At 47.5% G+C, this 144,179-nt stretch overlaps 1 protein-coding gene across 1 annotated transcript; it reads left to right on the forward strand.

The window, feature by feature from the left end:
• The first annotated feature begins 15,591 nt into the window (after positions 1–15,591).
• Positions 15,592–106,318, forward strand: LOC144806858 (uncharacterized). The gene is made up of 2 exons (XM_078673004.1): positions 15,592–15,729; positions 102,799–106,318. The coding sequence occupies exon 2, from the start codon at positions 103,797–103,799 to the stop codon at positions 104,820–104,822; it is 1,026 nt and encodes a 341-aa protein (XP_078529130.1). The 5' UTR covers positions 15,592–15,729; positions 102,799–103,796; the 3' UTR covers positions 104,823–106,318.
• The last annotated feature ends 37,861 nt before the right edge of the window (positions 106,319–144,179 follow it).

Below are 144,179 nucleotides of genomic sequence, written 5' to 3' on the forward strand. Positions count from 1 at the left end.
TGAGCACTTAGCCAACATCCCCAAATTCAAAAGGACACGCACAGGAGGACGACGATTCTCGGTTCAAGCGGCCATGGGATGGAACTCCCTCCCACGCACCCTCAGACTGGAATCCAGTTACCTGGTTTTTCGCAAAAAACTGAAAACGCACCTATTCCCGAAATAAATGTCCCTCCTCCCTTCCCTTCCCTCAATGGATATCAACCTTTTTACAGCGCGGGGATGCCCTTGGGTCACCATGCGCTATACAAATCGCTAAATAATAATAATAATATTAATTAGACGGTTGCCGGGCAGATTCAAAGGCCATGAGCAGAAAGATAGGACAACGCACATGGTCAACACGAGGCAGCGTGTGGCAGACAAAATGGCTGCCGTGAATTCAAAATGGATGCCACTAAATGTCAAGATAATGACCAAAACTCGATGTCTTTTGCTAACGCTCAACTCAATCGATGTTATAATACAACAGACGACCCTTTTAGCGTTAGCTAAAGACATAGGCTCTTCTAGGATAATCTGTACATTCATCTCGTATATCTATGCACATTATATTGGCTACTTCTTTGTACACTAATTGTTGCGCTTTTACGGCATTTCGTTTGGACGGGATGCAGGCAGTTATGCACATGGAACATAACATCGGACCACAGTGTATACATATGCAACAGGTGAAAATCAATGCAATTGCAACACACAGGATAGTCAATAGTTTCCAACCCCAAGCAGAAATCAGAGCCCAAAACCATCCAACAAATGTCCAGGTACCATTCTTCTCATGAATATCAGAAGCTATTTTATGCAGTTTAAGAATTGCTTCATAGACAGAAGGAGAATTATCAGGTATGTACACACAACAACTAATTCCGATGACTTTACATGCTCCTCCTCTATCGGCTAACATAACATCTAGAACCATGCGGTTCTGAAGAGTTACAATTCTAGCAATTTGCAATTCCTCGGTAATATTACTGAGTGCTACGGCAGTTTAATTGGTGACAGCTTCCACTACTCTAGTTAATCGTCGTATTTTCCTACTGTTTAAGGCAGCACCTACAAATGGAAACAGACCTAAATTAAAATCAACATATTGCTGCAGACTAGTATCTGTTTGATCAATGTCATCAATCCGAATCGTTCGTTTATACCGGTTCATGGAAATATTTTGAAACAGTTTAAAATCTCTGCAATAAGAAGCAGGTGCAAGGAAAACATTTGGCAATAGGAAAGATACATAACAAATGCCAGACCACCCTTTAGGTAATCTATGATATCCATGATTTCCACATACTAAATATGTGTTATGTGAAGCCAAAAATGTACTATTGTTTATTCCATCTAAATTTAACACAACAACGCATTCACTTATCCCTACTGGAATTCGCCCAGTACTTTGTACGCAAAGGTTTGCTTTTGTACGTGTTACAGTAATCACAGATTCATTGTTCGTAGTAGAGTCTCTCGTATGTGTACAAACATAAGGTGTAGAGGCATTTTCCGGTCGATATTCTTCCCACTCCCACATAGTTCCATTCGCCTGAGGATAACCATGTTCATCCTGATAACACTCTTTATTCAAGCGGAAAAGAAGTCCACCTACAGTAGGTTTTCTGTTCGAAAAGAGAAGAGTGTACCAAGCTCGACAAGAACCACTATGCGAAAAAGGAAGTGGAATAAATGGCATTCCACCTTTCTTCTGATGAGCTGGAAGCATACCACAAATCCAGCAGTTTGTAGTATTTGTAGCATCATGAGTATGGTGGAGCATTTGAACAAAGGTATTATTCAAATAAGATTCTCGATGCTTATGCTCATGATAGGGAAGAGTAAAATGCTGATGCTCTTCCGGAATCGGAGTAGTAGGAACCATAAGAAATTTTCGAGCAGGGCTCGCTATCTCGATTGACCAGGTGATTACTGCAATAATTATTAAAACAACAAAAACACTCAATACTCTCAAAATCCTTTTCTTGGTAGTATTCATAGTCTCAAAAGTCTTCTTCAAACTAAAAAACAGAAAAAATAAAAATAGTCAATGAGTTCTTTACCCTGGGCAGATGTTGGTTTCTTCACCACAGACCAAGACAGGTGTCACTACACTACGCAGGGCTGTTCCCCTCCCTTGTCATATCGGCTATCCGTTTCCACTACCCAGAGCGGTTGCTCAACCAGTCTCGCAACAAAAAAAACCTTCAAATCTTTCTCTTCGATCTCAAGTTATAACGTGCTGCTCCAGAAGTCGTCTGGTCCGGGAAGAACTCCGCAGATCTGTCAGGTGATACAGCAGGGCCTTTCTCTGTAGCTAGAATATCTTGATGATCAGTCAAAACAGCAGGTTCCACCAAGGTCGATAATACCTTGCGGCAGTGGGTGCTATGGACCCAGTTGCGTTTGTTGGTTATTCGGACTGCCGTCCTCGTGGCAAGGAGAACTTGCACTGGTCCACGCCACCTTGGCTCCAAGCTGTTCGACCTCACGAATATCTTAATCATGATGAAATCGCTGGGTCGGAGTCCATGGCCCTCACCTTGGGATTTATCCGGGAGCGCTTCTCGAACCTGTTGGTGAATAGAAACCAAGCTGTCAGTTAATTGTGCCAAATAGTCATTCATTAAAACACAAGGTACATCATACACAGATCTTGGCTTCGGAACTCCCCAGATGTTCATCGGCCGTCCAAACACCACCTTGTACGGGGTAAGACCCATTCGAGAATGCAGCACTGATCTAATGGACAATAGTGCCAACGGCAACGCATCTGTCCATGTCAACTTCGTGGAGGCTTGAATCTTTGCAATTTTGAGCTTAAGAGTGCCATTATACCTTTCCACCAATCCTGCAGATTGTGGATGGAACACAGCACGGAACTTTTGCTTGATGCCTAATCCCTTCAGGACATACTTAATAACTTCCCCAACAAAATGAGGTCCGTTATCATTCCATAAAAGTCTGCAAAAACCAAACCTCTGGAAGAACTCCTTCAGTAGCACCTTAGCAGTAGTAATAGCAGTATTATCTTTCGTGGGGTATGCCTCAATCCATTTACTGAAAGCACAAACCACCACTAGGACATACTTCAAATTATTACACCGCTCAAGTTGAATGTAGTCCATTTGCAAGACTTCAAAAGGTGCAGTTGGTGTAACAAACCCTCCAGATAGAACTCGCGTCCCCTTTCCAGGATTATATTGCAAGCAAATCAAGCAAGATTGTACTACTCTCTTAGCTGTGTTGGCAATCTCAGGATGCTCCCAAACTTGTGTAAGCATTTTCGTCATTGCAAGAGCTCCAACATGTGCCACGCCATGTGCCATCTGAACCATGGGTTGCACGAAAGCTATAGGCAGCTTCCATCGATCCATTTGCTTGTTTCTCCAGCAACCTTCGTCATCTAACTCTCCTTCTTTAGACCATTGTTCACGTTCTTTGTCAGAAGCTGTCTTTCTGTATCTCTCGCACTTCCTGCCTAGCATCATACCATCTTTCAGCTTGCGACTTCACCACATACATAGAAGTGGTATTTCTCTGCATGGCAGTCTCACGGGCTATACGATCTACAAAAGCATTTCCTTGACCAATCTTGTCCGTAACTTTCTTATGTGCACTGCACTTCACTATAGCAATTTTCTTCGGTAATGTCAATGCAGTCAGGAGATTATGCACTAAATCTCCATGCATTATCTGCATTCCATGAGACGTAAGAAAGCCTCTTTCCTTCCAGAGTAGGCCAAAATAGTGCGCTACTCCAAAAGCATAGCGGCTATCTGTATAAATGTTCACACACAAACCAGCACTGAGTTCACACGCTCGCGTCAGTGCTATCAACTCAGCTTCTTGAGCCGATTTCTGTGGGATACGAGCTGTCTCCACTACTGTCTCGAGTGTAGTGATTGCATATGCGGCTGAGGTCGTACCATCCGGTAATTTCAAACAAGACCCATCAACCCACAATTCACCATCTAGATCTGGAAGGGGCGTATCCTGTAGATCAATATGACCCTTTGTCTGTTCTTCAGTCAGAAAAATACAATCATGCGTTTCTTGTGACTGAGGCTGAGTTACCGGGTATGGCAACAAAGTAGCTGGGTTCAAAGTTGCACATCTCTTCAATGTAATGTGGGGGGCTAAGAGTGTTAATTCATATCCTGTAAGACGAGCGCTAGTCAAGTGCTGCGTCTTTGTCTGATTCAAAAGGGCATCAACAGCATGTGGTACTAACACTAACAATTTATGTGACAAAACTATTCCCTCACTCTGTCGAATAGATACCACTGTTGCTGCAACTAAACGAAAGTATCCAGGTAATGCTCTAGCAACAGGGTCAAGAACTGCAGAAAAGTACGCACACGGGCGTTGCTTATCGCCGTGTAACTGAACCAACACTGATAATGCACATCCATCTTTCTCGTGCACGTAAAGTGTGAAAATCTTTGTATAATCTGCTGTGCCTAACACTGGTGCTGATCAAAGAGCTTGTTGTAACTGTCGAAAAGCATTTTCACATTCATCTGTCCATGGAAGGGGTACAGGGGTATCTTTCGTCAAAAGTGCTAACAAGGGCTTAACAATGTGTGAAAATCCCAAAATCCACTGTCTACAAAAGGAAGTGAGACCCAGAAATGCACGTACTCCCTTCTGTGTGGTAGGAACTGGCGTGTCTAAAATTGCTTGTATGCGATCTGATGTCAATGCACGTCCCTCCTTAGACAAAAGGTGACCTAAGTAGGTTACCTTTGGTCTACAATATTGCAGCTTCTTTCGAGAGACTTTGTGATGGTGTGAAGCAAGAAAAGAAAGCAAAGATAAAGTACATGTTTCACACTGTTCTTGGGTGTCGGCCGCCAACAAGATGTCGTCGACATATTGTATGAGGGCCACACCGTCAGTCAATACAAAGCATCGAGTTCCCTTTTTAATGCATGGCTGTAGATACTCGGACTTTCAGTGTAACCTTGAGGAACTCTACAGAATCGATACGATCGCTTATTCAAAGTGAAGCCGAACAAATATCGACTATCAGAATGAATAGGGATCGAGAAGAAAGCGTTCTTCAAATCGATTACAGTAAATGTGGTAGCAGTCGGAGGGACCAAAGTAAGAAGTGTCGTAATGTCTGAAACCACAGGGTATTGTGGTATCACTATCTTATTCACTTCCCTCAAATCAATGATGAACCTGTAAATTCGTGTATCTGAATCTCTTTTCAAAATTGGAAGAATCGGGCTGTTGCAAACATTGTATGGGACTTCCTCAACAACCCCAGCTCGTATTAAATCATGTACAATTCGTATGAGTGCTTCCTCTCCCTCCTGTGAAATGCGATATTGTGGCAAACGAGGTAACACAGCTCCCTCCTTGACACTAATCTGGATCGGAGGAATAACCATCTGACCCACATCGGTATCTGAGGTAGCCCATAAAGATGCAGGAAGTTAAGCTAATGCAGCATCTTCTTTAATCAAGCAAATTCTATCAGATTCAATGTAATTATCATTTAAAATGACACGCACCCCTTCAGGAAAACATTGTATCGTAGCTCTAAAATGTTTTAACATATCAAGGCCAAAAATATTATTTGGAGTTTTCGGGGAAAGCAAAAATAGACATGGAGCATCAAATTTATCAACAGAAAATAAAAGTGGCTGGGACAATGGGCTAAGGGAAGGTGTTCCATCGAAACCTATCGAAGTAATAGTTGTGCCAGACAGGGGAGCCCTCGGAACCAATTGTTTAGACAAAGCGCTACGTGTAGCTCCTGTATCGACCAGAAACCGATCAGTAGAGCCCAAAACATGTGCTGTAACATAAAGACCCGTCTGATCTACTGGAACTTCAACTGATTCCTTACCCCATCCTAGGCAATCCTATGCATGAGCCGAATCGTACGAGGCAGAAGGGACATAATCAGATACTTGACATTGGTTTCGCTTATCAAATGTGTTCTGTCTTTGTTGTGGACGCATATTCGTATCAGATCTGGCTCGATCATTCGTATTACCACGAGGCGCCGAGTAACCTGAGCCAGGTCTCCCTTGGCCCCGCTCCCTAGCTTCCCGTTGAGAATAAAGCACCGGGCAGTTTTGCGCCCAATGGCCGTACTGTTTACAATATACACATTGATTCGAAGCTAAATCTGAACGGCCAGAAGAAGTATTGGAAGACGTTCGGCTACCTCTATCATAATTTCTGTCAGGGCCCTTATCATAGCCTCTAGAAGGTGGACCATACACCTGGGCCAACAAAACTTTTGTTTTTAACTCTTTCGACTTCTTGTCCTCAGTCTCCTTCGCCTCCGCTTCCTGTCGCTCATAATACTGAGCCATCGTCAACACAGAGGCCGGAGAGGACGTAGTCCAAGAACTTTCACTAGATTTTAACCGACTCGCTATACTGGGTAATAAATTTGAAACATATTTATCGACAAACATATGTCTGCCGGTATCGTCAGTAAGAGACTGACCACTAAAATCATGAAAGGCTTCCTTAAGCGAGTAAAGAAATCAGAAACCGATTCGTCTGCTTTTTGTTTACAGGACGCTAAAACAGTCCAATCAATCTTTTTAGGGGGAATAACCGTTTTAAGTTTAGTTAAAATGGCTGCAGGAAGATCTAATATCAGCTTATGCGGTTTTTGGGCGGGCTCTCTATCCGCATCTATGCGCTCTAAATCCTTCTATTCGGCGCAAAGAACAGCGCGATCATCAATTTTACGAACGGTCCTCCACATATCTGGGGGTAAAATAAGACCAAAAAACAAATCTATATCACATAAGGTCATAACACAAGAATTTAAAGCACCCTCGACTTCCTCATAAAAGGCAGCTGGATTTTTACGCGGGTCAGGTAACGCATTTTTAAGTGCCATTACATCTGCTCTATTCCAAGGAGTGTAAACCTAATTATAAATAAAGTAGCCCTTCGCATCAACAGAATTGTTATCATCATTATCACCCGTTCCTTTAGGAGGAACATACAAAGGCGCGGCTTCCCGCATGGGTTTCATGACAATTGGTATCATCTTATCTGTCACGAAGATAGGGCGGTGCGTTTCTCCGGGCGGATTAGTCTGTGGAACGGCGCCCGCAGCCTTTTTCTGCTCCTTCAGATGTTGCGCCTCGTCTCGTATTTTAACAAGCCATCTAAAGAAATCGGGTGCCTGAGAAAAGACAAGAAGACCATCACGTATTTGTTTACGATCAGTTGCAATATCAGCAGGTTCTAAAACATCGGAATATTTCCGAAACATCTCAACAACTTCATTGGCAAATGATGCAGTGAAATACATCTGCTCTTTTTCTGTCCAATTCCGTACACTAGCCAAAAGATCGGCAGCAGGATGTGCGCTATGCAATGCTTTACGGGCAGCTTGTCTGATTTCAGCCGCTCGTTCTGCAGACAGCAAAGATCGGGAATCCCGCGTTTTCTGTTGTTCCGTATCGGAATCCTCATCATCCCCGAACGGAGCAGACGGAACGATATACGGAGGTGGAGGTCGATCTAAAACCAAAAAAATCATCTTGTGGTTTATTAAGGACAGGATAGAGAGGCTGACGGACAGGATATTGGCCAGACATCTGTAACCTTCGTTCTTTTTCCTCTCGTTCCTGTATTTCTTTTGTTTCTTTCTTTCTCAACTCCAGCGGTTTCTCATACACAGTCTTTCGCTGTTCCTTCTCAATCAACGCTTGCTCACGCTTCTCCTGCTGTCGTACTTCTTTCTCCCACATTCGCAAACTCTCAAACATATCACGCCTAGATTTTCGCTCAAACAGACATCGCTCCACATATTCAACCTTTCGCGCATCAAACGACCCATGCAATGGCCAACGTAACTCACGATCCTTTTTGGTGTATTTGTGCCACAATGTGCTGTACATTATGGCAGAAAGACCAAACTTCATATACATATCTCGATTAGGAGTCCCCTCGGGGGGAGCCGGCTGCGATTCCTCAAGTCGTAAACTGGTACCACCAAACAAGCAGCACATCTTTCGAAGTGCGCGGCAAACAGGCATGCTCAAAAATAGTGCAAGATATACACTACTATAGGTAAAGAGCGCTTAAGGTACTTTCTTAGTACGTTGCGCTATACATATCAAAGGTGGAGAAAGCTCCGTGCATCGCCTGCCTATATGGGTTGCACGCACCCACGGACCCTTCGCCTGCAAAGCCTGCCGCTTCACCTGCTACCAGACCTGCACCGCTCCCGCCGAGTCCAACACAAACAGCAACCACCTGAAGTGCATCCTGCTGAACACCCGCTCCGTCCACAGGCACGCCGTGGAACTCTGGGACCTGCTCGACGCGACAACACCGGACGTCGCCTTCCTCACCGAGACCTGGGTGAACGCCTCCTCAGCACCCGACATCGCCACAGCCATCCCGGATGGATACAAGATCACCCGGAAGGACCGCGTCAACCAGACGGGAGGAGGCATTGCCATCGTACACAAGAACGCCATCCGCATCTCAACCAACTCTGACGAAACTTTCTCCGCCGCCGAGCACATGCACTTCCAGATACACACCGACCCCAAGACCACCCTCCGAGGCACCCTCGTCTACAGACCACCGGGACCATGCACACAGTTCAGCGAAGACATCGCAGACTTCATCAGCCCGCACGCCCTCCCCTCCGCCGACTACATCCTCCTGGGGGACCTCAACTTCCACCTGGAGAACAACAACGACAGAAACACCACCGCCCTGCTGGACAACCTCGCCAACCTCGGACTCAAGCAACTGGTGAACTCCCCACCCACTACGCCGGACACACGCTTGACCCCGTCTTCTCTTCCAGCAAGCACGTCTCCTTCAGCCATGCCACCGGACTCCACTGGACAGATCACAGCTGCGTCCACTTCAGCTTCAATAGGACTACGACCCACCACCAACCGCAACGGGTCCCCCGCCGCAGCTGGAGCAAGATCACCGCCGAGCAGCTCACCTCCTCCCTCAGCCAGAACACTCCCACCAGCACAACGGACCCCAACGAAGCAGCCAGCAACCTCACCAAGTGGCTGACTGCCTGCGCCGATGACCTCGCTCCACTAAAGAACCTCCCAGCAGACCCGGCAGCAAGAAAACCCCCTGGTTCACCGACGAACTCAAAGAATCCAAGAAGAACTCCCGCACCCTCGAGAAAGCCTGGCAGTTCGACCACACCACAGACAACTGGACCGCCCTCAAACACGCCACCCGCAAACACCATCAGCTGATCCGCGCCACCAAGAAGACAGCACTCAAAGAACGACTGGACAACAACGCCCACGACAGCAAGGAACTCTTCAGCATCGTCAAAGAGTTCTCCAACCCCAGCGCCGGAATCAACTACATCACCCCCTCGCAAAGCCTCTGCGACTCACTCGCCTCGTTCTTCCACCGCAAGATCGCCGACATACACAACAGCTTCAACGCACAGACCACGCACCCTTACCACCGAGCCAACGCCCGCCACCACCACCCTCTGCATCTGGACCCCGATCACCACCAAAGACACCACCCGCACGATGAACTCCATCCACTCAGGATCACCAACCGACCCGTGCCCACACCACATCTTCAACAAGGCCGACGCCACCATCGCACCCCATCTCCGAGACACCATCAACTCCTCCTTCCACACCGCCACCTTCCCGGAGAGCTGGAAGCATGCCGAGCTGACCGCCTTCCTGAAGAAACCAACGGCAGACCCCACCGACCTCAAGAACTACCGTCCCATCTCGCTCCTTCCGTTGCCGGCCAAAGTCATCGAGAAGACTGTCAACAAACAGCTTGCCGCCTTCCTCGAGACAAACGGATCCCTCGACCCCTCGCCGTCCGGTTTTCGGGCCAACCACAGCACCGAAACCGCACTGATCGCAGCCACCGACGACATCAGAACCCTGATCGACAATGGGGAAACAGTGGCCCTCATCCTCCTGGACCTCTCCGCAGCGTTCGACACAGTCTGCCCCCGAACCCTAGTGAAGCACCTCAGCAACATCGGAATCCGAGAGAAAGCGCTGGAATGGATCATCTCGTTCCTCACCAGAAGAACCCAGAGAGTCCGCCTCCCTCCGTTCAGATCCGAGGCCACCGAAGTCATCTGCGGCGTTCCACAAGGATCTTCTCTCAGCCCGACCCTCTTCAACGCCTACATGAGCCCCCTCGCAGCCATCGCACACCAACACAACCTCAACATCATCTCCTACGCTGACGACACCCAGCTGATCCTCTCCCTCACCAACGACCCCACCAGCGCCAAAGCCAAACTACACGAAGGGATGTAAGACGTCGCCGACTGGATGAGGAACAGCCGCCTTAAACTGAACTCAGACAAGACAGAAGTTCTCATCCTGGGATCATCACCCTCCGCCTGGGACGACTCCTGGTGGCCCGGCACCGCTCCCAAACCAACGGACCACGCACGCAACCTGGGCTTCATCCTGGACTCCTCCCTGTCAATGACCAGACAAGTCAACGCCATTTCTTCCTCGTGCTTCAACACCCTGCGCATGCTCCGCAAGATCTTCAGATGGATCCCCACTGAAACCAGGAAGACCGTCACCCAGGCACTCGTCACCAGCCGACTGGACTACGGGAACGCCCTCTACGCCGGAACCACAGCCAAACTCCAGCGAAGACTCCAACGCATCCAGAACGCCTCCGCACGACTCATCCTGGACATCCCCCGACACAGCCACATCACCGGACACCTGAGAGACCTGCACTGGCTCCCCGTCAGCAAGAGGATCACGTTCCGACTCCTCACCCACGCACACAAGGCCCTCCACGACCTGGGCCCCAAGTACCTCAACGACCGCATGACCCTCTACACGCCCACCCGCCAGTTACGATATACCAGCCTCGCACTCGCCACCGTACCACGCATCCGCAAAGCCACCGCCGGAGGAAGATCCTTCTCCTACCTGGCAGCCAAGACTTGGAACTCCCTCCCCACCCACCTACGGCGAACCCAAGACCATCTCTCCTTCAAGAAGCAACTCAAGACCTGGCTGTTCGAGCAGTAACATACCCCTCTCCCCCAGCGCCTTGAGACCCTCCCGGGTGAGTAGCGCGCTATATAAATGCCATGATTGATTGATTGATTGAACACATATATTGCGAAACAAAGGACCCAAACAAAACCAAAGTAGACAAGTCTATCCAAATACAAAGTGCTCGGGCAAGCGTTCCTAAAACTGCCTTACCAATACAAGAGCTTCCAAAAGCCAAAACCTTTAACAAGCGCCGCAAAGCGACTCTTACCAATCGTAGGCTGTCCAGATTCCAACTGCCAAGTTCTAACTTCGACCAAACGGTCACTGCACGGCAGACCAGCAGAAGAGATCTCAGTCGAGGACCGGCGCCACCTGGATGGTCGGATCGGAAAGTAAGGAAGGAACGCCTCGGATACCAAGACACGGGTCTTATCTGGTAGCGATCGCGACCTCAGCGAAGTTCCGAACCTTCGTCACGACCAATCCTTCGGGCATCCGAGTCGCAGATGAGCCCCACGTGCCGGGCGCCAATTTGTTGTGCAGGCCTCAGCCTGGCCCGCTAGTACAAGGGGTTCGCCTTTCTGCGCACGAAGTCCTCAGACCCAAAGGAAAAAGTTGGCACGGAAACTGGAATTGCAAAACATAGAATTTATTACACTTCATGAAGTGGTGCTAAAGTTCACACAGTACCCTTCGGCACTATGAGAAGTAGCACAAAGGGCTACTGGACACATGGTTTATTTATACCCACACAGGGGCTCAAAAGAAGGCGGTACAAGGCACAAGAGCACATTTTATGTCCATACAAGGTAATAACGAGAAGCAAAATCGATCAGTGGGAGGAGCCAACAGTCTTGGGGTCGCGGCTAACACATTCCAATCTAGGGCTAACCATTAACAGATGCGGACCCTAACGGTCAGCGGCAAAACACAAAGATGCTATTATTAGACTGTTGCTGGGAAGATTCAAAGGCCATGTGCAGAAAGATAGGACAACGCACATGGTCAACACGAAGCAGCGTGTGGCAGACAAAATGGCTGCCGTGAATTCAAAATGGATGCCACAAATGTCAAGCTAATGACCAAAACTCGATGTCTTTTGCTAACGCTCAACTCAATCGATGTTATAATACAACAAGCTGGGCTCTTCTTTCTGAGGCCCCTGGGGCTGAGCTGGGCTTTTCTATAGGGGGCCCTGGGGCTGAGCTGGGCTCTTTTATCCGGGGGCCCTTGGGGCTGAACTGGGCTCTTCTATCCTGTGGCCCCTGGGGCTGAGCTGGGCTCTTCTTTCCGGGGCCCTGGGGCTGAGCTGGGATTTTCTATCCGGGGCCCACTGGGGCTGAGCTGGGCTCTTCTATCCGGGGCCCCTGGGGCTGAGCTGGGCGCTTCTATCCGGGGCCCCTGGGGCTGAGCTGGGCTCTTCCATCCGAGGCCCTGGGGCTGAGCTGGGCTCTTCTATCCGGGGGCCCCTGGGGCTGAGCTGGGCTCTTATGTCTGGGGGCCCCTGGGGCTGAGCTGGGCTCTTCTATCCAGGGCTCCTGGGGCTGAACTGGGCTTTTCTATCCGGGGCCCCTGGGGCTGAGCTGGGCTCTTCTATTCGGGGGCCTCTGGGGCTGAGCTGGGCTCTTCCATCCTAGGCCCTGGGGCTGAGCTGGGCGCTTCTATCCAGGGTCCCTGGGACTGAGCTGGGCTCTTCCATCCATGGCCCTGGGGCTGAGCTGGGCTCTTCTATCCGGGGCCCCAGGGGCTGAGCTGGGCTCCTCTATCCGGAGTCCTCTGGGGCCGAGCTGGGCTCTTCTATCTGGGGGCCCTGGGGCTGAGCTGGGCTCTTCTATCCCGGGGCCTTGGGGCTGTGCTGGGCTCTTCTATCCAGGGGCCCGAGGCTGAGCTGGGCTCTTCTATATGGGGCCCCTGGGGCTGAGCTGGACTCTTCTATCCGTGGGCCCCAGGGGGGGCTGTGCTGGGCTCTTCTATCCAGGGCCCCTGGGGCTGAGCTGGTCTATTCTCTCCGGGGGCACCTGGGGAGGGCTGGACTCTTCTATCCGGTGCTGGGCTGGGCTCTTCTATCCAGGACCCTTGGGCTCTTCTAACCGGGGGGCCCTGGGGCTGAGCTATACTCTTCTATCCGGGGGCCCTTGGGGCTGAGCTGGGCTCTTCTATTCAGGGGCACCTGGGGCTGAGCTGGGCTCTTCTATCTGGGGGCCTCTTGGGCTGAGCTGGGCTCTTCTATTGGGGGCCCCTGGGTCTGAGCTGGGCTCTTCTATCCGGGGGCCCTAGGGCTGAGCTGGGCCCTTCTTTCCGTGGGCCTCTGGGGTTGAGCTGGGCCTTTCTATCTGGGGGGCCCTGGGGCTGATCTGGGCTCTTCTATCCGGGGCCCCTGGGGCTGAGCTGGGCTCCTCTATCCAGGGGCCCCTGGGGATGAGCTGGGCCCTTCTATCTGAGGCCCTGGGGATGAGCTGGGCTCTTCTATCCGGGGGCCCCTGGGGCTGAGCTGGGCTCTTTTCTCTGGGGGCACCTCGGGCTGAGCTGGGCTCTTATGTCTGGGGGCCCCTGGGGCTGAGCTGGGCTCTTCTATCCAGGGCTCCTGGGGCTGAACTGGGCTTTTCTATCCGGGGCCCCTGGGGCTGAGCTGGGCTCTTCTATTCGGGGGCCTCTGGGGCTGAGCTGGGCTCTTCCATCCTAGGCCCTGGGGCTGAGCTGGGCGCTTCTATCCAGGGTCCCTGGGACTGAGCTGGGCTCTTCCATCCATGGCCCTGGGGCTGAGCTGGGCTCTTCTATCCGGGGCCCCAGGGGCTGAGCTGGGCTCCTCTATCCGGGGTCCTCTGGGGCCGAGCTGGGCTCTTCTATCTGGGGGCCCTGGGGCTGAGCTGGGCTCTTCTATCCCGGGGCCTTGGGGCTGTGCTGGGCTCTTCTATCCAGGGGCCCGAGGCTGAGCTGGGCTCTTCTATATGGGGCCCCTGGGGCTGAGCTGGACTCTTCTATCCGTGGGCCCCAGGGGGGGCTGTGCTGGGCTCTTCTATCCAGGGCCCCTGGGGCTGAGCTGGTCTATTCTCTCCGGGGGCACCTGGGGAGGGCTGGACTCTTCTATCCGGTGCTGGGCTGGGCTCTTCTATCCAGGACCCTTGGGCTCTTCTAACCGGGGGGCCCTGGGGCTGAGCTATACTCTTCTATCCGGGGGCCCTTGGGGCTGAGCTGGGCTCTTCTATTCAGGGGCACCTGGGGCTGAGCTGGGCTCTTCTATCTGGGGGCCTCTTGGGCTGAGCTGGGCTCTTCTATTGGGGGCCCCTGGGTCTGAGCTGGGCTCTTCTATCCGGGGGCCCTAGGGCTGAGCTGGGCCCTTCTTTCCGTGGGCCTCTGGGGTTGAGCTGGGCCTTTCTATCTGGGGGGCCCTGGGGCTGATCTGGGCTCTTCTATCCGGGGCCCCTGGGGCTGAGCTGGGCTCCTCTATCCAGGGGCCCCTGGGGATGAGCTGGGCCCTTCTATCTGAGGCCCTGGGGATGAGCTGGGCTCTTCTATCCGGGGGCCCCTGGGGCTGAGCTGGGCTCTTTTCTCTTGGGGCACCTCGGGCTGAGCTGGGCCCTTCTTTCCGTGGGCCTCTGGGGTTGAGTTGGGCCTTTCTATCTGGGGGGCCCTGGGGCTGATCTGGGCTCTTCTATCCGGGGCCCCTGGGGCTGAGCTGGGCTCCTCTATCCAGGGGCCCCTGGGGATGAGCTGGGCCCTTCTATCTGAGGCCCTGGGGATGAGCTGGGCTCTTCTATCCGGGGGCCCCTGGGGCTGAGCTGGGCTCTTTTCTCTGGGGGCATCTCGGGCTGAGCTGGGCTCTTCTATCCGGGGGCCCCTGGGACTGAGCTGGGCTCGTCTATCCGGGGGCCCTGGGGGGATTTCCTTCGGGCCCTGGGGGTGTTTGTGGGCATCATGTATGTTAAAGAGGGGATCTGTGTGCTGCATCTTAATGCACTGTTAGGAATATGTGCACTGCGGTGCATTCTTGCTTCACTGTGAGGGATCTGTGCACTGTGGTGCATTCTTACTGCACTGTGAGGGATCTGTGCACTGTGGTGCATTTTGCTGCACTGTGAGGGATCTGTGCACTGTTCACCCACTGTCATGACACCATCCACTGAGGGAGAAATCTGTGACAGTCAAATCTGATTGTTCTGTCTTATGCAGTTATTGAGACTGTAATCTACTTGTTTGTTTATTTTATAAGTGAACCTTTGAAGGGAGTGAGCGGGTAAACAAAGGAGACAAATGTAACACTTAATTTGGTGAGTCGGAAAGTTGTTTGAATACACACAGTCCTACCAAATATAAAAAATTGCCCACAGAAACAGGAAAAATAGAAAACATTGTCCAGTTTAATTCTAGCAGTTTCTTACATATAATTAATGAAATTCAGGCTATTTCCAATTCACTTCTAAAGACTGGAGGCGGCGGTTCCGTCAGCGGCCACCAGAGGGCGCTCCTCGCCTGCTGATGAAACCCACTGAGCTGCACATTGGATGAAAGGGATAAGGGTTTCCTCTTCTGGGTCAGCGGCGGCAGAGACAGCACCAGCAGCTGCGGTGACATCACTTCCGGCCTCTCCTGGTGTTTGCAGCCTGCAGCAGAGGAGGAAGGAACCATTGTCTGTCTGTGCAGTTACCTCCATCTGCAGACCCCCCTCAGACCCCAGATCTGCCCCTCCCACCCCCAGACCCCAGGGGGAGGAGAGAGCCTGGACATATCTACACAGGTCTCTGCTCAGGTAGGAGATTGTCAGCACCATCTGCTGTGTTTGTAGAAATAGACTGAATAATCCTGAAGGGAATCTCTGCAAGAGCCATGCTGAGCTGGGCCCTTCTAGGGGAGCCCCTGTGGCTGAGCTGGGCTCTTCTATCCGGGGGCCCCTGGGGCTGAGCTGGGCTCTTCTATCTGGGGGCCTCTGGGGCTGAGCTGGGCTCTTCTATCCGGGGCCCTGGGGCTGAGCTGGGCTCTTCTATCTTGGGGTCCTGGGACTGAGCAGGGCTCTTCTATCCAGGGCCCCTGGGGCTGAGCTGGGCTCTTCTATCCGGGGCCCCTGGGGCTGAGCTGGGCTCTTCTATCCGGGGGCCCTGTGGGTTGTGCTGGGCTCTTATATCCGCGGGCCTCTGTGGGGGCTGAGCTCTTCTATCTGGGGCCCCTGGGGCTGTGCTATACTCTTCTATCCGGGGCACTTGAGGCTGAGCTGGGCTCTTCTATCTGGGGTCCCTGGTGCTGAGCTGGTCTCCTCTATCTGGGGGCCTCTGGGGCTGAGCTGCGCTCTTCTATCCGGGGGCCCCTGGGGCTGAGCTTGTCTATTCTATCCGGGGGCCCCTGGGGAGAGCGGCGCTCTTCTATCCGGGGCCCCTTGTGCTGAGCTAGTCTATTCTATCTGGGGGCCCTGGAGCTGAGCTGGGCCCGTCTATCCGGGGGCCTCAGGGGCTGAGCAGGGCTTTTCTATCTGGGGCCCCTGGGGCTGAGCTGGGCTCTTTTATCCGGGGCCCCTGGGCTGAGCTGGGCTTTTCAATCTGGGGGCCCTGGGCTGAGCTGGGCTCTTCTATCTGGGGGCCCTGTAGCTGAGCTGGGCTCTTCTATCCGGGGGCCCCTGGTGCTAAGCTGTGCTCTTCTATAAGGGGGTCCTGTGGCTGAGCTGGGTTCTTCTATCTGGGGGCCCCTGGGGCAGAGCTGGGCTCTTCTATCTGGGGGCCCCTGGGGATGAGCTGGTCTCTTCTATCCGGGGGCCCCTGGGGCTGAGATGGGCTCTTCTGTCTGGAGCCCCTGGGGCTGCTTCTATCCGGGGACCCTGGGCCTGAGCTGGGCTCTTCTATCCGGGGCCCCTGGGGTTGAGCTGGGCTCTTCTATCGAGGGGCCCCTGGGGCTTAGCTGGGCTCTTCTATCCTTTGGCCTCTGGGGTTGATCGAGGCTCTTTTATCTGGGGCCCCTTGGGTTGAGCTGGGCTCTTCTATCCGTGGGCCCCTGGGGCTGAGCTGGGCTCTTCTATCCGGGGCCCCTGGGGCTGAGCTGGGCTCTTCTATCCGGGGGCCCTGAGGCTGAGCTGGGCTCTTCTATCTGGGGCCGCAGGGGCTGAGCTGGGCTCTTCTATCCGGGGGCCCTGGGGCTGAGCTGAGCTCTTCTATTCGGGGGCCCCTGGGGCTGAGCTGGGCTCTTCTATCGGGGGCTCCTGGGGTCGAACTGGGCTCTTCTATCCAGGGCCCCTGGGGCTGAGCTGGGCCCTTTTATCTGGGGCCCCTGGGGCTGAGCTGGGCTCTTATATCCGGGGGCCTCGGGGGCTCAGCTGGGCTCTTCTATCCGGGGGCCCTGGGGGGCTTTCATTCCTGCCCTGGGGGTGTTTGTGGGCATCATTTTTTGTTGAAGAGGGGATATGTGCACTGTATCATACTGCACTGTGAGGAATCTGTCACTGCACTGAATCTTACTGCACTATGAGAAATCTGTGCACACTGCCCTGCATCGTACTGCACTGTGAGGAATCTGTGCACGCTGCACTGCATCTGACGGCACTATGAGTAATCTCTGCACAACCTCCCTCTGCACAATGGAAATCACTGCATGCTGCACAGCATTTTACTGCATGAGGAATATGTGCTAATGCACTGCATCTTTACAACACTGTGAAGAATCTTTGCACTCTACACTGCATCTTACTGTAATGTGAGAAATCTGTCCACACAGCCCTGCATCATACAACACTGTAAGAAATCTCTGCACGCTGCACTGTATACACTGCACTATGAGCAGTCTGTACATGCTGCACTGCATCTTACTGCACTATGAATAATCTATGCACACTGCATTGTTTCTTACTGTACTGTGAGGATTATATGCACACTGCACCTTACTACAGTGAGAAATATGTGCACACTGCATCTTACTACTATATGAAATCTGTGCACACTTCACTGCATCTTACAGCACTATGAGGAAATTGTGCACACTCTACTGCATCTTACAGCACTACGAGAAGTCTGTGCCACTGCACTGTGAGACATCTGTGCACACTGCACTGCATTGTACTGCAATGAGTAATCTATGCACACTGCACTGCAGTTTAGTGTTCTATGGGAAATCTGTGCACACTGTGCTGCGTCTTATTCCACTGTGAGAAGTCTGTTCACACTGCACTGTAACGTAGTACACTCTGAGAAACCTGTGAACGCTTCACTGCCTCTTACTGCACTATGAGGAATCTGTGCACACCACAGTGCACCTTATAGCACTATGAGGAATTTGGAGTACTGCAATGCTATTTACTGCTCTGTGAGAAATCTGTGCAAACTGCACTGCATTTGATTGCATTATGAGGAGTCTGTGCAGTGCACTGCATCTTATTGCACTATGACAAGTCTATGTCAGTGCACTGTACTGTATCTAACTGCACTGTGTGAAATCTATGCACACTGCACTGCATCTGACTGCATTATGAGGAGTCTGTGCAGTGCACTGCATCTTATTGCACTATGACCATCTATGTCAGTGCACTGCACTGTATCTAACTCCACTGTGTGAAATCTGTGCACACTGCACTGCACCTTGCTGCATTATAAGGAATCGGTGTCACTGCACTTCGTCTTACCCCACTACGAGAAATCACTGAATGGGGTGGACTGAGCTGGGTTCTTCTACCTGGGGACCTCTGGGAGGGTGAAGGGGCTTTCCTTCCGGCCCTGGGGACTTTTGTGGTCATTATGTGTGTGTTTAAGGGTGAATTTATGCACACTGCACTGCATCTTACTGCACTATGAGAAACCTGTCACACTGCACTGCATCTTACTGCACTATGAGAAATCTGTGCACACTGCACTGCATCTTACTGCACTATAAGAAACCTGTCACACTGCACTGCATCTTACTGCACTATGAGAAACCTGTCACACTTAACTGCATCTTACTGCACTATGAGAAATCTGTGCACACTGCACTGCATTTTACTGCACTATAAGAAACCTGTCACACTGCACTGCATCTTACTGCACTATGAGAAACCTGTCACAGTGAACTGCATCTTACTGCACTGAGAAATCTGTGCACACCACAGTGCACCTAACAGCACTATGAGGAATTTGGAGTACTGCAATGCTATTTACTGCTCTGTGAGAAATCTGTGCAAACTGCACTCCATCTGATTGCATTATGAGGAGTCTGTGCAGTGCACTGCATCTTATTGCACTATGACAAGTCTATGTCAGTGAACTGCACTGTATCTAACTGCACGGTGTGAAATCTATGCACACTGCACTGCATCTGACTGCATTATGAGGAGTCTGTGCGGTGCACTGCATCTTATTGCACTATGACCATCTATGTCAGTGCACTGCACTGTATCTAACTCCACTGTGTGAAATCTGTGCACACTGCACTGCACCTTGCTGCACTATAAGGAATCGGTGTCACTGCACTTCGTCTTACCCCACTACGAGAAATCACTGAATGGGGTGGACTGAGCTGGGCTCTTCTACCTGGGGACCTCTGTGAGGGAGAAGGGGCTTTCCTTCAGGCACTTGGGACTGTTGTGGTCATTATGTGTGTGTTTAAGGGCGAATTTATGCACACTGCACTGCATCTTACTGCACTATGAGGAACCTGTCACACTGCACTGCATCTTACTGCACTATGAGAAATCTGTGCGCACTGCATCTTACTGCACTATAAGAAACCTGTCACACTGCACTGCATATTACTGCACTATGAGAAACCTGTCACACTGAACTGCATCTTACTGCACTATGAGAAATCTGTGCACACTGCACTGCATCTTACTGCACTATAAGAAACCTGTCACACTGCACTGCATCTTACTGCACTATGAGAAACCTGTCACACTGTACTACTTTTTACTGCACTATGAGAAATCTGTGCACACTGCACTGCATCATACTGCACTGTGTGGAATCAGTGCATGCTGCACGGCTATTTGCACTATGAGCGATCTGTGCACACTGCCCTGCATCGTACTGCACTGTGTGGAATCAGTGCATGCTGCACGGGTATTTGCACTATGAGCGATCTGTGCATGCTGCCATGCCTTGTACTGCACTATAAGAAACCTTTCACACTGCACTGCATCTTACTGCACTGTGTGGAATCAGTGCATGCTGCACGGCTATTTGCACTATGAGCGACCTGTGCATACTGCCCTGCATCGTACTGCACTATGAGTAGTCTGTGCACCCTGCACTGTGAGAAATCGGTGCACATTGCTCTGCTTTTTACTGCACTTTGAAGATGTCTGTGAAAACGTCACTGCTTTTTGCTACTTTGTGAGAAATTTGTGCTCTAATTTGCTTACTAATAATCTCTGAGAACCGAGAAAATCTGTATATTGCATTGCTTTTCCTTGCTCTGTGAGGGCTGTTGACAGGAAAGTTAATATGCACACACTGCACTGCTTTTTATTACACCGTGAGGGGGATTTAAAATAAAAGAGGAAATCTGTGCGGACTGCTCTGCCTTTGACTATTCTGTGCAGGGTGTTTAGAGCCCATCTGTGGTCTGCAAACGGAATTACTTTTTACTACAGTCCGAGGGGCGATTAAAAAAGAGAAAATCTGGATGCGCTGCACCGCTCTTTACTCTTCAGTGTGATAAATCTGTCCATACTGCACGTACTTAACTACACTTAGGGGCACGCAGCGCAGCACAGCAAGCCACCTATCTGCGCTGCGTGATAGTTAAAGGGCAGGAATGCGCTGTATCTATCTGCGTGAGTGGATTTGTGAGTGGCTCTTTGGATGAGTCATTGGTTGTGTGATTGCTGGTATGGGTCTGTGAATGGGTATGTGAGGGGTTATGTGCGGTTGGGATTGGGTGTATGAGAGGTTCTATGGGGTAGGAGTGGGTGTGTAAGTATCTGTCTGTATGTATATGTGAGTGGTTGTATTGGTGAGTGAGGGGGTGCATGAGTGGCTGTATGGGTGACTTAGTGGGTATGTAAGTGGTTGTGTGAGTGAGTGGATTTGTGAGTGGCTCTTTGGATGAGTCACTGGTTGTGTGAGTGCTGGTAAGGGTCTGTGAATGGGTATGTGAGGGGTTATGTGGGGTTGGGATTGGGTGTATGAGAGGTTCTATGGGGTAGGAGTGGGTGTGTGTCTGTCTGTAGGTATATGCGGGTGGTTGTATTGGTGAGTGAGTGGGTGCATGAGTAGCTGTATGGGTGACTTAGTGGGTATGTAAGTGGTTGTGTGAGTGAGTGGATTCGTGAGTCGCTCTTTGGATGAGTCATTGGTTGTGTGAGTGCTGGTATGGGTCTGTGACTGGGTATGTGAGGGGTTATGTGGGGTTGGGATTGGGTGTATGAGAGGTTCTATGGGGTAGGTGTGGGTGTGTGTCTGTCTGTATGTATATGCGAGTGGTTGTATTGGTGAGTGAGTGGGTGCATGAGTGGCTGTATGGGTGACTTAGTGGGTGTGTAAGTGGCTGTGTGAGTGAGTGGATTTGTGAGTCGCTCTTTGGATGAGTCATTGGTTGTGTGAGTGCTGGTATGGGTCTGTGACTGGGTATGTGAGGGGTTATGTGGGGTTGGGATTGGGTGTATGAGAGGTTCTATGGGGTAGGGGTGGGTGTGTGTCTGTCTGTATGTATATGCGAGTGGTTGTATTGGTGAGTGAGTGGGTGCATGAGTGGCTGTATGGGTGACTTAGTGGGTGTGTAAGTGGCTGTGTGAGTGAGTGGATTTGTGAGTGGCTCTTTGGATGAGTCATTGGTTGTGTGAGTGCTGGTATGGGTCTGTGACTGGGTATGTGAGGGGTTATGTGGGGTTGGGATTGGGTGTATGAGAGGTTCTATGGGGTAGGTGTGGGTGTGTGTCTGTCTGTATGTATATGCGAGTGGTTGTATTGGTGAGTGAGTGGGTGCATGAGTGGCTGTATGGGTGACTTAGTGGGTGTGTAAGTGGCTGTGTGAGTGAGTGGATTTGTGAGTGGCTCTTTGGATGAGTCATTGGTTGTGTGAGTGCTGGTATGAGTCTGTGAATGGGTATGTGAGGGGTTATGTGGGGTTGGGATTGGGTGTATGAGAGGTTCTATGGGGTAGGTGTGGGTGTGTGTCTGTCTGTATGTATATGCGAGTGGTTGTATTGGTGAGTGAGTGGGTGCATGAGTGGCTGTATGGGTGACTTAGTGGGTATGTAAGTGGCTGTATGAGTAAGTGGATTTGTGAGTGGCTCTTTGGATGAGTCACTGGTTGTGTGAGCGCTGGTATGGGTCTGTGACTGGGTATGTGAGGGGTTATGTGGGGTTGGGATTGGGTCTATGATAGGTTCTATGGGGTAAGAGAGGGTGTGTGAGTGGTTCTGTGGATGTTGTCATTAGCGATGTCACTGACCATGTCATGAGTGATGCAATATGTGAGGTCATAAGCAGTGCATTACAGGGGCATAAGTTATAGTTAGCTCAGGTAACTATACCAGCTGAATTTCTATGTTTTGACCCAGTGAAATCTGACCTAATTCTAATGTCCATGTAACCTGTAGTTTTTTCAGTGAATATATATGTATATTCCACATGTATTCCAAAGCAGTAGTATGTTATCACTGTTTTTTATTTGGCAAATGAAAGTGGCGCGTTTCGATCTGACAAACTTTTTCACATAACTCGTTTTTGTTCATTGCATTTATACAATGTGCAATAACACGTTCAAGTAGACATAAACAAAATACTTCACATTCTGTAATTCCTCCTCGACTCTTTGTCAACAAAAACTTTATCAATGACGGACAAAAGTTGGTATTTAGTAAACTAAGTTTTACCAATAATATTGACTTTAGCCACCATATATTAGGTATAGTACTGTTTCTATGACAGTTCAGCTATGTTTGGCTTATTTCTGAATTATATTTTTATTTTGATAAATCATTTCTTGTTAGGGTCTAGTGCCCTAACTCAAAACTGACAAACAAATGCTGCTGTGCTTAAGGGTATAGTACCCAAATGAAACTAAATCGTACTTCCACCTCAGTTAATAAAAAAGGTGTTGCCACATGGGGGTCGCCTTCTATAGTCTCCTTAACGCTACCAGCAGATGTGCATGGAAGCTTCCAAATATCTATAAGGGAGAAAAAGAATGATTTAGTATACCAGCGTAACGTAAGTACAACCTTAGTACAGTCTTCTTTGTGTTGCATCTTGGAAAACCACTATAAGAGGAGAAAATAATATTGATGATGAATGTGATATGTCTACAGAAAGAAATATATACATTTCTGACAATTAGAAATATCATCAAAAGAAAAGAAAAATGAGTTACACATATGAGCTTCTAATTTACAAGCATGTGTAAAGCTCTTCGTGCTGGTTCATACCATGTGGAGCAAGACTTCCTGCTTCTAGTATGTACCTAGATTTCATTCTGCGTAATGCAGTAGTTCTGTTGCCACCCCTAGGGTGTTTCACAACAGTATCAATGCCAAACAATCTGGCTTTGGTCCAATCTCCATCATGGTGTTCCCTGAAGTGTTGTGCTGTGCTGTAGCTCATGTCTGCATTTGTGATGGCATGCCAATGTTTGAGTATACGCTCTTGTATGGGAAAGGTAGTCGACCCTATATACCATCTGTCACATGGGCAGATGATTACATATACTATATAGTCTGTTTCGCATCTGATTGGTTAGTGATACAGTGTTTCTTTCTAATCCTGTCTAGGGTAATCTCATAGACGTTAGTGCTGAATTTGCACGCCTTGCAGTTACCGCATTTTCTGAAACCTCAACTCTGTTGCAACCAAGTTTGTCTGTTACTTGTGAGATGGCTGTGTACTAACATGTCTTTTATGGAAAGATTTCTCTTAAAAGTGATGTTCGGTGTATTTGCCTATCTTCGGTCAAGGTGGTATCATGTGTTAGTATTTCCCTTCTACTCTTTAACATCTTGCGTAAGTTGTTTGTCTGACTTGTAAACTTGGTGATAAATCGTATCGGTTCTTTGTCAGGTTCCCTTGATATATGTGGTTTTCCTTGTAAAAGTTCATCTCTCGATTTTTCATCAGCCCTTATGCTAGCTTTTATAAAGCTTTTCTTAGAATACTTTCTGGCACTAAAGCGATCTAGCATGTCCTGTTTGGTTCTCCTACAGCCTTCATTGGTGCTACTGTTTCTTTTGGCTCTGAGAAACTTGCTATAGGGGATACTCCAGCAGTAGCTTGGTGGATGATAGATCCGCAAGGAGGATCGAGTTGCCTGCAGTGTTCTTCCTGTAGAGATCAGTCTGGAGTGTGCCATTTTTGAGTGAAACTTTGACATCAAGGAAATCCACTGTTTCCTGGCTGTAATTCGTGGTGAATCTTAGATTGATGTTGTTGTTATTGATGACAGATGAAGAGATTTTAAGGTCTTCCTCACTCTCCTCCCAAACGAGGAAGACATCATCAATATACCTGAACCCACACTGATTTGACCAATGAATCTATTTTGATCTTGATTCCATAGGACGAGCTACTCCCACCAGCCCACCAAAAGATTGGAATAGCTGGGGGCGACGCAAGTCCCCATGGCTGTTCCTTGTATTTGCTTATACAATGTATTTTCAAAGAGGAAAATGTTCTCCTTTAGACAAGTTTCGATCATTTTCATGATCATCTGTTTGTGTTGTAGTACCTTAGCATCTCTCATTCTGAGAAAGTATTTACAGGCATTCATTCCATCTTGATGCCTAATACTAGTGTACAGACTTTCCACGTCTTAGCACTCTAGCCAACATTCCTTGTCCCAACAAAGATTACTGGATTTTTGGATGAAGTCTTGCGTATCGCTAATGTAGTAATCCAAATTCTGTACATACGGCCCAGAAAGTGATCTACATAGATTGAGGTATTTTCAAAAATACTATTTTTTGAGGAAACAATGGGACGACCTGGTGGGTTTAGTGCATCCTTAAGTACCTTTGGTAACAGGTAGACTGTGGGGTTGGTAGGTGTTTCATTTTATAGGAACTGTAGTTCATCCCAACTGAGTAGTTGGTGTTCATGCAACTCCAGTAGTCTTTCTTTATAGTGTGTAATTAAATTTTATAAATATTCCCTGTCAGTTCTAACGTAACAGGTGCTATTGCCCACCTGTCTGAGTCCCTCCTTTACATAGTTCTCTCTACACATTATCACTATGTTCCCCCCCTTGTCGGAGGGTTTGATGACTATTGTCTGATCTTTCTGTAACTCAGTTAATGTGTTCCATTGTCTCTTGTTCAAGTTACTCTGTTTCAAGTGTTCTCTACTTAGTTTCAAAATGTCCTCTGCAACTGTGTCTGAGAATATGTCAATATTGTCTTTGGGTATTTGGGGTATGGATCTAGATGGCATTCTAAAATTCGTCACCTCAGTACCCCCTGTGTCGATACCAAGGATGTTGTTAATATAGTCAATATTAGTGGGATCTAGAGAGTCATTGGAATTACTAGATATGATTGTGGTCTCTTCCATTCCTTCTAAACTGTGTAGTGTTTGTAATATCTCAAGGTCTCTTATTGTAAGGGCAGTCTGGGGAGAATTGGTAGTTGTTGTCGCATCAATTGTTTCCCTGTTTGGACGTAATGCATGTATTTTGTACAATTTCACCTTCCCAACAAACTTAAATAAATCAATCCTTAATTGTGCATAATTTACTTGTGATGTAGGACAAAAGGATAGTCCAAGTTTAAGAGTCTCACTGTCCTCATGTGAGACTTGTGTTTTAGAGAGGTTTATTACCGTTACTTCCTTCGATTGTACTGCCATTACTTTTTCTTTCCTTGCTGGCCCCGTATTCCTATTCCGCTGTTTGTTTGTTTTCCTTTGTTGCCTTCTTCTCTGGCTTTCACTTTTGTGCCCCTATCTCTGCCTCTTTGTTTTGCTTGAAATGAGTGTTGAGGTTCTGTGAATTCTGAACCCGTGGGTTCCATTTTGTGTATGGCATCCATTTTGTGGTTACCCTCACATAGGCCGATGACTTTGCCTGAACTAGTCTTTTAAGGACATGTACACCTTAGCTCGAGTTCATGCTGACTCCTGTTTGACCTGAGTGAACTGACCCTGTTGCCTGAAGCTGACCTTGTTAAACCAGTTCCTGCCCTTTAGCTGATCAAGTTTAAGGATCAGAGCACAGGACATCATAAAGTTTTACTGCACACAAACATGCCTTATCCTACTTCTATCTGTTTCTGTTTCTTCTTTTATGGTCTATTTACGATATGGGTTGTGGTCCTTTTTATTATGGGTTTGTCCGGCTTGTCTAAAGAAGATGTTGGGTTTGTTCAATGATTGAATATGGGCCGGACAACTGTAAAATGGGTTTGTCGTCATGCAATACTTTCATTGTGGAAACATGTGATTGGTTAAACTATAAACAAGGAATGTTTGCCTGAAGCATAATGTTTGGCATAAAAAGGGAAGACTTGCTTTGTAAAGTTGAGCAGTCTCCTGAGAACTCATACCGTGATGATTTCTAGGACTTCTGTTACTGGCTGCAGCCAATAAATTTGATCTTTGACGCCACTCAGAAGTGTCCCGTGTCTCTGTATTCTAAGACAGGTGAACCCGAAGACTTTGGGCGTGCCCCTGGTGCCGCTGGGTTCTAAAACCCGGTTCTTCAGTTGGCGCTTCCAACGTGGGGCGACTTCAGCGGTACCGTTCCAAGCCTGAAGATCGTGAGGAGCTTCGTGAGGAAATTCTGGAGGACGGCTACCACTTCATCGACCCCGGCATGTCGAACGTGGACTGAAGGTCTTTGCTGCGAGGCTTCCCGCTTTCCTGACGGCTACGAAGGACTGCTGCCCTGACTGTCGCCCTGTCTTGGACCCATTTGTGATGCTTTGTACGGTGAGACGATAGACGGTCTTCTGGTGGCGTGAATGATACCTCAGTTAAGTGTAAGTGGGTCGCTCCCAGCCCTTAGTTTTTGGTTCATTGGTTCTTAGTTTGTTTGGTCCTTAGTTTTGATTTGAAAATTGCAATTTCCAAAGCCGAGGGACTCGTATATTTGCGAGACTATCGTTGTAGATAATCCCTTGAAGTTTGAAGCTAGATTAGTGAGCGAAGATGCCTAGTCTTAGCAAAATTAGGAGGATATTCTGTTGTGGTTGTAACGGGGATTCCAGATTGGAGGATTCATGCCCGATACCTCCAGTTGGAACTCCGACTTATGAGCTCTATTCTAAACACGGCGTGGGCCCCATTACGTTTAATGAAGTATGGGTCCGCTATACTAGAAAAGATGGTGTCTTACAATGGCCCCAACATGGTAGCTTTGATACAGAGATTTTAGACAATTTAGAAACTAAATTATTTAGGAAGAAAGCCCGGCCGGCAATGTTTGACTCCTTTCGCCTTTGGCGTAAAGAAGCCAGACAACGAGAAATTAAACAAGCTAAAAGAGATAAAAGAGAAAAGGATGTATCAATAATGCAAGCTGCTAGGCACTTTAAAGAAAACGAAGAAGATAAAGCAATTGAGGTGTCAGATAGGCAACATAATATGGCTATTGATAAATGTTATCCAGCTTTGCCATCTCTTCTTGAGAATGCAATGAAGGACCCTGAGAAGGATCCTTTGATGTCACATTTGTTGAGATTACCACCCCCTTATGCACAGAGTGCTACGGCACCTCCGCAACCTCCAGTTGCACAACCTCTTGTTGCTGTTCAGCCACCGGCTCCTCCTCAGCTGGTTCTTCCTCCTACGGCGCAGCCTCCTCTGGGGCCGCAGACTTTGCTATCGGTTTTGTCTGGAACTACTTTGCCTTATTCTCCTGTACCTTCAACTTCTCTTGCTACTAACCCTACACTTCTATCACTTCAAAATACTTTGTCTCCTGTCCTTATTTCAGTTTCTCCTTCTGCTCGACAACGAATGACTGATACTGTTACTGGTCTTTTGTCTCCTTTCTTTGGGTCATTTAGTATGACCCCTATTTCTGCACGTAAACAAATGCGTAGTCAGCTACCTGGTCCCGAAGAACGGGCAGTGTTAGATCTCTTGGCTCGCAGATGGGTTTCGAATGTTTGGAGGTATAACTTAGAGTCAGTTATGGATGTTTTCCAGCAGTGGGAAGCACCCAAGCAAAGGTATGTTTTTGAAGTTATGTGTACTTTTCTTCGTGAGGAATGGGAAGATAATGATTTGGGTTCAGTCCCAGTGGAGTTGCTAAATATACAGTCCGAGTTTGCGAAAGGGACGATAGTAGATCTCGGAATTGAGAAAGCAGTTGCGATGGTACTTGAGTGTAGAAGTGATTTCCTTCTCAGCGACTATTTGAGCCTGATTCCGCAGTTAGGAGAAAGGTGCGACAATATCCAATAAGAGAGGTTCCCCCAGTTTGGAGAGAAGGGGACGCAAACGCTAATCCACCTGTTCTGCCTCATTTTCAGAGAGTATGGGTACATGTGCCATGGAAGAGAGTAGAAGTTTTGGCCCTTAAACAGTCTTTACCTGATCCCCGTAAGAATCCAGCTGGCTATTACAAAGAATTGTCCCAGACAGTTGACGCATGCATCATGAATTTAGCCGACATAGACATGCTGTTGGGTAACGTAGTTCCTCAACCTTTGTGGGCAAAGATTCGTCATGAGGATCATGCGCCAGAGTTAGGTGATGCATGGGCTAATATTACTGCTGCGGATGGTAGACAGGTTGGTGGAGCTAAGCCTGAGCCTCTAGTTGCAGATTTACCTGGTAGAATTATCAACCTTATGAAGACAATGATGCCGGCTTTACGAGTGAATTGGGACAAGTTAGCAGCATGCAAACAGAAGAAAGATGAAAGTGTGTCAGATTTCTTCACTAGGTTTAAAGAAACATTCATAGATCATAGTGGTCAGGACATGAGTACGGAAGGTGGCCAAAGATTGTTCGTAGATAAGTTTGTCTTTAATTTACTTCCAGAGCTTTGTAACAAGTTGAAGGACTCTGAGAGTTCGTGGGCTGTTTCTTTGTCGGCACAGATATTGGCGACTGCACAGTACTACGAGAATAGGGATAAGGATGAGAACGATAGAGTAGAGAAGAAGACTAAAGACTTGAAGACAAAAGTTATTTTGCAGCAGGCGTATCCGCCTCGCTCGAATCAGCAAGAGTCACAGCAACGTCCACAGTTTCAGCAATCTCTACAGTTTCAGAGAATATCACAAAAGCCTGAGTATTTTGCTCCAAGACCACCTTTGGGTCTGAATCAGTGCGCGTATTGTAGGGAGGAAGGTCATTACAAGAATGAGTGTCCTGTTTTACGACAACGTACAAGTGGTATGTCGGGTCTGAGAGGTCGTGGTGGTTTCCAGCAAGTATCTGAGATGAGAGGACGTGGTGCATTTCCTCAGAACGAACGTTCTTTTCCTACTCAGAGTTCAATTAATTATTTTGATCAGCAGAATGTACAGACTGGCAGATCTACGCAATACTACACTGACGATTATTATGTTGAAAATGAGGGTACTAGTTATAATGATTGCAGAACAGCCATGGACAAAGAGAGGGAGTAGTGTCAGTTCCAGTAGACCAGAGTAGACCTTATGTTGCAGTAGTTACATCAGGTGTAGAAGAGCCTTTTCTTTTGGATACTGGTGCAGCAAAGAGTTCTATCATGCACTCTAAACTCCCTGGCGCACCTTTGTCTGGCTTAACGAATGTTTCGGTAGGATTTTCTGGTGCCCTGGTACGTAATCCAGTTTCTAGTCCTTTGTCTCTTTCCATTGGGCCTTGTGAATTGGAAGCACCCCTTATTCTAACAACAGGTTGTTGTAAGAATTTGTTGGGTTTGAATTTGTTAAAAAGATTGCATGCGACATTGTATTGTTTTCCTTCGGGAGTACATCTTACATTGGGTAAGAAAGTGATCTCTCCAATGTATTTATCTAAAGATCGACTTCCACTGGAATTGCGTTCTGTCCCTGATACTCTTTGGAATACTGGTCCTAATGATGTGGGTCTTTTGGAGATTCCACCCTATGTTGTTACGCTCAAATCGAATGTTAAATTCCCCAATATCGGATTTCGAGTGATGGTGAAAGAGCGCTTTTAGCGATTATCTATGATTTTATTGAGAAAGGTGTGATTGAAGAAACGAGAGGTAATGTGTGTAGCAGTCCTGTTCTGCCTGTCTTGAAGCGTACTGACTCTTCTCAGCCGCCTGTGTATAGGTTTGTGATCGACCTTCGAGAGGTCAATAAGATTGTTGTGCCACAGTTTCCTGTTGTTCCGGACATTACTGCTTTACTGACTCTGATTCCTGCTTCATCCGCTTGGTTTTCAGTTATTGACTTAAAGAATGCTTTCTTCAGCATTCCAATTGCCGAGGAGAGTAGAGATATTTTTGGCTTCTCTTTAGGAGGCCGAAGCTTCCGGTTTAAGAGAGCTCCCCAAGGCTATTGTGAAAGTCCCTCCATTTATAGTCAGGCTTTAAAAACTCAGCTCGATACTCTTGTGTTACCTGCTGGTGCTGCTCTTATACAGTATGTGGATGATCTGTTAGTGGCCGCTGATGATGAGAAAACTTGTAAAGAAGCTGCTCTTTCTTTGTTGCGACATTTGTCGGACTTGCATCATAAAGTGTCACCTTCTAAGTTGCAGTATTGTCGCCAAGAAGTGACCTACTTAGGTCATCTCTTGTCAAAGGAGGGAAGAAGGTTGACCCCAGAACGAATTCAAGCGATTGCGCAAATGACTGTACCAAGCACACAGAGAGAAGTGCGTGTTTTCTTGGGTATCACATCGTATTGTAGACAGTGGATTCCAAATTTCTCTCTATTGGCGAAACCTCTGTTGGCTTTGACTTGTAAAGATACACCGAATCCTCTTCCGTGGTCTGACGATTGTCAGAAAAGTTTTTCTGAATTGCGTGATGCGTTGTGTTCTGCTCCAGTGTTGGGTACTCCTGACTACAGTAAGCCTTTTACACTCTATGTTCACGAGAGAGAGGGTTGTGCATTGTCAGTTTTGACTCAACAGTTTGGTGATAAGCAGCGTCCATGTGCGTATTTCTCGTCAACTTTAGATCCAGTAGCTAGAGCGTTGCCAAGCTGTTTGAGAGCTACAGCGGCAGCGGCTGTTTCCATCCGACATTCTGCTGGATTGGTGATGGATAATACGTTGGTTGTGATGGTTCCACATGCAGTGGATACTTTATTAAATCGAACCAAGACTCAGCACCTTACTAGTGCGAGGTTATCGGGTTATGAGTTGAAGCTTTTGGCTAGTCATGTGCACATCAAGCGGTGTAATGTATTGAATCCAGCAACATTGTTGCCGATTTCTGTGGATACAGATGGTCAGGAACAGCATGATTGTCTTTTGAGGACGGAAGAGGAAACGAAGAGTAGAGTCGATCTGAAAGACACTCCTCTTTTGGATCCTGATGGTACGTTATGGGTTGATGGGTCATGCTACAAGCTCCCGAATGGTGATACGACTGCAGCATATGCCGTGGCGACATTATGCACAATTGTTGAAGCTGCACGAGTGAGCTATAATTCGGCACAAGCAGCGGAATTGATTGCATTAACGAGAGCGTGTATTTTGTCTGAGGGAAAGAGAGTGAATGTGTATACCGATAGCCAGTACGCATTTGGTGTTGCACACAGTTTTGGACGCTTGTGGAAAGAAAGGGGATTTATCACATCCCATGGGACTAAGATTCAACATGGGTAGTTGGTAAATGAGCTTCTTGAGTCACTTACTTTGCCGAAGCAAGTTGCAATTGTGAAGTGTAGTGCTCACCGGAAGGTTACGAATGATGTTGGTCGTGGTAATGCGTTTGCGGATGAAGTCGCGAAAGAAACAGCGAGAAATGTGATGAGTCGAATCTATGTTGCAGGCCCTGCGAGATGGATTGGTACAGCTGGAATGTGTGAAGATACGATTGAGAGTGTGAAATCAATCCAGGCTGAAGCCACTGAAAATGAAAAGAGTGTGTGGAGAGAAACTACGGGTAGATTGGATTCGACTGGTTGTTGGGTTGAGTTATCAGAACACCAAAGATGGATGTTGCCGGATGCATATGTGCTTGCGGTGGTTACGATGGCGCATGGGTTGTCTCACATTAGTGTGAAAGGAATTTGTAAATTGTTGGCTCCAGTATGGCAGAATGTTGGAATTCCTAAATGTGCTGAGAATGTGGTCAAGTATTGTATGGTGTGTTTGATGTATAATCCAGGTAAGGGAACTCCAACTCCAGCTGGTCACTTTTAAGCATGGGCGGATTTAGCGAATCTGGCGTACGCGAACTTGCGTATTTACGGATTCGCAATCCGCAAGATCCGCGAACTCTCGCGAATCTGCAGATTTTTGTGTTTTTGTGTTCGCAAGGGTTCGCGAGGATTTATGTACCAGTTCGCAATTGCGAACTTACTAGTCGACTCGCAACGGCCGCGACTATGTTGTTTCTACGTCTGGTTCATCATCACAGGTTCACAGCACCCTCTGTTTCACCACTGCCACCCTCTGGTACACCCATGCCACCCTCTGGTACATCCTCACTGCCACCCTCTGGTTGGTTTATCACTGTAAATTATGGGGGTGAAAAAAAAACAAGCACACCTGCCCTGCTTCAACTGCCATGAATTAATTTGGGGTTGATTAATGTGTCAGTGATTTTGAAACTTCCAGTCTGGCTGGCACCTGCTTCCTTCCTTATCTGTAATTTGCTTTCTGTTGCAGTGCAATTTTTTTTTCACAGGACCTTTATGGCCTACTTGTAGCTATTCTATGAGCCTGCTGTTTGGGTCAGAGCAGGGTCATAGAATAGTTGCAAATAGGCAACTGAACTCTGGAGGGGCCCCTCAGGAAGCACTAGAGTGAATGGTTACTAATGTTAAGATTGAACTTTTGCACCTGCTGATTGCTTTCAGTTCTGCAAAAATCGTTTTTTCTGCAATTTCGCGCGATTTGCAGGGCGCGAATCCGTGCGAGATCGATTTCGGAAGCCGCGAATTCGTGCGAATACACGATTTGTTTTTTTTGCTGCGTGTATGTTCGCGTGATTTTGTGCGTGTTGGCAAGGCGCTTGTAGCGCTACGTTTGCGAAGTTACCCTAGCGGTCGTACATGGGCGCGGCCATCTTGTTTGCGTGACGTAATTCCGTTTCCGGCCGCTATGTGTAATCTCGCAAAGTGTGCGGCTCGCTAGTACAATTTTGCGCGTGATCGCGAGGAAAATCTCGCGCGAACTTACCCACGCGGTCGTGAACGGGCGCGGCCATCTTGTTTCTCATTCATTGCTATGGTTCTGGGCATGCTCTCTGTATCCTTTCTTAATCTCTGCCATCCTTTGCTTTTTTGAAGTTTTTTTTTATCTATTTTACTTATTATCTATCCCTCTATTTTTCTAGCTCTATATTTTTGTGTTTTCTGCTACTTTTTGTTAATTTTGAACTACTTTTTTAAACGCTTTTCTTTTCTTCTTCCCTGTTCTATTTCTTATTTTGCTTCCTTTCTGCCCAGACCATGGCAAAGGGAGCCGGGAAGAAGCCCTCAAAGGGAAGGGTCCCGCACCCCGTACCCGGCTCCCGTGCGGGCGTTTGAGGGGGAAGACAGTGATAGCTCGGGAGATTTTTAGTGCGGAGGAGGTGGCCGCACTAATATTTCACGTCCAGTGCCGCCTCCCCAAGACCATCATGGGAGGCGGCAAGATCGCAACCGGCTACGGCATCCGGGAGCGCCGGAAGCGCTGGGAGAAGGTGTGCCGGGCCATGTTTAAACTCTCTGGGGTCCGGCGCACTTATAACCAGGCCACCCACCGCTGGACGGATGTCATGAACCGGGAACGCGACTTGCTGGACGTGCTTGGCGTAGAGATCCCCGGGCTTGGTGAGTAGTAGTAGCTATTTCTAGCTATTTCATCACTACTCTGTTGTATCCGGCTCTGTTATTTGCGAATGTTTGTTTTTTACCAAGAGCAATAATGCTGCCGATTACATTGTAGGTAAATTATATTTCAAAATCTTCCATGCATTTCAGGTGCACTGCTCTCCTTCTCAGTAGCCTTGCTACTATGCTTATTTGTTTTGTATTTTGTGTTCATTTCATTGGCCTGAGAAATTATGTATGAGTGTAGTGTAAAGAACTGCGTAATGCTAGACACTAAGGGTCATATTTTCAATTACCGGCGCATCCCTGCAAAGTAGCAGGGATGCGCCAGTAATTGTGCGCCATGCCACCACCACCCATGGGCCCAAAACGTCACAGAAGCCTTACGCATCTGTTCCGTAAAGGCGGCGCATTGCTGGAGTTGCGTGCCAACGATGGCGCAGCTCCAGCAATGCTCTGGGGTGCCCTATCTCCCCAATGCTGCATCAAGCCGTACGTCGGCTTCAAGCAGGCGCAGGGTTTGAGTCACGCATCATTGTCCTAAAAGTGACTGATTGACATCTTGTAGATTTCCCTCAGCCACTTTTAGGATTCGTTCCTGCGCAGGCCTTGCGCCGGAACGCCCCCTGATGGCGCAGGGCTTTACAACGTGATGCATCTCCCATATGCGTCACTTTGTTAATATACGCCGCACCATGGCGCCTCTTTTGTTCTGCCGCTGCGTCACAAAAGTCGCGCAACAATGGAGCAAAAGAGCCGCAAGGGGCTTCAAAATCAGCCCCTACAGACTCAAGTCCAGTCCTTCCTTTAGACACATGGCTATAAGAAGAAATAGTGGTGGTGGTCGGTGGATTTATAGTTTGAGTATTCACTGATCTGCAAGCACGATGGACTTTGTCTGTCACTTCGCGTGCTGCGGACTGCTGCCTGCCAGGCCAAGGTAAACCTTTTTAGTAGTCTGTTTAGTGAGTTACATAGGAACTTTCAAAGTCAACGGTCCGCAAATCAAGCAATACTAATAACGTAGTATACCACATGAGATCGGTCAATATATCCCTTGGAATAGTTGTCTATCTATTTGCTATCTCGCCAAAATATTTTGTATTGTTATTTTGAAATGTTTGATTTGGTTGACAAATATCATCCATGTTTTCTGGTCTTTCTTTCTTTCATGTTGTACATCAGCTTCCCCCAGGGGCAAGAGGAGGACACAGGAGGAGGAGGAGGGTGCTGTTCAGGATGCAGGCCAGGATCGGGCAGGCGAGGGCTCCTTTGCTGGCCCCAGTAAGTTTTAATTTTACTATAGAGTACCTATTTTTTCCTAGCGTTCCTCATTCGATTTTTTCTAAATAGTCTTTGATCTTCTTGTAGACTGGATCTAAATTCTTATCCTGCCTCGACTATGACTCCCTGTGGTATTACTAGATTATTCTTATTAGTCTGTCTGTGTAGCTAACTAAGATTGCCCATTTGGCAATTCCATTGGACTCCCATTCTAGTCAGCAATAGCTCTATGCACTGAGTGCAGTCCTCTGGAATTGTCCATAATGTATTTTCAAGTCTTCAAAATGTTTATGCTTTGATAATTGCCAACAATAAAAAGGTGAATGACCACCAAGAAAGAATAAGATACTACTTTACTTTTGTTTTGGATACTAGGACAATCCATTCTACTACTGTTGCAGGGACAAATCTGCACAAACAGAACTATGGACACGAAATAATGCAATAAATTATTACATTGTATTTAGTTTTTTTCACATTTCTTTATTCCTCCTAGACCAAATATTATATAGTAGTGAGTGGTGTATTCTAACATTCTTAAATGTACTTTGTAGGTGGAACATCTGGTGGCGGGGCCAGCGCGGAGGTGGTGGTGTTGGACGAGGACTCTGGGGAGGAGGCGGTGCAAGTGCCGGACGTTCCTGTGAGGGTTCACACGGTGGTGGCGGGAAGAGGTAAGCTATATATTCCTTACTTATTGAGATTGAAGACTGCATAGTGTGCTTTCTGCACGGGTGTATTATAAATCAACCAGGTAGTAGCCTCCTCTAAATGTACTTCGACTTTGCTGTGAAGTTTTTGGCGAGAAGAATCCCAATAAGATCTGAGATGAACTTGACGGATGGGATGAACGAAAAGCGAAAGAAGGGTGTAAGTAAGTGTGGAAGGACGAGAAATGTAATGATGGCTGGCAAAGAAGAATGATATGTGTTTGGTTGGTCCCCGAGGTGGCTGGGAAAGAAAGAAAATGGTATGGTGCATGGCTGGGTGAATGATGAAGCAAGGATGGGTGGAAGGAGAACAGCCTGGGTGGGTGAAACAGAAACTGTATGTGTGCATATACTTTGAATGGATGGATGCCTGGATCATGGTATTATCTGACTCTTAGATAGCATATGTGTATCTAGAGAGAGTAGACGGTCACTGGATGAACTAAGTGTTACCTTGAAGAGCATGTAACACCGCACCCGCACGTCCGTTCCAGTGTAGGAAAGGCAAGGAAAAGAAGTTGTAATTTTGTCCAAATACTACCATGAATAGTAGCAGTAGTTTGTATTGCAACTGCAAGCACAGCATATATCCGGTTCTTACGGTGGACACTCCCTACCTCTCTTAATAACTTTAGTTTAGTAGTAGTACGTCATTCATGTGTGGGTGTATCACTGTTCACTCAATAATAAGCAAAGCACCTAAAGTCATCCCATATGTCATCAAATACATCCCATGTGAAGTGATAGATAATCAAATTATTTAGCTTCTTCATTTTCCTTTTCTAGTACTCATTTGCACTGTAGGGTGAAAGCTAAATTAATTAAGCAGTAGCCCTTGTAACAGAGTATTCTCAGTGCCACCCGTAATAGAAAAGGAAGAGCTTCACCACCTGCATGTACTGGACCGGTACAGTAACGCAAGTCTGTCTCACTCATCATGGTGTGCGTCTGTTTTTCTCGGGTGCAAGTTCACTGCGCTGGCATTATGCCGGCTTGCATAAGATAACGTACCAATTTTCCTAAACAAGAGAGAAGAAGAAGAATAAGACTGGAGGACTGTCATAGTCGACTGTAATGGAAGTCCATAGTGCTTGTAGAATTAGTTCCTTAAACTCCCACTAATGTTAGAGCAAGGATGAAGAAGTGGGAGGTTAGATAGATACTGTCCTCAATAGTTATGTACTGTGCTTTCAATTTGCTACTTGTACTCTGTGACCCAACTTTCGGCTCAATCACTTTGTGTTATTAATCTTAAGGAGCATTGGTTACAGACTATGTCTTTCTTTCTTCATATAGATGCTCCTTCCAAATCAACTAGACCATCACGGAGGGAGCAGGCTCGAATGGCCCGGCAACGGAGGCTGGATGCCACTGTCGCCGAATATCGGCGGCTGGTGGCCCTGGAGGAGGAGGACACGCAGTCAACCGGTACGACAACAACAACATCTACTGGGACAGCTGCATCCTCCTCCATGCCCCCACGGGCTGCCAGCCAGCGCAGTGCTCCAGCGGTACGGAGCCGGGCTACCAAAGCCAACCGCCACCGCCGAGCAGCAAAGACACCAGCTGCCCCCCCACAGGAGTTGCAAGGCACGCCAGCGCCGCTTATCCCTAAGAGTGTCCTACCTGGAGCAGGAGGTCCATACCTACAAGAACTTGGTGGAGGGCCTCCGCTTCGACCATGCCACCCTCTGCAAGGAGTATGATGCCCTGGCCGCTAAAGTCAACAGCACCCTCCCGTAGTGTAGTGTCCCTTGCCCCTTTTTTAGAGACTTTTGGGGGGTGGGAATTGGGAGTTGGGTTGTGGGACTTTTGAAGGACAATCGTTGGGGTTAGGGAGGGTCTTGCGGGAGATTATTTTGTTAGGGCTACTAAAATATACTTTTTGAAACTTTATCTGACCATACCTGTTTTTTACTGCTTTTGAGTCTGGTGGGTGGGGGTTTAACAGTAAGTTTGTTTTCCTGAGGAGTCCTAGGACTTTAGTAGTACTACCGTCAATCTCTCGTCTATTCCTAATTCTCCATTATACTACCTCTCACCAAACGCTTATCTTACCTGTAATTTGTGTTTGAAAGTAGGGCTAGTCCCAGGGCTGGCTCCACAGGAAATGGCGATTAAGGTTGGCAATCCTGGGCGGATGAAATGTCCTCATTGCGGTGGTACTAGTGGTGTGACACAGTGGCAGTTGCATGCATATGGAAAAAAAGAAAATGAAACCTGGTTTGTCCTTTACAACGGTACGATAGAGAATATAGGAGGTGACAGTTCACTAGAACAGTGCCACACAGAGCCTAACAAATGGTAAAGTAGAAAGTATAACTAGTACTTGTGTTGAATTTCTTTGACATTGGCTACTACTACAAGAAATAGTACTGAAGCTAGCTGAGTAAGTCTAGAATATATCCTCGGATTCCTTCACCAGCCTGTTGCTATGACCTTATCCTCCCCAGCAAGTGTGTGGAATTATTGATGTCATTTAGTCACACATCAAGCAAAACCACACAGCCCGGGGGGAGACGGTTAGGGATTGGAAAATGGATGGGAATGGGGGTTTCTTTTTGGGTACGTTTTGTTGAGACAAAAAAAAAAAAAAGAACAGCATTGACAAACAAGAATTGAAGATAAAGAAATCTTTGGGTACAAAGCTAACTATAAATCTTTTAAGTGACATAAATGAAGTGCATGCCCTACTGCATGCATTGTTACTGAAAAGTAAGTAGTACTAGAATGCGGCAGTACAGGGCTGCAGCGTTTTCACTTGCCTATCTCTGCACTCAGAGAAACACTTCTTACATTAAATGAGGTTTAAAAACTAGCCGAAGTAAAACCTATAGAATGGCTGTAGGGATCAATTTAGAAGCAGAGAGAGATCCAAGAAATGCAGTTACACTCAGAGAAGAAAACAATGGATACTGTATCTGTATGTTGTTGTAGTTGTCCTGTTGAATTTGGTAAGTAAGTTGCATGCAGCAAACAATTCCTCTTATTAGCGGCACTCCTCCATTCCAGCTGACGCTGCGTCCAGCAATGTTGGTGACCAGAAGACACCCTGTCCACTGCCTGCCTGGCGGATGCTGAATTGCGGCTCGCTAATGTGAAGCCTGACTCCATCCTTTTTTCCCCATTGCACAGACTGAAACCCGGCCTAACGAGCCCTAAGTTAAGAATAGTGGCAAAGGCTTTCTTTAACTATGCCAAATCCCCCCTTTCCCACCATACTACTGCTTTTGAATCTGGTGGGTGGTGGTTTAACAGTAATTTTGTTTCCCTGAAACTTAAGTCTGTCATTTTCTTCCTTTAAGTGTAAATGGCTAAATCTTTTCAACACTAAGTGCCTCTCACAGAGTAAGTCATCCCCCCTTTCCCACCATGGATTTTCTTCAAGTCGCTTGCAACAAAAATTACACATTCCCACGAGTGCTCTAAAACCCCAGAACTCAGTTGCAAAAACCAAGAACACCCCGAAACACATGCAATCCTGCTGCTAGGGCTAACCCTAACGAACCCTAAGTTACAAAAAGTACCAAAACCTTTTTCATCATGGATGTTGTTAAAAGCAGTTTTATCCGGTATTAGACCTTCCCAGCAATGGCCCCAGAGCCGTCAACCCAGGCGACAGTGGCGTCACTGGGGTTGGTGTCACCCGGTGCGGGTAACTCATGGTGTCACCCCCTCACGACTTACCGCATGGACCACCTCTGTCGAAATGTACGGCGCTAGGTACTGTCTTATTCCCTCTAGCTCCCTCTCTCTGTCTAGCTCCCTCTAGCTCCCTCTCTCTGTCTAGCTCTCTCTAGCTCCCTCTCTCTGTCTAGCTCTCTCTAGCTCCCTCTGTCTCCCTCTCTCTCTGTCTTACTCCCTCTAGCTCCCTCTCCGTCTGTCTTACTCCCTCTAGCTCCCTCTCTCTCTCTTACTCCCTCTAGCTCCCTCTCTCTCTGTCTTGCTCGCTCTAGCTCCCTCTCTCTATCTTACTCCCTCTAGCTCCCTCTCTCTGTCTAGCTCCTTCTCTCGCTGTCTTACTCCTTCTCTCGCTGTCTTACTCCCTCTAGCTCCCTCTGTTTCCCTCTCTCTCTGTCTTACTCCCTCTAGCTCCCTCTCTCTCTCTTACTCCCTCTAGCCCCCTCTCTCTCTGTCTTACTCCCTCTAGCTCCCTCTCTCTCTGTCTTACTCCCTCTAGCTCCCTCTCTCTTACTCCCTCTAGCTCCCCCTCTCTCTGTCTTACTCCCTCTAGCTCCCTCTTTCCTACTCCCTCTAGCTCCCTCTCCCTGTCTTGCTCCCTCTAGCTCCCTCTCGCTCTATCTTAATCCCTCTAGCTCCCTCTCTCTGTCTAGCTCCCTCTCTTCCTGTCTTACTCCCTCTAGCTCCCTCTGTCTCCCTCTCTGTCTTACTCCCTAGCTCCCTCTCTCTCTGGCTTACTCCTTCTAGCTCCCTCTCTCTCTGTCTTGCTCCGTCTAGCTCCCCCTCTCTCTGTCTTACTCCCTTTAGCTCCCTCTCTCTCTGTCTTTGTCCCTCTAGCACCCTCTCTCTGTCTTGCTCCCTCTAGCTCCCTGTCTCCCTCTCTGTCTTTCTCCCTCTAGCTCCCTTCTCTCTCTTACTCCCTCTAGCTACCTCGCTCTGTCTTGCTCGCTCTAGCTCCCTCTCTCTATCTTACTCCCTCTAGCTCCCTCTCTCTGTCTAGCTCCTTCTCTCGCTGTCTTACTCCTTCTCTCGCTGTCTTACTCCCTCTAGCTCCCTCTGTTTCCCTCTCTCTCTGTCTTACTCTCTCTAGCTCCTTCTCTCTGTCTTACTCCCTCTAGCTCCCTCTCTCTATCTTACTCCCTCTAGCTCCCTCTGTCTCTGTCTTACTCCCTTTAGCTCCCTCTCTCTCTGTCTTTGTCCCTCTAGCACCCTCTCTCTGTCTTGCTCCCTCTAGCTCCCTGTCTCCCTCTCTGTCTTACTCCCTCGAGCTCCCTCTCTCTCTCTTACTCCCTCTAGCTCCCTCTCTCTCTGTCTTGCTCGCTCTAGCTCCCTCTCTCTCTCTTACTCCCTCTAGCCCCCTCTCTCTGTCTAGCTCTTTCTCTCGCTGTCTTACTCCTTCTCTCGCTGTCTTACTCCCTCTAGCTCCCTCTGTTTCCCTCTCTCTCTGTCTTACTCCCTCTAGCTCCCTCTCTCTCTCTTACTCCCTCTAGCTCCCTGTCTCCCTCTCTGTCTTACTCCCTCGAGCTCCCTCTCTCTCTCTTACTCCCTCTAGCTCCCTCTCTCTCTGTCTTGCTCGCTCTAGCTCCCTCTCTCTATCTTACTCCCTCTAGCTCCCTCTCTCTGTCTAGCTCCTTCTCTCGCTGTCTTACTCCTTCTCTCGCTGTCTTACTCCCTCTAGCTCCCTCTGTTTCCCTCTCTCGCTGTCTTACTCCCTCTGGCTCCCTCTGTTTCCCTCTCTCGCTGTCTTACTCCCTCTAGCTCCCTCTGTTTCCCTCTCTCGCTGTCTTACTCCCTCTGGCTCCCTCTGTTTCCCTCTCTCGCTGTCTTACTCCCTCTGGCTCCCTCTGTTTCCCTCTCTCACTGTCTTACTCCCTCTAGCTACCTCGCACTGTCTTGCTCGCTCTAGCTCCCTCTCTCTATCTTACTCCCTCTAGCTCCCTCTCTCTGTCTAGCTCCTTCTCTCGCTGTCTTACTCCTTCTCTCGCTGTCTTACTCCCTCTAGCTCCCTCTGTTTCCCTCTCTCTCTGTCTTACTCTCTCTAGCTCCTTCTCTCTGTCTTACTCCCTCTAGCTCCCTCTCTCTATCTTACTCCCTCTAGCTCCCTCTGTCTCTGTCTTACTCCCTTTAGCTCCCTCTCTCTCTGTCTTTGTCCCTCTAGCACCCTCTCTCTGTCTTGCTCCCTCTAGCTCCCTGTCTCCCTCTCTGTCTTACTCCCTCGAGCTCCCTCTCTCTCTCTTACTCCCTCTAGCTCCCTCTCTCTCTGTCTTGCTCGCTCTAGCTCCCTCTCTCTATCTTACTCCCTCTAGCTCCCTCTCTCTGTCTAGCTCCTTCTCTCGCTGTCTTACTCCTTCTCTCGCTGTCTTACTCCCTCTGGCCCTGGGACCCAAACTGCTGGGCAAGTGTCAGTGAACCCAAACTGCAAGTTAACGATGCCATTGCCTGCCCGGTATATGCATAACTGGGTTTGGTTTGGCTTCGGTTTCGTTTCGACTTTCGTCACAGAACAACAATGCAAACCCAAACCCTTGACTATTTGACTTCTGTGACCCATCCATTCTGTGCACGTGCAGAATGCAGATGGCGGATGGTGCCCGTAGCTACAGCGGGCCGGGGTGTCGTGGTGGCGCGCTTCTTGCACTAAAGCAGGACCGGGACGCAGGTAGACTCGTCAGTGTAAATTGGTGTCACCCCCCAGATGGGGTGACACCCGGTGCGGTCCGCACCCCCTAGTGACGCCACTGCCAGGCGAAAACAAGTAGAAGACCCCCAAACAGCCAAAAAGCAAAAGTACAAAAATGTGGACTTTGTCACTTTTGTGAAAATTTCCAAAATCACTCAGCGCGCGCTCTGCAGCTAGGCCCTAACTCCCCTCTGCCTCCATGGATTTCCTTCAAACCTCTTGCTATCTAAACTATCCATACCCAGTAGTGCTCCCAGACCCCGAAACCCACCCACAAACACCAGGAAGCCCCCCAAACAAGCCCCTGAAAACTCTACATTGAGCGAAAAGTCAGAAAAGGCAAAACCTTTTTTCCTCGTGGATGTTGTTTAAACCAGTTTTTTCCGGTATTAGACCTTCCCAGCAATGGCCCCAGAGCCGTCAACCCAGGCGAAAACAAGTAGAAGACCCCCAAACAGCCAAAAAGCAAAAGTACAAAAATGTGGACTTTGTCACTTTTGTGAAAATTTACATAATCACTCTGCGCGTGCTCTGCAGCTAGGCCCTAACTCCCCTCTGCCTCCATGGATTTCCTTCAAACCTCTTGCTATCTAAACTATCCATACCCAGTAGTGCTCCCAGACCCCGAAACCCACCCACAAATACCAGGAAGCCCCCCAAACAGGCCCCTGAAAACGCTACATTGAGCGAAAAGTCAGAAAAGGCAAAACCTTTTTTCCTCGTGGATTGAGTTTGAGTTTGAGTTTGAGTTTAAAAATACTTATACAGCGCACATACACCAGCGGTTTCTTGGCGCTAAAACTGAAAAGATCTGGGCCTAGGGAGCAAGGGAAGCTAAAAATATTTAGTCAAAGGCCTTGGTAAACAGGTAAGCCTTAAGGTGTTTGCAAAAATCTAAGTAAGAAGTGAGGGAGCGAAGTTGAAAAGGGAGGGAATTCCACAGGGTTGGGGCAAGGGTCGCAAATTCCGAACCTCCCCACTTCTTTCTCCGATAGCGAGGGATAGTGAGGAGGGACTGAGAGGAAGAACGCAGTTCCCTGGCGGGAACATAAGGGGTAATCTCAGAAGAGATAAATGCGGGTGCCAAGCCCTGTCGAGCTAGGAAAGTAACGGAGGCGAGTTTGAATTGATGTTGTTGTTTAAACCAGTTTTATCCGGTATTAGACCTTCCCAGCAATGGCCCCAGAGCCGTCAACCCAGGCGAAAACAAGTAGAAGACCCCCAAACAGCCAAAAAGCAAAAGTACAAAAATGTGGACTTTGTCACTTTTGTGAAAATTTACATAATCACTCAGCGCGCGCTCTGCAGCTAGGCCCTAACTCCCCTCTGCCTCCATGGATTTCCTTCAAACCTCTTGCTATCTAAACTATCCATACCCAGTAGTGCTCCCAGACCCCGAAACCCACCCACAAACACCAGGAAGCCCCCCAAACAGGCCCCTGAAATCGCTACATTGAGCGAAAAGTCAGAAAAGGCAAAACCTTTTTTCCTCGTGGATGTTGTTTAAACCAGTTTTATCCGGTATTAGACCTTCCCAGCAATGGCCCCAGAGCCGTCAACCCAGGCGAAAACAAGTAGAAGACCCCCAAACAGCCAAAAAGCAAAAGTACAGGTGATTAAAGTTTTAATTATATTAACTTGTGCAAAACAAAGAAACACAGAAACACAGGAATAAAAGTCAATAAGTACGAAAAAGAAAATGTTGGAATTCATTGGCTCATTTTCAGGCCTCGGTGTCAGGGAAGAAGAGTTCATCCTCATACTCTGCGAAATCATCAGGCAGGAGTAGGTCAGTGTCACCTAACACAGAAGAAATTCCCTCATCTAAGTTGCTGTCCTCCTCGTCTTCTTCCATCGTGCGATCTGGTACTTTGAAATCTAGTGGTATGAGGTGCTCATTCATCTTGATCATTGTCAATATCTCCACATTTTTGGGCGAGAGGCGGGTCCGTTTGCAAGTTACAATGCCACCAGCAGCACTGAAAACACGTTCAGAAGACATGCTTGCGCGTGGGCAAGACAAGTAATGTATAGCCAGGCGGGAGATCTCTGGCCACAATTTTTTTTTTCCCATGCCAATACGCCAATGGGTCAGCATTAACATAGACCTCTGTTGAGTCAATTTCAATTTCAATTTCAATTTCAAAAAGCTTTTATTCGATTTGTACATCAAATCATACAAGCAGAAAGATACATGATTAAAATATTTAAAATCACCATACTAACACTTATAGGAAAGGGAGTAGGGAGATGTGCAAAGGCTGGGATGCAACAATTGAAAAATACTCTTGCCATTTTAAATCAACATACTGTTACAGAAATGCAGGACATACATATGTGAACAGACAGGAAAACAGTAAGATTTACTCAATAGGCCTTTCCTGGCAACTGTGTATAACAATTTAAATAATCATTTTATACTGTGGACATCAACCAATAAAATAAATAAATTAATACCTTAATGAAAAAATTGATGATAGAAGACTTAAATGCATATATATATACAGACAGGAATGTAAAGAATAATAGCAGCATAATACAATTCCTGGCAGCTGTATAACATAGGTACAGACAGGTAAGTATATAAAAAATGTTATAGTACGATACTTTTCCTGGCAGCTGTACACTTCAGAATAAAAGTAGCCAGAAAAAAGCAAATTTCCTCATTCTCTAATGAAGATAAAAGTGTCAGTGCAGTTTCTGTAGTACGAATATTATACTTAATAAAAATCGGTTTAAGGTATTTTAGTCTAAAAGAATGAAAACATTTGCAGAAGAGTAAAAAATGGCAACTACTCTGGCGGGAAATACTGTCGCACGGACAGGATATCTCTGGACTGGCTCTTGTGTTTGGGAATGCAACCAGATGGTGAACAATACCCAATCTGACACGCGTTAAGACATACTGATGGGAGGGACGGGTCACATACGTAAGATAGGGTTGGAACCCCGAAATCAAGTTCAGATTTTTGTAAAATTTTACAGTAATTAGATTGCTATAAACTTTATCTCGCTCTGCCTTTCGGAAGTTTAGAAATGTTGTCTTAATTTCCTTTTTTGAGATGGAGACAACTTCTTCCGGCTCACGGAACACATCGATGTTAAAAAGAAGAAGATACCAATGGTGGATGTATCTTAGCCACTGAATGCGTAAAGAGTGGTCCAAGCCTATACAATCAAGAATAATATCCTGAGTAAATCGAGTCTCTGGCTTAGCCCAAATAGAACGCCACAATAAGAGTGGCCGGACTGCTGCTAAGTCAGATATAAACTCGACCCCAACCTCTTCATGGATCAGTTGTATGGAGGCAGAAGGGGGAACACACAACAACCTCCTTAGGAACTTATTCTGCTCCTTCTGCAGGGAAATACCCTCGCTGTGGCCCCATACACCTGCCCCATACAATGCAGAAGAGACACAGCAAACATTGTATATGTTCATCATATCTAAAATGCTTCGTGAGCCAAGTTTGGAGGCAAAGCGAAAAATACTGCTAGTGGACCGCAGCATTTTTAAACTAATAGAATCAAATTCCGAGGTCCAAGACCCACTATTATTAAAAGTGATTCCTAGATAGCAAAAGGACTTGACATGAGTCAACTTTTCCTTATCGAGGAAGAAAGTATGTTTGGACTGCTTAGCTGCCCGTCCGCATGACATAACATATGTCTTGGTTTTATTCACACGGAGCTGCCTAGCTTGAATAAACTGCATAAAATTGTCGATTAGGCGCTGAAGGCCAATCTGTGTTCGGGATAAAAGAACAGCGTCATCCGCATAAAGTAACAGCGGAACTGGTTTACCACCAATCAGGGGGGCGTCTGCTGGAATGTCAACCAAGGAACGGTCGACATCATTAATAAAAAGGGAAAATAAAAGCGGGGCCAAAACACATCCCTGGCGTATGCCCCGGGACACTTTAAAAAACGGGGTACATTCGCCAAGGGTGCCATAGCGGACTTTACAGGAGAGTTTTCCATAAAGTCTGGCTAAGAAATGAACAATTTCCTTCGGGGCCCCTGCATCGAGCAGAACCTCCCAAAGAATAGCGTGGTTAACCAAATCAAAAGCGCTGCTCAAATCAGCGAAACATAAAAAGAGGTTGCCATTTTTAGCCACAGTAAATTTGTTGATTAAAAGATCCAGATTGACACATTGATCCAATGTGCCCATGCCTTTCCGAAAGCCATACTGGACTCTAGTTAAAATATTAAAATCAGTTGCCCAGTCTTCCAGCCTCTTGAGCATAATCCTACTCATTACCTTTACAGAGGAATCCAATAATGAAATTGGCCGATAGTTAGAAGCCTCTGATTTGTTACCTTTCTTGTGTAAAGGGATAATAACCGATTGACCCCAAGTAGGCGGGAAATCAGTTTCTACCGCACAATTAAATATCCTTACCAGGATGGGGGCCCACAAAGCTGGTTCATCTTTATATAGATCCAGCGGGACCCCATCAGGGCCAGGGGCCTTGCCTCCTTTGCTATTAGAAATTGCTTCATGGCTTTCTTCTAGTGTTATTCCCAACGGTAGGGGAAGCCAGGGGGTAGATTCAGGTGGCAATGACTCAAGGGGTAACCCTTCTGGATTAAAATTTTTTGAAAAGTGACTAACCCAATCATTGCACGCCACATGAGATGTGAGTTCTGGAACAACTTCTTTATTGAGAAAAGGGCTGTTAATTGTTTCCCAATAAAGTTTGCAGTTTTTGGTCTCAGCTGCTTCCTTCAGCTTGTCCCACGCCTCAGTCTGTAATACCTTTTTCCTATTATTAATAGCACTTTTATATCTAGCCCTAAAATATTGTACCTCCGTCTTATCACGTGGTTTGGTACCTAAAGCTTTTTTCAGTTCTCGGAGGGCGACTATACAGGTCTTATCAAACCACCCCTGCTTCGGACCATTATTGGGTGACGGGGCCTTTGTAAAAATACCATCAATAATACTGTTCATGGAAACAAAATGAGCTACCAAACAGCCCGGGTCGCAGTCATCATGTAGACAAAAACCAATTTGATACTTGCAACTAGTCAGTACCTCCTTCTGTTTAACCTTAGAATTAAATCCAGTCCATTTAATCCTAAGACCCTTCGGTCTTATAGGTACTAGGTCAGTTGTGCATTTTTCGCCTGAAACTGTCGAAGTACCATGCCCTAAGAGGGTAACACGAATGCTGTTATGGTCGCTGAGACTTTCTTCATTTATATACAGATCAGTAAAGTCTCCACTGCTAGACAAAAGAATATGATCTATAAATGATCCTGCATCTCTGCCTGTAAAAGTAGGGCACATTTTTGCCTGGTTGTTTATGTTGCAGTTTAACAGGGTCATATCTAGTGTAGCTAGCATGTTATTTAATATAGAACCATAACTGCAATGTTGGAAATGAGGAGAATCCTCCCTCACTCCCAAACCCCCCCATTGGCTACTCATAGCTGCTCCAAAGCCGCAAATATTCCCATTAGACAAATGGCAAGGCTGCAAGTTAAAATCCCCTGCCCAAACAACCTCGGCCTTTCTTTTGGATTTACCCAAGACCTTGGTAATTTCCCTTTCCAGGGGCGGTAAAATATCTCCTCTACTAGCATCAAAAATATTGTTGTAGAAATTTACTACAACTAAATCAATGCCTTTCCTGCACTCCACCCTTAAGACTTGACTATGGGTCCCAACTGTTGTACTGCTTTTAACTGTACAATCACACAGCTTAGTGGATAAAAGCATCAAGAGGCCCCCCTTAGCCCTACCCGAGCTAGATTTAGTGGCTTTAAGGCAGTAGGATGCGTACCCTTCGATAAAAATGGGGTCCGGACACCATGTTTCCTGCAACAAAATCAGGTCCAGTCCCTCCCCCATAAATCTAGTCCAAAAGGGTGTACCTAATTTGCTGGCCAGGCCAGCAATGTTCCAGGAAACAAGGGAGAGTCCTACTGGTTTACCAGAATCGCCAGTAATGGTCGACTCTGGCTGGATTACACCTAATGGGGTAGGACCACCTTCCCGGGAATTGATATCCGGGCTTAATCTGGGAGTAACAGTAGGAGTGCATGCATCAAAGCTATCCCTGTTCCCTGTATACAAAAGGGATATTAGCGATGACACCATTGGCACTTCAGGGGGCACAGATAAAGGGGTAACTGGAGGAACAGTCTCCATATCTAAATTGGGCATAGTAATGTTTGAGTCCCAAACATCAGTAAAATTGAGTCAATCTACCGCGTCTAACGCGGCATACCTATTCGGATGGGCAAATTGTGAATACTGGGGCTCTTGAGAGAGGGGCAGATCCTGCCAAATTTGTTGCCGCTGGGATTTAACTGGTTGTAAAGGCTGAAAAGGTTGCTGCCACTGATGGGCAGGCTGAAATAAAGGTGGTAAAAAACGGGGAGGTTGTTGCCATTGGGGATTAACTTGGTGCGGGAGAAAAGGTGAAGCATGCGGTGGCTGCTGCTGAAAATTAGCATAATGTGGGAAAAAAGAAGAGGGCTGTAATGGCTGCTGCCAGAGTTTGGTAGCATGTTGCGGGGGATACACAGGTCCTCCATTGCTTTGAAAAATAGAACAAGGAGGATTCGGTCTTGTTGACATCGGAAGAAAATAAGACAGAGGGAGTGGATTGATTTGGGTCACAGGACCACTAGTAGGTGCATTACAGATATAACTAGCTGCCCCTATATCCCTAAAGTTAACTGTGATTACATCCCCTACGATCGTTTTCTTGCTTCTACCCACCCAGTCCCCTCTACGCACAGTAAGAATTTCCCCATTCATATTGCTGGGTAGAGGTTTATGTAGATGTAGCCATTGAGCACATTTATTTCTTAGCTCAACAAAACTTTCTTTTGCTCCCTCCTTCAGCGGGGGAACTGCTGTCAACACAACCACAAAGGGGGAAACTTCTGGTGGCAGATTAATAGACTTAAAACGTGCCTGTTTTAACTTAGGACCATCGGTCTTATTTGTGGGAGGGCATACTGAGGGGGTGTTCAATTTTTCTACAACGTCTGTTACTTGAGGAGTAGTAGTTTTATTACAAACAACAGAATGTTGGTGGGTCAGAATAGGGCCCCCCGCCTTTAGAGTGGGTAAAACTGTAGATTGAACAGAATTATTCCCTGTTTGCGACAAATGAGGTAAAACAGGGTTACCGGGGGCTATAGTTACTTGAGCATTATTCAATACCTCTTTAGGGGGCTGGACACAGGATGAGCATTTGGGGACCGCTTTTGTGATCCCTTGTGGCTGATCGGGCCCTTGCCCATTCGTTTTATGTGGCCATTTCAAATGAATTAAAGACGTAAGCCTATCAAGTTTGGAAATTAAAGGCTTAATTTGTGCTGCTATTGTGGCTTCAAGGTCCAATTTTAAATCTGTTACCATGTTTTGCACCCAGCAAGGAATACCTGATGCCAATTGCGGGGTGGGTGAAATCAGATTATGGTTCCTAACTCCAACTTTTGGTTTATGTTTACTCTTGAAAGTGACTTTTGGAAGATAGGGGACCCTTCCACCTGAATCTATAGGTACAGGAGCTATTACCACATCATTAAGCCTGCTCGGACTCAGCACCGCTTTGCCAGGTGACTGACAGGCTTCTAGATCTGGTGTGGCCTCCAGATCGACAAAAGACGGGTCTGAGTCCGATAGGGCAACCGATAAATCAACAGCATTCGGTACAGTCGTAGCACTAATAGTAGGCATAGATAAAGGTAAAGAACAATTGTTCGGTAACTGCAAAGCGGGTGACTTAGCATTTGCAAGAGAACCCAGGGATGAGCGCTTAGCATTCGCAAGATCCATGGAGACTCTTTTTTCCAATAATACAATGCTTTGGTCAATAGTCTCATTCACCCGTGAAATAAAAAGATCTATAGGCCCAGTCACCTGTGCTACCACCGTAGCTTTTTTGGTACAACTCCTAGTTCTGTTACGCATGGCCGACATCTATAGCACAGGGAGGATGTAATATAACTGTGGGGCGGCCACTGGTATTACAATAAGCAAATACAGGACTCAGTTCCGCCTACCTTAGGCAATTATAGGATTTAGGCCAAAAAGACAAAAAGGCAGGGGTTCAGGGCCAGGGCCGTCCTTTACCGTCCTTGAACGGCCTTAAACGGCCCGCTCTTTGCCCGGTCTTCGCCCCGGCCTTTGCCCCGTGTGCGCGTTACTCTGGTTGCTTATTACTGAGTGAAGGAGGAGGAGGGGGGCGGGAAGAGGACCAGCTGCGGCCGATCAGCGCCGCTGAGCACGCTGGTCCTCGCAGTCCCGCCTCTGTTCCTGGGATCAGCTTTGAAGTCCCTCGAAGCGCGTTGGTGCCCTGGGGCACGGGTTGAAGCCCAGAAGTTGCCGCTGACAAAGTCTCAAGCCTGCGAGCGGCACCCGCGGAGCGGGGGCCGCGAGGCGTGGCGCAGTGGCCGGACGGGCAAACAGGAAGGCAAGTAGTGCAGGAACGTTGGCAGTAACCACTCGGCAGGGTCAGTGGTGGATCCCAGGAGAGACTCTCCCCGCGCTGTTTTTAGCTGGAGGAGGGGGCGGGAAGAGGACCGGCTGCGGCCGATCAGCGCCGCTGAGCACGCTGGTCCTCGCAGTCCCGCCTCTGTTCCTGGGGTCAGCTTTGAAGTCCCTCGAAGCGCGTTGGTGCCCTGGGGCACGGGTTGAAGCCCAGAAGTTGCCGCTGACAAAGTCTCAAGCCTGCGAGCGGCACCCGCGGAGCGGGGGCCGCGAGGCGTGGCGCAGTGGCCGGACGGGCAAACAGGAAGGCAAGTAGTGCAGGAACGTTGGCAGTAACCACTCGGCAGGGTCAGTGGTGGATCCCAGGAGAGACTCTCCCCGCGCTGTTTTTAGCTGGAGGAGGGGGCGGGAAGAGGACCAGCTGCGGCCGATCAGCGCCGCTGAGCACGCTGGTCCTCGCAGTCCCGCCTCTGTTCCTGGGATCAGCTTTGAAGTCCCTCGAAGCGCGTTGGTGCCCTGGGGCACGGGTTGAAGCCCAGAAGTTGCCGCTGACAAAGTCTCAAGCCTGCGAGCGGCTCCCGCGGAGCGGGGGCCGCGAGGCGTGGCGCAGTGGCCGGACGGGCAAACAGGAAGGCAAGTAGTGCAGGAACGTTGGCAGTAACCACTCGGCAGGGTCAGTGGTGGATCCCAGGAGAGACTCTCCCCGCGCTGTTTTTAGCTGGAGGAGGGGGCGGGAAGAGGACCAGCTGCGGCCGATCAGCGCCGCTGAGCACGCTGGTCCTCGCAGTCCCGCCTCTGTTCCTGGGGTCAGCTTTGAAGTCCCTCGAAGCGCGTTGGTGCCCTGGGGCACGGGTTGAAGCCCAGAAGTTGCCGCTGACAAAGTCTCAAGCCTGCGAGCGGCACCCGCGGAGCGGGGGCCGCGAGGCGTGGCGCAGTGGCACAGTGCCGGACAGTGGCGCAGTGGCGCAGTGGCCGGACGGGCAAACAGGAAGGCAAGTAGTGCAGGAACGTTGGCAGTAACCACTCGGCAGGGTCAGTGGTGGATCCCTCTGTTGAGTCATTCAGATAGTCCTGCACCATCGACTCAAAGTTCTCCACGTTTCCTCCACTTTGCTGAATTTTCGCTCGGACCTTTTCAGAACCATAACCAATCTCAGCTAGCCAATCCTCTTCATCACCCGATATTTCTGTTGTGTCTGGTGCAGATGATGCGGTTGCCGGTGTCTTTAACGGCTGAGAGGTCACTTCTGCCACAGCCACAGGTGCAGAAGTGGAGTCTTCTGACTGGGGATGGCCTGCTGATGCTGATGTACTGCCTTTTCCTTCAATTTGCTTCCGTTCTCTTTCAAACCTGATGGCTGACCAAGCTACCCAACGTTTGTACTTTGTAGCATCTTCATCACTAAAAGGAAATAATGCAGAGCCTGCCAGCGCCTTTTTGTAGCGTGGATGCAGAATAGTAGCACAAATGTAATGCTGTTCTGAGTGGATCTTTTGAAGACGTTCATCGCCACGTAGACGCTCTAATAATTTCTCCGCCAAAACAAAAGCTTCTTGCTTTTCTTCATGGTTTTGAAACTTTGAAGACACCGCCTTCAGTTTGTGCTCCAGCATGCGCAACAATGGGATAGCTTTTCCCAAATTACAGTCCTCCCTGCTGGCTGCACGCGTGAAGAACTCAAAAGGACGAAGCATGTCTGTCAGGCTTTTAACTAGCTCCCATTGCGCCGCATTTAACCTCAGGTCCTCCTTCACAGCTGTACCCATTGTTAAGAAATACTGATCGAGTACCGTAAACTGCTCATACAGACGCTCAAGCATGTAGAAGGTTGAGTTCCAACGTGTTGGCACCTCCTGGATTAGTGCTTTCACTGGCATTCGACGTTCATGTAGCAGGCTCCTCAGATGCTTCCTGGCCTTAAAAGAATGGCTGAAATGGTTGCACATTTTTCGGCAGGTGACCACTAACTGGCATGCTGGACTTTCTTTCTCCAAGAATTTTTTAACAACCAGGTTTATACAGTGCGCCAAACACGGCACTCTGAAATAGTCCCCCAGTTCCATGGCCTTAACTACATTGGCGCCATTATCCGTGGAAACATAACCAATGCCGCGTTTTTTTGGAGACAGCCAGTGAAAGACCTTTGTGTTGAACTCATTCAAAATGTTTTCTGCTGTATGACGTTTCTCCAAGCCAAACATGGCTAGTGTTGCATGTTTCCGAGCAGCTTTAAAAACTTGGTCCAGGTCAGCACCTGCGTTTAGCTTTGCTTTAACCCCTGAAAAAGAGACCCAGTGTGCAGTGATGCACATGTAATCAGTGCCTGCGCCACTGGTCCACATGTCTGTTGTGAGATGTATAGTGTGAACAGCAGTCTTCTGCAAAGCTGCCCCAATCACCTCCAGCACATCTTCATGTAGTGCTGGAACCGCAACTCGGGCAAAATAGTACCGGCTAGGAACCTTCCATTTAGGGCAGAGCGCTGCCACTAATTCGAGAAAATCAACCCCTTCTACAAAAGAAAAAGGTAGAAGATCCAGCGCTAGCATTTTATCCAGCTTAGTGTTATACAGACGCACCATTGGGTGGTTGTGGTCATATGGCGCGTCTGAAAACAACATTGTTTTAATGTTGCCCTGGACCATTTTACGGGATAATGATGATGACTTCTTCGACCCAGTTACGCTCGCTGATGAACTTTTTCGCATTGGTGTCTCACTCTGTCCCACACTCTTAGTGTGGCTCCCAGGGGTACTGGGTGTAAGTGTAGTGTGTGACACTTCTTCCTCCTCGTCATCATCAAATGGAACATCAACGTTTTGTCGACTTGCAATTCGGGCTTTCTTGATCTCCTCTAGGTGCGCAAACCATCGGACAGTGTGCTTTCTCTCAAGATGACCTCTCTGGCCTCCAGTCCCATAGTTGCTACCAAGCTTACCACGACTAACTGCAAGCTTACAAATGCTACAAATGGCTATGTTTTCCCTTCTTGATGAAACAGTAAAGAAGTCCCAAACTGCGGACTTGTAATGTCTGTGGGGCCCGGAGGAGGCGATACTGGTGGTGGTCGTGCTGCTAATGCCAGATGAAGTGGAGGATGTGTATTGCTGAACTTTACTACGTTGTGCACTTTCACCACCACTAGTTGAGGTGGATGGAGGTCCCTTCTGTCGAGTAAGAAATATGGAAGCGGTAGGTTGTGGTGTACTAGTTAACATCATTGATTGTGGTGTTCCCATTGCCTCATCGTCGACTTCATCATCACGCTCAGCAGCTTGTCGGGCTAGGGTCAAAATGTCTGTTTGCTGCATGCCCGCTGGGGCTTCAGTGACGTTAGTGATGATGACTGCGTCATCGTCGTGAGAGTCTTCAGCAGCAGGAGTATACGCCACTTCTTGTTGAGCGTCATCACACTCCATAACTTTGAGAGTTTCGACGACCTTCCTTTTACGCTTAGCTACCTTTGTCAGATCATGGTGTGCCTCCTCAACCTCACTCTCAGACGGCAGTGGTGCTGGTTCCCAAGTAAGATCCAGATCATCAGAAGGAGGTGGGCTTGAAGAAGATGTAGACACCAACACCCTTGATCTTTTCCTTGCTCGGGATGTCGAAGACAATGAATGATCATCAGGAGGAGTGGCTTCCTCGAATGATACCTCGGCTTGATTGTCGATTTCCAGATGTGCCCCTACTTCTGGAGGAACAACTATTGTGGCCACTTGTTGTGCCCCTCCATGCACCTCTGCTTGCTCCTCTCCTTGCGCCGCCTCCTCTCCTTTCACATGTACTTGGGCTTGTACTACTTGCACATGTGATTGTTGTTGCGGCTGTGGTTGTTCAACACTCGTCAGATGAGTTACAACAACCTGTGTTGATTCTTGAGGGACATTGCTGCTACTTTCTTGCGATGAGCCAACATCACTGGTCGATGGTGATTGAACAACTATACTGGCTGCCTCTGTAGCACTCAAGGGCTTGGACCTAAGTTGGCGTGGTGGTGGTGGCACTGAGCCCAATGGAGCGGAGGTGCTGCTCCCAGCTTGATCCCCAGCAGACCCCGCTGCTGCAGCAGGCGTACTTTTTTTTCCCAAAAAAATGTGGCGGTCTTCATCACACCAGTCTCCTTGGCAAGTGGCGCCACTTGCTTCTTCTGCTCCTTACTGGCAACTTTCTTGCTAGAGGAGCTACGGGCAACTTTTTTTGGGGCCATCTTCTTCAGATGTCACTCTGAACAGCAGGCCGCAGTTGCACAAGTTGCAGAGTTGTCTGTGGCCACACGTGACGTTGTGCTGCACACACCGCAGCACGACTTCTTCCTGGCACTGGTGGTTCTCTTGTGCACCTACAAGCAATGGAAGACAGAGGAACATCAGTTATACAAGCCAAAAAGTCGAAAAAACACACAAAAATCAGCACAATCCCAGCCCATCCATGGCCTCAATGGTGTTTAAATTCAAGAAGACAACCCACAGAAAGACTAGGCCCAAGCACCACTCACACCCCTGGGAAAAAGGCCCCACCAGCAGCCCCACAAAAACGACAAAAACACAAAATTCAGCACAATCCCAGCCCATCCATGGCTTCAATGGTGTTTAAATCCAAGAAGACACCCCACAGAAAGACTAGGCCCATGCACCACTCACTACCCCTGGGCATAATGGATGAAAGCTAGGCAAAATAAGTGCAGGCCTCAGACACTGCCTCTCTTCAAAATGGCCCCTTGCACCCCAAGCACATGTTGCCTGTACCAGCACTCAAGATGGCCACCACCACCACCCACATGGCCAGTCCAAATCAACAGTAGCACCCCAAAAAAAACGAAAAACACACACACAAAAATCACCACAATCCAATGCCATCCAGGATGTTTACATTAAAGAGAGTGAGACCCCACAGGCAGACTCAGTCCATGCACCACTCACTACCCCTGGGCAAAAGGCCCCACCAGCAGCCCCAAAAAAACGACAAAAAACACAAAATTCAGCACAATCCCAGCCCATCCATGGCCTCAATGGTGTTTAAATCCAAGAAGACACCCCACAGAAAGACTAGGCCCATGCACCACTCACTACACCTGGGCAAAAGGCCCCACCAGCAGCCCCAAAAAAACGACAAAAAAACACAAAATTCAGCACAATCCCAGCCCATCCATGGCCTCAATGGTGTTTAAATCCAAGAAGACACCCCACAGAAAGACTAGGCCCATGCACCACTCACTACCCCATGGCATAATGGATGAAAGCTAGGCAAAATAAGTGCAGGCCTCAGACACTGCCTCTCTTCAAAATGGCCCCTTGCACCCCAAGCACATGTTGCCTGTACCAGCACTCAAGATGGCCACCACCACCACCCACATGGCCAGTCCAAATCAACAGTAGCACCACAAAAAAAAGGAAAAACACACAAAAATCACCACAATCCAATGCCATCCAGGATGTTTACATTAAAGAGAGTGAGACCCCACAGGCAGACTCAGTCCATGCACCACTCACTACCCCTGGGCAAAAGGCCCCACCAGCAGCCCCAAACAAAACGACAAAAAACACAAAATTCAGCACAATCCCAGCCCATCCATGGCCTCAATGGTGTTTAAATCCAAGAAGACACCCCACAGAAAGACTAGGCCCATGCACCACTCACTACCCCTGGGCATAATGGATGAAAGCTAGGCAAAATAAGTGCAGGCCTCAGACACTGCCTCTCTTCAAAATGGCCCCTTGCACCCCAAGCACATGTTGCCTGTACCAGCACTCAAGATGGCCACCACCACCACCCACATGGCCAGTCCAAATCAACAGTTGCACCCCAAAAAAAACGAAAAATACACAAAAATCACCACAATCCAATGCCATCCAGGATGTTTACATTAAAGAGAGTGAGACCCCACAGGCAGACTCAGTCCATGCACCACTCACTACCCCTGGGCAAAAGGCCCAACCAGCAGCCCCAAATAAACGACAAAAAACACAAAATTCAGCACAATCTCAGCCCATCCATGGCCTCAATGGTGTTTAAATCCAAGAAGACACCCCACAGAAAGACTAGGCCCATGCACCACTCACTACCCCTGGGCAAAAGGCCCCACCAGCAGCCCCAAAAAAACGACAAAAAACACAAAATTCAGCACAATCCCAGCCCATCCATGGCCTCAATGGTGTTTAAATCCAAGAAGACACCCCACAGAAAGACTAGGCCCATGCACCACTCACTACCCCTGGGCATAATGGATGAAAGCTAGGCAAAATAAGTGCAGGCCTCAGACACTGCCTCTCTTCAAAATGGCCCCTTGCACCCCAAGCACATGTTGCCTGTACCAGCACTCAAGATGGCCACCACCACCACCCACATGGCCAGTCCAAATCAACAGTAGCACCCCAAAAAAAACGACAAACACACAAAAATCACCACAATCCAATGCCATCCAGGATGTTTACATTAAAGAGAGTGAGACCCCACAGGCAGACTCAGTCCATGCACCACTCACTACCCCTGGGCAAAAGGCCCCACCAGCAGCCCCAAAAAAACGACAAAAAACACAAAATTCAGCACAATCCCAGCCCATCCATGGCCTCAATGGTGTTTAAATCCAAGAAGACACCCCACAGAAAGACTAGGCCCATGCACCACTCACTACCCCTGGGCAAAAGGCCCCTCCAGCAGCCCCCAAAAAACGACAAAAAACACAAAACTCAGCACAATCCCAGCCCATCCATGGCCTCAATGGTGTTTAAATCCAAGAAGACACCCCACAGAAAGACTAGGCCCATGCACCACTCACTACCCCTGGGCATAATGGATGAAAGCTAGGCAAAATAAGTGCAGGCCTCAGACACTGCCTCTCTTCAAAATGGCCCCTTGCACCCCAAGCACATGTTGCCTGTACCAGCACTCAAGATGGCCACCACCACCACCCACATGGCCAGTCCAAATCAACAGTAGCATCCCAAAAAAACCGAAAAACACACAAAAATCACCACAATCCAATGCCATCCAGGATGTTTACATTAAAGAGAGTGAGACCCCATAGGCAGACTCAGTCCATGCACCACTCACTCACTACCCCTGGGCAAAAGGCCCCACCAGCAGCCCCAAAAAAACGACAAAAAACACAAAACTCAGCACAATCCCAGCCCATCCATGGCCTCAATGGTGTTTAAATCCAAGAAGACACCCCACAGAAAGACTAGGCCCATGCACCACTCACTACCCCTGGGCAAAAGGCCCCACCAGCAGCCCCAAAAAAACGACAAAAAAACACAAAATTCAGCACAATCCCAGCCCATCCATGGCCTCAATGGTGTTTAAATCCAAGAAGACACCCCACAGAAAGACTAGGCCCATGCACCACTCACTACCCCTGGGCATAATGGATGAAAGCTAGGCAAAATAAGTGCAGGCCTCAGACACTGCCTCTCTTCAAAATGGCCCCTTGCACCCCAAGCACATGTTGCCTGTACCAGCACTCAAGATGGCCACCACCACCACCCACATGGCCAGTCCAAATCAACAGTAGCACCACAAAAAAAAGGAAAAACACACAAAAATCACCACAATCCAATGCCATCCAGGATGTTTACATTAAAGAGAGTGAGACCCCACAGGCAGACTCAGTCCATGCACCACTCACTACCCCTGGGCAAAAGGCCCCACCAGCAGCCCCAAAAAAACGACAAAAAACACAAAATTCAGCACAATCCCAGCCCATCCATGGCCTCAATGGTGTTTAAATCCAAGAAGACACCCCACAGAAAGACTAGGCCCATGCACCACTCACTACCCCTGGGCATATTGGATGAAAGCTAGGCAAAATAAGTGCAGGCCTCAGACACTGCCTCTCTTCAAAATGGCCCCTTGCACCCCAAGCACATGTTGCCTGTACCAGCACTCAAGATGGCCACCACCACCACCCACATGGCCAGTCCAAATCAACAGTTGCACCCCAAAAAAAACGAAAAATACACAAAAATCACCACAATCCAATGCCATCCAGGATGTTTACATTAAAGAGAGTGAGACCCCACAGGCAGACTCAGTCCATGCACCACTCACTACCCCTGGGCAAAAGGCCCAACCAGCAGCCCCCAAAAAACGACAAAAAACACAAAATTCAGCACAATCCCAGCCCATCCATGGCCTCAATGGTGTTTAAATCCAAGAAGACACCCCACAGAAAGACTAGGCCCATGCACCACTCACTACCCCATGGCATAATGGATGAAAGCTAGGCAAAATAAGTGCAGGCCTCAGACACTGCCTCTCTTCAAAATGGCCCCTTGCACCCCAAGCACATGTTGCCTGTACCAGCACTCAAGATGGCCACCACCACCACCCACATGGCCAGTCCAAATCAACAGTAGCACCACAAAAAAAAGGAAAAACACACAAAAATCACCACAATCCAATGCCATCCAGGATGTTTACATTAAAGAGAGTGAGACCCCACAGGCAGACTCAGTCCATGCACCACTCACTACCCCTGGGCAAAAGGCCCCACCAGCAGCCCCAAACAAAACGACAAAAAACACAAAATTCAGCACAATCCCAGCCCATCCATGGCCTCAATGGTGTTTAAATCCAAGAAGACACCCCACAGAAAGACTAGGCCCATGCACCACTCACTACCCCTGGGCATAATGGATGAAAGCTAGGCAAAATAAGTGCAGGCCTCAGACACTGCCTCTCTTCAAAATGGCCCCTTGCACCCCAAGCACATGTTGCCTGTACCAGCACTCAAGATGGCCACCACCACCACCCACATGGCCAGTCCAAATCAACAGTTGCACCCCAAAAAAAACGAAAAATACACAAAAATCACCACAATCCAATGCCATCCAGGATGTTTACATTAAAGAGAGTGAGACCCCACAGGCAGACTCAGTCCATGCACCACTCACTACCCCTGGGCAAAAGGCCCAACCAGCAGCCCCAAATAAACGACAAAAAACACAAAATTCAGCACAATCTCAGCCCATCCATGGCCTCAATGGTGTTTAAATCCAAGAAGACACCCCACAGAAAGACTAGGCCCATGCACCACTCACTACCCCTGGGCAAAAGGCCCCACCAGCAGCCCCAAAAAAACGACAAAAAACACAAAATTCAGCACAATCCCAGCCCATCCATGGCCTCAATGGTGTTTAAATCCAAGAAGACACCCCACAGAAAGACTAGGCCCATGCACCACTCACTACCCCTGGGCATAATGGATGAAAGCTAGGCAAAATAAGTGCAGGCCTCAGACACTGCCTCTCTTCAAAATGGCCCCTTGCACCCCAAGCACATGTTGCCTGTACCAGCACTCAAGATGGCCACCACCACCACCCACATGGCCAGTCCAAATCAACAGTAGCACCCCAAAAAAAACGACAAACACACAAAAATCACCACAATCCAATGCCATCCAGGATGTTTACATTAAAGAGAGTGAGACCCCACAGGCAGACTCAGTCCATGCACCACTCACTACCCCTGGGCAAAAGGCCCCACCAGCAGCCCCAAAAAAACGACAAAAAACACAAAATTCAGCACAATCCCAGCCCATCCATGGCCTCAATGGTGTTTAAATCCAAGAAGACACCCCACAGAAAGACTAGGCCCATGCACCACTCACTACCCCTGGGCAAAAGGCCCCACCAGCAGCCCCCAAAAAACGACAAAAAACACAAAACTCAGCACAATCCCAGCCCATCCATGGCCTCAATGGTGTTTAAATCCAAGAAGACACCCCACAGAAAGACTAGGCCCATGCACCACTCACTACCCCTGGGCATAATGGATGAAAGCTAGGCAAAATAAGTGCAGGCCTCAGACACTGCCTCTCTTCAAAATGGCCCCTTGCACCCCAAGCACATGTTGCCTGTACCAGCACTCAAGATGGCCACCACCACCACCCACATGGCCAGTCCAAATCAACAGTAGCATCCCAAAAAAAACGAAAAACACACAAAAATCACCACAATCCAATGCCATCCAGGATGTTTACATTAAAGAGAGTGAGACCCCATAGGCAGACTCAGTCCATGCACCACTCACTCACTACCCCTGGGCAAAAGGCCCCACCAGCAGCCCCAAAAAAACGACAAAAAACACAAAACTCAGCACAATCCCAGCCCATCCATGGCCTCAATGGTGTTTAAATCCAAGAAGACACCCCACAGAAAGACTAGGCCCATGCACCACTCACTACCCCTGGGCAAAAGGCCCCACCAGCAGCCCCAAAAAAACGACAAAAAAACACAAAATTCAGCACAATCCCAGCCCATCCATGGCCTCAATGGTGTTTAAATCCAAGAAGACACCCCACAGAAAGACTAGGCCCATGCACCACTCACTACCCCTGGGCATAATGGATGAAAGCTAGGCAAAATAAGTGCAGGCCTCAGACACTGCCTCTCTTCAAAATGGCCCCTTGCACCCCAAGCACATGTTGCCTGTACCAGCACTCAAGATGGCCACCACCACCACCCACATGGCCAGTCCAAATCAACAGTAGCACCACAAAAAAAAGGAAAAACACACAAAAATCACCACAATCCAATGCCATCCAGGATGTTTACATTAAAGAGAGTGAGACCCCACAGGCAGACTCAGTCCATGCACCACTCACTACCCCTGGGCAAAAGGCCCCACCAGCAGCCCCAAAAAAACGACAAAAAACACAAAATTCAGCACAATCCCAGCCCATCCATGGCCTCAATGGTGTTTAAATCCAAGAAGACACCCCACAGAAAGACTAGGCCCATGCACCACTCACTACCCCTGGGCATATTGGATGAAAGCTAGGCAAAATAAGTGCAGGCCTCAGACACTGCCTCTCTTCAAAATGGCCCCTTGCACCCCAAGCACATGTTGCCTGTACCAGCACTCAAGATGGCCACCACCACCACCCACATGGCCAGTCCAAATCAACAGTTGCACCCCAAAAAAAACGAAAAATACACAAAAATCACCACAATCCAATGCCATCCAGGATGTTTACATTAAAGAGAGTGAGACCCCACAGGCAGACTCAGTCCATGCACCACTCACTACCCCTGGGCAAAAGGCCCAACCAGCAGCCCCCAAAAAACGACAAAAAACACAAAATTCAGCACAATCCCAGCCCATCCATGGCCTCAATGGTGTTTAAATTAAAGAAGACACCCCACAGAAAGACTAGGCCCATGCACCACTCACTACCCCTGGGCAAAAGGCCCCACCAGCAGCCCCAAAAAAACGACAAAAAACACAAAATTCAGCACAATCCCAGCCCATCCATGGCCTCAATGGTGTTTAAATCCAAGAAGACACCCCACAGAAAGACTAGGCCCATGCACCACTCACTACCCCTGGGCATAATTGATGAAAGCTAGGCAAAATAAGTGCAGGCCTCAGACACTGCCTCTCTTCAAAATGGCCCCTTGCACCCCAAGCACATGTTGCCTGTACCAGCACTCAAGATGGCCACCACCACCACCCACATGGCCAGTCCAAATCAACAGTAGCACCCCAAAAAAAACGACAAACACACAAAAATCACCACAATCCAATGCCATCCAGGATGTTTACATTAAAGAGAGTGAGACCCCATAGGCAGACTCAGTCCATGCACCACTCACTACCCCTGGGCAAAAGGCCCCACCAGCAGCCCCAAAAAAACGACAAAAAACACAAAATTCAGCACAATCCCAGCCCATCCATGGCCTCAATGGTGTTTAAATCCAAGAAGACACCCCACAGAAAGACTAGGCCCATGCACCACTCACTACCCCTGGGCAAAAGGGCCCACCAGCAGCCCCAAAAAAACGACAAAAAACACAAAATTCAGCACAATCCCAGCCCATCCATGGCCTCAATGGTGTTTAAATCCAAGAAGACACCCCACAGAAAGACTAGGCCCATGCACCACTCACTACCCCTGGGCATAATGGATGAAAGCTAGGCAAAATAAGTGCAGGCCTCAGACACTGCCTCTCTTCAAAATGGCCCCTTGCACCCCAAGCACATGTTGCCTGTACCAGCACTCAAGATGGCCACCACCACCACCCACATGGCCAGTCCAAATCAACAGTAGCACCCCAAAAAAAACGACAAACACACAAAAACTCACCACAATCCAATGCCATCCAGGATGTTTACATTAAAGAGAGTGAGACCCCATAGGCAGACTCAGTCCATGCACCACTCACTACCCCTGGGCAAAAGGCCCCACCAGCAGCCCCAAAAAAACGACAAAAAACACAAAATTCAGCACAATCCCAGCCCATCCATGGCCTCAATGGTGTTTAAATCCAAGAAGACACCCCACAGAAAGACTAGGCCCATGCACCACTCACTACCCCTGGGCAAAAGGCCCCACCAGCAGCCCCAAAAAAACGACAAAAAACACAAAATTCAGCACAATCCCAGCCCATCCATGGCCTCAATGGTGTTTAAATCCAAGAAGACACCCCACAGAAAGACTAGGCCCATGCACCACTCACTACCCCTGGGCATAATGGATGAAAGCTAGGCAAAATAAGTGCAGGCCTCAGACACTGCCTCTCTTCAAAATGGCCCCTTGCACCCCAAGCACATGTTGCCTGTACCAGCACTCAAGATGGCCACCACCACCACCCACATGGCCAGTCCAAATCAACAGTAGCACCCCAAAAAAAACGAAAAACACACAAAAATCACCACAATCCAATGCCATCCAGGATGTTTACATTAAAGAGAGTGAGACCCCATAGGCAGAATCAGTCCATGCACCACTCACTCACTACCCCTGGGCAAAAGGCCCCACCAGCAGCCCCAAAAAAACGACAAAAAACACAAAATTCAGCACAATCCCAGCCCATCCATGGCCTCAATGGTGTTTAAATCCAAGAAGACACCCCACAGAAATACTAGGCCCATGCACCACTCACTACCCCTGGGCAAAAGGCCCCACCAGCAGCCCCAAAAAAACGACAAAAACACAAAACTCAGCACAATCCCAGCCCATCCATGGCCTCAATGGTGTTTAAATCCAAGAAGACACCCCACAGAAAGACTAGGCCCATGCACCACTCACTACCCCTGGGCATAATGGATGAAAGCTAGGCAAAATAAGTGCAGGCCTCAGACACTGCCTCTCTTCAAAATGGCCCCTTGCACCCCAAGCACATGTTGCCTGTACCAGCACTCAAGATGGCCACCACCACCACCCACATGGCCAGTCCAAATCAACAGTAGCACCCCAAAAAAAACGACAAACACACAAAAATCACCACAATCCAATGCCATCCAGGATGTTTACATTAAAGAGAGTGAGACCCCATAGGCAGACTCAGTCCATGCACCACTCACTACCCCTGGGCAAAAGGCCCCACCAGCAGCCCCAAAAAAACGACAAAAAACACAAAATTCAGCACAATCCCAGCCCATCCATGGCCTCAATGGTGTTTAAATCCAAGAAGACACCCCACAGAAAGACTAGGCCCATGCACCACTCACTACCCCTGGGCAAAAGGCCCCACCAGCAGCCCCAAAAAAACGACAAAAAACACAAAATTCAGCACAATCCCAGCCCATCCATGGCCTCAATGGTGTTTAAATCCAAGAAGACACCCCACAGAAAGACTAGGCCCATGCACCACTCACTACCCCTGGGCATAATGGATGAAAGCTAGGCAAAATAAGTGCAGGCCTCAGACACTGCCTCTCTTCAAAATGGCCCCTTGCACCCCAAGCACATGTTGCCTGTACCAGCACTCAAGATGGCCACCACCACCACCCACATGGCCAGTCCAAATCAACAGTAGCACCCCAAAAAAAACGACAAACACACAAAAATCACCACAATCCAATGCCATCCAGGATGTTTACATTAAAGAGAGTGAGACCCCATAGGCAGACTCAGTCCATGCACCACTCACTACCCCTGGGCAAAAGGCCCCACCAGCAGCCCCAAAAAAACGACAAAAAACACAAAATTCAGCACAATCCCAGCCCATCCATGGCCTCAATGGTGTTTAAATCCAAGAAGACACCCCACAGAAAGACTAGGCCCATGCACCACTCACTACCCCTGGGCAAAAGGCCCCACCAGCAGCCCCAAAAAAACGACAAAAACACAAAATTCAGCACAATCCCAGCCCATCCATGGCCTCAATGGTGTTTAAATCCAAGAAGACACCCCACAGAAAGACTAGGCCCATGCACCACTCACTACCCCTGGGCATAATGGATGAAAGCTAGGCAAAATAAGTGCAGGCCTCAGACACTGCCTCTCTTCAAAATGGCCCCTTGCACCCCAAGCACATGTTGCCTGTACCAGCACTCAAGATGGCCACCACCACCACCCACATGGCCAGTCCAAATCAACAGTAGCACCCCAAAAAAAACGACAAACACACAAAAATCACCACAATCCAATGCCATCCAGGATGTTTACATTAAAGAGAGTGAGACCCCATAGGCAGACTCAGTCCATGCACCACTCACTACCCCTGGGCAAAAGGCCCCACCAGCAGCCCCAAAAAAACGACAAAAAACACAAAATTCAGCACAATCCCAGCCCATCCATGGCCTCAATGATGTTTAAATTCAACAAAACAGTTGTATAATGCATGCACCCATAACCAACCCTGGTCCTACTGGATACTGTGGCTACCCACAATATATTTTATTTAATGTTCTGAAAAAGTTCAAAAATTGTAGTTGCAGCAACTGTAATGCCCCAACAAACTTACTTGTGAAAGTTGATTTCTAATCCAAAAGTGATCCAAAGAAAGTCAAAAAGGCCTCAAATCCAAATATCCAGCAGCACCCACAAAAAGTAATCCTTCCAGGTCAAGGTCCAAATGAAAGTGACCAGCACATGAAGAAAGCACTGGGAGGAGCCTGCTGGACAGGAACAGGAAGTTGGAGACTGTGGGGCTCTTCCTTCCTCTCCCACCCCCCAAAAATGGACTCCTTGCAACAAAAAAGGGCAGGCAAATGTCAACCTGAGGAGTGATTCTGATAAAAATCATCATTTTATGAAGGTTTATGCTGTTTGCTGGTGGATTTCTTGTGCAGAATTGCAAAATCTCTATTTCGCGAGTGCGAGATTGTTCCTGCCCGCCGCACCTACGTGTTCGCAATTGCGAACTCTCGCGATGCGTGCTGTGCAAGGTAAGGTGGCAAGCTGCGATGACGTATTCGCGGGCGCCAACTCCCGCGGGAACCCGCAGCAAGATCCAAAATGGCGCAGCACTCGCAAAATATAGAGAAAAACAACTCGGCAAACGCTGAATGATGGAAAGTGAACGCCGTGCGCCACGCCGCGCGCCGCAATATTGTATCACCAAGCAAAAAAATCCGCCGCTTGCGAATTGACGGATTTTCGACAAATTCGCTAGAGTTCGCGGATTGCGAATTTACCGAAAATCCGCAAATTCCGCGAGCGGAACGGATTTTACGCCCATGCTTAGTCACTGTGCGCCTCCGACGTATCCGTTCGAGGTTCTGCAATTGGATTTTATCCACATGGAAAGATGCAACAATCTCAAATACGTCCTTGTAGTTGTTTGTGCCTTTTCTAGATGGTTAGAGGCATATCCCCTAAAAGATAATACTGCCTCGTTCACAGCTAAAGTCTTGCTCAAAGAATATTTCCCTAGGTTCGGATTGCCAAGGATGGTGTGGAGTGATAATGGAAGTGAGTTTGTGGGGAAGATCATGAAGAGAGTGTGTGAGGGTTTGGGCATAAGACAAAAATGTCATGCTGCGAATCATCCCCAATCAGCTGGATTAGCGGAATGTTACAATGGCACTTTGAAGCTGAAGTTAGCCAAAATTCAGGCGAGTTCTGGTCTCCAATGGCCCGATGCTTTGCCGTTGGCACTTTTGTCAACTAGAACTACAGTGCATTCCCGAATTGGGCTTAGTCCATATGAAATTGTTTTTGGACACCCGGCGAATGTGTGGGGAGTGCCGAGGCCAGTGAAGTTTAGTGACATCGAGTATCCTGTGTTGGTGGACTATTTGTATTACCTGACGGCTAAATTGCAACTCTTGCATCAACAGGTTCACGATAACTTGCCACCAGCATCTGTGGACCCAGGTCACACCATCAATCCCGGTGACTGGGTCCTCGTGAAAAACTTTCAGCGGACCAAAAACGAGCAGCCCCGCTGGACCGGCCCCCACCAGGTGATCCTGTGGACAAGAACCTCGGTGAAGGTCTTCGGGAAGCGGAATTGGGTCCACGGCGTACATTGTAAGAGGGTGCCTTTACCTCTGCCGTACGACCAGTGAATCCGCGAAGGTATTGGTGACTCAGAGACAGAACGGGTGCCGAAGTTCATGGCGTTTAGCGATGCACATCTAGTATGGACAAAGTCTGAACGAGAGGACGACAACATTTTGCAAGCAGCTGTACCTCCGCATCTGAGATTGGACACCACTGAGCCTGAACTTCTGTTTAAAGATCAGACAGTGCCTGGTAAAGGCCGTTATAATTTACGACCGAGAAACAATGGACAAATAAAAACATAATTTTTCCTTTGGTTTTTGGAGAACTGTACTCTTTCATCCAAGAAACAGTTTTGGCCTATTTTTCTTTTTCGAGCTGCCATCCGAGCTCAGCTGTAGGGTCGCTGTATAAAGACTTGGGATTGCAGCCGTGTAGACACAAGGTCGACGGTTCTGGTTGTTCCTAGGGCGTTCCCTGGACTGACAGACGCATTCCTTGGCAGAAGAAAACCAACTGCCGCAAACAGCACGGTTAGAGGATGGCGTTTTTTGTGATACAGAGAGCTGCCGAGGAAATTAACTTTAAAATGAAACTGTGTAAATTAATGCATAGCAAATGTTTTCTGATAACATGTGTTCTGATGTTTTTAAGCATGACGTTAGCATTGGTGGGTTGGATTGTTTTCACTACCCAATTGACTTCTGCACCCACCTCCCAACCTATGTCTTTTCCTACTAAGACTTCTTTGCATTCTTTTCATATCTTACCTGAACACGAGCAGATTAGAAGGTCGGAATTTGTGAATAATTCTTTTGTATAGCTTTTGCATCAACACCAGTTGGTAGTGAACACCACTAATTGTTGGGTGTGTGGTCTTATGCCGCATACTACGGATAGAGGTATTCCCTATTTGGTTCTACCGTTTAGTCAGAATGGGTCTCTATGGGCTTTCCAAACGATGTTTATTTATGCCATCGAAGTCTATCCCCTGCGTTCCATGAGAGATAACTCAAGTAATAAAGCCTTGGTGAAGGGAATTACGAATATGAGTAAAGTAAAGTCCACATTTGTATAGCGCACAATCACCCGTAAGGGTCTCTAGGCGCTGGGGGCCGTCGCGAAGATTAAGCGAGCTATTGCCCAGAGTCACATGGTGCTGGGCTAACCTGTCGCCGGAGCCGGGGATCGAACTGTGATCCCCAGATTCCAGCGTCAGTCGCCCTGGCCGCGGCGCCACACCTCTCCCTATCGAAACGTATAGGACTATTTCCAAGGATGAGTTACTAGCATATGTTGGTTGGAATGCAACCGGATATAGTATTAGTCTGGGTGAGAAGCAGAGACGGAAGAGGTCACCTCCGATTTGGATCGTACCCCACCGAGGTCATTTTTGTTTGTAAGGTAATGGCAAGAATCCGAGAGATCAGTTAGGGAAGAGTGTATGTACTCAGGTGTACGTTTTCGCGTTTCAATCTTCCCCACCCTTTTTAGCAGCTAAGGGCACGTATTTTGTCTGCTTCAACAGAGCATATACATGGTTGCCCCCTGATTTTTTGGGCACATGTTATGTGGCGTATTTGTTGCCCCCTACTTACACTGCTGCTGCAGATTACCACAGAACGAGAGTTGTTCTAGGTGTCTTCGATAAGGAAGATACCGCTGGACAAGAAGTGGGAGACTTCTTTAAGGGTTTCCTGCCGTTGTGGGGACCTATGGTTAACAGTAGGAACATACGCCAATTGACAAGAGTGGTTGAGTCCACCGTAAATGAAACTGCCGGTGCCCTTAGTAATTTGACTGCTGAGCTTCAAGCGGATCGTCTTATGACGTTACAGAACCGTATGGTTTTAGATGTCATACTTGCAGATCGAGGTGGAGTATGTAAAGTGATCCAATCGAGTTGCTGCGTTTTCATTCCAGATAATGCTCCTACTGTATACAAGGCCATCTCCAGACTGCATAAGATCTCTGAGTCTATACGGTAAACAGTCAAAATATCGACTTCAAAATATCGACTGGACATAATATCGAGTTTCAAATATCGACTGGACAAAATATCGACTGGACAGAATATATTTATTAAGACATTTATTAAGCGCACAGCTACCCCCAACGGGGGTGTCCCGGCGCTGAGGAATGCAGATCAAGGGGGGGAGGAAATTATTGACCCAAAAATAAAAAAGTTTTCAGTTTGCCCCTAAATTGAGACTCGATGTCAATGAGCCGAAGGCTGATGGGTAGGGAGTTCCAGAGTTTTGATACTACCACTGCAAACGCTCTGCCACCCTTTCTTGCTAAGCGGAATCTAGGGGTGAGCAGAAGGCGAAGATGGTTAGACCTGAGATTAAGGGAAGATTGGACTGGTTTTAGTCTATGTCTCAGGTATTTTTGGCCTTTTCCGTTGAGGGCCCTGAAGGCCAGGACCAGGGCCTTGAATTTGGCACGGGCCGTAATCGGGAGCCAATGTAATTTCCTTAAGTGGGGGAGATCGAGTGTCGATAGGGGACTTTGCAGATCAGCCTAGCAGCGGCGTTCTGCACAATCTGCAGCCTATGGAGGAGGTACGCTGGTAGTCCCACATATAGGCAATTCGCATAATCCAAATGCGAGGTGATCAGGGCATGTGTCACTGTCTTCAATGCTTCAGTGGGGAGGAAGGGGGAAATTTTTCTTATCATGTGAAGTTTCCCGAAACATGCAGAGGTAACTTTCTGGATCTGTGTTTTAAAAGATAATTCATTATCAAACTGGACTCCAAGATTGCGAGCCACTTTTACCGGAGACGGTGGAGGGTTGAGTTCCATAGGCCACCAAGTGGCGGGCGACAAGGGAACAGTTTGATTAAAGAATAACACCTCCGTCTTATCCGTGTTGAGTTTTAACGTGTTAGATGTCATCCAGGCCACAATATTGGAAAGACAGGTTTTGAAATTTTCAGAGCCAGAAAGCGAGTTATCTCTAAGGGAAACAATGAGCTGCGTGTCGTCAGCGTATGATATCACTCTGACCCCCAGAGACTCGATCACCTTTGCCAGGGGTGCGACGTAAATGTTAAAAAAAGGGGGCTGAGGGCAGATCCTTGGGACACCCCGCAGCCTAGAGGTTTCCTGTCTTTAGACCAAAAAGGTCGGCACCAGACTTGTTGTGTGCGGTCTGTAAGAAAGGAGGTAATCCAGGCCAGAGGGGACAGCAAAAATATAGTTTTTAAGGTAAGTAAAGTAATATCGACTGTTAAAAATATAGACAGTTAAAATATCAAAGTATATAATATAGGTTATTAAAATTATCTAATTTGTAATAATATTGATTTTTTATAGTGTTTTTTATGTTATTATATGTGTGAAAAGTGTGTATTTATGTTATAAATAATAATAATTAATGAAATTTTTATTTTTTAATTTTTGTGTTATTTAATTCTGTAGCGGGTTGTGGGTTTATAGGGGAATAGGGTGGGAAGTAATTTAATAATAATTAATTAAATATGCAAATGTATTTATTGTTATACATTTTTAATTATGTGTTAATTAATTTTTATTTGGTAATTAATTAAAATTTTATTGGCAATTAATTTAAATTAATTGATTAATTGTTAATTATGTAAACTTTTCTAATTTATTTGCTGTAGCGGGTTGTGGGTTTATAGGGGAATTGGGTGGGAAGTAATTTATTTATAAATAATTAAATATGCAAACATATTTATTGGTATTGTTGTAGAATTAATTGTTAATTAATTATTTTATGGGTAATTAATTAAATTAGAATTGCTAATTAATTTTATTTAATTGATTAATTGCTAATTATGTGAATTTAATATTTTATTTTCTGTAGTGGGTTGTGGGTTTATAGGGGAATAGGATGGGAAGTAATGTATTTATAATTAATTAAATACATCAAAATCAATTTATTGAATTTAATTGTAAATTAATTTTTAAATGTTAAATTATTATTTGTTAATTTGTAATTAATTTGTATTAATAGTTAAATAATTGTAATACTTCAATTTAATTTGTAATTTTAATTGATGAATTATTATATTATATTAAATTTGTAATGACTCTTAATTAATTTTTGATACATATTAATTTATATTTATTGATATAATATATGAAGTATTTAATTTTGCTACTGTTGCACTCTCTGGAGTGGGAATAGTAATTTTTACCCCTACGCTATCCAACGTTTTCCCTACTGTTGCACCCACTGGAGTGGGAATAGTAAATTTTACCTCTACGCTATCCAATACTTTCCCTACTGTTGCACTCACTGGAGTGGGAATAGTAATTTTAACCCCTACGCTATCCAACACTTTCCCTACTGTAGCACCAACTGGAGTGGGAATAGTAATTTAAACCCCTACGCTATCCAACGCTTTCCCTACTGTTGCACTCTTTGGAGTGGGAATAGTAATTTAAACCCCTACGCTATCCAACGCTTTCCCTACTGTTGCACCCACTGGAGTGGGAATAGTAATTTTTACCCCTACGCTATCCAACACTTTCCCGACTGTTGCACTCACTGGAGTGGGAATAGTAATTTTAACCCCTACGCTATCCAACGCTTTCCCTACTGTTGCACCCACTGGAGTGGGAATAGTAATTTTTACCCCTACGCTATCCAATGCTTTCCCTACTGTTGCACCCACTGGAGTGGGAATAGTAATTTTTACCCCTACGCTATCCAACGCTTTCCCTACTGTTGCATCTACTGGAGTGGGAATAGTAATTTTTACCTCTACGCTATCCAATGCTTTCACTACTGCTGCACTCTTTGGAGTGGGAATAGTAATTTAAACCCCTACGCTATCCAACGCTTTCCCTACTGTTGCACTCTTTGGAGTTAATAGTAATTTTTATCCCTACGCTATCCAACGATTTCTCTACTGTTGCACTCTTTGGAGTGGGAATAGTAATTAAAACCCCTACGCTATCCAACGCTTTCCCTACTGTTGCACTCTTTGGAGTGGGAATAGTAATTTCAACCCCTACGCTATCCAACGCTTTCCCTACTGTTGCACTATTTGGAGTGGGAATAGTAATTTTAACCCCTACGCTATCCAACGCTTTCCCTACTGTTGCACCCACTGGAGTGGGAATAGTAATTTTTACCCCTACGCTATCCAACGCTTTTCCTACTGTTGCACCCACTGGAGTGGGAATAGTATTTTTTACCCCTACGCTATCCAACGCTTTCCTCACTGTTGCACCCACTGGAGTGGGAATAGTATTTATTACATTTTGCTATTGTACGTTAATAATATTGGATATTATTTAATTATATTATGTTAATATATATATATGTTTTAACAAATATGATTGTTATTTTTTTATAACTTTAATTAAATATTCAAATATTATAATTTAATTTATGTATTTTTAAGTATATTTTAGTAATTAATTTTAAATTTTGATTTAATTTAACATCTTTTTTAATAAAGTCGATATTTTTTAAAACTATATTTTTGTAAATGATATTTTGTACTCGATATTTTTGGACTTACCTGTTTGTACATACAAACTCGATATTTCGTCTGTAGATATTTTTTCCTCGATATTTTGGGTACTCGATATTTTGTCAGTCAATATTATTTCAGTGATCCGTCTATACATGTGGACAAAGGAGATTGGTCGTTGACTGGATGGTTTTGGGGACTGTTATCCACTTGGGGATGGAAGATTCTGATGGTCATTGGTACGGCTTTAGCGATTCTTTTTCTGTGTTGTCTTTGTGTACAGTGTCCTGCCATATGCGGCCTTTGTGCTACTACGTGTGTAAGGAGACCGCCTGTCTCGAGAGAAATACAGAGAGATAGAATGATGCTCCAGCAGCACCTAAATGATCTGATGAATATTGACATCGATTCAGATACAGACTGAGTAATTGCCTATGTAAGGGCAAAAGGAGGGTCTGAGGTTCTGTGAATTCTGAACCCGCGGGTTCCATTTTGTGCATGGCAGCCATTTTGTGGTTGCCCTCACATAGGCCGATGACTTTGGCTGAACTAGTCTTTTAAGGACATGTACACCTTAGCTCGAGTTCGTGCTGACTCCTGTTTGACCTGAGTGAACTGACCCTGTTGCCTGAAGCTGACCTTGTTGAACCAGTTCCTGCCCTTTAGCTGATCAAGATTAAGGATCAGAGCACAGGACATCATAAAGTTTTACTGCACACAAACATGCATTGTCCTACTTCTATCTGTTTCTGTTTCTTCTTTTATGGTCTATTTACGATATGGGTTGTGGTCCTTTTTATTATGGGTTTGTCCGGCTTGTCTAAAGAAGAATGTTGGGTTTGTTCAATGATTGAATATGGGCCGGACAACTGTAAAATGGGTTTGTCGTCATGCAATACTTTCATTGTGGAAACATGTGATTGGTTAAACTATAAACAAAGAATGTTTGCCTGAAGCATAATGTTTGGCATAAAAAGAGATGACTTGCTTTGTAAAGTTGAGCAGTCTCCTGAGAACTCATACCGTGATGATTTCTAGGACTTCTGTTACTGGCTGCAGCCAATAAATGTGATCTTTGATGCCACTCAGAAGTATCCTGTGTCTCTGTATTCTAAGACAGGTGAACCCGAAGACTTTGGGCGTGCCCCTGGTGCCGCTGGCTTCTAAAACCCGGTTCCTAAGTGTTCGCTTTCTTTTTGTAGCATCCGAAGTTCCTCGGAAAAAGAAATCTTTGGTGCCATCTTGTTTCTCAGTACGATCCGAGTTCAGAGCTCTGGTCCGTGCCTGATTCTGCTTCTCTCTGCTCCATTGCTCCCAATGTTCTATCTTTAGCAATTTGTTGGCGGGCTTTATCAAATTTTTTGGCAAAAGTCAGAATCCTTCCTGCTGCGTAATCCAGTTCCTGAATGAACTTGCGTAGTTTGCGCTCTATTACATCCTTTTCATGAGTCTTGAGGCGTTCTTCAATTGGCTTAAGTATTTTCTAAACAGCTTCCTGATCTATTTCTTTCTCAAATTCATGCATTATGCCCTTGATTTTATTTGTTATTACCGTATGCTCTATTCATGCACTCTTGATCAGGATTCTGAGCATGGTATTCGAGCATGCGTTAGTATTTTCTGTCCAATCCTTCATTAGCTCAGGTCTAGGATTTGCCAATGTGGGGATTATATAGTTTCTCAGGCCTCTCGTTATCCTGTTTACATCCAGGTAATTTTGAAGCGATGTGGCTTCCCACCATCAACTGATTTCCTTTTTCCTCATTTTTTCCAGTGTAATTCCTCATTGTTTCAAAGTGCGGTTGTGCCCTCGGCATCACTTACATCGGCAGCGCGTCTCCTCTCACAGCTGACTTTGATTTAAAGATTCTAAGAGCCAATGCCTCGTGCTCCTTTAACATTTCATTCGCCATGTGTATTCCGTATACTGCGTGGAGTAGGTGTAAATACCTGTTAGACCTGTCAGCCTTAGGGTGGTCTTTCCCTATTTTTTCGCCCTTGCCTCATGTTTTCCACCCTCTTTTTCATTGGCCTTAGGTCTCCGAGCACCTTCCCATTGCTAACCAACGCTAAGGTGCAGGTGCTCTCTACTTCCAACATGGCTGCCACAGGCCCCTGCTACTGCTGAGTGGTTTTTTTTTGGTAGCACCCTAGTTGCCAGGAGCTGGCTGAGACCCTAAACATTGTTGCAACACCAGCCTGCCTTGCCTGCCCATAGCTAGAGTAGGGAAGCTCCTGGAACCTTCCATAATAGGGGAGGGGTCTGCTTTTGCCACCTTAGAGTGTGGTCAACTGACCTGGGCATATATAAAGAAAGGAGGGAAAGTTTTTAGTCAGTTGGGGCATCACTGACCTGGGGGAACCCAAGCAGGAGACTTAGGCGGTAGGGCCTAGTCAGGAACCTATACCACTGGGGATAACAGGGTTTAGGCGCTGCCCACCAAGCTGTGTGAGGAACACTGAACAAGCCCACTGATCTGGCCCGGCGGGAGGGGAACCCAGGGATCACCTGCAGTGACCTACTGAGACTATCCTGTCATCAGCCTTCAACTCAACTCCCCCCCTTTCAAGAAACTGCCTATCAAGGGCGAAGGAACCAACAAGCGCCAAGAAGAACTCTCGACTCCCCACAGGACTACTGGGGATCAACCAGGTACTGGGCTGTGCTATCTCTGCCCCCTTTGTCCTAACCTGGGCCCCTGCGCTGTCCTGCCTAACCCCCTTTGCTGTCCTGCCTTGCCTGGGCTGTAAACTGCCTAAAGCTGGAGTGAGCTGACCTGCCCTTCAAGCGCTCGTCCTTTCTAGCGCTGTGGCCCCAAGAACTGCTGTTGCGCATTCTAGCGCTGTGCCCGTGCCTCCTGTATCTCGAGGCTCTGTGAACTTCCAGCACCCCCTGCTGGCTATCGCGCTGTGCCCCTGGCCTGTTGTTGCCCCCAGAGCACTAACCTTGCCCAGCGCCATCCTGCCGCATCGCACTGTGCCCGCAGAGAGAAGCAGCACTGACCGGCCTCGTGATGCCTCCCTGCCGCTAAAGCGCCGAGGCGGAGAAGCGCGGTTGCGGGGCTACACTCACCGCCGTGGCCCCAGCGCCGCTTGTGGAGACCTCTTCGGGCATCGGTATTTCCCCCCCGGTGGCCCCCGGAACCAGGAGAGGGCCGCCGCTGCTCCAGAACGGGCCACGCAAGGCCCGAAGTCACTCTGTCGGCCTCACGTGACGGGGGCGTCAGAAGAGTCTACGCCCGCGCCGTGCTGTGATTGGGCATTGCCACAGCACTCGCGCAGGCCGCGTTGCCATTGGCAGCTGCGGGAGCTCTTCAGCGAGGACTTTTCCCCCCACCGGTTCCCCGACCCGGGACAGACTTCGACTGCGCCAGAGCCGCGCGGGCCCTCCCCGACCGGCCTACACTCACCGGAGGGCCCTGAAAGAAGCCTGGGCCCTCCCCCCTGCCAACCGAAGCACCACAAGGGGCGGAGGAGGCCAGAAGATAGAGGTGAACCCCCAGGAGGAGGGCGGAAGGCCAGAGAGTGCCCTGAGTTCGCCCTTCCCCTGGGGAAAGCTGGAGTTGGGCCTGTTGGCCCTAATTAGCCCCTGGAAAGAACTAGAATTGGGGCAGAGCACTGAGTAGGCCCTCTGTACCTGCGGGCTAGCGGAGTCAGCCCCTGACTCAGGGAAGGTGACTGAGAAGTACCCTTGAGGCTTGGGTTATGAAATGTTATACTGTTTTAGTGAAATGTTAATTAAGTCCGCATGCCCAAGACTTATCCAGGCTTAATGAACTGTTGATTCAGACCTCAGGCACCGGGTTTATACATGTTTGCTGACAGGCTCTCCCCTGCGTAAGGAAATGGTTCTTCTTGCCTGATGAATGGTTCAGTAGTGCTAAATGAAATGTCTATACTGACCTAATGAGATGCTTATTCTCTTGCATAATGAGATGCTGCCTGATTTTTACTGAAGTGTATAGTCCTGCAGAAGGAGCTGTTTATTCTTACATAGGAAAATGTTGATTAATTGCCTACAGTGATATAATGAAATGTTCCCGCTGAGGACAGGTGCTAATGAGTTAATGTATTGAGTAATTGAAAACCCTGCATTTTAATCTACATAAAGGCTTATTGATTTTTACTAAAACTCACTGGTGTGGTGTCAGTCATTGAGTGCGTTTCCTGTCTCAGTGGATGTGTGTGCTGTGTGGTCACTTTACACCTAAGCTTTCGGGTGCCTGCCTGCTCCCACCAAGCTACCCCCCGGGGAACTGGTGACCCCAGTTCCTACAATACCTAACTCACCTTAGTCACTGCAGGTTAGATCCCTTCTACGTGTCGCCAGTTCCCCCGTGTGTGAGAAAATGAGCGCATTGTATGATCACACGTGATCAAGGCAAGTCGCCGAAACGCGTTGTGTGAATAAACTGAAGACTTAAGTTTACTCCTGGATTGTTGTGTGGTTCCTGAGAGCGTACTCGATATTGGTACCTGTGTGGAATATAATTATTCGGTGGCTTCGCCGGAGTGTACCCCACTTTTCAATGGGTCACAGCGTTGCAGCAGAAGCAGCTGTGTTTGGACATATATATATATATATATATATATATATATATTACCAGAACTTCGTTTTCTTGGCTTTTTTCGGTTTTAGGCGCAGAAAAACGAAACGGACCCAAAGAGGTAGAGTTGCTTGGTTTATTTCAACGTGTGCACCACTCCGTCCGCCATGACGCGTTTCGGGCCCTGAAGCCCTTGATCACATGACATGGTCAGCCAAACATTAGTGTTTATAACGAGTATACAAGCATCATCTGACCACTGGGCCTGTAGAGATAAACAACAGACTTCAGCCTGAACATTTGGACATCAATCACGAATATTACTTTACTTCCCCACATACATTGTACAAAAATTAAAATACCAATGTGCATCCTAATTTTGATCCCCCTAATCATTTCATAATATACACCTTGTCACCATATGATAATTAAAACTGCATTTGTGTCTGGCAATTTCACAAACCATAGTGAAGTTAATCATAAGTGCATACGTAGATATATGTCTCTTTCCCCATGTGCAAATCTTGCAATTAAATACATAAATATACTTTATAAATAAAACCAGTATTATTTGATTTACATAAAATGTATAAAATTCATGATCTGGTAATATAAACATAATACACTCAATATTCATTATGTGCAAATAAGCAAACAGTGTGCAAAATTTCGCTTTTGAAATAAGTGCAAACCAGCAATGTTATATTAGGGAAAAATATCTACAGGGGGATTAGTGGGGAGAGATTATAATAAGGCCCTAGTGGGCTAGATCGATGTCCAAGATCACTGCCTCTATATTGCCCTCGTGGTTCAGTTTTCCGACACTCGTTAAAAGGAATCACATAATAAAATGAAAAAATTATATAGTGTGTTTTTTTATATATATTATATACCCATGTGCTTAGAAAAAGAAGGAATCTAAAAAGGCTCTTTTTTAGTCTTGATTTTAAATCAACAGACAGTTAACATTCCCTGTTACGAAACCGATGCTCAACTGTTACTCAGCAATGTTGGAGACAGGTATACAAATCCTCTGTGGCATTAAGCCCATTGGGAGTCTTAGTATTTAACTCCAGAATATATCTTGTTTCCAGTGTTCTTAAACGGGCTTCCCTGTCTCCTCCCCTGCGGAGAGGCAGTACTGTGTCTATTGGATAGTAGCTGAGACAACTTAAGTTCCCCCCATGGTGTGTATTAACATGACGTGCCACAGGGTAAGACTCATCCTTATTATGAACCACCCGCATGTGCTGGAGTATGCGTTTGTGGACCTGCAACTTGGTACTTCCCACATACCGCAGGCCACACGCACACTCCAGCACATACACGACGAAATCTGTCTTACATGTAATTTTTTGGGAAATCAAAATTGGTGTCTCAGAAAAAGGGGTCATGTATGCAGTTTTATTTTTCCCCAATGTGCATGCTTTACATACAGCGCACTTAATGAATCCCTTACTTTTGTGCAGCCAGTCAGCTTTTTTGGCTATATACCATGTAATACCATGTAATATATATATGTAATACTAGCTGTCACCAGTAGGTAGTTCTATTTAGGACCTAGCTTCCGTAGGAAACGTTTTTTTTGTTTTGCTAACAACTTTGGCTCCATTTGATGAGTCTAAAAAAGCTTTTTAAGCTAGTTTACCATTCGATTCAGCTGCTGTCAGGAAAGCTTAGGGATCATTTGTCAGTAGAGGCCAAGAAAAAGGGTGGTCCAAAATGCCTTTTCCCTATGCAATTTCCCATAGGGGTTTAAGACATGACTACAGGCCGGACCGCTGAACAGAATTACACTAAATTTGGCAGCAAGCTAGAGCTTGGTCTAGAAAGATCTCTTTTTGTAATTTGGTGCAAATCCATTGATTAGTTTTTAAGTAATTAAAAAGAAAAAGATTTAGCAGCATGACCGTCTCGCGGCAGCACCTTGCAGCGCTCTCCTGCATGGTCAGCGGACAGCCCCGCTTCAGCCCCGCTTCAGCCCCTGGGCCCCCTCTACATGCTGAGCTGCATGGGAGCCCCCAGGTAATTGTTGCACTGTGCATCCCGGTCTGCATGTGCTTATGGCAGAGCTTAAACAGGGCACTTAGGCTGGCACTCTCAATAACCATGTGCTTATTGGGAAGTACTTTTTTGTGGTGCATGTGAACAGAGGTGAAAGGGGCTTGCTGCTTTTAGAGCTTGCAGTGACCTCTCTGCTCTGTTAGATCCGCTGTCTGAGAGCAAAGTAAATCCCTTAATGGACAGGGTCAGCGAACTGACAGGAGAGCATCGCCCTGTATGGGGCAGGGATATGGGGATATCATGATGTGACGATGCTCCAGATTATTGAAAACAATTTTTTTCGTTACCTTTTGTCCCTTCCAAAAAGTATGTCAAATTATAATTGTCATGTAGAAATAGGTATGGACTATTTGACGGACCTGATTAAAATCCAGCCAATCCTACTCTGGAGGAGAATTTGGGCAACGCAAGAACTGGCTCTCAATCGAAAAATTATTCTGGATGTTAAGAACTTAACCAATGCAAAAAGAATCAAATGGCTTGAGTATGTGAGGAAAGCCCTGACGGACATTGACAAGCCAGAATGGTATGATAAACCTGAATTAATTGCGAAAATTCCCCAAAAAATCTTAAAAAACCTTTGTATGGAACATTTTAATACCTTAAGGCTTGGGAATGAAGTTAGTAAAAGAACTGTTCTTGAACATCAGCCACTGTTGATTACCCTCAAAATGCAACCCTACCTAACTCTGACCACTTTGGGATTTGAGCGTTTTGTCCTAATTAGATTCAGGTTCAATATATTTCACCGCCTGGTCTCATATCCGGAGAAAAATGACTGGAATAGAACTCTGGCCCCATGCCCATGCGATAACATATCTATCCAGTCTACCTTCCATTTGGTACTCTTTTGCAAACTGTATAAAAAAGAAAGGGCGAGATGGTTGAAATCTTATCTTAGAGATGGGGCTTGGAGGCAATGTAGGCCAGCTTATTTACACCTCCAACAATTAGGAAACCCCCTTTGTATTAGCACTATGTCAATGTTTTTAAAAAGTGTCGTAAAATTACGGAATTTATTATGAATTTATTAATTATCGATTTACCACCATACTTGGATTTAATGCTGTTTTTATAACTATTTATTGTGTGTATCTATAATGTGTAATTTGTTTACTATGTACTGCTTTTATGATTTTTTACTTGGTGAAAATCGAATAAAGTATTTGAGAAAAAAAAAAAAGACAGGAGAGCAGTGTACGCTTTCTAGCAACCAAACTGACAACGTGGGCCACATAGCGGTGCATGCACATCCCACAAAAACAGACGTTAGCATCCCACACCTAATCTTTATGCTGACACACACAGGAACGAAATGAAGTACTGAGCAGTGCATGTTTCCTAGGCATCTAGGATCTGGGTAGTCACACACGGTTGGCTGTGACACTTCTGCTATAACCAGCAGTAGCTACTTAACCATGCATGCATTACTAAACCGTGTATTCTCTCAATATTTGTTTTATTATTTGTTATAAAAGTCAAGCTCATTTCTTTTACTGTACCCTTGTGCACACTCTTCAGTACCTTGCATGCTCACTGTACTCTGCTGTAGTACACACTGCTGAGCAATACCTGGTTCCTTGAGTTCAATTTAGCGCCGTGGTGAGCCATGCATCCCTATACACCACTATTGTGACCACTGTGCTGAGCATTGCATGCTTCCAGTCAGACGCTCACGGCTGCGCCTTGCATACTTCTATTCACTGTAATGGGGTAATCACCGCTGAGCCAAACATGGGTACTGTGCACACTGCTGAACCACGCATGCTTCATCTTCATTTCAGTTGTGCCCACACTGATGAGCCGTGAATAATTTGTATACGGTACAATGGCACACGCGCACACGCCCTCTGCTGCGCCTTTCGTGCTCCATATACTGGTGAGTTCTGCACTTTTCTTAACCATGCATGCTTATGATACTGTGCAGTTGTGCACACTGCTGAGCTGTGTCCTCAATGCCTCCTATAACCAACTGTGCAACCCTCTCTCTTGCCTTGCAAGCTTCGTTTAAGGTGCAGTTGTGCTTAGTGTTAGGCCTTAAATGCTTAGTGTGAAAATAATTTTTGCATACTGCTGAGCATGCTTTCTTTTTACACAGTACAATTGAACACACACTTTAGTACCATACATGCTTTATATAGTGTGCTGTGCTGCGGAGTATAAACAGTTACGCCTTGCATGCTTCCTGTATGGTGCAGTTCTGCACACTGTTAACTCCTACCTGGTTTGCTGTACAGTGCAGTTGTGCACTACAATACAGTACAATTGTGCACACTGTTGCGCCATCCTGCTTCCAACCCGTGTGCTAGTCACACACAGGCACACCACCCCCCCACATACATCTTGTATGGATCCAGTACAGCACAGTTGTGCACAAGACTGTTGAGCTATGCTTGCTATGTTTGTATCCTCTACAGCGCAGTTGTGTGCACACAGACGAGCCGTGCACGTCCTTTGCACAGCATAAGTGTGTGCATGCACGGACAGAAATCGCCTCTCATTCTTCCTACATAGAGTATATTTGTGATGCTAGAGTCCTCCTGCCTGCATGCGTCGCAGCAGTGTGATAGTGGACACTGCTGAGCCATGCATTCTTCAGATTTATTTCTGCTCTAATTGCTGAGTCTTGCATGCCTCTTAAGGGTTTTTGCAGACAGACTGCTGAGCCATGCATTCTTCAGATATATTTGTGCTCTGATTGCTGAGTCATGCATGCCCCTTAAGGGTTTTTGCAGACATACCGCTGAGCCATGCATTGTTCAGATATATTTGTGCTCTGATTGCTGAGTCATGCATGCCCCTTAAGGGTTTTTGCAGACATGCCGCTGAGCAATTATACAACAAGCAAAAGAGCACAGCAGCAGACCAAGGTTTAGCACATCAACTTCCTCTGTTTCATTAATATATGTGGTGCTGCCACTCTCACCATCCGCTGCCAGGGATGTCAACCATATACAGAGTTTTACAAGAAATTTGAGAGGTGCACTCAATAACGTAAATAGTACAAGAAGTTCATAAAGTTTGTGAGTCTTCTTTCTTTGTTGGATTCTTTTATTTTCTTTTTTAGGATACAAAGGCACAGCCAACGCTTTTCATTCCCTTTAGTGCCTTGGGAATTTCGTCAGGGCTACAAATAGGAGCATCTCAATCCGATGGTCCAAAATACAATTGCACCTTAACCATAGGTGCAAAACAGGAATATTGTCGATGATCCGAGCCTGATATTCCTGTATTGTATCAGATAGGTTTGAAAAGGAATCCAAGTGCGTTCTTCCACAACCGGCAAGCAGTTGTGTTTGAACGGAAGGCGAAAGTCTGTCCTGGCTCCCAGCGAGGGGAGGTCCGTGACGCCAATGGTTCTCAGGAGCAAAACAGGACTTGTTAATAAGTGGCGTCCTCGCGAGTTGCCATGTAAGTGTGTGTCGTCTGGTGCGCGACCTGTGATAGGGTCTCCGGCAAAGTCTACACCTCTGTGTTCGGGTTCTATTGAATGGCAGGAAGAAAAGCTAATGACACTACTGTCAGTGACGGATGATCTACACACGTACCAGGACAGGGGTCATTCGGTGGTCCTGGTACTGTTAGACTTGTCGGCAGCGTTCGACACCATATCCCATAATATTCTGCTCGAACGGCTTGCTAAGATCGGTCTTGTGAGCACAGCATTGGCCTGGTTAAGTAGTTTCCTATCTAATCGGACTCAATCAGTTAGTATGGGCACATTTCGTTCGGTGGAGATTGAGATTACCAAGGGGGTGCCACAGGGCTCTTGTTTGAGCCCAACCCTTTTCAACATCTATGTGGCCCCCCTGGCTAGAATCTTGAGAGAGTTCGGTTTCATCCCGGTATCATACGCGGATGATACCCAGCTCCTGTTTCCTTTTAAGGCTCTTACCAACGAGGTGAAAACATCTTTTTCCAATGGTATGAAGGCAGTAGCAAATTGGATGACATCTAATTGTCTCCAATGCAACGTAGGAAAAACGGAGGTTGCGCTCTTTGTGGAAGCAAAGATCCTGTGGACCCCGGACTGGTGGCCGCAAGACCTTGGCCCGGTCCCAGACCCTAAATTGGTTGTGAAAAATTTAGGAGTGCGCTTGGATTGTGAACTCTCTTTTAAGCAGCATTGTAACATCACCGTGGGTTCCTGCTTCCATGTCATTGGCTTGTTACGAAAGGTTTTTCCCCTGCTACCGGACTTCACCAGGAAAACCTTGGTGCAAGCTCTGATACTTAGTCGTTTCGACTATTGTAATGGCCTCCTGTTATCAGCCAATGATGGAGTATTGGCCAAACTCCAGATGATTCAAAATACTGCTGCCAGGCTGGTACTAAATGCCCCCCCCCTAGGACACAGTCCAAACCTCTCTTGGAGAAATTGCATTGGCTCACAGTCCGTAACAGGGTAAAATTCAAGACCTGCTGTTTAATACACAAGAGCCTACATGGACTAGGGCCATTGCACTGGAGAGATAAATTCATCCCATACAATCCGGTTCGGTCCGTAAGGTCCAGTAAAAAGCTTCTCCTGAGAGTGCCAGGTGTGAGAAAGGCCAGACAGGGTGGCAAGGCCCTATCTGTAGTTGGTCCCACTCTATGGAACAAGCTCCCACTTGAATTGAGGAAGAAGCACAAAACATTCTTGTTTCAGAATTAATCTGCTATCCAGTGACTGCTTGACCACGCTTCTGGTGTTTTTTGGGTGCCGAGATACTCCGAGAGGAGTCGATTCAAGCGCGTTATAAACCCGCAAATAAAATAAATGGGACCAGAAAACAAGCTATTGTTTATGCCTGGCATTCTCCTGGTGTTCCTCGTTCACCCCCTTCCCTTTACATTTTCCTGTTCGTCTTGACGTCTCTCTAACGTTATAGGAAATGAAAAGGATTTATAGAGCGCAAACAAATGCCCAAAGGTGTCAAGGCGCTGACAGCAATTATCCCTAAAGAAGGAAGAGAAGACGGAAATAGAAATTCCATGGTCTTAAGCCCCGAAAGCATCCATGACAGAATAAAAAGTCAGGTTTTTAACCCCTGTAGCGCGGCGTAGAATCCGCTGCGGTGCGGACGTTTCCGTGCGCGGGCGGTGCTGTGTCGGCCAACGGACGTGCGCAGCACTACGGAGGTAGTGCTCGCGATGGCCGTTGGCTGATTTATTTAACGAACGGGTTAAGGCCTTACGAAATGGGGTGTGAGCCTGAAGACTGGAGATGGAACGGAGAAGGGAGTTCCATAGCTTGAATACGGCCACGGAAAAGGCTCTGGACTCCCCAACTTGCCTTTTGGTATTTAGGAACAATTACAAGAGTTTGACTTGAGGATTGAAGCTGTCTGGAGGGAATATATCATTGAAACATGTCTTTAATATCTCCAAGCCCCATGTTATGCAGTGCCTTTTGAACGATGCATAAAGTTTGAAGATAATAGGTTTGTCACAGGTAGCCAATTGAGCTTCAGAATCTCTGCCAAAACTGATTGAGATTTAGGAATATCAGAAATCAATCTTGCCGCCGCATTTTGGACCAGCTGCAGTTTGGCTATTACAGTCTTGTTGATAGCCAGGTGGATCGCATTGCAGTAGTCTAACCGGGATGAGATCAGTGCCCAGGCCACTTGCTTACATGCTGGGAGCCAAATGTAAGGATCTCTCCTTCTCTAGGTGCCCTTTTTCTTCCTTCCCTCGCACTTCTTCTTCCTTGGCTTTCCCTCTCTCTCGTATCTGTACTGCTGTTCCTCATTTCCATCTTGTCACCCCCACTGCGCTTCCCGCCCATTGAATACAGATCACGAGGGCTTCAGGAGGAACCATGGCTAGTGACGGCGACCTCTGTGCTCTGTCCTTGTGTATAGACTTATTTATTTAAGTGATCAGTCTTTTAAAAACAAAAACCATTAAACCAATGACATTTATAATAGTGCTACTGCATACTTATATAAACACGTAAAATCATTAGTAGCATTTTTACACGGTTGGGCTACAACATACTTCTATACATCAATTATTTAAAATTTCGTTTAAAATGGAGATTTGGGGATTTTGTCTTTGTGACAGATTATTGCGATCTCCACAGAGTTTCAGCCAATTTCCTTTAAATACACATTTAAAAGTTTCCCCCCTCTGCACTGTTCAGTGATCTCTGAGGGGCTGTGGTGGACGGATGTGATCATGTCGGTTACCCTCCCTGGACCGGAAACAAGCATCCTGGGACCGGTTTCAGGGCATCGCCCCTCATCAGCCAGAATAGTTTGAATCCAGTGGTGTAGTGAGCACGGGACCCATGTCTGGGCATACCCTTCCCACTAAGGGTGACATATTCCATCAATTGTTGTTGGTGACGGCGACTTCTGTGCTCTGTTCTTGTGTATAGTTAAAGCACTGTTCAGTGATCTCTGAGGGGCTGTTGTGGACGGATGTGATCATGTCTGTGATCCTTGAATACTAATTTAGTGGGAAGTAGCTCCTTTTGGGACATGGTCATCTTGTTTGCCCAGTGGGCTAAAAATAGCTAGTATGAGAGCTTCCTGTTGTTTACCGACCCACTGTGTGTTGTAAGTTATTGCGCCCTATTCCCTGGCCAAGCAAGATCGGGCTGCAGATTTAGTGGGAACGGCACCCCTAGATCACCAGGCCAAGTTAGGCTTCCATCCTATGTGCTGCTGTAGAGACCCTAGTACTTGAAATTCTACTTCATTCCCTATTCGGGGTCATTCTCTGCCATGCCAGCAGGGGCGTAGCTTCCCGGGGTGGTATTTGGGGCGTTACATCTCAGTAGTAAATATATTTTCAGCTAAATAGTTGGGCACAGGTGTTTTCGGGCAGGTATGGTGAGATGTCTGTCGCATTTCAACAGGAATTTTTATCGACACTCCGACACAGACGTGTGCACACACTTTTCCCTTTCTGTTTTGAAAGTCTTCAACAATGTTGGTTGTATTACAAAATAACGTGTTTTCTCTCACTCCGCATGTGTCTCATTTCTATTGCACCTCTCATGCGCCCTGCTTGTCAAGTCAAGTCAAACAAGCTTTATTCGACTGTTGTCATAAAAGCATATAAAAAACAATTCATTACAGGATAAGACAATAAATAAAGATAAAATTAAATTCACATAATTAAATCAATCAAATATTTACATATAGAGTATACTTCAGGGGAATTAAAGTGCATACATTGAGTCCAAACATAAGTTAAAAGATCTATAGGAGGGTAGAGTATACTTACAGCAATTTACTTCTTATTACCCAAGCCCATCCTAAATATTTTGCCACAGCAATGGCCACAAATGGATGAGTGCAAGTACAGATTAATCTTACAGCCACCAACCCGCTCCTAGTACCCAAGGTTTTACACATAGGAGTTAGCTACATCCTGCGTGGTGTAGCGTATACAGGGCAAACAAAGAGTAAGTGGTCAACAGTTTCCTTAGGGTACAAACAACCTGGGCACTCCACTTTGCCTCCACTAGATCATAGATTGGTAAATGCTCTAACCGGTATACTACCAATTCTAAGTTGGAAATAGAGCTTTGGGTCTAGGGGTCGTGTAATGAAATCCCAAAGATCTTCGAAGCTGGGCTGATCCTTAAGCACCAAAAAGATACCAGTCAATGAAAGTGGAGCAGTTTTCCTAAAGGTTTTCGAGGCAACTGCCTCCGAATACATAATTTTTAGAGCTTTTTTGGAGGGGAACCTGGCGTTTGTGGGATCTTCCCAAATTTCATTCAACTCTAGGTTCAATAATATCTCTCCAATCTTACACAGCCATTTTATCTTATGGAAAGTGTCAGATTTGATGATATCCATAAGCCCATTTGCAAATACTCTCAATGGAAGTGTTATCCATAAACATCTCCAGTATAGAACTGGGCGTAGGTAAGCAAGTAAAGCAATTGGGCTTAGGCCCAAATCAAATAGTAAGGGACACATTGGTGTGCTCTGGGGTAACTTAGTAAGATTTCTTAAAAACAAATTTTCTGAAGATGTCAATTTCTTCAGATTCTCAAATCCCCAAATTTCGACACCATATAAAACAGAGCCAACAACTTTTCCATTATACACTGTTAATGCCGGGTCTATAGGCTTTGTGAGCGACCTAGAATGCTCTTGTCTCAAAGCTCCAGCAAGCTGTCGATGTTTGAGGGTCGCCAGCTCAGTCTGTTGCTTCCAGGAGAGGTCGTGCTGAATACAAACACCCAGATAGTTAAAAGCTTGGACCTTCTCAAGTGGCGATTTATTCATAATTACAGTACCCTTGAAGGATTTCGATTCATTAAAAGACATGAATTTAGATTTTAAAACATTCACCTCTAAACCTCGAGCAGTGCAAAAGTTTTCAAAAATTCCTAGAGCCTTTTGCAACCCACTCGGGGTTTTTGCAATAATCAAACAGTCGCCAGCAAACATTAAAATGGGGATTTTCTCTCCTGCAAGAATAGGGGCGTCAATATTTGATTTTATCAGCATGTTTGCCACATCATTAATGTACAGGGAAAATAGAGTTGGAGCAAGGACACAGCCTTGTCTAACCCCTCGTTCCACAGGAAACTGGGGGGGTAACCTTTCCTGGGCGCCCCCATCTAATCTGAGCAAAATTCTGCTCATGTAATCTAATGATTAGAGTAAGGAGGGGACTCGGCATTCCCATATTTTTGAGAACGCACCACAAAATAGGACGGGGGACAAGATCAAATGCTGCCCTAAGATATATGATCACCGTGCATCGAGGAAGCCGTGCCGGACCTGAATTTATTCGTCAGTCTTCGGCGATCACCCGTTTCTTAGCACGGTTTTGCGGCTGTAGTAACAAAGACTTGAGTTTGGAAGAGAACATCGACCCACCTCGTTCAGACATTGAACATTTTACGAACCGTCTGGGGCAAGACTAATGGTTTCACAGAGGTGTGGCGCCGCGGCCAGGGCGACTGACGCTGGAATCTGGGGACCACGGTTCGATCCCCGGCTCCGGCGGCAGGTTAGCCCAGCACCATGTGACTCTGGGCAATAGCTCGCTTAATCTCCCCGACGGCCCCCAGCGCCTAGAGACCCTTACGGGTGATTGTGCGCTTTACAAATGTGGACTTTTACTTTTTACAGACAGAACTAATTGTTACAAAATACTGAGTGGAATATGAACCGTCTGGGACAATACTAACAATTGTACAGACAGAACTGATTGCAACAGTACGTCTACCGCTAGTAAGCCCGGCTGGGCTTATGAGAAGGCTGCCATCCCCCACCCTACACAGTCCTGATGAAGACCCGTTTAGACGCCCCAAGTGCGCTCTCTGAGGGTCGAAACGTCGACAAATAGATTTTGTGGACCTACTCTTTGAAGACTCTGTATTGAATACTGACATTTGCCGTTTACAATTGACAGTCTAAATAACATAGGCCACTCTGAATGTTTTGCACATCCCCTTGTATATATTGTCTGTATATATTGCATATTTCTCTTGCGCCGTGAGCACAAAGTACTTATTTCACGAAGAGCACCAATTGTTCACTTTTCTTCAGCCTTTTTTATGTGGAAAGGTATGCATTTCGAATATTTATGAATGAATACGATTTATAAAATACTGCATTAATACGTAGATGGTTTTGGATTCTCATTTTCTCTAGAACTGTTCTTGAGTAAAAGAAATTGTTGAACGCTTAATATGTTTATGAAATTGAAAAGAAATATTTTTACACCAGAATGAACCAATTGTTTACAACATTAAGATCTATAAAGGCAGCGTATAGGCTACCCCCGCCTATTTGGACAGTTTTCCAATACAACATAGCAAAGTGTAACACTCGATCGACTGTGCTGATAGACGATCTGAATCCTGCCTGCAGGTGGGATAGGATGGTCAGATCCTGTTTCCATTCTGAGACGTTTTTTAAAATTAACCTACCGAAAACCTTTTCCATTGTGGCAATCAAGCTGATTGGGCGATAATTACCAGGTAGCGATTTGTCTCCCTTCTTGAATATGGGTATGATTTAAGCCCCGTTCTAAGATTTGGGGATAGGTGCTCCTCTTGCTATGGCATTTGCTAGGAGCAATATGTACCTGGCCCAAAGTTCTTTATCATACAAAAAAGTGTTGGCAGGGACACCGTCTATACCAGGTGCTCTTCCAGGAACAACCAGGTCTAGGGCAATAAGAACCTCACCAAGACTAAACACATCCTCCAAGAGGAATGTGTGCTGAATCTCCATGATTGTGCTTCGTTCCGGACCCTTGGCATATTGAGGTTTAAAGTAGGCCACCCATTCATCTTGAGCCACCCAATTTTGGGGTTTATCCAGAGTCCCATCACTACCCCACTTGAGGACATTCCAGAATCTTCTTGGGTCTTTTTGGGTACCTGCTTCGTTTAGATCCTGCCACCTCTGCTCGTCCCATGCACGCTTAGATTTATAGACTACATTCTTGTATGCCGCCCTAGCAAGTTGGACATGACTACGTGTTTCACTTTTTATAGCTCTGCCAAGGTCCAGTCGAGCCTGCTGACACTCCCGAGTGTACCAACGGGGAGGGTGGCAAGCACGATTGTCACTCGGCTTAGGTGGTCTTACAAAAAGGCTTCTTAGATCAATAAAAAAGGATTCATGTATCTTTGTGCTCATCTCTAGAGCTAAAATCGCTGCCCCTTTGTTAGCAAGATCTCCCAGATTACTTGTAGCTTCTAACAGCTTGTTTGTGATAAAATCAATGTGCCCATTGCACTCTACTACTTTGGCCCACCGAAGATGGTGCATGTCATTTGACACATCTACGTCACTAGACAAAACTTGACCAGCGCCCCTTGCGACGGTGGATTCCTCTCAATAGTTCAGAGACATGCAAAGTGGGTTATGATCACTCTCAACCCTTTCGACTACCAACATATCTTCTAGATGTTTCCATAATCCCAAACTAATCAGGATGTAGTCGATTCTACTTTCTCGGGGACCACTTCAAAAGGTGTTGGCCCCAAGTTTGTCATGCATAGTCCTGCCATTAGTTGCTCTCAACCCTTTATTCAAACAAAATGAGTTTAACTAAATTGAGAGTTCGGTCCACCTTTTAACTGGAGCCAATTCAAGCTTCGGGACACCCCATTCTCTGTCTTCATCATCCATGACTTTCCAGTCGCCACCTAACAGGGGCTCAAAGGCTGTGTTAAAATCTCTGCCTAGGATAATGTGAGAGTGCTGTGAATAACATTCTATACATTCATCCAGGTGAGCTAAAACTTTTGAATTCCTACCCCCGTGCTTCTTGCATACAAATTATAAATGGGGACTGGCTTTCCATTTTTATTACTAAGCGCAAGTATCTGAAGATCCTTGTGATTAGAATCAAGGGGTTTAATAGTGAGATCAAGGCTCTGGCTAATCCAAATCAATAGACCACCCGAAGGGCGTCCTCTACCACTTTTCACTGCATGTACACTATAGTTCAGGTAGCCTGGAAAGTGTGAAGCTTCTAATAGCCAGGTTTCTTGGAAGAGACATATTTTATGTTGGTTAATAAATAAGACCCAGTCTGGGGATTCTAATTTAGATTTGAGGCCGGCCACATTCCAAGATAGGATTGAACAAGATTTGTCCAATCCTACTGGGGAACTGTCGTTTAGCTGCATGCTAGAATGCAAATCTACCACAGAATTTGGGGGGACAACAGAAGTATTCATGTATATTGGTTCTATACTGGGACCTACAATCCCTGCTTTGTACTGAGATAGTTTTGCTCTAGCCCATCCATCCGGTCCTCCTGTCTGAACTGTGTCAATCAATAGTCAATCATTGAGATCCAAGCCTGAACTTCCCTCTACATTCCATCCCAGGCGATCTTTCCGATGCATTGGCCATCTCTGAGGGGGAGAAGATCTCATTTGTACTCTGGAATGGTCAGGAGAACAACTCCTAAATTCCAAATGAATTAGATTTTCATCCAATTCAATGTTCTTAAGTTTTAACTCAATGCAGTCTACTGGGTCCCCTAAAAATGACAACCGTTTGGAGCTAACAATGTCATCTCTGATTATAGATCTACAGCCTCGGACATACCTTATCCAATGTACAGCTTTATTTATTAATGATTCATTGGTTTCCGAGGCCTTTAATATAATTTTATATAATTCAATTTAATAGACCACCATTGGTCTATTAACTAAATAGACCAATGGTGGATTTTGCGTATTGGGATTTGGACTTGGGCGAGAAATACCTGTACTCGAACATGTCCTTACCATTCTTCGTGGAACTGTCAGCCCTCCCTTGTCTTGCATAACTACCAGTTGTCAAAGTACCATTACCCCTCCCTGCTTGATAATTCTCATCCCCGGTTAGCGGGGTTTGCCTGGGGGCAATGTCAGAACTACCCGTTGACAAAGTACCAGTTGCTTTCTTTGCTTGATGATTCTCACCCCCACTTAGCACAGTTTGCTTAGGGGCATTCGCAGTCTCCTGATGTGTTTTTAATACACCCCTCCCAGTTCTAGTCATCTCGCTATATAATATGCCAGTTGCTGCACGGGTACTTTGCTTGTCCCTACCTATTACAGCTTCTGTTGCCCGGGACCCACTTACCCCTCCTGCTTTCATTGCGGCTACACAAGTGGGGCAAGAAGTATTGGCCTGACTAGCCCTGCCCTCCTTTACTACGTCAGTAGGATGGTCTAACTTAATTTGCATAGTCTCAATCAGAATACACAGCTGTTTAACTACTGAAGTTAGTGGATTAGTATCTGACTCTATTTGGGCAGAAATGCTAGAAGTACCTAGCAACTGGGAATCACTCTCACATAAGTGGGTATCTCCCTGGGGAGTGAGTGAAAGTGGATTACTGTCATAAATATCAGGTTGCGCCAAAACTGAAAACCTATTTTTGCATAGCAAGGCTGATGACTTAGGCTGAAGGCGGGACGAGGGAGAGGTGTTCTGGGCTTGCTCATTAACCGATATTTCACATGTACTTTCCCCTTCGCATTCTACAGTATTTACTTATTTATTGATAACTTTATTTCGGTCAACGACCATAAAAGCACAGATAAAATATGTACATACAATAAAATACATAAATAATTAAGAACCAATAGTTAAAACATTATTAAACAATCAGTTATCAACAAGGTGGTCTTCATTGGAGTTAATCACAATTAATCAAGGTGGACCTTCTCCGCCACATACCGTACAAAAAACGGGAGACCGAAAACACAATGAGGGGGGATGTATCATATTTTAAAATTCTAACTGCTTGAGCACAATGTTTTAGTCCCAGATTTCTGCATAGTGGTACCAGCCAAGCTCTTCGCATTCTACAGTATTTACAATTTCAACCGTTTTGATTTTGTTCAAGAACATTTCAGGAATTACCGTTACATTCCTCTTACCCCCAACCCATCGATAGTATGTGAGTTGTGTCCATCCCCACAGTTCTTCCCACAGGTTGGGGGTTTCGAAATCAATATTTCCTCACATTCTTCAATTAACTCGTCGATCCGGTCCATAACACAGTTTCCCCCTGCATGTGATATAAGTTTCTTTGTGGGGGTTTGCTTTATTTTTCTTCGTTTCTTTCCACCCCTAGGAATGCCACTCGACCCTTGGCTCAGGTCTTCCACGCTTTTCCTCTTCCCCATTGTCAATATGTTCGAACACAGGATTAAACAAACGGGAAAACACAGTACCTTTTAGTTGTGAACCAAGAGGGGTGGCCCGGCCTGGTCTCCTTCGGTCCCTGACGGCCACAGACGGCCTGCCCTTTGCCCGGGCTTCGCCCGGCGCCCGCCTGCGTCCCGCGTAGCGGGAACTATATCTACTTATAAAGATGGTGGGGGTGGGGCAAAGCGGGGGCCGCGAGAAGCTAAGAGGAGGCTGGAGGCGGTAGGCGGTGCTGTCAACTCGCCCACAGGTGTGCTGTTCCCGGAGGCTCCTGGTCCGTGGAGTCCTCCCCTGTGCTAGCGGCGCGGTTCTCTTTGTCCCGTTGGGGGGAAGGTCAGCATGTCCTCCTGCTGCTGCCCACACAGCGCAACTTGCCCCAAACAACAATCCGCTTCCTCGAGCGGCTTGTCATATAATGTATTTTAACATTATATGTCAGCTCCATTCATGGAAAATCTACAGCTCACCCCCTCCAATCTTACTGACCAAGCAACGCTCCTGCCTGCCAGTGTCTCATTATTACCTATTTACTTCAGTGTTAATGAGGTGTGTGCTGGTTTACTTGTGTGAGTGTCTTTTAGCCTGTGTGTTTGCTTATGTGTGCATGTTTGTGTGCGTCTATTTGAATATCTGTTTGTGGGTGGTTTTTTTTTTCTATTTGTATTTATGTGTTTGTGTGCACCATTGTGGGTAGTTAGGTGTCTGTGTGTCCATGTTTGGTGTGTGTGTTTGTGGGTCTGTGCATCTCTTTGTATGTGTATTTCTTTGTGGGAGCACTCTTTTCTGTCTTTATCAAATGTGCATAACCTCTTCCTTAGAAGATAGAAATCCTCTTTTAATTAGGTATTCCCCATGCCTGCCCTATAAATTAAAGCACACATTAAATTACATTAGCACACACAATTTTTATGTATTCACAATCAATTATTAGGATAAGATTTTCAGTGTAAAAACTGTATTTGTAAATCATTATTTTGATCACAAACACAGATTGTTTATCCTCCACTCCAACTTTCAAAAACAATGTGTAACCTAGAGACATAGCTTCCATTAGTGCATCAGGTGCAGTGGCACCAGAGTCCACTGAACTCTAATTATTGCTGAATTTCACAGTTTAACACGGTCTTGTCATAACATTTGGACAACTTAACTAGATATGGTGATCTCCTGTATGTGGTGCAAGTACACCATATTAAGGAGTTTAGAGCCCTGTTCCTTGGGGAAGTTTACTTGCGAACCATAGAGGCTCGAAGGGGGAGCAGCCATAAAGACAAGCCCTAGAGCAGTCTGGAGGTCGGCTACCGTGTACCCTCTTATGCCCTCATTACAAGTAGCCTCTTTGTTTACTATGGGAAATATGAAATCCAGAAATATCGAGAATCTATTTACTTTAACACTGAAAACTGTCAACATTTCTGGGTGAAAATTTGGGAGAAATGAGGAATTACCAGGGGAATTGAGGCAGTATATCACAAAACGTGTAATAGGCGAATATATATATATATATATAGAGAGAGAGAGAGAGAAAAAGAGAGAGATATTTTCACTGAACCAAACAAAGGTTACAGGGACGTTATAGGTAGGAAATAGCATCAAAACCTTAGAAATTCACGGAAAAAACAAAGGTTACAGAGACGTTTACTTAGGTTACATTTTACACACGAAACCATAGAAACTCAGCAGTTATAGTTACCTGGGCTGACAATAACTTACACTTCCCACAATGCACTGCTTATGAAGCGGGCAGAGAAACATATGAAAAAATTGCTCCTGCCCGTAGAGCTCAGGATTTTAAGCTGCTCCCTATAGGTAGGAACAATCCTGGCTCCCGCTGGCGTCACAGGGACTTTGGGGGCCCTCAACATTGATCATGTGGGACGTGGTGCCCTGGGTGGGCTCAAGGGCACCCACCCTTTACCGGCAGGGCCATTTTTGTATATCTTTCATTATGCGTGGTCAAGGCATATGCATGGTAAAGACTTGCGTGGTAAAGGTGTTACGTGGTAAAGGCATACGTGGTAAAGGCATTTGTTGGAATGTATGACATTATAATTAGTCTAATCCTGCACTATCTCTTGACTTGAAACTAAACCCTGGGACTTGATAAATGGGACACAGACATCCCAAAAAAAGTGTAAAAGCACGTGTAGGAATGTCATCTTAGATTGTCATCACATGCCATTTCCCGAGCGCATTGTACCATTTCCCCAGTTGTGCCCGTATAAATGGTGTTATGAACATTATAGCACTACTCCCCGCCACGTTTGGAGGGTGATCCATTTCTCTTCCTTCACTGGAAGGAGAGTTACTCCCGCATTTTTTTGAAGTGAAACCTACGTGTCAGAAACAGTCAGATTGGGGTCTGTGAATGCTCACGTACTCACAAGTTAGGGTTCATTCACAAACTGACAAGGTGAAGCATGCGTGCGCTGCATTTACTAGTGTGTGATTCTACACATGCAAAACATGTACACCTGGCAGCGATCACCTGACTAGTTTTGTTTTTAAACATTGTTGAAAGAGCTGCTTAGTCCTAAAAACTCCAACTCTTTGTGCATAAATAAGATAAGCTGCAAACAACTCTTCTGGGGACACAGACAAACTCACTGACACCAAGAGAGAAACAGTAATAGCGCTTATTCACAGGCCCTGGGAAACCCCCTAGTCCTGCTCATCATACAGACCCATCTCCCTCCAAAACGTTCATGCATTCTAGCACACAACTTAGTCCCTTCATAATGGCCTTATGACTGCAAGTCACAGCAGTGGTGACATAATACTTTGCTGTTAATCAAATTGATGCTTTCCAACTCTGAGAGGACACTGGACACAATGTCCGCCAAGGGCCCGATTTATATTTAGGTGGATGGTTTATTCTGTCATAAATGTGGCAGGTGTCCCGTCCTCCCTATTAAAAGTGCATTATATCCTGTGGCAATTGTAATAAAGCGGACGGGATCTGTCATGTTTGAGGCAATAACCTGTCCGATAAACTCTAAATGAGGCCCCATGTCTGCAGCAAGTGTTGTAGAAGGAGCGAGAACCAGCATTATAGGAAGAGGGCCTAGAAGCAGATATAGTGCCAGAGGCTCTGAAAAGGGATCTGAGTTTGAGAGAGAGGACCAATAGCAAATGAACCCTTCAGTCTCTTGTTGGAACACCCGAGAGTGTTTCATAGGATGCTTTTGTCTTCTTATTAACTGATACCTGAACCCTCACCTGGATCTCCCCTCAAAGCAGACGGCCTCCAGGTGTTGTGTTTCTTGAGGCTCCGGTCACCTCAACTAAAGGCTCAATGTGGTGACACCCACGCAGCAAGTGTCCATGTGAGACCGCAAGAATAGGATCCAGTGGACACCAATACACCGCCTAGTACAGATAGAAGTAGATGCAGAGGGTTACACCCACCTAACTGTGTGCCTCCTCTGTACACCATAAGCCCCAACCTGTGCATCTCCTCTGTTTATACATCATAGACACCTACCTCTGCATCTCCTCTATTTATACCTCATGAGCACCTACCTGTGCACCACCTCTGTTTATACCTCATAAGCACCTACCTGTGCACCTCCTCTGTTTATACCTCGTAAGCACCTACCTGTGCACCTCCTCTGTTTGTACCTCATAAGCACCTACCTGTGCACCTCCTCTGTTTATACCTCGTAAGGACCTACCTGTGCACCTCCTCTGTTTATACCTCATAAGCACCTACCTGTGCACCTCCTCTGTTTGTACCTCATACGCACCTACCTGTGCACCTCCTCTGTTTGTACTTCATAAGCACCTACCTGTGCACCTCCTCTGTTTGTATCGCATAAGTAACTACCTGTGTACCTCCTCGGTTTATACCTCATAAGCACCTACCTGTGCACCTCCTCTGTTTGTACCTCATAAGCACCTACCTGTGCACCTCCTCTGTTTATACCTCAAAAGCACCTACTCGTGCTCATCCTCTGTTTTTACCTCATAAGCACCTACCTGTGCACCTCCTCTGTTTGTACCTCATAAGCACATACCTGTGCACCTCCTCTGTTTGTACCTCATAAGCACCTACCTGTGCACCTCTTCTGTTTATACCTCGTAAGGACCTACCTGTGCACCTCCTCTGTTTATACCTCATAAGCACCTACCTGTGCACCTCTTCTGTTTATACCTCGTAAGGACCTACCTGTGCGCCTCCTCAGTTTGTACCTCCCATACGAGCTTTTGAAACAAAGCTTGTGATCACCCTACTACCAACCATGGCCTCTGGACTATCAGGCTATGACTATTATCTGACGTCCTCTGTGTGCATTATTCAAGTGTGTCTCCCTGACTCACCCAAGTCAAGTCATAAGCTTTTATTCGATTTGAGAAATACAAATCATACAAGCATAAAAACATATAAAAGTAGTTCATTATATACATATTTGTTCTAAATATAGAGTGACTCAAAAAATCTCGGGAATAATACATAGAGAGGATGAGAACATATAGTGGCAGACGCTGGGCAACAATGCATGGTTAAAGGTAAAATATGAAGCCAATAAGTTAAAAAAGGTCATGCATGTACAGACAGGAATAGATATAATTGTCACACGAAGTGCTATCCTGGCAGCTGTACGTTTAAATGCAGAAATTCCTGTATAGCTTGGGGCAAACAATAGTACAGGGTTAAAAATATGATTCAAATGTAAGAGTTCCAGTATGGCTCGGGCAAGCAATAATACAAAGTTAAAAAAGTGATATGCTGTTAAGACATTTATGTACAGACAGGGATATATGAAGTTATGGCAGCACTATGCTCTTCCTGGCAGCTGTACATTTCAAGATAAAAGTGGCAACGAAGAAACAAATGTCCACATTCTCTAGGGAAGATAATAGCTCTAGGGCACTCTTTGAGGATCGGATATTATATTTTAAAAGGATAGGTTTTAGATACCTTACCCTTAAGAAGTGATAAAATTTGCAAAAAAGTAGAAAATGACAGCAGCTCTGGCGTGAGGTATTGTCACATGGGCAAGGAATCTCGGATCTTATTTTCTGATCTGGAAATGCGACAAGATGATGTACAATGCCCAACCTGACTCGGGTTAGTACAAATTGATGGGAGGGACGGGAAACGTTCAGAAGGTAGGCTTGAAACCCCGAAGTTAGGTTTAGTTCCTTGTAAAACTTCACGGTGGCTAACTTGCCATACACCTTATCTCGCCCTTTCTTTTTAAAATTTAAAAATGTTTGTTTAATTTCTTTTTTGGGAATTGCAACCGCCAGTTCTGGGTCAAGGAGAACATCTATTTCAAATAGAGTTTTATACCAGGAATGAATGTATTTCAACCATTGGATTCGTGATGAGTAGTCCAATCCTATACAATCAAGAATAATTTCTTGAGTGAATCGAGTCTCTGGCTTAGCCCAAATAGAACGCCACAATAAGAGTGGCCGAACGGCTGCTAAGTCAGAGATAAACTCGATCCCTACCTCATCATGAATTAGTTGGACAGAGGCGGAGGGGGGACACATAACAATCTTTTTAGAAACTTGTTTTCATCTTTTTGGAGCGAAGGGCCCTCGATATGACCCCACACTCCCGCCCCGTACAATGCAGAGGAAACACAACGTATATTATATATGTTAGTCATATCAGAAATACTTCTCAAACCAAGCTTGGATGCAAATCGGAATATACTACTGGTGGTCCGCATCATTTTCAAACTTATGTTATCAAACTCGGGTATCTAAGACCCGTCGCTGCCGTAAGTAATTCCCAGATAACAGAATGATTTGACGTATGTCATCTTGTCGCTGTCCAGGAAAAAACTGTGCTTCAGTTTATTTACAGAGTGCCCACACGACATTATATAAGTCTTAGATTTATTCACGCGGAGCCTCCTATTTTGAATGAACTGCGCGAATCTGTCAATCAGTCGCTGTAACCCATTCTGGGTGCGAGATAAAAGAACAGCGTCGTCCGCATATAGTAGGATTGGGACAGGTTTGCCTCCAATCAGGGGAGCATCTACTGCGATATCAGTCAGGATGCTATCAATATGATTAATGAAAAGGGAAAATAAAAGAGGGGCCAGTACGCATCCCTGGCGGATACCACGTGAAACTTTGAAAAACGGCGTGCATTCGCCTAGGGTGCCATAACGAACCTTACAAGATAGTTTCTCGTAAAGCCTGGCCAGAAAATGGACTATTTCCTTCGGTGCCCCTGACTCTAGCAAAACCTGCCAGAGAATAGCGTGATCAACTAGGTCGAACGCGCTGCTCAGATCAGCAAAACATAAAAAAAGGTTGCCTTTTTTAACTACAGTATATTTGTTAATAATAAGGTCCAAATTTACGCATTGCTCCAGAGTGCCCATACCTTTCCTGAAGCCATATTGCACTTTTGTTAAAATATTCATGTCTGTGGCCCAAGTTTCTAGTCTTTTGAGCAAAATTCTGCTCATGACCTTTACTGAGGCGTCCAACAAAGAAATTGGTCGGTAGTTGGAAGCCTCTGATTTACTGCCTTTTTTAAAAAGGGGTATAATAACTGATTGGCCCCAAGAGGGAGGAATATTACCTTCTGCTGCACAGTTAAAAGTCCTCACCAAAATAGGAGCCCACAAATTTGGTTCTGATTTTAAAAGATCGATGGGTACCCCATCAGGGCCCGGGGCCTTCCCCCCCTTGCTATTGGAAAGCCCTTCAAGGCCCTCTTCCAGGGTTACCTCCAAAGGTAGAGGTATCCAGGAGGAGGACTCAGTAGCTGATGTGGTTAGGGATGTCCCTTCTGGGTTAAAAATATTAGTGAAGTGGATAATCCACTCATTACATGAAACGTAGGAAGGTTATTTCCGGACAACCATCAGTGTTTAAAAAGGGGCTGTTAATTGTTTCCCAGTAAAGTTTACAATTTTTGGTCTCGGCTGCTTCCTTCAACTTATCCCACGCTTCACATTGTAAGACCTTTTTCCTTTTAGAGATTGCCATTTTATATTGACCCTTAGTTGTTTTACACCATTGCTGTCTCGGGGTTTGATACCTAGAGCTTTTTTCAATTCCCGTAGAGCTACTGTACAGGGTTTATCAAACCATCCCCATTTTGTAGTTCTGTTGGATGGGGATTTCTTAGTAAAAATGCCTTCAATGATGGTATTGATCTTGATAAATTGTGACATCAAGAGATCAGGGTTGATTACATTTTTTAAGCAGTAACTAATTTCAGTTTTGCAACTGACTATGACCTCCCTCTGTTTGGCCATAGAGATGGTTCCAGACCATTTAATCCTCGGACCATTAGGTCTAATCGGAACTATTGCAGTAGAGCAAGTTTCTCCTGTCGCTAATTTTGCACCCCGTCCCGGTAGGGTAACGCAGATGCTGTTGTGATCACTGAGGCTTTCCTCTCTGATACAAAGGTTTAGAAAGTCTCCTGTACTGGAGAACAAAATATGGTCAATGAAAGTCCCAGCATCCCTCCCTGTAAAAGTGGGGCAGATATCGTTCGAGCTGTTTTTGTTACAGCTTAATAGATGTAAGTCTAGTTTAATTAGCAGTTTGTTAAGAATTGTGCCATATTGGCAATGTGGGAAGTGAGGAGAATCTTCGCCCTCACCCATAACCCCCCGATGATTAACTGTCTCTGTTCCAAAGCCACAGGGATTCCCTTTTGATAAATGACAGGGCTGCAGATTAAAGTCCCCTGCCCATAGGATGTCTGCCCTTCTATTTGCGATGCCCAAAACCCTTATGATTTCTTTTTCCAGAGGGAATAAAATATTCCCTCTGGATGCATCAAAGATGTTATTATAAAAATTGACAAGGACCAAATCATTTCCCTTGCTACATTCGACCCTCACTACCTGGCTATGGGTTCCCACAATTGTGCTACTTCTGACTTTACAGTTGCACAACTTGTTGGACAGGAGTAGCAGAAGGCCCCCCTTAGCCCTACCTGAGCTGGATTTGGTGGCATTGAGGCAATGGGATGAATAGCCTTCTATATTTATTTGCTCTTGGCACCAAGTTTCTTGAAGGAGGATTATATCAAATCCTTCCCCTATAAACTTGGGCCAGAACGGGGTGTTCAGTTTCCCTGCAATTCCGGCAATATTCCAGGAAATAAGGGTGAGATCGGCATGCTCGGTTCGGCCATATGCAACCTGCTTCGGTCGAGAGGCACGGGCAACGATCAGGTTGTCCACCTTGGCACTCACACATGGGGCAGTCTTAAGAGCACCAAGGACCATGCCTGCTTCGTTACTATTACATGGAACATCTCTCAGCTGATACCCATCTACAGGCCCACAAATAGGGACCTGGTTGTTACAGGGGTAGGATTTGAGTGGGGGAGGTTCTAGGGGGCTGCCTTCCTGAACGGAAACCTCCCGTGTGGCCTCATGTCCACTAATGGAAACACGGTCCATAGAAGGGACTACACGATCACTAGGGTAGATTTGTTGCATACATGCATTTGACCCTACCTCCCTATTGTCAGACTGACTCACCCAACAATGAACCCTGTAGAGTGAGTACACAGACAGAGGGGAGTCAAGAGCTGAAGGACATGGAATGAGGTAAACCTGTATAAAAGAAATATGGGATGGGAGAAATGAGACTTCACCTGTGGACATCAGACACCTCCTCCTGCTCTACCAAAGCCCTGTTGAGTCACAAAGTAGCATCCTGGCCTTCAGACAGACAACAAGAAGTCAAATATATTGTAAATGTTGAAAAACAAAAACAAATATTAATATGCACACATCTGTTGGGTGCCGGTATAATTCAGGAAAATTATTGGTTGTGATGGATTTTATAAATGACTGATATCGTTGAATAATAAATGACATGATTTAATGTTTGTTTGCCATATCTGTGTGCGCAATATAAAGATGGGCCATTGGAATAACCCCTCATTCTGTTTTACAAAAAAGCCCTGGAAGGAGCTGCTGATTGAAATACAACAGGATCATAACTTTATCTACTTTAGGAAGAAGTAAAGACTCACTTTTTAAGTTGTATTTCAGAGCAGAATCAGTCAATAGTACAAGGGAGATGGATATATATTACGCTGATAGAAAATCCACCTCAACTCAGGATAATGCTCCAGTCTTCCAGGTTAGAAGGATCCAGAAATGCTTGAGCCCGGAGGGCTGTAAAATGTGTTGAAGGTGACTTAGGGCCTTATTACGAGTGTGGCGGTCTTCCAATGGGACTACCACAATGGAGGTACCAGGCAGACTGCCAAGCCCATTGTGAGCCCGCTGCCCGATTACGACCTAAATCCAGGGTGGGTGGGTGGTGCAGCAGCGTTCTCGCGGCGGCTGTATTAGGCTCATTTGAGAGTCTAAACAGCATACCACCACCTTAAGAGTGCCTGCAGCACGTTCCTGCACCATGTCATGCATGCCACACTGTGCAGGAACAAAGGTGCAATTCCATGGGGTGGCGCAACATGTGCCCCCCGCATGCAACCCCAGGAGCAGAATCGGCCGGGGCCCTGTGAGGGCCCCCTTACCTGCATGTCCTTTATCCTTTTCATGGTGGGATCCCCGCCATGAAAAGGACGGTGGATATGCTGACCGTAATATGCTCGGCGATGTCGGCATCGGCACTGCCAACATATTCAGGGTGTTTGCAGACAGCGGGATCCTTGATCCTGGCGGGGTGGCGGACTCATGGCAATCCCACCACCACACTCATAATACGGCGGTCAGACCGCCAGGATGGTGGCAGTTGGATCGCCACCATGCGTACGGCGATCATGAGGGTCGTCGCACTCGTAGTAAGGCCCTTAATGAGCTGCAAGGTAAAAGCGTGAGTTGGCATTTGAGCTGATCCAGTGTGAACAGGAAAGCATTGTGAAAAAGGTGTCTGGAGTTACCTTTGTCATATATATTTTCTAAAGAGTTACCTTTGTCATGTATACTTCCTGAAGAGTTACCTTTGTTATACACTTCCTGAAGCGTTACCTTTGTTATACACTTCCTGAAGAGCCACCTTTGGTAGATACTTCCTGAAACTAAATTAACGGCATCGCTTCCTGATTCCTCTCTTTATCCACAATCTGTTCTGTTTAAATGAAATCTTGTCCATGTACATCTACCTAAAACTCTACCTGTAGCACGAGTGCTCTGTGGCTGCCCTTTCTTTAGTAAGTTACTCTGTGAATAATGGTAAATCACTGCCTTTTCAGAAGTAAATAAGATGTGACATGTTCAACCACAGTTTTAATGAAATATCCATGTATGCTAAAATGTTCCTCACTAAATTTCAAATATGCTAGAGAAGAGATGTCTTCTACAGCTGGTTAAATATTGTGTATTCACATTCTATTACATTTGCATTTAGTAATATTGCATTTCTTTACATCCAACAGAAAATAAGCCTTAAATGCACGGATTGATTATGAATAATGAAGATAACACATCAAACCTGCAAAAATTATCAAAAATAAGGAGCTCCAAAAACATCAGTGCAATCACAGGCAGAGGACAGATCCAGGAAAACGCAGTCAAAGGCAATTCAGTGAGTGTCCGAGTCTGAGATCTGCACCTCGACACCCCAAGACAAAGAAATTACCTCAACAAAATTAAGGCAACAAAACTGACAAACCACCTGCTGTATAAACAAGCGTCCAACACCAGCTTTGATCATGAGGCCGGTATGAGAGTTGGAGGAAGGTCTCGTGTCTATTTGAGATCCATAGCTTGGAACAAACTCCCTCTTCCGTTTTGAGCTGTTAGCAACATGATAATGTTTAAAAAAGGTTGAAAACTTGGCTTTTTGTCCATGTTTGAAACAACCGGATTTACATTCTTTCTGACCTGTGCTTTGCCCCGGGACACTCTTTGGAGTAGCTGTACACATTACGAGTCGCTTCACCATCATGATATGGCTAGAGCAGTGCTTCGCTATCTAAACTGGCAACAGACCAGCATTCAGTGCTCTAGGTGTATTGTTAACTCTTTCTAGCCAAACCACAGGCACCAGGGAAAAGCACAATGAAGTGGAGCCTAACAACTAAGGCTAAAGGAAAGCAGAGTTCTGCTCTCTGAAGTACAGAGTATTGTCCCAATTTGCACCTACCGGAAGGAATATTAAGCTTTACCCTCAAGCATGCAAAGCCATTATCCAATCTAAAGATGCAATCACCCACAAGGAAGTCTTACTGATATTATGAATGTGGCAGGTATTTAGTGACTCTTGTATATTATTGTTAAATAGGAAATCAAGCGTCCAAAATAAATCAAGTGGTTTATTAACTATGCTGACCCTTCAGGAAACATGGTCAGGAGAAAAATCGTGCAATTGCACTGAATATGTCAAGAACTTTAGCCAATTAGAAACCATAAAAGAGCATCAGCGAATACAAACATGGGAAAACCATACCATTGCACTGAATGTGTGAAGAGCTTCAGTCAGTTAACAGACCTCCGAAGACATCAGCGAACACACACAGGGGAAAAACCATACCATTGCAATAAATGTGTAAAGAGCTTCAGTCAGTTAACAGACCACCGAAGACATCAGCGAACACACACAGGGGAAAAACCATACCATTGCAATAAATGTGTAAAGCGCTTCAGTCAGTTATCACATCTCCAAAGACATCAGCGAATACACACAGGGGAAAAACCATACCATTGCAATGAATGTGTGCAGAGCTTTAGTCAGATATCAAACCTCCACACACATCAGAGAATCCACACAGGGGAAAAATCCTACCATTGCAAGGAATGTGTGCAGAGCTTCAGTCAGTTATCACATCTCCAAAGACATCAGCGAATACACACAGGGGAAAAACCATACCATTGCAATGAATGTGTGCAGAGCTTTAGTCAGATATCAAACCTCCACACACATCAGCGAATACACACAGGGGAAAAACCATACCAATGCTGTGAATGTACGAAGAGCTTCAATCAGATTTCACAGCTACAAACACATCAGAAAATACACACAGGGGAAAAACCATACCATTGCAGTGAATGTGTGAAGAGCTTCCGTCGGTTACAAGAACTCCAAACACATCAGAGAACACACACAGGGGAAAAACCATACCATTGCAGTGAATGTGTGAAGAGCTTCAGTCACATTACATATCTCCGCACACATCAGAGAATACACACAGGGGCAAAACCATACCAGTGCAGTGAATGTGTGAAGAGCTTCAGTCAAATGACACACCTCCACACACATCAGAGAATACACACAGGGGAAAAACCATACCAGTGCAGTGAATGTGTAAAGAGCTTCAGTCAGTTAACAAGCCTCCGGAGACATCAGCGAATACACACTGGGGAAAAACCTTACCATTGCAGTGAATGTGGAAGTAGTTTTACTTACTCTTCAACATTAAGAAATCATCAGCGAGCTCACAAAGGGGAAAAAATCTTTTAAATCCTAAGCAAGCATCAGCGAACACACGCAGAAGAAAAGCCATTCAAGCGCAGTGACTGTGTGAAGAAATGTAGTTAATTATCAAGCCTATGTAGACATCCGCTTACACACACTCTGTAAATACCATACAACTGTAGTGAGTGTAGAAGTACCTTTAGGAAATCTTTCGCATTAAGGATTCATCCGTTAATGCTCACAGAGAAAAATCCTTTCAGGTGCAGTGAATGTGTGAATATCTTCTGTCAGTTACTTAACCCACAAATACATCAACTAACATACACAGAGTAAAAAAGAGCATTGCAATGAATGTCAGAAGTGATTTTGTTAATTGCAAACACACCTGGGGTAAACCTTACAAGTGTACTAAAAGTGTGACAAGCGTTAATCAATTTCTAATCCTACATAGACTCAGCGAACACACACCTTCATTTAACTCACTTAGAAATAATCCTAGAGATGCAGTGAATTCAAAAAGAACTTAAGAACATTAACAATAATATTGACTCATCTGAGGACATAGACAGGAGCAGAACAGTGCAGGTATTGTGAGATGAAGGAATTACAGGAACAAGTATATAATTATGTGGGTTATTCAAATACAAGATGAATGAAGACTCGACTAGAAGAAATGAAGAAAACCAAAGATTTGTAGAATATTAAAAGTGTCTGTTCCCAGTGATTGTTCACTTCGGTACACATAGAAAAACAAAGTGATATAACAGGAAATCCACTGGGAGACTAGCTCAATGTGGTATAAAAGAAAAGAAACACTGGTGGTTTTTATTTGGCGATGAAGAGTTACAAAGAAAAACATCCAAGTGTTCCTGTTCATGCTACCTGTAAAAGTGTAGGGATGAATACAATTCTGCCTGCACACATTGCTATATTAGCATAAGTGAGTTAGTTGCGAAAACGCCATTTTGCTGCTTTTGCACATGACACTACATGTCTCTGTTTTTATAAAGACACACTGCTTGCTTTTCCTTCACATGAGAATGATCTGTTTTTCACATCTCTAGACTCACACTGCGACCTCAAGTCTGCACAAAGTGTTCAAGGTTAAAATACCAATGTATGCTGTTGATGCAGGTTTATCGGCCCACGCTCTAGATACAACACAAACACAGCTGCTCATTTCTGAAACTCAGGTGCTTTTAATATTGCACTGCATACATGAGACTGGCACTTGGAAAAAAAACTTTCAATCAACAAAGAACTGTGCTGAGCTGGGATGTGATTCACTTCACCTGACTTTGGAGGTATGCGGTCCCCGTTTTAACCTAGAGATCCTCTATTATTATAATACCTAGCAAGGGGAGGGTAGTAGACAAGGCGCTATAGACCTGGTTCCACTATCATTATGATATGATTTCTCCCTTTGTATTTTATGAAATTGTAACAATGCTGATTGTATTGATTTTTTGCATATTTTTACTTATGTTAGCAAATATACTGCATCTTAGAGCACGTAGTTGAAATAAACATTTTAAACTATACCTTGTCTCTGATTACTCACATTGTGGACATTTATGAGAATAAAAATGAAAGAGTGTTCTTGATTCCCACTATTCCTGAGAGGTCCCAAACTCACTTGTTCTGGGTTGTCTAATCATTGGTAGCTTTTCTGTAGTACAGAGAACGAATGAGACACTGATGCTAGTTGGATAGGGGTTCTGGGCACTGAGGTGGGTTTTTGGTACACCACAATACACCGAGGTCCTGGTTTCCTGCGCATAGTTCTGTGCATGAGCAAAATCCCCGCAACATGGCGCCCAACGTCTTGATTAGTGCTTGTATCTGTCCACAATACCCTCACCACTGTTTCCGGTTAACAGGCGTGACGGATTAACCTACCTATACGAATGTGTTATAGGTTAATTCAAGCTTGAGATTTATAAAAAAGGTTCACGTTTTGAATAACTACCCTTTTTGTGCTGCAATTTATATAAATTGTTTTTCTTCTCTATATCCTTATGTGTGATATTGATATAGCTCAGCATAGTCGGGCAGCGCTCCGGCGTCATCTGACGCAGTTTGGAGTACCAGACGATGGTATGTCTGTTATCTTTGTGGTGAGTGCTAATTCGGCGTTCCCCTTTGAGTTTTTCTACTCTTGGGTCACGATTCCTGCAATAAATGCGGATGAGGATATGTTCCAAACATACACTCACACTGCGATTCCTATGAACTATACTCCATATAGGACACAAGAGATTCCAATTTCGGCATGGCAGCATCGTGTTTGGTTTAATGGCACCCTCCCCCACTCCATAACTCCGGTTCGGTTAGGTCCCTTGTCAATTCCTGGGGCCACTTTGCCAGTCTTAGCCGGGTTCACACCATATCCACGTTATCTCAATGCCCCGATTGACGACTTGTGTCAACTTTATACCTCTTTTGTTGGGGTACATAGGGCTTTAGTTCATTATGTTTTTTGCAGCGCAACAAGTTGGACCGGCCGGGATGCCGATTAGTCCCGTCATGGTTAATTCGGTTAATTCGGTAATGGGAAAGCACCCCCAAACTAAGTACGAAATGCCTTATTGGTTTGCTGAGAAATTTCACCAACTGGAAGCAGTGTTTCCTAATACCACTCCTGTGGAAAAACACAGGATTCTCACAATTAGCTTGCAGAAAGACTTATTGCCAGAGGTAACAGATTGTGAGAATTGGGGTAAAGTATTTGCAGCAGTATATGCAAAGTGTTTCGGCATGCCATCTATGACTGTCTTGCCCTCTGTGATCAAGCGTGTTCAGGATGAGCACAGTCCGGAGGCGGCTGTCGAGTTGAGAATGAGGCTCTTTGGAGTGTTTGATGTAGTTGCTGATATCATCTTTTGTAATGTAAAGGGAGATGCGGTTAACTTTCAGGTGTTGAATGCTTTGCGCCTTGTCCCAGACGTCGTCTAACCCCGAGCGTTACCGAGAATTATTGCGGAGGCTTATAAGACCATTGGTCGCAATAGTTTGGGTGTTAAGCCTTTTGCTAAAACGGCAACTCAACCGCAGACTCAGATGGCAAAGTCTACTTAAGACGACCGTCCAAATTTTCCAAAACAGAATTGGAAGAATAAAAAACAGAGGAAGCAGCAATAGAAACAGGGGTCGCGTCCGGCGTCGCCGATACCAGTGTCTACCGAGCGCACTTATGATTTGTGCGACCACGCAAGAATTAGGTCTCCTGATAGATTTCAGGTACCTGAGCAACATTCTCGTCGTTCTGCAGAGGAAACATCGGGCACGCAAGCCGGTGGCGGAGAACACGGCAGGGGTCGGAGTGCCCCAGAAGGACGTGAGCGACCCCGCCCCTCTGATGGTAAAGGCAAGCAGGACAACTTGCCACGTTAACGCCTTTATTTTCAGAAAAATAAAGTTGCTGCGTTAACCGTAAGGTATGCCACGGCTAGTGAGAACATAGCTTCGGAACCTGACATGGACATTAACGCTGCTCGACAGCGCAGCGGAGGTTACAATAGTGCGGCAAGCACTGCAGCCATATCTGAAGGCGACAGCAACTGATACTTTTATTAATCAATCAATCAGAGTACTTGTAAAGCGCGCTACTTACCCATGAGGGTGTCATGGGTTCTTATGCCATTGCAAGTTAATCCCTTTAATTATGCATGTTCTCGTATTGTGTGACAAGTACTGTTTATTGTGTGGCAAGTACAGCTAGTGATTCATTTGTAGCTATCAATGTTTGTTGGTACATTTTCTTGCAGCTAGCAATGATTGTTACTGTTCAAGTTTTATGCACGTGTAGAACTGAATACAAGAGCCTTTTCACTCTCACGTTTTGAACGGTTTCCTGAATACACGTGAGCAGGTGAAGGAACGCCCAAGCAAAGACTATAAATACCCTGCCCTCGCTCACAGTGATGCTTCGCTTCGTGCAACAGCATCACCGTGAGTGTTCCTGTTTGGCATCTGAGCCCCGTCTGATTCAGTCCCTTTCTTTTGGTTCTGCTTCCCTCCCGTCTGGAATTCCTCCCGCTAGCTTCTGTTCCCGATTCCCTTAGAAAACCTCAGTTCCCGTTTTCCCTTTAAAAACTTACCTTCCCCTTTTGTGATTCCTTCGTCGTCCTCCGATCTCCGAAAGGCACTGGAGGCTTCAGTTCCCTCGATCTTCAGTTCTGGTTGAGCCTTCTCTCGTCGATCTGATTTCCTGTGTAAAGAAGTAAGAGATCTGGTTACCAAGCAACTCAGGATCAAAAGACAAGCATTGGTAAAGACAAGCTTCTTATTTGTAAAAGACTCGAGAGCTGGAAAATCATTTTCTTTGATTGTAAAACGGATTTTTGGAACTTGGCATATATTTAAAGCAAGTTTATTTTCAATTGTCATTTCTAATGAACATAGTTTTTTTTTTTTTTTTTTGAAAACCTTTATTGTACAGAAAGAGCTCACAAATACGGGCCTACAACCCACCGGGCTGGCCACCACAGAGCCGAATGTCAGGAGCAATGCACAGAGTATCACAGTATACAAAGGCAAAGAAACAGGAGAAATAACAAGCATCTTAGAGCAATCACAGGAGAGAAGAATTAGAAAGGTAGTTTTCATATTTTTAAAGGACGGGTTAGGGAGTACAGGAGTATGGCGGGCCGAGAGACAAACCAAAGGGGCGGGGCCGCGGCGGGCAGCAATACAATAATCGTAAAAAACACAGGAGAAGCAAATACGAAATAGGCATACCAATAAGCACCGGTCAAACCAACAGACATGAGGAAAGGCCATCGCACACATCGTCCAACGCCCGCCCACCGCAGCTACCACCTGTCCCACCGAACAGTACAGAAAAGGACCCAAATACAAGAGCAATACGAAACGGACCCCCAATAAAAGAAAGGAACCCCGCATAAGGGGGGGGGGGGGAAAGGAAGGGGGAAGAAGGAAAGGAAGGGACTCTTATCCAAACACCCGCCCCCGGGCGACGAAACAGGAAAACAATAACCCGGTACAAATAGACATTGAAAATACAGAAAACACACCCAGCAAATCAGAATCATCGTGATACCGGAAAAATACCGCAGAAAGACACCAGGGGGACAGACGACGAGACAGAGCCCCGAAAGAAGGGATACACAAGGGCCATAGAACCAAAAAGGGAGAAGAAAGGAGGAAAAAGATCCCCCAAAAACAGCAACAGACCCCCCCACCCACCCCACAAGCCCACCCTACACCCCTGCAGAAGGCTACGGCCAACCCCCCAGCAGCGTGCCTGTCGCCCTAAATAGAACCCGAAATATAGGAGAAAGAAACAAGGTAGAAACAAAGGCAAAAAAGAGGGGCCAGGGAAAGGAAGGAACATCACACACGGGAGAGGGCAAAAAACAGTATTATCTGCAACCATCCCACCACCTGTGAAAAGGAGAGAGGCAGAGCCCACGGGAAGTTAAAACGACATCAGGATAAGTTTCAGGAGTCCCACGAAGTTACGCAACATCACAACAGCACATGTCGGTCATAGATCAAAAATAAGACTACTGCATATAATAAGTCACTTCAGCCCTGTCCGCTTTTGTCCAAGGTTGTAATCATCCAAACAAACAAAGTCCAAACGACGAGGGACACAGGGTTCAGGAGGAAATCCAGCGGCATTCCGGTGGAGAAACGTGAAAGAAAATACGGAGAATATAAAAAGGTTACGGCACAATCTTCGCACCGCAGGCACAGTTCTATGGAAAAGTCCGACGAGGCAAGCCCAGCTGGGTCGGCACAGGCGCCCCGGCCGGGGAGCCGACGCGATGAGAAACAGAAAGGATCATCGAGGCCTGGACAGGATGTAAACGGACCGCAGACCAGCGGCCGAGGCAACAAAGCAGGACGACGAAGGGCGTCGGAGAGTCTCCAATTCAAGGATGCGGTCTCCGCCGGAGGCACAGAGACCAGGAGCACACCAGCCGTACCCTGCAACAAGGAAGCAAAATCCAACGACGGGGGCCCGCATAAATCAAAAAGTGGGTCCGCCTCCACAGGGGAAACAGGCGCAGCCACGGAAGTCCGCCAGGAGTATAGTGCATCCAGGACAACTTGAAGTGCAGGAAACCCTTCACAAGATCCGGCATCCGGGCCGTGTGACGGGCCCCCAGTGCTCGCCCAGGCCCGGCAGGGACTCCCAGGGTCGGCCGCCATCTTAGGAGCCCAGCAAGCCCTCGGTCGTCGGGGGCCCCGGCCGGAGCAACACCAAAGCAAAAGGAGGTCAGCCGAACTGCGGCGGGTCGCCCCAAGGCAGGAAGGAGACCCACCAGAAGAAGGATGTTCGGCGGCCCCCTCGTGCCGCCGGCCCTGTTCTCCGAGCCCGGGCGGAAAATTCAAAATGGCCGGGCCGGGGAACAAAGGGGGGACCAAGCCGGATAAATGAGGAGGCTCTCCCGCAGGAGGCAGCGTCCGCGCCCCTAGGCCCAGGCCAGTCGGGTTCGCCAGCGGGCACAGCCGGCCTATTCGCACATCAGCCCCCGCAACCAGATCCACAGCGCCAGCAAGGGCCGACCATCGCGCTCCGTCACGTCCCGTCGCTGCCAGGAGGTCCAGGCCAGTCCGCCCCGAAGGCTCCGAGCGGGACCACCGCACAGGATCGACAGCACCCAGGAGCACCGGAGCAACGGGTAAGTGTCCGCAAAGTGCCCGCGGTACCGAAACACCGCAAGGAGGGCTTCCCGGGGCAGGAGAAATACAGGATAATCGAAGAAAAACAGGTGGTTGAACGGAGCCGAGCTAAAACGCGGCCATCTCGGTCGCGAGCTAGGCTCCTCCCCTGTCTAATGAACATAGTTGATGGACAAATCAATATAGAAAATCGTTATTGACATTTCATCAGAGACAATAACTGTTTTATTAAAAAAACCTAAACAGTGTTTTGAAGATTCTTTAAGTCATTTGTATTCAATGTATAATTTGGCATAGGAGAATTCGTATGCAGGACAGAATTCGTATACAGGACAGAGGTTAAACTTCCTAAAAGGAGGATATTGTTGTTTCTTTTTTTGTCTTTTATTCTCAGAATCCCTTTTACGGAAAGCAGCACACACTTGTCAGGTAGGCCACGTTTGGTGTGAAATTGAATACTAAATCAAACACTAATCATTAACCAATGATTGCTGATATCTTGGTGCATTGTTTTGATTATTCATTTTATTTGCATATTGACCTTTAAGGCATTAACCCAGAAGTATTGAAACCTGACAATCATAGGAGTGTTAGAAAGGGCTTCACAGATATAGGTATGTAATAGTTATTTTAGCATTATTTCAAAAGAAAATCAAAGTGTTATTTTGAGACTTGAAGGATCGTTGTTATTTTGTGAAGGTACGAATGAACCTGAAGTCTTGAACACTTCAAAGAGAAACCGAGCTGCCATCTCAGGAAGAGATCCAGTGTTGTTTGTCTTGTTTCTCTATCCACTTCCCCTTTCCCTTGTGGATTACACAGTTGTGCAAGTGCTAAACTCTTTGCTGACTGATTAGTTCATAGGGGGTTGGGAGCGTGCATCTCCAAGAAGGAAACAACAGGAGCCTCGTGTGTGAACGCTTGACAGAGGGTCTGAAGGCGCTATGGTGAGGGGGGTGCTGCTACTGCTCGAAGAGCCAGGTCTTGAGGAGTCTTCGGAAGGCGAGTCGGTCTTGGGTCTGCCCTATGTGGGTAGGGAGGGTGTTCCAGGTCTTGGCGGCGAGGTAGGAGAAGGATCTGCTGCCGTAGGTCAGACGTTGGATGCGGGGGACAGCGGCGAGAGCGAGGCTGGCGGAGCGGAGCTAGTGGGTGGGGGTGTGGAAGCTGAGTCTGCTGTTCAAGTAGGCTGGTCTGGCGTTGTGGAGTGCTTTGTGTGCGTGGGTGAGGAGCTTGAAGGTGATCCTCTTGTCGATGGGGAGCCAGTTTACGTGTGTGCGTGGGTGAGGAGCTTGAAGGTGATTCTCTTGTCGACGGGGAGCCAGTTTACGTCTCTCATGTGGGGGGTGATGTGGCTGCAGCGGGGACGTTGACGATCAGTCAGGCGGAGGCGTTTTGGATGCGTTGTAGTCGTCGTAGGTGTTTGGCTGGGATTCCTGCATAGAGTGCGATGCCGTAGTCCAGTCTTGTGCTGATGAGGGTCTGTGTCACCGTTCTTCTTGTTTTGGTCGGGATCCACATGTAGATCCTGCGGAGCATGCGGAGGGTGTTGTAGCAGGAGGAGGAGACAGCGTTGACCTGCTTTGACATGGAGAGGTTGGAGTCGAGGATGAATCCTAGGTTGCGTACATGGTCAGTGGGTGTTGGTGCTGTTCCCAGTGTGGTCGACCACCAGGAGTAATCCCAGGCTAAGGGGGTGGGTCCGAGGATGAGAACCTCCATCTTGTCCGAGTTCAGCTTCAGACGGCTGCTCCTCATCCAGTCGGCGACGGCCTTCATTCCCTCGTGGAGGTTGGTTTTGGCAGGGTGTCCTTGGTGAGAGAGAGGATGAGCTGGGTGTCGTTGTGGCGTAGGAGATGATGTTGAGGTTGTGATGGCGGGCCACTTGTGTGAGGGGGGCCATGTAGACATTGAACAGCACCGGGCTGAGAGATGAGCCCTGGGGGACGCTACAGATGATGTCGGTGGTTTCAGATCGGAAGGGTGGGACTCGGACGCTCTGGGTTCTGCCAGAGAGGAAGGACGTGGTCCAGTCAAGGGCCTTTTCTTGGATTCCGGCTTCTAGGAGGCGTGTCTTTAGAGTCCGATGGCAGACCGTGTCGAAGGCAGCTGACAGGTCCAGGAGGATGAGGGCTGATGTTTCGAGTTGGCGCCTGATGTCGTCTGTGGCGGCTGGTCTGGCGGGTCTGACGGAGTTCAGGGTGGCGGAGTTGGCGTCGTTGTCACAGTGGAAACGACTGACACTAGGTGGCTCCCCCTGACAGACTATATGATATAGTTCTTTTAATAGTAGGTGACATCCAACGTGTTATAAAAGGGATTTTTTGGGAACATCTGACCTCTACATATGACATTCTATTAACTGAGGCAGACTGGCCCCTGCTTTTCGTTTTGGCCGCTCCAAGAGGGGATGAGATGACCCACACTAGTTTTCTGCACACCGTGCCCAAGGAGAAGTCCACAGAACTTTGCAGAAGAGTGGGCTCTGGTGCTTGCACCTGTGTTGTACCTTAGTCAAGTCGGGTGGGATAAACTTTCTCCCAGACACGAGACACGAGATTCCATTGCGGTCTATGCCACAGCCACAACGCCAATATCCCATGCGGCGAGAGGCTAAAGCTCCTGTTGCGGAAATCCTTGAACAATTAGAATATGAAGGTTTGATTGAGACATGTGTGTCACACATGAATAATCCTTGTTTCACTGTTACCAAACCTGATGGGTCGTACTGCCTGGTTTTGGATTATTGACATTTAAATTCACATTGTCGTACATGTGCGGTACAGAGCACCCACAGTTCAGCTCTCGTTGACAGTCTGGTGCGAAAAAGATTTAAGACCACACTAGACATATCAAATGGCTTTTTTAGTCATAACCTGTCCTCTGTTAGTAGTCAATGGACAGCGTTCACTTGTGGCGGCAAACAAAAACAATTTAAAAGATTGGCTATGGGCTATACGAACAGCCCAGGCGTCTTTGCCGCAGGTGTCGTCTCTTTTGCTAGATGGCATTGATCCTGATGCGTACTCGTACATTGATGATATTTATCTCATGGATGACAAATTATGGCTGCATCTGTGTTGCATTGACCGCATCATAGTTATGTTTGCGGACTTTGGTTATAAATGTAACTTTGGAAAGTCACACATTGCGGAGTACACAGTGTTGTTCCTGGGCTATGAGCTCAACAATGAAGGTAGAAGTCTGGCACCTCACTTCCTAGAGAAATGTGCATGTTTACGGTCTTCTGCAACTCTGAAAAAACTACAATCCTCGCTGGGATTTTTGAATTTCGGGCGTACTTATATTCCCGATTATGCCCAGCGTATCAAACCTATATATGCTTTGATACAACCAACTTTTACCAAGTCATGTTGGCTGCCTGAACATTCAGCTATTCTGCCATTTTTGCAATCTGATCTTCTTGAATCTAAGTACCTATTGACTCATGATAACCACACTAACCTACTAACCTGGTAATAAGAATTGTGCCTGGTGCCCTGGGTTTCACGTACTTGACGTTTAATGAAGGAGACACAATTCCTATCGCTTACAAGTCACACTTGTACACTTCGGCTGAAAAGCGATTTTCTTCTGTTGAGAAAGTTTTGACAGCTGTACAGATGGCGATTCTAAAAGAGAGAGCGCTGTCACAAGGAAAACGCATGTTGGTTGTTACACCTTATCCTGCATCTGAAGCAGTGATGAAAGCCAGTGAACCAAATTCGAAAGTTATATATCCTAATTGGATACAATGGGCAACTTCGTTGACATCTCCGGATGTCACATTTATCTTTGACCCCTCATTGCAAACTCAGGAGTTCTTACAGTATGAGTTTGTTCATCCTGCTCCTCTGTCCATGCGCACGCTTGAGGATTACCATTGTATCATTTAGTCTGACAGTTCAGCGCAACCGGCGATAGGATCTAAGTATTCTTATTCATTGGCCTGCGCAACCGTGGCTGGTACCATGGTGAATGGAGAATTCAAGTCTGATGTCGTGCACACGCAGACATTAGGTGAGTGAGTGAGGGCAAGGTCAGAAGTGAGAGTCAGGACTGAGTGAGGGTCAGGAGTGAGTGAGGCCAGGTCAGGAGTGAGTGAGGGCCAGGTCAGGAGTGAGGGCCAGGTCAGGAGTGAGAGTCAGGATTGAGTGAGGGTCAGGATTGATTGAGGGTCAGGAGTGAGTGAGGGCCAGGTCAGGAGTTAGTGAGGGCCAGGTCAGGAGTGAGAGTCAGGATTGAGTTAGGGTCAGGATTGAGTGAGGGTCAGGAGTGAGTGAGGGCCAGGTCAGGAGTGAGAATCAGGATTGAGTGAGGGTCAGGCTTGAGTGAGGGTCAGGAGTGAGTGAGGGCCAGGTCAGGAGTGAGAGTCAGGATTGAGTTTGGGTCAGGAGTGAGTTGCTCACGATTGTCACTTTTGTCTCATGTAATGTTGTGTTTGCTTTTGTAACATGTTGGCGTGTAATCTTCTCCTCATGCTTCAGTTCTGTTCCTATTGTGAACTGTTGGGTCAGTGAGCCCTGCACACCAGGTCGGCAGGAGTGATAGAGGGGGTCTCGGGGATCTCAGGACGCAGGACTGTGGCTCTCAGCTGCACTCACCGCCTGACACCTCTGCACACGCGCTCTCTGTGTGAACATATTTCAGGCCTCATCTTGTTACATCAGTCTTGTAAACACTCAGTTGCTGAGACTCATTGGATTGAGTGAGGGTCAGGAGTGAGTGAGGGTCAGGAGTGAGTGAGGGCCGAGAGTGAGTGAGGGCCAGGTCAGGAGTGAGTGAGGGGGTCTCGGGGGTCTCAGGACGCAGGACTGTGGCTCTCAGCTGCATTCACCGCCTGACACCTCTGCACATGCGCTCTCTGTGTGAACATACTTCAGGCCTCATCTTGTTGCATCAGTCTTGTAAACACTCAGTTGCTGAGACTCATTGGATTGAGTGAACACCTGGTGCAGGTGACTTCTGCCTGTTATTCCCAAGACGTGACTGTGTTACCCTCTGTGGCCCCATAAAACATGAAGACATTACAAGGAGCCCTGCCTCACCGCACCCGCTGCTACAACAACCATCCTCTCGGCGGCGTAGCTAGGGGGGGCTGTCCGCCCCAGGCGGCACAGTTGAGGGGGGGCCGCGCTGCACTCGAGGGCCGTTGCGGCGGCATTTATCATTTATTTGGTGACACTCAGTGACAGTAGTGTCACTGTCCCCAAATAAATTATAAATTCCGCCGCAACCAGTGTTGCCAGATTGGGTTATTTTTTCCCGCACAAATGGGAATAATGTCACGAGAGAAAAACGCATCAATAAAATCAATAAACCGAAGCACGCATGCGCACAGTGAGTGACACTCGCAGGGTGTGCAGCCAGACGGGGAAGCATGAATACACGGGCAGAACCTGCATGTATCGACACCCCTCTGACGTAGGGGGATGTACAAAACAACGGGGGTGGAAATATAGTTAGAACACCGGCCCAGACAAGATTAATCTGCGACCGGAAGTACTGTCTTCGCTCTGCACATGCGCAGTGATGACGCGCGGTCATGCGCATGCACAGTTATGAGACGCGAGCGTGTTCTCGGAGTTGGTGGTTCTTATTTATACAATGGCGCACATTCCTTTCTGAGGCACCGCGCAGTGTGATTAATCTGCGACCGGAAGTAGTGTCTTCGCTCCCCACATGCGCAGTGATGACGCGCGGTTCTGCGCATGCGCAGTTATGAGACGCGACTGTGTTCTTGGAGTCGGTGGTTCAAATCGCGCACATTCCTCTCTTAGGCACCGGCAGTGTTCAGCCTCTTCATTTCTGAGGCCTGCAGCCTGAACTATAACGTTTCAATGGATTCAATTTACTTATGAATAGGAGTCCCATTCAGCTGCCAAATGTGTGACACTCATGGTGGCACTTTCTGCATTTACAAAAATCATCGAATGAAGTGCATTGGTAGAAAAAATATCAGAAATTTCTATATTTTGAACAATGAGAAGCTCTAAACATATTTTGAAAATAATGGGAAATGACTGAAATGAAAGGTCACTAACTTACAACTTCTTTGTAATATATATACATTTATAAACTAATTGCGGCAAAGAAGACACAAGAGAAGAGAAGGAAGTTTGATGGGGCTGAGAGACACTTGAGAAGGAAGTTTGTCAAGCTAAGCATGTGTCTCACAGACACTTGCTTAGCTTGACAAGACCTCACTCATGGATCAACACTGTGCAGCAGACAAAAAGGAAGTTCTAGAGGCCAGTGCGTCAGAAAATGTAGACGGGCCAGTTAGTCTGAATCACTTTTGCAAATGTGCGCTCTATACAATTATACAAATCTCAATCTCAGCTACACGGAAAGTGTTATTATTGGTGCAGAAAAGAATGATGCTTCATTTTAACCGCGCTATTCTAAAACACAGACTCTTACTTCCTCTGCAAACTACGTAATAATTAATTGCCTGTCAATTGTCAAGGTACGAAATTGTGGCTAACATGAGGCTTTACCAAAAATGACATTGTCACCTAGTATATGCTAAGTAATGGATTTTTGCACATAGGTCAGGTGGGCTGAGGGATTTCCTGACGCTTTAAATCACAGATGGGCACAGTTAGCTCATGCCATTGTTATTTACGAGTGGGAGTCCAAGGGGCGGGGAGTCATAAGCACCTTTGCTGCGTATGTATGTATGTATGTATGTATAGACGTTCTTGTATAGCGCTATCACTGTCACCCGCCGGGCATCCTGGCGCTTTAGACTGTTATGACACAGAGCGAGATTTCACCAACTTCCGATCTATTTACATTGTTCTGGGGAACAGATGGGTCTTTAACTCTTTTTTAAAGGTGGAGAAGACCTCCAGGCCCCTAAGACCCAGCGGTAGAGAATTCCACAGCCGTGCTGCGGCAGTCCTAAAGGATCGTTCGCCCATCCGGGTCCTCCGAAACTTGGGTACCACAACCAAGTGAGCCGAGGCTGATCGAAGTGATCTTGAAGGGATATACCATGAAAAAAGGTCCTGCAGAGGGGCCGGGCCTTAACTGTGTAAAGCTCTAAAAACAATACACAGAGCCTTGAAGTTCACCCGTTGACAAATTGGGAGCCAGTGAAGGTCCCTAAGTGCCTTAGTAGATGAGTCCGAGCGACGTCGCGAGAGTGCCAGTTTAGCGGCAAAATTCTGTACCCGTTGGAGTTTTCCTAACACAGTAGTTGGAGCCCCCAGTAGCAGTGCGTTGCAGTAGTCGAGACGACTTAAGATTATGCTCCGCACTACTTCTGGTCTTGCCTGTGCCGGAAGCAAGGGTAGGATATTTCTCAAGGATCCGAGTAGAGCCATACACGTAGCCACCGTTTTATTTACTGAGGTGTCCAGCTGTAGATCGGAACTGAACATGATCCCCAGATTCCGAACCGACTCAGCAGGCATACTGGTGCCTTGGAAATCGGGAGGCCAGAAACCCTGTGGTAGGGGTCTGGGGATCCGATCCGTGGAACAATGTAGTACCTCGGTTTTCGAGCTGTTGAATTGGAGGGAATTTTTCCCTAACTATTCTGCCGTGGCACCCATGCATTGATGAAAAACCTCCTGTGACACCCCGCCCTTACCTTCAAACGAGAAGGTAAGTTGGGTGTCATCGGCATAGTTGGTAACTGTTATGCCAAACGACTTGATCAGTGTGATCAGGGGACGGAGGTACAGATTAAAAAGGATAGGGCTGATGGCAGAGCCCTGGGGTACTCCCTGTCCAACCCTCTTGATGTTGAATTGATAGGGCGGTAGTGCCACTACCTGGTGTCTTTGCTCGAGATATGACACCAACCATTCAAGGGCTAAGCCTGACACCCCCGCCTCTGTCAATCTCCTGATCAGAGTAGCATGGTTGACCGTATCGAACGCGGTCGACATGTCAAGCAGCACTAAAAAGGCTGCTTGACCCTGGTCGGCCCGCGTCCGAAGGTCATCAAGAACAGTCACCAGAGCTGACTCTGTCCCGTGTGCCGGTCGAAACCCAAACTGAGCCACATCCAAACAATCATTCATCTCAAGAAAGTTGGAAAGATATTTTGTGGCCAGTTTCTCTAAGATTTTGATAGGGAATGGCAGGAGGGAGATGGGCCTAAAGTTAGCTGGGCATGTGGGGTCCAGATTTTCCTTTTTGAGCAATGGCGAGACCACCGCCAGTTTCCAGCAGTCTGGCACCCGTGCCGAGGTGAGAGACTGGCAACAGATGGAAAACAATGGAGGAACGACAGAGTTTCCAGAATCTGGGTGGTAGAGGGTCAAAAGGGGAGCCAGAGGACACCCCACCAACCAAAGAGCAGAAGTCCTCAAAGGATGGTAGAGGAAAGTTGCTTAGCTCACCTGCTTTGATGCACTCCTTCCCATTTTCTGGCGAGATGGAATCGTATATAGTACTGCCAGTTGAGGGGGGGAGGTTATTTAAGATGTTGGTAATCTTATCCTCAAAGGCTTGTGCTAACAAGTCGCAGAGATCTTGTGAAGCCGGGATGGCGTTTTTGGTACAGCCAGGATGGGCCAAGTCCTTTACGATCTTAAATAGGGCATGGGATTTGTTAACAGCTGCCAGCAAAGATTCTTCTAGAAATCTGGCTTTGGCCAGCTTGATCTGGGTCTTATAGAATGCCAGTGCTTGTCTAAAGAGGACTCTGTGTGATTCCAGGTACTGTTTCCTCCAGGTTCGCTCAGCCTGTTTGCATTGTAGCTTGAGCTGCCGAAGTTCTTCCGAGTACCATGGCATGGCAAGATTAGTCCTATCTTTGATTTTCCGCACCGGGGCCAAAGAATCCAGAGAAGTAGAGATTTGCTGACAGAGAGTCTCATCCACGTTCACTCCCAGTACAAAGCCATCCGGCAGCAAAGAAGGCAGAGTGGCTTGTCTGAGGAGTCTGGACCACAGTCTCCCCGTTTTAGTGCCCGCCGCACTCCCTTTCTTCAAGGAGGTGCTAGTGCACGAGAGGGAGAACTGAACCAGAGCATGGTCCGTCCAACACTGTGGCAGGACGTCAAGAATTGAAGTACTACCGGCATCAGCAAAGAGTAGATCGAGGATATGGCCCTTCGCGTGGGTTTTGGAGAGTACTAGTTGTTCTAGCTCAATATTGAGACACGCTTGTGCCAGTTCTTCATAGGTCATCTTGGTCGAGCCTTCTGAGCACATATTGAAGTCCCCCAACACCATCATCTTTGTGTGGGAGTGGGAGAGATCATATACCAAATCAATGAGCTCAGGAACGGCCGATAGCGGGTAAGCCGGGGGTCTATAGCATAGTAGACCCGTAAATAGCACACCTCCCAGGTCCTTGATGGAAAAGGCCAGAGTTTCGCACCCAGCAATAGCCTTGACGTTATGCTGAGTGAGGTGTAGAGTCTGTCTAAAAATTATGCCAGTTCCACCTCCTCTACCTCCCACCCTAGGATTATGCATTATTTTAAAGCCCGGGGGATACGCTGACCCCAGTTCCACCGAGCTAGTCAGTGTTGTCCACGTCTCTGTCATAAAGAGTACGTCAAGATGGTAAGACTCTATAAGTAACGCGATCTCATCACAGTGTTTGATGAGTGAGCGCACATTTAACAGCCCACAAGACACAGTAGCTGGGTGCTTACTGGAGGAGTTGTACTTTTGATTGCTAACAGGACCGGGGTTGAGGCGTAGAAGTTCATCGCGGGAGTACGGTTGGAGGGGAGCACCTAAGTTCCCAAAGGTAATATGTTCAGCCGCCGGCGCGTCCCGCGCGCGAACGGGCGCAAACGGGCTTACCTCTGGCGCACCTCTGGTGCTCCGCCGGCGCTCCCGCTGCGCGCCTACGCTGCGTGCTTTTGGGACGGCCATCATTTATAGCCGTAGACACTACAGTCCTGTAGTGCGATCACTAGACCCCCCAAGCAAGATGGCGCCCGCAATTCAGCACTCCCTGGTTCCCTCACTCACCCAAGATGGCGGCTGCCAACACCGCAGCGCCATGTCTCCGGGAGCCCTGAGTTCCCTGAGATGGTCAATTTCCCGCTAAGTGCGGAATGGGGACACAATTTATGGTGCAGGTAAGAGGGGAGGAATAATAGTAAGCGCTGAGGCGAAAAAGCGCCGAGAGCAACAGCGCGCACACACAATAAAGTAGATAGTTTTTTTTTAAATAGTTTAAAACAGCAGCAATGCAGCGCTAGATACAGCAGCGCGCAGTGGTCAAATAAGTCTGACCACACGATGGAGAGTTCTGCTTTTATGCATTTCCAGTCACTACAGTCCTGTAGTGCGATCACTAGACCCCCCAACCAAGATGGCGCCCGCAATTTGGCACTCCCTTGTTCCCTCACTCACCCAAGATGGCAGCTGCCAACACCGCAGCGCGATGTCTCCGGGAGCCCTGAGTTCCCTGAGATGGTCAATTTCCCGCGTAACTGTGTGTAAGTGTCTAAGTAGAGTAAGTGAGGTGGGAGCGTGCTGGATGCGGAGGGCCGGGCAGCAGCGTTTAAAAAGCAATTAGGTAACTGCCTCCAGATGCTATTGTTTGTGAAATTATTTTTTCTGTTGATGATCAGACAGACTTGTGCGGCTCCACATCTGTACTGACACAAAAGTACAATAAAAAACTGACTGTACAGTACTAAGTCAGTCACGGCTCTGCCTGACGCGCAGCACTTTGCCCGTTAGACTGATGATGCCCACAGCGAAGATGATCAATGAGAGCAGCATCACGGCGTAAGCGCTATACGTGTTCTCCGTCATGGGTTAGAGTGCGTTCTGGACTTGCGGGCGCTTCTGGTCGGTCGTGGTTCGGTTCCCCAGGGTTACCACTCTCAACCCTGTCCGTCTCGGAGGCCCCGCCATGCCTGACTCTGGGCGGGTCTGTGATTGACGTGAGCAGTGGCTTGGTAGGCCTCAGGTGGCTCATACTGCTGCACAGCCTTACATCTGAAGTCCCAGGTCTTTACAGGTATAAATGCTTGTTTGTGTGAAATGTATTCACTCCTGGAGCCTGGAGGCGGCGTTCTGTCAGCTGCCACCAGAGGGCGCTCCTCGTCTGCTGATGAAAATCACTGTTACGTTAAAGATAATGGGTTGACCCAATGGTACTGGGACCTGGGTATATAGTGTTAGATAGACAGGGGTCCCAGACTGCGTATTTCTTAGCTTATGTCAAAATTACCTAAGATTTATGTACATATAACGAATACCACAATTTCATTAGAGAGATGTTGTTTATTCACATCATCATTTTCACACGTTGTATGTAGGTATATATTAAAAAAAACACATTAGTGCCCATAACGGAAAAGGAGGTAGGAAAAGGGGAAAGGAAAGGGTGTTTTGTGAGAGTCAAAGTAGTGGTTAGACAGGTATAGTGGTTGCATGTGGTCACACAAAAATACATATCGTTGACATCACTGGGCGCAATCGTTTCAGCCCCATACATTGTATTAACATTCATGTAGTCCTATCCCATGTAGTTCTTCACAGTGAGAATACTTTGTTGAGAGTGGGCAGGCACTGTAGAAGATAGTCGACGTTTCGACCCCATGCGGTGTAGGTTCAGTTGTGCCTTACAGTGGGGTCTTCTTCAGGACTGGGATGTGATATGGTGGAGCGGGGACGGGTGTAGGAGAGTAGGTCTGCTATCCTATGGTCACCCCAAATTTTTGCTTTTTGCTTCACTGGTTTGCGACTACTGAGGCTGTGGGCCTGCTGATCAGACCCCCAGCCTGCTGTTCTCTCACTAAATTACTGATACATGTGCTATAGGCACATACCACAATTGGAAATGGACTCCTTGTCAGCCCCTGTATAATGCACTATAGGTGCCCAGGGCATAGGGGCCACCAAGGCCTACCAGGGGCTGCAGCATATCTTTTGCCACCCCTGGCTGGTTCTTAAATTGACACAACTGGCTGATCACTCAGCTGGGGTAAGGTGGTGTAATCACCCCTTACTTAGATATAGTATACCTATATCTAAACCTATATCTGGACACATATAAACCTGTGAGCCACTCCTATGGAAGGCCTCATCAATCCTGGAGGCAGAGTGCGTGGTTTAATGTGAGATGGAGCTCTAGCATGAGCTGAGCCTGTCTGCAGCTGTCGGGAACAACTCCCTAAGCTGTTTCAGGATAATGCCATACCATATACTCTTAAGTGCCTTATAATCCTCGCGGTTATATAGCAACTTTGGTTTGGCTTTATCAAAACATGTCGTGTAAGGTGTCATACGATTTGGAATACTATCCCCTCGCCAGTTCTGGCAACGGGGATAGCATTCCACCCCTCTAGAGGGGTAAGACATGTTACTTTACTTAAATGCGGTTAATTTCTAAAAAGACCTTAGATCCACAAAATGGATGCCTCTGCCACAGACAAGAGTCTGGACCCCTGCAGCTGACCGAAACTCAGCCAAATGGGGCCTGGACAAAGGGTTTCCTATCGCAGGAGGGTGTCACCACCCTCCAGACAGGAGATAGTGGATTGTAGCAGGGAGGTTTGAAAGAAACCAGACACTGCTTGGGGCGCACAAGGCTGCCCTTTGCATAATCCGGCCAAACCGGTTCTGGGGCACTCCAGCCCTCGTGCCAGGGCGGCCTGGATCAAAGGAAGGGGGTGTATCCACCCACTTCCTGGGTCCCACCCATAGGGGGGGACCTAGCAGGTAATCACGCCCCCCAGATTCGAATAAGAGTGGGAGCAGTGCCAATGCACTTTAGATTTCCTGACGAAACATAAGAAACGAAACTCTGGACCCTTGGACCTCCTACTCAACGTGGAAGCCCGAAGAATCTCTCTTGTGGTCAAGGAGTGACCACCCTGTGCAAACAGGCACCATCCAGCCCTCGACGTCTACTTTGTTGCAGTTCCCGCCGGAACTCGAGCGACAGAGATCGACGAGATCAAGCTTGCCTGCCTTCCAAGAGGCCGATCCACAGTCCCTGCAGAGCTGAGACCCGTGGAGGCGACCGGAAGCGTGGGGCACGCCATCTTGAATTGACCACGAGACGCTGACCGTGCAGCCCACGAGTGACCCTCGAAGCTGTACACCGGGGTTTGAGAAGCCCCCACCATGAGCCACTCTTGCACCGAAGCTCACCCCTCTACACTCATCGAGTGCTGCGTGGGGCCCTTCTGCTACTTTTGGCTCAATGCATTGGCCTGGTCACTTGCCAGCCAGCTAGTGGCCCCTGTGCCGACGAAAACTTGAAATCAACTTGTGAATCTGGTTGCTCCAGATCTGCACCAGCTCCCCTGAAAAGGAGCCCCCACTCTGACCCTCCTGGTTCGAGTGAGAAGCAATCTCCGGGTTCCGCGTGGATTGCTTTTGCCAAGTGTTGTTTGCTCCAATCTTGAAGCCGACAGCGCCGACGGTGAGAGCCTGTGTGGGAAAAATCGTGACCTGCTCCTGGACGTCGTAGATGCCCCAGAGCCCACGTGACAGCGGAGAGAAGCACCTCGACAGCGACCTGATTGCGCCCGACATTGCCTGGTTCCGTCCTGGTTCCACCCGGGTCACTGCTGAGTGACCCAGACTCTGTGCCCTCTGCTTTCAGGTACTTTTCGACTCGAGTCCACCCTCGGACTCCACCGGACACTTCTCTTTCACCCCGCCTGCAGCCCTTTCAGCTCCAAGCACCAAGAGCCTGCGTGACGAAACCCGACTCAAATTCGACCCTGTGCACCCGCTTCCTGTGGGTGAGGTAACTTTGCTCCGCCGGTGTTCCCACACTGGTACACATCTCTAGGGTCTGTGTCTTAAGTTTTGTTCCTCTAGGTTCAGCGGAAGTGTCCTTAAACTTTAACTTTGCAACTTTTACGCACCATTGGTTAACATTGGTGCATGCGTGCGCTTTCCGCACTGCTCACGAATCCCGTGGGCCTCTCCCGACTTCAGCACTGCTTGTCCTGACTGCTCCCAGCGATTCCCTAGGCCCTAGGCTTAACCACTGTTCGATTGGTATCTCTTATACCACTTGTTTAGTATATGGTTTGAGTGGCCACCCGCCCTCATCCATAATTGTGCAACTTTGTATGTTTAAACTGTGCTTTTGATTTAACGCTTGTGCCCCTTTATTCATAAAGAATACTGGGGATTGTTTTTAGTAATAAACACATATATTTTTATAATATATACTTGTGTGGTGTCCTTTCATTTGATATTACAGGATTGTATGTGGTAAAACAGCTCGCTTAACACGACCTCTTAAGTTAAGCCTTTAGGCTGCTTAGTCCATGCTACCCCTAGGATAGCTTGTCTAACAAAGGTTGACTTACAACCTGACACCATAAGGGATTGTTTGGTCTGATAATAGGTGGTTCCAGAATTGGAAACATCACCTATCAGGCCAACTTCTCACATTGGTGAGCAGCGGTGCGGATTTGAGCTTGCTGTTGTTTTACCATTGCAATCTTTTATCAAATTGAAAGATCACATCAAGTACCTCTAGGTACATATAAATCAAAAGCTTAGCATATTAAGTTCTACTGAACTTAGTAGTTGTAGAGTAAAGGGATTAGCACACCCTGACTACAACTCACTAGCAAGGTACAGTAGGAAAACACTTAGTGTAGGTAGGTGCATCACTTACACCACACTAGAGTCATGTCTGACACAGGAAAAGCCTCAGGGTCTACTCCTGTGACAGTTGACCTTACCCAGGCAACTTCCAGCTATGACAAACTAACCCGAAAGGACTTGATTGCCTTGTGCGTATCAAGAGGGTTAAAAAGGGGCAGAAGTCCCACCTGTCCTATCCTGATAGCCATTCTAGAACAGGATGACTTAGAAAGGGCGAATGGAATTCCCCTAGAGTCAGGAGATGGAGAGAACCCACCTGTAACTGGTACCCCTCAGGAGGAAGAAGGAGAAGAAGGAGAAGAGGGGGATGAGGACTCAGATGTTGAGGACACAGAAGACCAGGATCAGAGGGGTAGCCAGGTCCAAGTTGCCAGGCTTAACCAGGCCAACTTAGACCTACTAGGGAATGGAGAGGGCCAGCACCTCCCCAGAACCTATAACATTCTCCCAGGCAACAGAAGAGTGAGATCTCCCTCAGGGGACTCTCATATTTCTAGTGCCTCAAGAGAATCTGAGAGAGGTATGACTGCCTCTCAGAAGACTGAGCATAGGGCCAGAATGAGGGCTCTCAAACTCCAAATAGAGAGGGAGGAGGTAGCCCTGGCTCAAGCTAAACTTACCTTGGCTCAAGCTAGACTTACCTTGGCAAGAGAGCAGAAATTGAGTGGCTTAGATGCCACTGGTGGCAGCAATCTTCCTAGAGAAAAAGACAGGGGCTATGATAATAGAAACCTGACAAAAATTGTGCCCCCCTACAAGGAAGGGGATGACATCCACAAATGGATGACTGCTCTGGAGAGAGCCTGCATGGTACAGCAGGTTCCTCAGGATCAGTGGGCTGCAATTTTATGGTACTCCTTTTCTGAGAAAGGGAGGGACAGGCTCCTCACAGTTAGACCTGAGGATGCCAAAAACTACTCTGTTTTGAAGAGTGCTCTTATTGAAGGGTTTGGCCTAACCACTGAGCAATACAGGTTGTTGTTCAGAGACACCCAAAAAGCACAGACTCAAGACTGGACTGATTTCGTTGAGTGTGCCACTAAGGCTTTGGAGGGTTGGTTGCAGGGAAGTAAAGTTTCAGACTATACAGGATTGTACAATCTTATAATGAGAGAGCAGATCCTTAATAACTGTACAAACCAGCTGTTGCATCAATACCTTATTGACTCTGATCTGACCTCTCCCCAAGAATTGGGAAAGAAGGCGGACAAATGGGTCAGAACAAGGATTAAGCAGAAACCCCAGAACCAAGGTGGTGACCAGAAGAAAACAGACCAGAAGGGTGGAAATCAGAAAGATAAAGAAAAAGACCAGAAGTCTTCAGGCCCCCAAACTAATAGTAAGGAGGGTGGTTCCCAGAATGGAAACAAGAAGAAGAAGAATAAAGGTCCAAAGACACCTTGGTGTAATACCTGCAAATCAGTTTCACACTGGGGCAGTGAATGCACTAAGGCAAATCCAGTCCCCAGCACTGCAGCTCCTAAAGCACCTGCACCCCCTAGTACAGTTAGCAGTGGTGGAACACAGCCAAAGGGTGTAGTAGGGTTGACCCTGGGTACTGAAGTAGGATCTGGCCTAGTCAGAATCCCTACTCAGGCAGTTCTCCTATATGATGTGGACTTACCTTTGTCCACTACAGTGAGTCCCAGTAACCTGGGCAAATATAGGCAGACACCTTTAATCAATGAGAAACTGGCTCAGGCCTACAGGGACACATGTGCCAGTGTCACAATGGTGACACCTGACTTTGTGGACCCTGGGCAGATTGCACTAGGTGAGAGTTACCTAGTGACCAACGCCAGCAACTCCACTACTTCCCATAGTGTGGCAGTTGTGAACTTCTCCTGGGGAGGGGTAGATGGCCTAAAGAAAGTTGTTGTGAGTGCAGACCTTCCAGTAGACTGTCTGTTAGGCAATGATCTTGAAAGCTCAGTTTGGTCAGAAGTGGAGTACAGGACTCATGCAGAAATGCTAGGGATGTCAGCTCATGTCCGTGCACTGACAAGGTCTCAGGCTAAGAAATGCCTTCCTGAACCAGTGGTGGATCTTGGAACAATAGACCAACCACAACCCAAGAGAAGGAGCAAGAGAGGAAAGGCTGAGCCTTCCACCTTGCCCCAGGTTGAGGATCAAGTTTCAGAGGAAACTGATTCTGCAGTCCAAGAGGAGACTGTCTCTGAGGAACTTGAACCTGACCAGGGGACCCTCAAGGGCAGACCTGAGGCAGGCTCAATTAGATTGCCCTTCCCTTGAACCCCTCAGACAGCAGGCTGCTGCTGAGGCTGCTGGGGATGCCCAAGGTACCCATACTGTGTATTGGGATGATGGACTCCTTTACTCAGAGGCTAGAGACCCCAAGCCTGGCATGACCAGGAGGTTGGTCATACCTCTGCAGTTTAGGGGATTCCTTCTTACCTTGGCCCATGATATTCCCCTTGCAGGACACTTAGGCCAGAACAAGACGTGGGACAGGCTTGTTTCACACTTTCACTGGCCTCACATGTCAGAGGATGTCAAGGAGTTTTGTCGCTCCTGTGTCACTTGCCAAGCCAGTGGTAAGTCAGGTGGCACAACAAAGGCCCCCCTAATACCACTACCTGTGGTGGGGGTTCCCTTTGAAAGAGTTGGAATTGATATTGTGGGTCCAATGGACCCCCAAACAGCATCTGGGAACAGATTTATACTGGTGGTAGTGGATCATGCCACCAGGTATCCAGAGGCTATTCCCCTAAGGACCACCACAGCACCTGTGGTGGCAAAAGCCCTCATTGCAGTTTTCTCAAGAGCGGGCTTTCCAAAGGAGGTACTATCAGATAGAGGCACGAATTTTATGTCTAGCTATCTGAAAGCAATGTGGAAGGAGTGAGGAGTAAACTATAAGTTTACCACCCCCTATCATCCACAGTGCAATGGGCTTGTGGAGAGATTTAACAAGACCCTTAAAGGCATGATAAAAGGATTACCAGAGAAGCTAGGCGGAAATGGGACATTCTTTTACCCTGCCTGCTCTTTGCTTACAGAGAGGTCCCACAGAAGGGGGTTGGCTACAGCCCTTTTGAACTTTTGTTTGGCCACCCTGTGAGGGGTCCATTGTGTTTAGTGAAGGAAGGATGGGAGTTACCTCTCAAAAAGCCCAAACTAGACATAGTGGACTATGTACTTGGTCTCCGCTCCAGGATGGCTGAATACATGGAAAGAGCATCCAAAAACCTGGCGGCCAGCCAAGAATTACAGAAAGCTTGGCATGACCAAAAGGCTGTACTGGTAGAGTTCCAACCAGGACAGAAGGTGTGGGTACTGGAGCCAGTGGCTCCAGCAGCACTCCAGGACAAATGGAGTGGACCCTATCCTATCATTGAAAAGAAGGGAGAAGTCACCTACTTGGTGGACTTTGGAACACCCAGGAGCCCTCACAGGGTAATCCATGTGAATCGCTTGAAAGCATTTGTGGACAGGGAGGACATGAGCTTGCTCATGGCCACAGATGGGGATCAGGAGGAAGAGAGTGACCCTCTCCCAGACCTGCTTTCTCAGAACCCTGATGATGGTTCAGTAGATGGAGTAGCCTTGGCAGGCAGCCTCACTGACCAGCAACAGATGGACTGCAGACAAGTTTTGCAGGCCCACAGGCATTTGTTTTCACTCACACCCAGCCAGACTGACTGGTGTACCCATGTAGTGGACACTGGTGACAGTCTGTCTGTGAAGAATAAGATCTACAGGCAACCTGACCATGTCAGGGATTGCATCAAGGCTGAGGTGCAAAAGATGTTGGAGCTTGGAGTGATTGAGCCATCAGAGAGCCCATGGGCCAGCCCAGTAGTCCTGGTGCCAAAACCTCATACCCAAGATGGAAAGAGAGAAATGAGGTTTTGCGTGGACTACAGGGGTCTCAATGCTGTCACTAGGACAGATGCTCACCCCATTCCAAGAGCAGATGAGCTCATTGACAGATTGGCTTCTGCCAAGTTTCTGAGCACATTCGATCTGACAGCTGGCTACTGGCAAATCAGACTAGCTGAAGAGTCAAAAGCCAAAACAGCATTCTCTACCCCTAGTGGACATTATCAGTTTGTGGTAATGCCCTTTGGTTTGAAGAATGCACCTGCCACTTTCCAAAGGTTGGTGAACCAAGTCCTTACTGGGTTGGATGACTTTTGCGCAGCATATCTAGATGATATTGCTGTCTTTCGCTCCACCTGGGAGGATCACCTGATCCACCTGAAGAGAGTTTTGGAGGCCCTGCAAAAGGCAGGCCTAACTATCAAGGCCACTAAGTGCCAGATAGGGCAGAGTAAGGTTGTATACCTGGGCCACCTAGTGGGTGGAGGCCAGGTTCAGCCACTGGAGAGCAAAATCCAGGCCATACAGGACTGGGCTCCTCCAGTTACCCAGACACAAGTCAGAGCCTTCTTGGGCCTGACTGGGTATTACAGGAAGTTTGTGAAGAACTATGGGTCTATAGTGACACCATTAAATGACTTGACATCCAAGAAGATGCCAAAAAAGGTTCAGTGGACAGTTAGCTGTCAGAAGGCATTTGATGACCTGAAGAAGGCCATGTGCTCTGCACCTATCCTGAAGAGTCCTGACTACTCCAAACAGTTCATTGTACAGACAGATGCTTCTGAGTTGGGGGTGGGAGCTGTGCTCTCACAACTTAATCAAGATGGTCAAGACCAGCCTATTGCTTTCATTAGCAGAAGGCTGACCCCTAGAGAGAAACGTTGGTCAGCCATTGAGAGGGAGGCCTTTGCTGTGGTTTGGGCACTGAAGAAGTTGAGGTCCTACTTGTTTGGAACTCACTTCCTAGTTCAGACAGACCATAAGCCCCTCTTATGGCTTAATCAGATGAAGGGTGAAAATCCCAAACTGCTCAGGTGGTCCATTTCCCTACAGGGGATGGACTTTACAGTGGAGCACCGCCCAGGGACTGACCATGGTAATGCAGATGGTCTCTCCCGGTACTTCCACTTAGAACATGAAGACTTATCTGGTCAAGGTTAGTTTAATGTCCCTGCGTTTGGGGGGGGGGTTGTGTAGGAGAGTAGGGTCTGCTATCCTATGGTCACCCCAAATTTTTGCTTTTTGCTTCACTGGTTTTCGACTACTGAGGCTGTGGGCCTGCTGATCAGACCCCCAGCCTGCTGTTCTCTCACTAAATTACTGACACATGTGCTATAGGCACATACCACAATTGGAAATGGACTCCTTGTCAGCCCCTGTATAATGCACTATAGGTGCCCAGGGCATAGGGGCCACCAAGGCCTACCAGGGGCTGCAGCATATCTTTTGCCACCCCTGGCTGGTACTTAAATTGACACAACTGGCTGATCACTCAGCTGGGGTAAGGTGGTGTAATCACCCCTTGCTTAGATATAGTATACCTATATCTAAACCTATATCTGGACACATGTAAACCTGTGAGCCACTCCTATGGAAGGCCTCATCAATCCTGGAGGCAGAGTGCGTGGTTTTATGTGAGATGGAGCTCTAGCATGAGCTGAGCCTGTCTGCAGCTGTCGGGAACAACTCCCTAAGCTGTTCCAGGATAATGCCATACCATATACTCTTAAGTGCCTTATAATCCTCGCGGTTAAATAGCAACTTTGGTTTGGCTTTATCAAAACATGTCGTGTAAGGTGTCATACGATTTGGAATACTATCCCCTCGCCAGTTCTGGCGACGGGGATAGCATTCCACCCCTCTAGAGGGGTAAGACATGTTGCTTTACTTAAATGCGGTTAATTTCTCCAAAGACCTTAAGATCCACAAAATGGATGCCTCTGCCACAGACAAATGTCTGGACCCCTGCAGCTGACCGAAACTCGACCAAATGGGGCCTGGACAAAGGGTTTCCTGTCACAGGAGGGTGTCACCGCCCTCCAGACAGGAGATAGTGGATTGTAGCAGGGAGGTTTGAAAGAAACCAGACACTGCTTGGGGCGCACAAGGCTGCCCCTTGCATAATCCGGCCAAACCGGTTCTGGGGCACTCCAGCCCTCGTGCCAGGGCGGCCTGGATCAAAGGAAGGGGGTGTATCCACCCACTTCCTGGGTCCCACCCATAGGGGGGGACCTAGCAGGTAATCACGCCCCCCAGATTCGAATAAGAGTGGGAGCAGTGCCAATGCACATCAGATTTCCTGGAAGAAACATTAGAAACGAAACTCTGGACCCTTGGACCTCAATCTCAACGTGGAAGCCCGAAGAATCTCCCTTGTGGTCAAGGAGTGACCACCCTGCAGCAGCAGGCACCATCCAGCCCTCGACGTCTACTCAGTTGCAGTTCCCGCCGGAACTCGAGCGACTGAGATCGACGAGATCAAGCTTGCCTGCTTTCCAACAGAGCGATCCACAGTCCCTGCAAAGCTGAGACCCGTGGAGGCGACCGGAAGCGTGGGGCACGCCATCTTGAATTGACCACGAGACGCTGACCGTGCAGCCCACGAGTGACCCTCGAAGCTTTGCACCGGGGTTTGAGAAGCCCCCACCCTGAGCTACTCTTGAGCCGAAGTTCAGCCCTCCACATTCGACGAGTGCTGCGTGGGGCCCTTCTGCTCCATTTGGCTCAACGCGTTGGCCCGGTCACTTGCCAGCCGGCTAGTGGTCCCTGTGCCGACGAAACTACAAAGAAGACTCGTGAATCTGGTTGCTCCAGATCCACACCAGCTCCCCTGAAAAGGAGCCCCCGCTCTGACCTTCCTGGTCCGAGTGAGAAGCAATCTCCCGGTTCCGCGTGGATTGCTCTTGCCAAGTGTTGTTTGCTCCAAACTTGAAGCCGACAGCGCCGACGGTGAGAGCCTGCGTGGGACAGATCGTGACCTGCTCCTGGACATCGCAGATGCCCCAGAGCCCATGTGACAGCGGAGAGAAGCTCCTCAACGACCACCTGATTGCGCCCGACATTGCCTGGTTCCGTCCTGGTTCCACCCTGGTCACTGCTGAGTGACCCAGACTCTGTCCCCTCTGCTTTCAGGTACCCTTCGACTTGAGTCCACCCTTGGACTCCACCGGACACTTCATCTTCAACCCGCCTGCAGCCCTTTCAGCTTCAAGCACCAAGAGCCTGCGTGTCAAAACCCGACGCCACTTCGACCCTGTGCACCCACTTCCTGTGGGTGAGGTAACTTTGCTCCGCCGGTGTTCCCACACTGGTGCACATCTCTAGGGCCTGTGTGTTAAGTTTTGTTCCTCTAGGTTCAGCGGAAGTGTCCTTAAACTCTAACTTTACACTTTTTACGCACCATTGGTTAACATTGGTGCATGCGTGCGCTTTCCGCACTGCTCCCGAATCCCGAGGGCCATTCCCGACTTCAGCATTGCTTGTCCTGACTGCTCCCAGCGATTCCCTAGGCCCTAGGCCTAACCACTGCTCGAGTGGCATCTCTTATACCACTTGTTTAGTATATGGTTTGAGTGGCCCCCTGCCCTCATCCATAATTGTGCAACTTTGTATGTTTAAACAGTGCTTTTGATTTAACGCTTGTGCCCCTTTATTCATAAAGAATACTGGGGATTGTTTTTAGTAATAAATACATATATTTTTATAATATATACTTGTGTGGTGTCCTTTCATTTGGTATTACAGGATTGTATGTGGTAAAACAGCTCGCTTAACACGGCCTCTTAAGTTAAGCCTTTAGGCTGCTTAGTCCATGCTACCCCTAGGATAGCTTGTCTAATAAGGTTGACTTACAACGAGACACCATAAGGGATTGTTTGGTCTGATAATAGGTGGTTCCAGAATTGGAAACATCACCTATCAGGCCAACTTCTCACACAAGGACTCACACCCTGCTCTCCCCCAAACCCTGCTCCTCCTGTCCCCACTCTACCTGTAGCCGAGCCCAGCATTTCCAAGATGCAAGGACTCACACCCTGCTCTCCCCCAAACTCTGCTCCCCTGTCCCCACTCTACCTGTGGCGAAGCCCAGCATTTCCAAGATGCAAGGACTCACACCCTGCTCTCCCCCCAAACCCTGCTCCCCCTGTCCCCACTCTACCTGTAGCCGAGCCCAACATTTCCAAGACACACCCTGCTCTGCCCCAAACCCTGCTCCCCCTGTCCCCACTCTACCTGTAGCCGAGCCCAGCATTTCCAAGATGCAAGGACTCACACCCTGCTCTCCCCCAAACTCTGCTCCCCTGTCCCCACTCTACCTGTGGCGAAGCCCAGCATTTCCAAGATGCAAGGACTCACACCCTGCTCTCCCCCCAAACCCTGCTCCCCCTGTCCCCACTCTACCTGTAGCCGAGCCCAACATTTCCAAGACACACCCTGCTCTGCCCCAAACCCTGCTCCCCCGTCCCCACTCTACCTGTAGCCGAGCCCAGCATTTCCAAGATGCAAGGACTCACACTCTGCTCTCCCCCCAAACCCTGCTCCCCATGTCCCCACTCTACCTGTAGTTGAGCCCAGCATTTCCAAGATGCAAGGACTCACACCCTGCTCTCCCCGCAAACCCTGCTCCCCATGTCCCCACTCTACCTGTAGCCGAGCCCAGCATTTCCAAGATGCAAGGACTCACACCCTGCTCTCCCCCCAAACCCTGCTCCCCCAGTCCCCACTCTACCTGTGGCGAAGCCCAGCATTTCCAAGACACACCCTGCTCTCCCCCAAACCCTGCTCCCCATGTTCCCACTCTACCTGTAGCCGAGCCCAGCATTTCCAAGATGCAAGGACTCACACCCTGCTCTCCCCCAAACTCTGCTCCCCCTGTCCCCACTCTACCTGTAGCCGAGCCCAGCATTTCCAAGATGCAAGGACTCACACCCTGCTCTCCCCCCAAACCCTGCTCCCCCTGTCCCCACTCTACCTGTGGCTGAGCCCAGCATTTCCAAGATGCAAGGACTCACACCCTGCTCTCCCCCAAACCCTGCTCCCCCAGTCCCCACTCTACCTGTGGCGAAGCCCAGCATTTCCAAGACACACCCTGCTCTCCCCCAAACCCTGCTCCCCCAGTCCCCACTCTACCTGTGGCGAAGCCCAGCATTTCCAAGACACACCCTGCTCTCCCCCAAACCCTGCTCCCCATGTTCCCACTCTACCTGTAGTTGAGCCCAGCATTTCCAAGATGCAAGGACTCACACCCTGCTCTCCCCCCAAACCCTGCTCCCCTTGTCCCCACTCTACCTGTGGCGAAGCCCAGCATTTCCAAGACACACCCTGCTCTCCCCCAAACCCTGCTCCCCCAGTCCCCACTCTACCTGTGGCGAAGCCCAGCATTTCCAAGACACACCCTGCTCTCCCCCAAACCCTGCTCCCCATGTTCCCACTCTACCTGTAGTTGAGCCCAGCATTTCCAAGATGCAAGGACTCACACCCTGCTCTCCCCCCAAACCCTGCTCCCCATGTCCCCACTCTACCTGTAGCCGAGCCCAGCATTTCCAAGATGCAAGGACTCACACCCTGCTCTCCCCCCAAACCCTGCTCCCCCAGTCCCCACTCTACCTGTGGCGAAGCCCAGCATTTCCAAGACACACCCTGCTCTCCCCCAAACCCTGCTCCCCATGTTCCCACTCTACCTGTAGCCGAGCCCAGCATTTCCAAGATGCAAGGACTCACACCCTGCTCTCCCCAAAACTCTGCTCCCCCTGTCCCCACTCTACCTGTAGCCGAGCCCAGCATTTCCAAGATGCAAGGACTCACACCCTGCTCTCCCCCCAAACCCTGCTCCCCCTGTCCCCACTCTACCTGTGGCTGAGCCCAGCATTTCCAAGATGCAAGGACTCACACCCTGCTCTCCCCCCAAACCCTGCTCCCCCAGTCCCCACTCTACCTGTGGCGAAGCCCAGCATTTCCAAGACACACCCTGCTCTCCCCCAAACCCTGCTCCCCCTGTCCCCACTCTACCTGTGGCTGAGCCCAGCATTTCCAAGATGCAAGGACTCACACCCTGCTCTCCCCCCAAACCCTGCTCCCCCTGTCCCCACTCTACCTGTAGCCGAGCCCAGCATTTCCAAGATGCAAGGACTCACACCCTGCTCTCCCCCCAAACCCTGCTCCCCCTGTCTCCACTCTACCTGTGGCTGAGCCCAGCATTTCCAAGATGCAAGGACTCACACCCCGCTCTCCCCCCAAACCCTGCTCCCCCAGTCTCCACTCCACCTGTAGCCGAGCCCAGCATTTCCAAGATGCAAGGACTCACACCCTGCTCTCCCCCAAACCCTGCTCCCCATGTCCCCACTCTACCTGTGGCTGAACCCAGCATTTCCAAGATGCAAGGACTCACACTCTGCTCTCCCCCCAAACCCTGCTCCCCATGTCCCCACTCTACCTATAGCCGAGCCCAGCATTTCCAAGATGCAAGGACTCACACTCTGCTCTCCCCCCAAACCCTGCTCCCCATGTCCCCACTCTACCTGTAGTTGAGCCCAGCATTTCCAAGATGCAAGGACTCACACCCTGCTCTCCCCCCAAACCCGGCTCCCCCTGTCCCCACTCTACCTGTAGCCGAGCCCAGCATTTCCAAGATGGAAGGACTCACACCCTGCTCGCCCCCCAAACCCTGCTCCCCCTGTCCCCACTCTACCTGTAGCCGAGCCCAGCATTTCCAAGATGCAAGGACTCACACCCTGCTCTCCCCCAAACCCTGCTCCCCCTGTCCCCACTCTACCTGTAGCCGAGCCCAGCATTTCCAAGATGCAAGGACTCACACCATGCTCTCCCCCCAAACTCTGCTCCCCCTGTACCCACTCTACCTGTAGCCGAGCCCAGCATTTCCAAGATGCAAGGACTCACACCCTGCTCTCCCCCCAAACTCTGCTCCCCCTGTCCCCACTCTACCTGTAGCCGAGCCCAGCATTTCCAAGATGCAAGGACTCACACCCTGCTCTCCCCCCAAACCGTGCTCCCCCTGTCCCCACTCTACCTGTAGCCGAGCCCAGCATTTCCAAGATGCAAGGACTCACACCCTGCTCTCCCCCAAACCCTGCTCCCCCTGTCCCCACTCTACCTGTAGCCGAGCCCAGCATTTCCAATATGCAAGGACTCACACCCTGCTCTCCCCCCAAACTCTGCTCCCCCTGTACCCACTCTACCTGTAGCCGAGCCGAGCCCAGCATTTCCAAGATGCAAGGACTCACACCCTGCTCTCCCCCCAAACCCTGCTCCCCCTGTCCCCACTCTACCTGTAGTTGAGCCCAGCATTTCCAATATGCAAGGACTCACACCCTGCTCTCCCCCCAAACCCTGCTCCCCCTGTCCCCACTCTACCTGTAGTTGAGCCCAGCATTTCCAATATGCAAGGACTCACACCCTGCTCTCCCCCAAACCCTGCTCCCCCTGTCCCCACTCTACCTGTAGCCGAGCCCAGCATTTCCAAGATGCAAGGACTCACACCCTGCTCTCCCCCCAAACCCTGCTCTCCCTGTCCCCACTCTACCTGTAGCCGAGCCCAGCATTTCCAATATGCAAGGACTCACACCCTGCTCTCCCCCAAACCCTGCTCCTCCTGTCCCCACTCTACCTGTAGCCGAGCCCAGCATTTCCAAGATGCAAGGACTCACACCCTGCTCTCCCCCCAAACTCTGCTCCCCCTGTACCCACTCTACCTGTAGCCGAGCCCAGCATTTCCAAGATGCAAGGACTCACACCCTGCTCTCCCCCCAAACTCTGCTCCCCCTGTACCCACTCTACCTGTGGCGAAGCCCAGCATTTCCAAGATGCAAGGACTCACACCCTGCTCTCCCCCCAAACCCTGCTCCCCATGTCCCCACTCTACCTGTAGTTGAGCCCAGCATTTCCAAGATGCAAGGACTCACACCCTGCTCTCCCCCCAAACCGTGCTCCCCCTGTCCCCACTCTACCTGTGGGTGAGCCCAGCATTTCCAAGATGCAAGGGCTCACACCCTGCTCTCCCCCCAAACCCTGCTCCCCCTGTCCCCACTCTACCTGTAGCTGAGCCCAGCATTTCCAAGATGCAAGGACTCAGTCCCCAGATGTCTTGGTTCAGGGTGCGGCTCTCAAGGCTGGCCGCTGGGTCGGTGCTACCATTAATCACCGCAAATGCGGGGAAAGAGCAGAGGCCAGGCATGGGGAAACACCATTGTACGAGCGCCGGTATCCACTGACCACTGCACCTTGGCTTAGCAAGGAGCCTTGAGATGGCCTGTGTCCACTGTTAAGCACAATACTTAAGCGCGAGGTGCGTGGACATGGGGATCAACACAGGGGGTGAAGGAGGAAGACAGTGATCATAAAAACCCAGATCGGTTGAACGAGGGAGGCAGGTTGCGGCAAGCGCTTTATAACAGTGAAAGCATATTTATAATGAAGCAGAGTAAAGAGAGTTCACTCTCCAGGCTACACTCACTTTGCCCTCGCCGTGGCTTCAACGACTTCGCCCTCGGAGGTTCAGCAGCTGTGTGGAGAAACTGGTGTGTTCCTATGTGCTGAACAACTCCTGTGCCATACCCTGCCACGGGCAGACAGGTCACTCAACTGCTGGCGCGCCCTGGTGCGGTGGGTCGGCTCCCTCCGGTGCGTGATTAATTAATTTAAATTAACCGTGGTGCCAGCATGCTGAAACTTTCACTCCAGCCACTGGCGGCAGCAGGAAGTGTGTGCTACAACAATACTTTTCCTAACCTCCTGACTTTGAGTCACGGAAGCATGAATGTAACAAATTGCGCTGCTGGTGGCAAATCCTCGTGTACATCATGTTATATGGTAACAGAGTAACAGCTATAGCTGTAGACTCTGAGCCGGCCCCGGGAGCAGAGTGCAGGTCGAGGGATATGTTGTGTGTTCATGTTTACTTTCATGAGACAGAAACATTGAATAGCATGTCCATTCATTAGAGGGCGGTACAAAAGGGGGTGGTGATGGACGGAGCATCTGAATCAATCAAACACTCACACCCAGTCAAAAAGATCTGGGTTTAATCCATCACCGTTCTTTAGCCCACTCTGCCACCCCAGTTCAGGCATGGCTATATGCAAATCAGTCTGACCCTGTGCCTCATGGGAACAGTCCAGCCCGAACTGCCAAGCCATGTCTTCCCTGGACCGGAAACAAGCTTCAGAGGACCGGTTTCTGGCATTCCAGTGGTCTTCAGCCCGGCTTGCTTGAATCCAGTGGCAAAGTGAGCAAGGGACTCACGTCTGAGCATACCCTGCCAACTTATGGCGGCCAAAAGCGGTACAAAAGGGGGTGGTGATGGACGGAGCATCTGAATCAATCAAACACTCACACCCAGTCAAAAGATCTAGGTTTAATCCATCCCCGTTCTTTAGCCCACTCTGCCACCCCAGTTCAGACATGGCTATATGCAAATCAGTCTGACCCTGTGCCTCATGGGAACAGTCCAGCCCGAACTGCCAAGCCATGTCTTCCCTGGACCGGAAACAAGCTTCCGAGGACCGGTTTCTGGCATTCCAGCCGTCTTCAGCCCGGCTTGCTTTAATCCAGTGGCAAAGTGAGCAAGGGACTCACGTATGAGCATACCCTGCCACACTTATGGCGGCCAAAAGCGGTACAAAAGGGGGTGGTGATGGACGGAGCATCTGAATCAATCACACACTCACACCTAGTCAAAAGATCTGGGTTTAATCCATCACCATTCTTTAGCCCACTCTGCCACCCCAGTTCAGACATGGCTATATGCAAATCAGTCTGACCCTGTGCCTCATGGGAACAGTCCAGCCCGAACTGCCAAGCCATGTCTTCCCTGGACCGGAAACAAGCTTCCGAGGACCGGTTTCTGGCTTTCCAGCCGTCTTCAGCCCGGCTTGCTTGAATCCAGTGGCAAAGTGAGCAAGGGACTCACGTCTGAGCATACCCTGCCGCACTTATGGTGGCCAAAAGCGGTACAAAAGGGGGTGGTGATGGACGGAGCATCTGAATCAATCAAACACTCACACCCAGTCAAAATATCTGGGTTTAATCCATCACCGTTCTTTAGCCCACTCTGCCACCCCAGTTGAGACATGGCTATATGCAAATCAGTCTGACCATGTGCCTCATGGGAACAGTCCAGCCCGAACTGCCAAGCCATGTCTTCCCTGAACCGGAAACAAGCTTCCGAGGACCGGTTTCTGGCATTCCAGCCGTCATCAGCCCGGCTTGCTTGAATCCAGTGGCAAAGTGAGCAAGGGACTCACGTATGAGCATACCCTGCCACACTTATGGCGGCCAAAAGCAGTACAAAAGGGGGTGGTGATGGACGGAGCATCTGAATCAATCAAACACTCACACCCAGTCAAAATATCTGGGTTTAATCCATCACCGTTCTTTAGCCCACTCTGCCACCCCAGTTGAGACATGGCTATATGCAAATCAGTCTGACCATGTGCCTCATGGGAACAGTCCAGCCCGAACTGCCAAGCCATGTCTTCCCTAGACCGGAAACAAGCTTCCGAGGACCGGTTTCTGGCATTCCAGCCGTCTTCAGCTCGGCTTGCTTGAATCCAGTGGCAAAGTGGCAAACCCACAAAGTGCAGTACTGTTACTCTTTTTGCAACACCCCTTAGATCAGAAACTCCAGTTTCTGAGCAAAATCGAATTTACAAACTTGTAATGAAGGTGTTTTTGGTGTCACAATGAAGGCATGATGTAATGTCCAGGCCTTGCTCAAATAACATTTGAATGCTAAGATTGACAGTTCTATTTTGTAAAGGATGTTCTAAGTTTGGAATGAGAGTTCTAATTTGGAATTGAAAGAATTCCTTTAGAATGTAGATTGGAACAACGCTTCTAATTTGGAACGTTCGAACTATGTATGGAATGCAAATTCTACATTTGGAATGCCTCTTGCACAAAACATTCATTTTTTTTAAGGTTGAAGCAGCCAGCAGCTTTGTGTGGTATCTTGATTTTGGGAGTAGAATACAGTACATCCCAAGACTACATATTCCTTGGGCACCTTGACGCCCCAGGGTATCCAGAACTACCTTCTATTGAATGCATGTGTGTGTGCAATGCTCTTGAAGCCGTGCATAGTTACACAAGAAGGAGTCTATGGGAGGCCAGGCCAGCAGACAGGCTAACACAGACGAAAACTCAGAGCCCAGCCATACGACCGCTGCCAGGCTCTGCTAGTCAGTGCAGAAGACTGATGTAAGGTGTCTTCTAACCCTTAGATGCCACCCTGCCATTTGAATACCTGAATCACACCTGTGAAATGGGCAGAGCAGATAGGAAGAAACAGAATGACAAGCTGTGCATTCCTGTGCAGTACACTAGGCCCATATCACCATCGCCTTTACACATTCTGTTAACATGTATGCAATAAAGAGAAAACAGGAAACCTTAATAATAAGATTATTGTAACTGACTTCCTTCGCTCAATCTTCTGCTTCCGTGAGGTTATGCGACAGATGGACCTATATCTACCAACATAATGTATCACTGGTCCCCAAAGGCAGCCTTGAGTGTTATCAGCATTTCCCATCAATCGGTTGTGATGTCATCTCCTACACCACACCCCTGACCCTGGCAGGTTTGTGACATCATGTACTACATCACACCCGTGGGTCTCGCAGGCTTTATGACATCATTCACCTCTTTGCTATATATAAAGGCATAGTCGGGGATGCCTGCAGTGTGTGTGCAGTCTGTGGACTGGGCTATGAATGGTGTGAAAGAGGGGTGAATGGGGGACTTGGGGGCACCGAGCTAACATCAGACTCACAGGATGGCCGCGGCAGTTCTGCTTCTCGTGGCCTCTGCCATGTGTTGTTTGGTCGTTCAGTGGGAGAAAACAGGCAGCACCTCGCAGACCGACAGAGATGCACTTTGAGGTGAGGGCGGAGCCTTCCATAAGGTGTGGTAAGGGCTTATGAGGTTCCTTGTCGTTGCAGTAAACAGCTTTTAATAGCAATTCCTGGGGTTCTCTTTGCAGGTGAATTGAATTTTGCCTTGAGCGCCAGGAACTTTGGCACCGCCCCTATCTGGAGCTGGGTGCGGAATGTCTGTGGGTCTAATGGGAAGCACGGTAGTATGAATGAAGGTGTGAATGGGGGACTTGGGGGCACTGAGCTAACATCAGACTCACAGGATGGCCGCGGCAGTTCTGCCTCTCAAGGCCTCTGCCATGTGTTGTTTGGTTGTTCAGTGGGAGAAAACAGGCAGCACCTCGCAGACCGCCAGAGAGATGCACTTTGAGGTGGGGGGGGACGGAGCTTTCCATAAGGTGTGGGAAGGCCTTATGAGGTTCCGTGTAGTTGCAGTAAACAACTTTTAATAGCAATTCCTGGGGTTCTCTTTGCAGGCAAATTGAATTTTGCCTTTCGCTCCAAGAACTCTGGCACCGCCCCTATCTGGAGCGGGGTGCGGAATGTCTGTGAGTCTAATGGGAAGCACGGTAGTATGAATGAAGGTGTGAATGGGGGACTTGACCAGATCAGATGCAATTTGTTTCCCTGACATAATTTTAGATTGAGTACAAAGAAATCAAATATTTCCCAAAAAACAATCATCCATGTTGAGTTTCATTATTTCATGATCACCAGGACCTCCCAGGGGCAAGGCGACGGCGACAGAGACTCCGGTGGCAGAAGGTGAACAGGAGCAGTCCCTTGCAGGCTCTTCTGCTGGCCCCAGTAAGTTGTTCTATTGTTATATTAATACTTATACTTCCCTAACTTTTACAGCTCCTATTCATTACAAACTGGTTCCTAATAATTCTATGTTCTACAAAATAGTCTTTGATCTTCTTCTAATGTGGACTACTTTCTACATTCTTATCCTGCCTCTACCATCACTCTCTGTGCTACTACTATTTACAATTATGAGTCGGTCTGTGTAGGTAGCTAAGCTTGTCCATTCGGCAAATGGTGTGAAACAAAACTCTGATACAGCAATAGCTCTAGGCACTGAGTGCAGTCCTCTGGGTTGCCCTTGCTGTCTATTCCAGTATTCTTAATGTAAGTGCTTTGACAATTTCCAACAACAAAATGTCATTGTTTACACCAAGTAAAAGGTAGCAGTTGCCTTTTTGATTTGAGAGGAGCACATCCCATACTGCTAGTGTTTCAGGGACTATTCTTCACACAAAGAAGTATGAACAAGATAAATAGGACATTGTTGATGATAGGTTCAAAGTTCGGCGTAGGGTTTTTGTTCAGAAATAGCACGGCGCTCAACAGCTGGTAGGTTCGAGGTAGTTGTTATGATTGTAAATTGTTGGTGCAGCTTGATCAGAGATGACCCTATTCTCTGCGAGAGAAGGGAGAGAGGAGCTCTGCCTTTTATAAGTCTATATACAGTGTCAAGCGCACACAACCTAAGTTTATTCGATAGTTTGTGATGCGTTCTTTGATGGAAGGACAAGACCAGACTTTTCTTTTTTTATTTGTTCCTTTCCTTATTTATTGTATCACAAAATGGTATTTGTATAAATGCAAACCAGCCGACACGTGTTTCGTCAAAAATGGGGTTGACCCGTGACTCTTCAGGGCTGTTGAAGTTAGGCTGAGATCAGTATCGTCGGACCGGTGATAATTCCAACCCGGTCCTAATCAGGCGTCGGTGAGTAATGTTCCCGTGTGCGCGGAGGAGGTGCTCCTTCGAACAGGGAATGTGAGTTGTGCCGCCGTTCAGTATACGGTCGGTCACTGACGGGCAAGCAAATCCGCTTGACCCATCGTTGAGGCTTGTCAGTAAGCCGGTTACGGTGAGGGACTTCTGTCAGTTCTCGAAAGTATTGGAATTATCACCGGTCCGACGATACTGATCTCAGCCTAACTTCAACAGCCCTGAAGAGTCACGGGTCAACCCCGTTTTTGACGAAACACGTGTCGGCTGGTTTGCATTTATACAAATACCATTTTGTGATACAATAAATAAGGAAAGGAACAAATAAAAAAAGAAAAGTCCGGTCTTGTCCTTCCATCAAAGAACACATCACAAACTATCGAATAAACTTAGGTTGTGTGCGCTTGACACTGTATATTGTTGATGATAGGTGCAGTTCGACTTTCGACATACCTCAGTCCGAACAGAAGTTGAAACCCCATTCCCCTGACCGACTATCTAGAATGTCTGACCAATGATTTTACGACCCAGAAGAACAGAAGAAGAGAGACTACCTCCGAGTCCCGGCCTATCTGAGTCACTGAAACATGACTGCCAAGTGCAGTAGTTCAAACCTTTCCGCTCACTCACTCGTGAACAAAAACCACACAGTGTTTGTTAGTTTAAAATTTTTATTTTCAATTGAGAAATGAAAACATT

Source organism: Lissotriton helveticus, chromosome 1_2 (assembly GCF_964261635.1).
Source record: "Lissotriton helveticus chromosome 1_2, aLisHel1.1, whole genome shotgun sequence".
Classification (NCBI taxonomy): domain Eukaryota; kingdom Metazoa; phylum Chordata; class Amphibia; order Caudata; family Salamandridae; genus Lissotriton; species Lissotriton helveticus.

Coding starts and splice junctions, on each gene's coding strand:
- LOC144806858 (XM_078673004.1), top strand. CDS start 103,797: ATGGGAAAACCATACCATTGCACTGAATGTGTGAAGAGCTTCAGTCAG.